The 144,179-nt window shown below is 43.0% G+C and overlaps 3 protein-coding genes across 7 annotated transcripts in view; 1 reads left to right on the top strand and 2 right to left on the bottom strand.

Moving 5' to 3' along the window:
- LOC142501163 (uncharacterized) overlaps positions 1 to 12,154 on the bottom strand; it is a 113,265-nt gene extending 101,111 nt beyond the window's left edge. Inside the window, exons 1-4 of one of the 2 annotated variants that reach the window (XM_075610631.1) lie at positions 11,722 to 12,154; positions 11,111 to 11,364; positions 8,220 to 8,291; positions 2,941 to 3,057 (exon numbers count right to left, since the gene is read on the bottom strand). In XM_075610631.1, coding sequence (XP_075466746.1) covers positions 2,941 to 3,057; positions 8,220 to 8,291; positions 11,111 to 11,161 — 240 coding nt within the window. In that variant the 5' untranslated portion in view covers positions 11,162 to 11,364; positions 11,722 to 12,154. Of the gene's footprint in view, positions 1 to 2,940; positions 3,058 to 8,219; positions 8,292 to 11,110 lie in introns of both variants that reach the window. The other variant, XM_075610638.1, reaches the window with a different exon arrangement.
- Positions 12,155 to 43,243: 31,089 nt separating this feature from the next.
- RWDD4 (RWD domain containing 4) lies at positions 43,244 to 57,396 on the bottom strand. Of its 3 annotated transcripts, none has more exons than XR_012803433.1 (7): positions 57,092 to 57,396; positions 53,622 to 53,702; positions 49,761 to 49,870; positions 49,525 to 49,675; positions 46,987 to 47,098; positions 44,887 to 45,088; positions 43,244 to 43,983 (listed from the first exon to the last, which is right to left on the bottom strand). XR_012803433.1 is itself a non-coding variant. In XM_075610617.1 (7 exons), the coding sequence occupies exons 1-6, from the start codon at positions 57,113 to 57,115 to the stop codon at positions 44,985 to 44,987; spliced, it is 582 nt and encodes a 193-aa protein (XP_075466732.1). In that variant the 5' UTR covers positions 57,116 to 57,396; the 3' UTR covers positions 43,244 to 43,983; positions 44,976 to 44,984. The 3 variants fall into 3 exon arrangements, 2 of the variants coding, with proteins under 2 accessions (XP_075466732.1, XP_075466719.1); XM_075610617.1 differs by having other exon boundaries at positions 44,976 to 45,088; XM_075610604.1 differs by having other exon boundaries at positions 44,994 to 45,088.
- On the top strand, positions 56,928 to 110,738 carry TRAPPC11 (trafficking protein particle complex subunit 11). Of its 2 annotated transcripts, none has more exons than XM_075610590.1 (31): positions 56,928 to 57,003; positions 57,791 to 58,075; positions 65,314 to 65,538; positions 67,835 to 68,004; positions 69,108 to 69,178; positions 69,721 to 69,835; positions 71,083 to 71,182; positions 72,115 to 72,188; positions 73,686 to 73,782; positions 75,360 to 75,493; positions 77,579 to 77,726; positions 78,240 to 78,333; positions 78,782 to 78,861; positions 78,961 to 79,039; positions 79,709 to 79,763; positions 82,250 to 82,395; positions 82,830 to 82,891; positions 82,999 to 83,131; positions 83,829 to 83,959; positions 87,344 to 87,499; positions 88,291 to 88,478; positions 88,617 to 88,765; positions 90,669 to 90,790; positions 94,376 to 94,495; positions 95,599 to 95,664; positions 96,501 to 96,657; positions 98,605 to 98,716; positions 99,369 to 99,460; positions 100,553 to 100,686; positions 104,384 to 104,551; positions 107,367 to 110,738. In XM_075610590.1, exons 3-31 carry the CDS (start codon positions 65,335 to 65,337, stop codon positions 107,409 to 107,411), a joined length of 3,402 nt encoding a protein of 1,133 aa, XP_075466705.1. In that variant the 5' UTR covers positions 56,928 to 57,003; positions 57,791 to 58,075; positions 65,314 to 65,334; the 3' UTR covers positions 107,412 to 110,738. The 2 variants fall into 2 exon arrangements, with proteins under 2 accessions (XP_075466705.1, XP_075466696.1); XM_075610581.1 differs by lacking the exon at positions 56,928 to 57,003 and adding an exon at positions 57,451 to 57,629.
- The last annotated feature ends 33,441 nt before the right edge of the window (positions 110,739 to 144,179 follow it).

Here is a 144,179-nt window from a genome sequence, read left to right as displayed (position 1 = left end):
GAAAAAGGGTTAATCCAATACTTGCCAGGTTCCAAGGGTAGGAGAGGTACATGTAGTCGTTATCCGTAAGCCAGGGGTAAAGAGCCAGAGAGAATCCAAATGCAAAGCCAGGTCGGTACACGAGAGGTAAATGTAGAAATCAAAGCAAGACAGGACTGGACAAGCCAGGCACACACAAGGCTACACAAAGTTTATGTTCAGCCAGGTATGCCAGGAAGAGGCAGTCTTATATAGGAGACAGGAACCAGTAGGGGAGGGAGCGGAGGCGGGGCCCCGCTGATGCCAAGGATAGGCTGCAGGAGACAAGGGCTCATAGCAAATCTTGACACGTAGCTGGGGCTCGTTGCACGCCGTCATGCGCGTGCACCGCACACAGCGGAGGTGCGGCGTGTCCCGAGGGGGCGGAGCTACACTCAGTGACCGTGCATAGAAGGAGCGGGTGCGCGCACACTCTGTAACAGGAACGGTGATGCGCACATCAGCGGGGGGCGAATCTTCGGCAGCTTCCGCTGCAGTACTATAGGTAAGCGAGGAGGGAACGCGCCGCAAGGGACGCTCTCCCCGATTCCTCACAAGCGCGAATGGGGGCATTGGGGGCTTGTTGAGCACGCTTCAAACACTCTTTTTTTTGTTTCCCCAAGCACCAAGCTTGGGAGAGCGTGCGTGCCCGTGCATGAGCGCCCCCGCACCGTGTGAGCGGGGACGGGACAATTTAAATGGCAGAAACTAAACTCGGCAAGCACCGTGCGCTTAGCGCTAGCGTGGACGCAGCCTAACTTTCTTCATCCCAATTACTGTCTATTGGGAGGACAGCACAACAAGCTTGAGAAAGGGTTTGCCAAAGCCCCAAACTTTGCTGTTTTACCACATTGTGCTGCACTCACAATGAAAGGGATAAAGAAATAGCCAGGAATGGGATCAGATTTTCCATGCAATAGAGTATTGCTGCTTTTACTCGTGTTTTTGGATTTATACAGTATTGGACCACACTACAAGTACAAACACCCAGATTGAAATTTTATTTAAGATTGTAAGCTCTTTGGGGCCGGGACTGCTTTTCCTAATATTACTTTTATGTCTTAAGCCTTATTCCCATTACTGTATGAATATGGAAATACATGCGAGGCAAGAGGGGGGAGAGTGAGAGGGGGTGAAAGGGGGTGAGTGAGAAAGAGGGAGTGAGATGGAGTGGAGAGAAATACATGGGAAGAGGGGGGGGATTGAGTAAGAGTTGGGTAATTGATGGAGGGGGAAGAGGGGTGAGTGAGGAAGAGGGAGTGAGACGTAGGGGAGAGAAATACATGGGAAGAGGGGGGGATTGAGTGAGAGTTGGGTAATTGATGGAGGGGGGAGAGGGGGCTCGTGAGGTGTGAAATGGGGGGCTCACAGTACCGCCGACATGGGGGGAGCTGTCATGGAGGGGGGTACCCGGATGTTACTCTAGTCTTGGGCCCCGAGAAATCTGTCTGCGGCCCTGCTTAGCTTACCAACAGCAACAATGTAATGCAGTTTGTCTTGTGACACCAGCATGCTGCCGAGAGGGTGTGAACTCAGCAATAACAATACTTTTTATAATCAATCAACCTGTTTGTTAATAGATGAACCATTCTCAAATTGTGACATGACATCCCCATTGTGGAAAGGGTTTGGACACCGTGATTTTAAACAGCATAGTGTTAAAAATCTTCAGATTCTTCAGTTAAAAGAGGCAATCTGAATGTTGTTTACTTATTTATTGTTAAGGTAGTTTATCCGAAAAAATAGTTGCAATTAATATCTGTTTTTTTTTTACTGTGTCCAGAGAGTAGGCAGAGAGATTTGCCCAAGAATATCAATATTGAAGTGTACAGTAAATGGGAAAGGTTCATTACACCCCTCAGTGACTAAGAAGGAAATGAAGATAATTGCAATCATTTTTAAAGGCCCCTAACTAAATAATATATCTTTTGGTTTCCATCATTTTTTTCCAAAACAAAGAAATACAGAAACATTGCACAAGTAAGAATGAGAATTAGAAAGTAAAGAAACTGTGTTAAACATATATTACCTTCTATTTTATGAAGGGAAAAAAACATTGAGCTAAATATTGGATGTTAAAACATGTTCTGGGAGGTTGGGCCGTCTTAACAGCATTATAGGCCCCCGGGCAAAGCAGTGTACTGGGCAATGCCTACACAGCAATTCTTGTCCCCAGCCGTTAATTGCCTCCCGCGAATCCATTACAATATTCTGCTTCCATAACATCGCAAGCAATAAAAACGGCAAAATGTATCTCTCTAATGCAGACATGCCAACGCTCCGCTACAAGTCGTAATTTTTCTCCTTCTACCGAGTTAGCGGGAGATTTGAATGTTGAGGCAGGTGATCGGAAAATTAGTGTTAAATTCTGGTCTGTGCATAGATTAGCATGGGGCCCCTATGCTCGTGGGGCCGCCGGGCAACTGCTCAGCGTGCCCATGCGTTAAGACGGCACTGCTGGGAGGGCACAGACAAAGTGATCAGTAATTGGGTGTTAGAAACCCAGGCAGGAATTGAAGTCACAAGCCTGTGTGTTCATGACCAGCACTCCAAGCATTACATCACAGCACTGTACATTATATCACAGCATTGTATATTACATCACAGCATTGTACATTACATCACAGCATTGTACATTACATCACAGCATTGTACATTACATCACAGCATTGTACATTACATCACAGCACTGTACATTACATCACAGCATTGTACATTACATCACAGCATTGTACATTACATCACAGCACTGTACATTACATCACAGCATTGTACATTACATCACAGCATTGTACATTACATCACAGCACTGTACATTACATCACAGCTTGGCATTGATGTTTGTATGAATAAAATGAGAAAAATTTGTATGTATGATAAACAGAATAATTCATTTTTTTCACACTTGTTCAATGTACTTACACTAACATCTTTTAGACTATTATGTCTATGAAGTGACTTTTGAGTGTCAGAAATCTGCATGGAGAAAAACATTTGCTGGAGGGATTTAGAACTTGCCTGTCCACCCCAACTGCTCCGCTGTAAGAAAGAAACAAAGGGCGCATAACTGGTTTGTAGTAAGAAAGGAGGGAGAGGGAGTATATATCAACTACATGTCAGTCAAATAAAAGGTATGATACCACCTTCTCGCTCTCCCTCCTTTGTTACTACATGGAAGAAACGACCAACACGGCTGCCCAGCCTTCCATGATAACTGGTTTGTAAACATTCTCTAATTACAATTCATTACCCATGGCGACTGTTTCACAGTTACAGTGTGGAATTCATTACCCATGGAGACTGTGATGGCAGATACAATAGATATATTCAACAACAAAAAATTGGACATCTTTTTAGAAAGGAAATGTACATTATATAGCGATATACGTAATAAGTTAACATGGGAAGGAGTTTGATCCAGGGTGAAATCTGATTGCTATTACTGGAGTCAGCAAGGATTTTATTTCCCCCTTATGAGATGTCATTGCCTTCATCTGGATCAATATACTTTAAGTCCAAATATAGGATACACTATCTATCATCTAAATTTTAGCATAGGTTGAACTTGATGGACATGTCTTTTTTTCAACCTCATCTGCTATGTAACTACTGTATATAACAATGAATACCAAATTGTGGTGTTACAGGCCCCCAAGATGTGTACAGTCTAATATTTATTCCTCCACACAAAGCACAGGGAGATACAGTCGCTTTTCCAAAGTCAGAAGCAGCTAATCCTGGTTTGTGACATACTGTCCTTTCACCCACTTGAGAGACCTGTTCCATAACCACAAGGCCGCTTTCCCATGTAATACTGTTTGTTCTGTACATAACAGTTATGAATTACACAATAGCATACCAAACTATTTACTGAATCAAGGGAGTGTTGCAATGATATCTGTTGATGTGAAACACAGGGCCACCAACAGAATTTTTGGGGCCCAGGACAGACTTGAAGAATGGGGCCCTGCAAATGTTACGACAATCACATTCTGTCTACTTTGCTCTATCATGTCTCTCATCCCCCCCCCTAGTGTCTCTCTCTCTCTCATATCCGTTTATGTCATTCCATATTTTCCCCTTCACTCTTATGTCCCTCCTTTCCCTCCTCAAGTCTCTCTCTCTCTCTCTCTGCTTCCTCAGCATGTCGCTCTCCTCTCTCCCGACCACAGACTATCATTTTTCTCCTCTTCCCCCAGTCTGTCTCTCTCTCTTCTCCCCCCAGCATGTCTCTCTCTCCTCTCCCCACAACATCTCTCTCCTCTTCCCCTCCAACATGTCTCTCTCCTCTCCCCCCAGTCTGTCTCTCTCCTCTACCCCCCAACATGTCTCTCTCCCCCCCAGCCTATCTCTCTCCACTCCCCCAACTTGTCTCTCTCTCCTCGCCCCCACCCCAACATGTCTCTCTCCTCTCCCCCCCAGGCTGTCTCTCTTCTCTCCCCCCCCCCCAGCCCGTATATCTCTCCTCTCCCCTCCAGCCTGCCTCTCTCCTCTCCTCCCCAGCATGTCTTTTTCTCTCCTCTCTGCCCCAGCCTGTCTCTCTGATCTCCACCCCAACATGTCTCTCTCCCCCCCAGCCTATCTCTCTCCACTCCCCCAACTTGTCTCTAACTCCTCGCTCCCCCCAACATGTCTCTCTCCTCTCCCCCCAGACTATCTCTCTTCTCCCCCCCCCTCAGCCTGTTTGTCTCCTCTACTCCCCAGCATGTCTCTTTCTCTCCTCTCTGCCCCAGCCTGTCTCTCTGATCTCCACCCCAACATGTCTCTCTCCACCCCAGCCTATCTCTCTCCACTCCCCCAACTTGTCTCTAACTCCTCGCTACCCCCAACATGTCTCTCTCCTCTCCCCCCACACTGTCTCTCTTCTCTCCCCCCCTTCAGCCTGTTTGTCTCCTCTACTCCCCAGCATGTCTCTTTCTCTCCTCTCTGCCCCAACCTGTCTCTTTGATCTCCACCCCAGCCTGTCTCCTCTCCTCTTTTCCACCAGCCTGTCTTTCTCCTCTTCCCCGACAGCATGTCTCCCTCCTCTCCCCCAGCATGTCTTTTTCTCTCCTCTCACCCCACCCCAGCCTGTCAATCTCTGCTCTCTCCCCACCCAAACATGTTTCTCTCTGCTCTCTCTCTCAAGCACCTGCCCCCTGCCCAGCCCATTTACGGAGGTTCTGCAGAGGCAGGGATTCCCCTCTGTGCTTCTTGCTGCAACTCAGTGCCCCTCTGCAGGGAATTAATGTGTGGGCAGGGGGCCGGGCCCCCTAAACACACTGGGCCCGGGACAGTAGTCCTGGCTGTCCCCCCCTGTCGGCGGCCCTGGTGATACATATGACAACATTATAACTGTGTGGTCTGTGAAAATGAGCATCAGCACATTGCCATTATGGTATTTGTCTTGATCGGATCTAACTCGAACCTGGTGACAACTGCCTCCCCACCAAATAGTCAAATTATAACTCCAACCCCTTTTTAAATTAATGTTATAGCTTGTAATGGTTTTTTTTTATAACTTCAATGATTTCATATTATTATTATTTAAACATGTGCACAAACAAGTTATTGTGAGTAAAAAAGTTACAAAAAACTTCTACCATACAGAGTAAAGTAATGATAAAAAAACACTTATGAACACATTTACGTGACTCAGGCAAACCTTCCTTATTCCATAATGACACTGCATACAGCGCTTCCACAGCAGCTAGGGATCCTGGGTAATGATATGCAAACAGGCACTCATAGTACATCACTTTTTGCTTCTTTTTCATAGAAACAGAAACACAGAATTTGATAGCAGATACGAACCACTGGGCCCACTTAGTCTACACATGTTCCTATTGCTGTAAAACTTCACACCCTAATGTATCCTTGGCTTTCTTTCATATTTAGGATAGCTTTATTTCTATCCCAAGCATGATTGCATCCCCTCACTGTATTAACCCCTATCACACCAGCTTCAGAGAATGACCTCTAGTTCTAGCACTCCTCTTTCTTTGGAATATGCTTCCCTCCTGTACTTTGTTGAATCCATTTACATATCTGAAAGTTTTTATTATATCCCCCTCTTCCTTCTATCCTCTCAGCTGTACATAATGAGGTCTTGTAGTCAGGCCTGAATTTCCCAATAGGCCCACTAGGCCTGGGCCATGGGCGGCAAAATCGGGGGGGGATGCAAAATCTGCACTTGCCAACAGCGCATGCGTGAACGGCGCATGCCGGTCGCTCGTGTGCATGAGCGATCAGAGCTTGCCGGTCGTGCATGTGCATGAGCAGTCAGCAGGTGCCGATCATGCATGTCACGGGCAGCTGGAAGAGCCAATCGCACATGTGCAGTCAGCACTTGCCAGGGAATCCTAAAACCAGGACAGAGCCCCAAAAAGTCAGGACAGAGCCTGTGACGGTAGGGGTATGTCTGTAAGAATGTATTTCAAACAATGTATTCTTTTATTCCTTGTGACAATCCTTCCCCTGGTTTAGAAAGCTGGCATTGTCTTATGATGTGACTTGGTCTAGATGTGTGTAATTTTAAGTCCTGTCTTTTACATAATTATCGTATGTCTGTATTTATGCCTGTGTTAGCAATTCCTCCCAGATTAGGATACCTGGTATTGTGTGATGATGAAATTAATATGTCAGGCCTGCAAATGTAAATGATGTTATGTGCCTGTTCCTATAATTTCTATGGGGGGAGTTTCTGTAATCCCTTTAACTGAACTGTTCCATAGAAAAGATATGATCAGAACAAAGGAAAGACACTAGTTAATAGAATCAGTTACCAGGTCTGAGCCCCAGGCACTGTTTCTCTTGGCTGGCTACCCTTGCTCAATGTTAAAGGATAGACACCTAGGGGTATATAAGGAACACTTGCTGATCAAAGCAGGAGACTATCAGGGGGAGAGACCATCTGAGAGACACTCTGGGAAGGAGTGTAGAGTTGGACTGTGACCAGCAGGAGATACATGTCAGAGTGGCTGCTGTGTGTTCAGCACTCTGATATCCTGAAGCAGAGAAGCAGACAGGGGAAACCCATTTGAAGTGGGTCCCTGCACCTAGGAAAGGTAGATCTCATTCCCCAGAACCCCGTAAGTGTGTATGTTTTTGTATTTTGTATTTTTCTGTGTTTCTGAGGTCTTATCCAAAATAAACCTAATTTTATATTTTATATCACTGCCTTGTTTTGCCCTGTGACTGATTCCTTAAATATAAATTGTGTTAAAAAACTTGGTCTACCATGACAGAGCCTGAAAAACCGGGACTTCTGGTCACCCTATTCCTGACTCCAGTAATGGCATATATACCGTGGGAAAGGAGGGGGAGGGGTAGGAAAGGTAAAGGAACCTCTGCTCAAGCTGAATTAAAGTATAGGGTAGATAAGGTGCTAGACTGAGAATGTATTGATTAATGAACCAGAAGAGAAAGAACTCAGTTTAAAGTAGCACTCTATTATCTGTAGTAGGATAGTGTGGTTGATTTAAAAATATTTTAACATTTAATCCAGTAATGGCAATCAGATTTCTCCCTGGATCAACATCTTTCCCACGTTTACTTATTTGGTTTATACCTGTGTACCTTTCCTTTCTAATAAAATGTCCAACTTTTTTTTAAAGATATCTATTGGATCTGTCATCACAGTCTCCATGGGTAATGAATTCCACATGTTAACTGCCCTTACTGTAAATAACCCTTTCCTTTGTTGCATCTTTACAGAAAAATCCTGGACATAAGTGCTCCCTTAAACTGCTCGGGGCTGTGATACGCAGCATTTTTGCATGTACCCTAGAAATTAAATTTTCCACCTGAGCTAAATCGAATAGTGTTAACATGGACCCTAACATTAGTTAATATTGACAATGTTATACAGCCAGTGCACTGACGTTTAATTTCTTCAAAGCGCTTAAAATCCAAGATAAGAATCATACCATTTGTAAATAGCATCCTAAGGAAAATTCACATGCAGCAAGGGGAGCCAGGTCTTATTGTACTTAGTACTGCTATGTGTTAATTACATATTTAGCATTTTACATCTTTATTTATTAAGAAATCAATATATTTTAAAACATTTTTGATTCTGAATTTGTGTTAAAAAGTCATTCATTCCTTTATTTAACTACTCTTAAAGGAAAGTATAACTACATTTTAATGACATTCTGGCCATTTGGAAGAGGCTTACATGACTGGACGAGCAAAACTACTCAAACAGCTTCAATACTGACCCTGCTTGTACTTGATACATTTGCAGCGGGCACCTTGCAGATAGGAGGGAAGGCGATCGCCTCTTTCTTATCCTGTAAGAAGACCACAGAATTCATATAACATTATTTAATTGCAACTTTTTGAGCTACTCTAATATTTGCAGAAGTTATAGACACGCAACAGATTCCCAATCATTCTTTTGTTAGCTATGGAGGTCTAATTATTACTATTGCAACAAGACTGTGAAATCTTTTTGACCTTTTCTTATACAAATTTGATATAAAATAATTTATTCTAGAGTGATATAAATAAGTGTACAGATGCAGCGGCCGTTATCCGAACATTTCACGATTTATATTCCTCGGCATAGCCAGGTGGTGCTGCATGATTTCTTCAAACTTTCCCGCGTTAAGACGCGTGTTTACTATTGTTTGTACCGGGTGTAGGAAATGGCATTTTAGCGTTGACTTGGTTTTTATCTGGTTTTTAAACACCTGCAAATTGACACAGTATAGCACAGTACATACGGTAACTGTACAGTACTGCAAATAAATCAGAATCCAGGTAATTTGAAAAAATCCACAGCGGTAAACACAGGTGCGACTCGCGGCATTCATGGCAGCTTTCACGGAACAATAACCCGTGAATGCCGCGGAGAATACAGCAGAGTTCACGAGAACGCCTTAGTGAAATGTTCGGATAACGGCCGCTGCATCTGTATGAGGCCCTCCAAAGCAAAAATAATGGTGTAAAAAGGCTGTAAATCATGAAATTGTCTTATTATTATTATTATTAATCATATTATTTTTGCTTATTTACTCAGTATAACATTGTTAGATCAGTGTGTCTACTGGGAAGTATAAGTAGTTACTTCAAATAACATGTTGAATTTGCGGTCGATACCATATAACAATTGACACTTTCTGGTAAAGTTTCAAACACTTGCATTGTTCTGGCTATAATACATTTTGTAATCCTGTGTTGTAAAGAAAGTTGCCCCCAAGTAACCAAGTTCAAGCCATTTTAGGTTTTCAGGTGAAGATAGGTTTGAAAAGCCATTAGCTGGGTGAATTTGTCTGTTGATTCATCGTCTGTGCCAAAATAGAGAACTCCAAGTCAATTCCAATTTGATTTACATTTCCCAACCTAATTAAGAAAGGATACTGTCCTGGCTGGACATTTAATCCTTTGGCTTACCCATGATGTGGCTATCCCGTCCTGAGGTCTGGCACACAAGGGGCCCCAGGACGTAGTAGCTGCATCATGAGGTCTATGGCTTGTCTGGAGTGCTGAATGCAATCTAACCGGAAGAGGAACAAAAAAATACATTTTTGGCACTGATGGAGCAGTTTAAGAAATGTCAGGTCCATATATAAGCACATAACAAGCACATTTTTAAAATGAAGTTTCTGTGCTGCAGATTTTGCACTAAAAAAGCTTATTATATAGGCCCTTACGAGTTCATTTTTCCGGAGCCAGGTGTCAATGCAACTTCAAAGTACAATGTAACCTCTTTGCTTTGAGAGGGGCCAGAAATCATTGTATTATTTTCTCATCTACAATTGAAGTATCTATTAAAGCAGCAGTACAAGCTGCCTTTTAAAAATAAATAAATAAATGTTTTCCCTTTAATATGTGCATCAATACAATCCACTCAATGGCAAGTAATTAGCTAAATGGACAGTCAATCCGTTCTCCTGTGATTGATCGGTGAAGATTCGGCTCAGGCTCACTAAATGGCTGTCAGTGCAACAGAAGAAGACCAGATATGCCAAGTTCTGTGAGGAAGATTATGTGACCAGGCAGTCACAGATACAATTGGTGCACTGCTAGAGAGAGAGCATGGCTCAAAAAGGGGTGTGCCAGAGCCTGGTTCAGAAGAGGAAGGGGATGTGACTGTGTAAATGGTTGCTATAGAAACAAAACATGTTTGTTACATTATAATATGTTAAAATATAATTTAGAGTTGTTTAAAAAAGGGATTATAGGTCATGAAGAAGGGCAGATTTGCTGTTGGTTGCGATTCCTGTTGGTCCATCATAAAAGTGAGTTCTCCATAAATACATTTACAGTTTTCAGTCCTTTAGGTGCTTACACATTAGAAGCCTTTGTGCGCTATAATTGCATCTATTAATAACTCTGATATTGATTCATCAACAAGATATAATAAACTACAAAAAATCTACACTTCTTCTGGGCCAGTATGGGCATTAGAAATTTGATTTACAATAGAATAGTTAAAACAATAAAAAAAAAAACTTTAAAAAAAAGTAACACATTATAGTTTATGTCAGATGTTTCTGTGTTGAATATAATAATGTATATACATCATTTTAGTAAAAACTCCCCACGTATACCTTTTAATATTTCTTCATTGAAATATCAATAATATTGGTGGAAAATGTATTTTAATAGCGTTTTCTTATTATTTATTTATTATCCTTCCTTACATATTGTTTAACTATATAGGTTACTCGTGTTAAAAAACGCATAAGTGTTGCTATGTACTGTAGATGTTGTATCTGCTTGTTGAACCATTTTTGAGATTGGAATCAAATGGTGTGAAACTACCAATGCTTTATTTTTTTTACTGGCATAAAACTGAAACGAATTTTAGATTGAAAGCAACGAATAAAGAACTTTATAAGAAACTCTTTGTCTTACTGTTATTCCTGGAAGTTGAGCCATTCTTGACACCTGGCTAATTTATTGTTGCTACTATAATAGACATTACAAGTATTTAAGGTCTTCTCGGTACAATGTATTGATTGTTGCAAGATACAACATTTCCAACATGCACATAACAAAATCTTCCTGATCGAGAGAGAATAGAGAAAGTTACAGTAGATTAACAAAGGCAGGGCAGAAGGCTGAAGGAGAATTAGAAGTCAAAATCAACTGGTCTGCTTACTTTCTGCACATGTTTCCGAGGTCCGATTCCTTTCATATACAATGTCCACATCCTGCATCAGATGGGTTGTCAATACATCACTAGGTTTGATAGACTTCTTTAAATTGTGAGATTAGGGGGAAATCACAGGGCTTTTCCCAATGAGCCTCTCAGATGGGGAGCGCAGGCAACTTTTCTGCAAGGTAGGAAACATTGGCAGATCTTGAAGTTGTTCTGGTTCCTGGTTTATTAGGTACAGTACTTCCCGGCTGGTGCTGTAATTTAAAGATTAGGATCTCACTAATTAAATAGTTTAGATTGACAAATCCATTATCCAGGAAACAACGGTGTCAGGTCGCTCCTGTATTGTATTATTATATATGTGCCTGATTCCCCCCCTTGTTAGCAGATCAGTCTGACTATAGCCAGGATCAATGTACTAATCTTATAACCTTCTAGTTATGTATGTTCTCAGTGAAGAATGAGTTAAGGTGTCAGATGATTATATAGATACAGCAATGTGGTATATACAGCATGTTATATACAGTATGTGTTTGTTCATATGGCGGCAGACTCTCCATGGATATGCACCTGATAAGTGGATACAAGTAGGGTAAAAAGTTCTAACATACTGATATGGTATGGATTGTTCCTCTGATAGACAAAGAAATACTGCAGAATGAATGAAGTTATAACTGGAGTCTTTGCTTGTTCAAGTATGTCCTGGCTCTGTATATCTGATTATGCAGAATTGCAGAGCCAAATCCTAGTTGCAGTCGGTTTGACTGGTCAGACACTGAGTGAAGAAGCAGTGCAGATTGGTGAGAAGAGCTGCAGTGTAGACAACGTTGAATTCTTTTAGTTGCAAGATGGTGGAGATAGCAGAGATCCTTGATTGTTCTTGTATGTGCACTGCTTTTCTATCTATCCATACACAATTTTGATACAGCAAAGACTCTATAATGAATCTACTAATACGGCCTGGTTTCTTGGCTTGCCGTCTCCAAGTAGCAAAAGACAAATGCTGCCAGGTGCCCTCATGGAGATCCTTACTTGGCTGGTGTATCTGCACGATCTGCCTTGTGCATACCTGTGGATCTCGGATTATTGCGTAAACCATTTGTTTGACTTTGTTCATTTAACTCCTCCCAGCTAGGAAAAGAAACAGTGTCAGCTTTACCTACTGTGCTCTTTGATGGATAGGATCCAAGGGCAGTCCCCTAGCCAGAACCCAAACTGAAGTCCTCCTCATAGCAACGCACACTCTGCCTGTTTGCATTGTCCCCTGGAGGGGATCCATGCCCCTCTGCTAATTACACATTCTCCTTCAACTCAAGGTCAGATCTGAGCTATCATTCACTAGTCGCGATAGATTAGTGGGTGGGATCACCGGCTGCACTCGCACCTAACATTTCACATCTACAAACATCAAACAAAGCTTACATTTGAGAACAACGAGCCTGTGTGTGTATAATTGCCACATCCGAGGAGGAACAAGGACAAAGTTGTAATGATATAATAGATAAGGTGCCAGGTGCCAGGTGGAATGCCAGGTAAGGGGCACAAAGCTCTCCCAACTTTCCATTAAGACATTCACAGATACTTTCAATTACTCCAAGAACAATTAAAAAAAAAAAGGAAACTTTTGTATCGGATTCAATTGGGCATCATAAAAACAATAATGCAGTAAAGAAAAAAAATTATTTAATCACTTATAGGATATCATTTGACATTTAAAAAAAATCTACGAGTGTTCCATATTGAGAAAAATTGGAGCATGCATTGGATTTATACAATATTTATGTATGCTAGAAAGTAGAAAGTGAGAAAAGCTACCTAAAATAAATCAATTTTCTTTCGATAAAAAGTGGAACTTTAAATGTGTGATGAGAAAACTAGTTTTATCTGGGATTGTAAATGAAAAAGTAATGGTAGTCTGTACCACCTAGTACCATCACTAAGGTACCTTTACCCCATGCTTGCATATTGTCCAACATGTGACAGCTTATTTCAGGAAGGTTTGGTATGAAGATATGGCCGATTTCTAAACCTTGAATTGACTTGCATTAGGATTAGGGAATTATTTTCAAGGAGAAAGCAGACAAATGTTATATTTGTCATCAATAAATCTGGAAGAATCTGCCCTGAATAGAGAGACTTGGTCAGTATGGCCCTGTGATTGTGCAGAGGTGTTGCTGTAATTTGCTGAAGTATGAAACCTTGACAACAATGTTTCTTAACCCTGGTGCTGAAAGACCTAAGGGTAGACCTGAACATATTACTATGCGAGTTTACATTACAGTTTACATAAGATTTTGCATCATATTAAAAAAAAATAGCAGAACAATAAGAATTTGCTGTTACATCTAATCATTTATAAAATGTAAAATGTTTTTTTTAGAAGCTTGAACTGCAATATTGATACATTGATGGGATGCCCCAGCAGTTCAATTGGGTCATATACATAGAGGTTTATAGTAGAAATGATGGTGGGGAGGGGTTCGTTTTCTCAGTTGCTTACCTGTCCTGAATGTTTGAAGCACATCATTCTATTGTCTTTCTTCTGAGTCCATTCCCTGAATCACCCTCATGTAATTAGAGCAACCAGATGATTGATGACATATTTACTGTATGCATTAAATTAATCTCTACATTCTACTATATCCTTTCATGTTTCTAAGCCAATTGTGAGTTTATGTAAGATTCTATATATCTATTCTATTTACACAATAGGAAGATTGTGATCACTTTGTTTTAAACTTTTATTTTGATATTTCGTCTCTTGGGTGACTGGAGTTGTATAGGTGTTTATGCCTACGATTGGTTGATGGAATTGTGATATACGTTGTGCGCACAATCTAACAGTGTATATGACATTCTGAAAAATCAGACAATAGGAGTAACTCAATAGCAATGTCACTTCCTTTAAAGCAGATTAACCCAGTGTAAAAACTCCCAGTTACAGTTTCTTGTGACCTTGGGCAAGTCACTTTATCTCCCTGTATTTCAGGCATCAACACATGCAGCACTTATCACCTGAGATCTGACTCCAAATGACTGTTCATGGTCCCAAGGTTCAGCAAAGTATCCGGACGCTCCTCTTTCTCTTACCGTGCACCCCAAAACTGGAACAATCTACTGGAGACTCTCACAGCCACCACCAACTAGTCTTAGTCCTTTAAAAGCTAAAACTGTCTCACATTTGATTCTGGTCTGTAGCTGTTGCATACGTCTATAACATATATTATCTCTTACTGTGCATGCAATGTCTTGTATATACTGTAATGTATAACCCTGTACACTTAATGTAACTATGTATTTGTAACCATGTACAGTATTTGTTATCATAACTCTATGCCCAGGACATACTTGAAAACGAGAGGTAACTCTCAATGTATTACTTCCTGGTAAAACATTTTATAAATAAATAAACATTGGATTGTAAACTCTTGGATTGTGGGCTCATTGTGACTGTAAAATTACATGTAGAGTGCTGGGTACACGGTCAGCGCTATATAAGAAAACAACTATTATTTATTATTATTATTATAAAATTAACAACTGGTTGTTTTTTTAATGTTTTCTTAGATTAGTTTCATTTTAGTCTGTTGTTGTTTTGTACATTTCTACAGGGTTTTGCATATCACTACTTTTACACATAGCTCTGGTAGTTTTACAGACTCAAGCTTATAGATTTAAAAGTTCAATTCCTCCAAGGACCAGTGGATTAGTGGCAATTATATTTTTAACTGGCTAAATATACCGCCAAAAACGCAAATATAAGTATTGTATGTTTTACACTTTTAGTGTCTCCGTGGTAATGAACAGAGAGATGTGAATAAAAAAGTATATGAGTCAGACAACCCCACCTTAGAACGTGACCGGTATCTATATATAAACACAGGTGAAAGGGGAACAAGAAGAGAGGGACCCTGATACCTTCTCGGATAGTAGTAAAAAAGGAAATTGGTTCCTAGCACTCAAAACAAATAAGCGAATAAACCCTGTCACAGACACGATTAAAAATAAAAATAAATGTTTTATTAATTAAAGATATCAAAAGTATTTACAGAAACACGTGCAATATCACATCTCATACAATGTATGTCATATGTGTGATAAACATATCGCTCAGATCTAGAGATGGGTGTTTTTGTTTTGTTTTTTGCGATTTTGGATCTGCAGCGGATTGGCCGGTTCCTTTGCTCAGAGGATTTCCGCGGATCAATGTCAGAAAGGGAGATTCTCATGCTGCGGATTTTTTATTAATATTACCAATACACTCTGCGGATTCCGCAAGCCTGTGGCCGGATTTGTAGAATCCAATCAACGGATTGCTGAAGCTGCGGATTAGATTTTACAAAAACGTCCATGGGTTGTATCCAATAGAGGATATTGATATCAGAGCATAGTAGGGAAACAATAAATTTCCTAGACCTCACCATTTACGTTGAGAATAAGGAAATTAAAACAAAAACCTTTTTTAAACATACAGATGCTAATAACTTTTTACTAACCTCAAGTTGTCACCATCCAAAGTGGCTTAGCAACATCCCCTATGGCCAATTTCGAAGGATTAAGAGAAATTGCACAGACATTGAGGTATTTCAAGAACAAACCCATAAATTACAAGAGAGGTTCCTAGAACAAGGCTATCAACCTAGACTAGTAGATGCAGCAGTAGAGAAAACAAATTTGATCCCAAGAGAGGATTTGTTAAAACCAACAACAAAAAGAAACGACAACAGTTTTACTACAGCTTTTATTACCACTTATAGTACAGATGCAGCCAAGGTAAGAGAGATTATACAAAAACACTGGCATGTAGTTCAGCTGGACCCTATTTTGAAGGGACATATCCCCCTAGTGCCAAAGGTAATTTTTAGAAAGGCAACCTGCATCAAATCAGAGTTAGCCCTAGCACATTTAGAAAAGAGATAGTGACTAATAGCCAACATTGGCTACCTCCTCCAATCGTTTTTTTTTAGCTGCCTCAGCTGTAAAGCTTGTAAACAAGTGTCCAAGGGAGACAAAGCGGATTTCAGCTCTAATGTCACTAAAGAAACATTTTAAATTAAGCACATGATCAACTGCCGTACGGAATTCGTTGTATATCTGCTTGCTTGCCCATGTGGTCTCCAGTACGTAGGCCGCACTTCAAGACCATTGAGGGTCCGCGTGCTGGAGCACATGGGCAATATACGCAAGCAGGTAATGACACACAGTGTCTCAAGACATTTCAGTCTATTCCATGAAGGAAATCCAGAGGGTCTCAGTTTTAAGGGAATAGAAAAAGAGGAGCTACACTGGAGAGGTGGAGATAGACTCCAGAAACTCTGTCAACGAGAAACATACTGGATTTATAGATTAAAAACTTTGACCCCCAAAGGTTTGAATATAGATATAGACCTGGGGGCCTTTATCTAGTTTCCAGTATGTCCCGCCACCCCAGTAACCCTTACCCATTGATTATTTATGTTGCATATTAAATACCTTAGTCCCAATGAATATGATCATTAGATTTTATATCATTTTTAATTATTTTATCAACTCTTTTTAGTAAATTTTATATTGATAAATATATGTATTATACTGTAAGCTTATAAACACTTACCATTTCTGATTTTTTTCAGATTTCATCAACCATTTAAAATCATCCATGTAGTTTTTGTTACACAAAATGATTGTGATCTTTTTGACCTAGGTTAACTATACTCTGATCTCATTAAGACTGTTTAGAACACACCACACTTAAGTGGTATTATATAAATGTAATAATTATATGTAAATTTTACACTGTGATTTTCATTTAAGTTTTAGTTGTATTTTGATTTAAGATACTTTTCATTAGATTTACCACACAGGGATTTGTGTTTTGAAAATATTTGTATAAATTTATGTCTATATCACATTTTGTTTTGTATAAATATATGCATATCACATTTCAATGGCGCTATATACTGCCTAAATATTTAAATGTGAATAACATTAATACCATGTCACGGTATCACTATGTTCTACTTTTATTCATATAAGGTTATTTACCTTTTTTAGTCACTGTTTAATTCATTTATCGCCTTAACAATATTGTTTTTAATACCTTGACTAGGTTCTTTATATACAGCTACTTCTATTGATTTAGCTTAAGTCGTGATTAATTGTATTCACGATTTTAATATAATTAAATTTATGTCTATACCACATTTTGTATTGTATAAAATATGCACACTACACCCTAATGGCGGTATATACTGCCTAAGTATTCCAATGTGAATAACACTGATCAATATTATGTCACGTTATCACTAAGTTTTATTTAGATGTATATTTGTATACCTTTTTAGCCCTCATCACATTGTCACTAATACCATGACTAGGTTCTCTATAGATAGCTGCATTTCTTTATTTAGCTGAGGTCGTGATTATTTGTATTCACGATTTTAACTAAAAGTCCTGCATTTAATAGAGTACATATGCAGCACTCATTAGTTCCAAATCGCGGACCAGACGTATAATGCTCACAGGAATCAAGGGATTGGTTAGCATTAGCATATATACCAATATGAATGTAACCTCCCCCATCTACGGAGCCTGAGGAAGCCCAAGAAAGGGCGAAACGCGTTGCTCAAACCTCTAAGCATTTTGGACCAACACAGCCACCGTCGAGGAGTAGGACAACAGAGGCGCAGCACTATACCCGGACGCGGATTCAGTTAGCTGCGCACCACGCGTACTACAAACATCATCCTAAAGACTGGCTGCACCTTTTTTATGTTCTTATGTTTTTTTGACTAAGTGTTTTTAATTGTTTTAGTTTAAATAAAGAGATTGGCTGCCAACTCCACTCGAGAGTTTTTTCATTATTCTGTTTACATTACCACACGGGAGTGGTTCCTTACAACTCCATATGCATCTTGGAGTCGGCATTGGAGTTCAAAGGAGAACGTAAAGATACCTTTCCCTGTGTTTGCTCACACGAGGCCGTGTGAGTATCATCTTGACTTTTATATATATTTGATATTCATTCCCACCACTTTTACAGCGTCTCAAGGACCTAGAGTTCTGAGACCCTGTATGTGAGGAATAGGAAAGATACCTCCCCTCAAGAATACACTCACACTTGCCCGTGTGAGTGACTGCAGTTCCATTCTGCTTTTATATATCACCTAAGTCAGGTATTATCATCATTATATGTATTTTCCCTTAACATCTGTTCATTTATTGTTCGTTCCGAGGGGGATACCCTAATCATGAGCCGCTGGTGAATCAAAGAAGTCATCTGGACCAGGGGAGAAGGAACGCCACTCCAGCAGAATAAGGAAGCAAAGAACACAAAGAAACCTTGATGTGACAGCATTTACACAAGGCCGTGTAAGTGTTTTTATTATTTTATTACCCCCACCATCACTAGTTCGAGGTTCCACACACTCGAACTCAAATACTCTTTTTTATTTCCCACCAATACCCCTCAACCTGTGCTCCCCCTTTCTTTCTGTATCCCTGTACCAACAAGGATCCTGGATAGATCCTATTGGGGTCTGAGTTATAGGAAGAGACTACGAAGCTAAGGGGATCCTTATCTATCTTATTAAGGTTGTAACATCTTCTTTTATTCCCCTATCAACTACACCTCTGAGGTAGCGCCCGGGTTTTTCTCTTCACTATTCTCGCCACTTTATACCTGGTGGGAGACACACAAACATGTTTATTAAATGCACATTGTTTTTGCCATTACTTGGCTGCAGAGCTGACAATCTACATTTTCCCAATATGGCTCAGGGACCCCAGCCGGGACAAATACCTTTATTAATGGCCTGGGTACTCCCTCACCGTCACAACGCGTGCTCCTGGGCGCACAGCTCGGTGGCACCATTCTCGTTCTTCCTTCTTTCCGCTGCCGCTGGCTGTCCACGGCTGAAGCGGAAGAGATCTGGGTTCCCCAGCTTCGGGGTTTTCTTCTGAGCCATCCCTGCTGGTTCCTCCAGCTCGTAGTGTGTCTCGTGGGGCGGATCGGAGCGGCGATTAGGGGCGAAAATGAATTATATCGGCAGAGTGCACAGACCTTCCTCAGACTGCGTGCATCCGCGATGATGTCATTTTTGCCTTGATGACATTTTTTGCTCATATTCTTGTTTTTTTTTAAAAAAACAATTCCCACAGTATGCATGTCTGATATTCACAACAAAACAAATATGTGCAGATGTGTTACACATCTACAGTAAATAATTAGTTTGGAGGGTTTTTATAATAACTTAATAATAATAATAACTTTATATAGCATGTTTCTCCTAATGGAACTCAAAGCGCGTTACAGTATAGTGCGCGGTACGCAGCACATAGGATTGTTACACGCACAGTCTCTGCCCAGATAAGCTGACAATCTATGTTTTTGGTGCCTGATGCACAAGGAGATAAAGTGACTTGCACAAGGTCACAAGGAGCTGACCTTGGGCAGGTTCCCCTGATTCAAACTCAGCGTCTTTGTTTACAGTCAGTGTCTTTTCTCACTGAGCCGCTCCCTCAGCCCTTGTACGGTCTTTTTCTAAATTCTTTCATGTTTATAAGATCGTATTTCTATAGGCATGTTGTTAATCTCCACATTTTTTTGTTAATGTATTGTGTAAAGTACTTATGATCCCATCACTAATAAGAAATAGACCAAAGTGAAGTACGATAAATTGTATAGAAGATTAGAAGTATGAATGACCCGAACGTAAAAGCATATTAATTTTTCACAGCAACAAAGAAGTCAATTGTTCACACCGAGTGCGATTGATAATTTCTACGGCCGTGCTTATAGTGCCGGCGACGCGACGGCGCCCGAAAACAAATGCATTGCCGCCCCATGTGCGCTTATAGTTCGCGCGACGGCAATGGAGCGACGTCGCGAAAACTGGAAGCCGGCAAAATTTGATTTTTCAAGGGCTGTCGCGTCACGTGACAGCCCTTGAGCCAATCAAATTGCCGGAAACACACAACGCCGCCGCCCAGCGAAATATAACTTTCGCCGGTGGCGATCGCGACGGGTGACGTCACCCGTCGTGTCGCCATCGACGGCACTATAGGCACGGCCTAAGAAAGCCAAGTACATTGATAGGTTGTTTAACTTGAATGTGTGATGCTTCAAATGTAGTTCAGCACTCAATTAATTTCCTATAATTTAAATAGCTGTGACATACTTGATACCTATATACATGTAGTTGGCAAATATAAATAATGTATCGGTGGAAATGTACGCAGCACACATTTACTGTATAAATATAGCTTATGTGATGGAAGAAATTGTATATCATTGACAAAAATAACGAGAACCTACTCTCATGCATATCATAATAATCTACTTTCACAACTTGGAATAACCTCAGGATTATGTTACCGTCATGTTTACAGAAAGAAGCCAACTGTATTTTCCTTTTATGCCGTATTGTGGTTTGGTTTCTTTCATTATTTATATTTTCTTTCGACCTGGAATTTTCTGAGCTCAGCACCATTGTATGACTCCTGCTACTTAGAGCTGCAGTTCAGTCTTTTTTTTTTTTTTTAAATTTTTTTTTTTACTTCAATAGTTTTATGAGTGCAATCTCTATTTACCTAAAGAACTGTATAGCTGCAGGTCAATCCGTTCTCCATGTATTGAAAGGCGAAATTTGGCGACATTTTTAAAGCTGGGATTTGTTTATAATTTGCCTCCGGCAGTCAGTGGAAGACTCTCCCAGTGACGTGTGCTCGCTCCCGATCTGCCGCTGTGGTGCCCCCTTCTGCCCGATCCCTGTGGCTGTCAGCCTGCGCGAGATGGAGGGGGCTTGTGCTGCCAGAGGGGAGGGGGAGCGGGAGATGTGTTTCACTTCTGCTCCGATCCCTGTGCCTGCCTCCCTGCCCGCGCGGGAGATGCAGGGGGGTTGCGCTGCCCCCGTGGGGGGTGGGGAAGGGGTTGTGTCCTGGAGCAGTGGTGGCAGCAAGGTGGTGAGTATGTGTGATTATGTGAGTGTGTGTGTATATATGTGTGTGTGTGTGTGTGTGTGTGTGTGTCTGTGTGTGTATGTATATATATGTGTGTGTGTATATATATGTGTGTGTGTATATATGTGTGTGTGTGTGTGTGTGTGTGTGTGTGTGTGTGTGTGTGTGTGTGTGTGTGTGTGTGTGTGTGTGTGTGTGTGTGTGTGTGTGTGTGTGTGTGTGTGTGTGTGTGTGTGTGTGTGTGTGTGGTGTGTGTGTGTGTGTGTATATATAAAACATAATACTGAGTTAAGTTATGGTGAGTAAAAAAAGTGACAAAAACCCTCCACAGGAAAGGAAATATGCAAATATAGCTGTATGCTCATCTGCATGTCTTAGGCAGGTCTGCAACCCCGCCTTTCCCCATTATCACCCAGCATACAGCACTTCCACTGCAGCAAGGGATTCTGGGAAATGACATGCAAATGAGCACACAGTGTCACTTTTTGCCTCAATAACCATTTTTAACATGGTTCCCTATAGGCTTAAGCTTGCTGCATGGTCACAGCTTTGAGCACAGCCAGGGTTAAGGTGCATACCCAGAAAACCACCCACAGACAGCTGTTTCGACCTTGATGGGTCTCATCAGTGTGGGGTTGATTTTACTGGGAATGCAAGAGAGGCTATGGGATAGGCTAAACAACTGTGTGTGTATATTAGTGTGTCACCACAAGTACCCAGTCACCCACACTCACTCTCTAACGCCCACCCACTCACCCTCTCCCGCCCACCCACTCATCCTCTCCCGCCCACCCACCCACCCACCCACTCACCCTCAACCCACACACCCTCACACGCCCACCCACCAACTCACCCTCTCCTGCCCACCCACTCACCCTCTCCCGCCCACCCACCCACTCACCCTCTCCCGCCCATTTCTTTTTTTAAAAGGTGGGACAATGGGGCGAGTAGATTTTTGGGTGATTTGTCTAGGTAGAGGTCAGCGGTCTGACAGAAGAATTCCGGTGTCTGCCGCTGCTACAGCGTAACTCCGCCTTACCGCCCTCCTGTCCGCTCCTGCTCCATTCACATGGTCCTCTTCTCCCTCCGCCACCACTGCTGTCCTCTGCCGCTGCCGAGCTTCGCTGTAGGATGCCGTCCTTCTCTCCCTCCGCCGCCGGCTGCTGTCCTCTGCCGCTGCCGAGCTTCGCTGCAGGATGGCGTCCTTCTCTCCCTCCGCCGCTGGCTGCTGTCCTCTGCCGCTGCCGAGCTTTGCTGCAGGATGCCGTCCTTCTCTCCCTCCGCCGCCGCCGGCTGCTGTCCTCTGTCGCTGCCGGCTGCTGTCCTCTACCGCTGCCGAGCTTCGCTGCAGGATGCCGTCCTTCTCTCCCTCCGCCGCCGGCTGCTGACCTTCGCTATATATCCATACATACATATACATATATACATACAGTATATATAAATTTAAAAAAATTAAAAAAATAAATATATATATATTATATATATATATATATATATATATATATATATATATTACATACATACATACATACACACACCAGAATATATGCGTTCTTCAGTATTTATTGATACCTTTTTTTTATTTGGACCAACAATTTGTATCATGGGACAAGATTTCAAGAGTTTTCCTCTTCCTCAGGTCAAGCAATACCATAAATATATACGCACATAAACATACGCACACACAGTGTGTATGTATATGTGTGCGTGTGCGCGTGTTTATGTGTGCGTGTGCGCGTGTTTATGTGTGCGTGTGCGCATGTTTATGTGTGCGTGTGCGCATGTTTATGTGTGCGTGTGTGCATGTTTATGTGTGCGTGTGTGCATGTTTATGTGTGCGTGTGCGCATGTTTATGTGTGCGTGTGCGCATGTTTGTGTGTGTATATGTGTGCGTGTGTGCATGTTTGTGTGCGCATGTTTGTGTGCGTGTATATGTGCGCATGTATGTGTGCGTGTGCGCATGTTTGTGTGTGTGTGTATCTGTGTGCGTGTGGGCATGTACATGTGTGTGTGTGTGCATGTTTGTGTGTGTATATGTGTGCGTGTGCGCATGTATATGTGTGCGTGTACGCATGTATACGTGTGTGCATGTTTGTGTGTGTGTATATATGTGCGTGTGCGCATGTTAATGTGCACGTGTGCGCATGTGTGTATATGTGTACATGTGCGCATGTATACGTGTGTTCATGTATATGTGTGCATGTTTATGTGCGCGTGTGCGTGTGCGCATGTTTGTGCGTGTATATGTGCGCATGTATGTGTGTGTGCACATGTATATGTGTGCATGTGCGCATGTTTATGTGTGCGTGTGCGCATGTTTATGCGTGCGTGTGCGCATGTTTGTGTGCGTGTATATGTGCGCATGTATGTGTGCGTGTGCGCATGTATGTGTGCGTGAGCGCATGTTTGTGTATATGTGTGCGTGTGCGCATGTATATGTGTGTGTGTGCGCATGTATACGTGTGTGCATGTATATGTGTGCGCGTGCATATGCGTGCGTGTGCATATATACGGTATCTATCATACAAACACATACATACACACCTAAGCTCTGCAGGGTCCTGTGCCTGCAAAATGTCTCTGTAAAGTGCTATGTAAAACTAGCAGCGCTATACAAGAACAAGCCATTATTAATTTTAATAACACACATTGAATTGTACACATTCACATAAAATTAAATATACATATTGTTTACAGTATTATATATACAGATTTGATTTTAAATGAGTTGTTAATATTTAACATTAACTACACACGTGCAATGGAATAAGGTTTAATTAATTAATTCTGAGCTACTCTCCTTTTCTGCTGCTGCTGCTGCTGCTGCTGCTGCTGCTCTGACTGTTCTGTGGGGAAGATCATGTGACCAGGCAATGACTGATACATTTGTGCTCATGCACGTGCACGGCTGTGGTGGGGGCAGGACTCACAAAGGGGTGTGCCAGAGCCTGTTACATTAAAGGAAGGGGTTGTGCCTTTCTAAAGGGTTGCTATAGATACAAAAATGCTCGTTACATTAGAATACATAAAAAAATGTCTTTCAAAGTTGTTTTTAAAAAAAAAAAGAAAATGCTACAAGTATTTTCTCACAGTTCAGAACTGATTTATTAAAAAAAAACACATGCAGGATATTGACTGAACTGCAGCTTTAATAGAGGGAGTAGAAATATGCTAACTACGTGAATAAGTGCTTATGATGCACTTCATATAAAACTTTCTCTCATTCACTCTATATGATTCTAAAGATAAATTGCATCTAATAAAAAAATATTTAAGTGAAATATTGTAAAATTCGAAATCTACATATTTTTTTCTCAACAGATAGATTAAACCAACGCGGTTAACAAATATGTGTGCAAGATATGAGTGCAATTGTAAATTCTGACTTCATGAGTTTAACAATATGACTCGCTTTTGTGATGCATTTGCAACATTTATAGGAGATATTATGATATTATGTTTATTTTGTTCAGATTACATGGTTAATATTGTTTATTATTTATATATTTCTATTATAGTCTTTACATTGGTTATAATATGTTTATTATGTCAGTTCTAAGCAGGTATATTTGTAAAGTATTATAATAAAAATATTCACCCAGATGGAAATTTGTGTAGCAGAACAAATCATCTTTATTCTACTATTATAAAAGCCCTCTGCTTAGACAAAGGGGGTGTTTTCACAATGTAAAGCATAACAAATAAAATAAGCTCCTTACAATCTGATGCCGTAGTAACCCCACAATCCTGCATCAATTGCAATTAATGCAGGCTAGAGATGCAATAACCCATATCCCACCTTAGTAAATCCTGGTGTTAGACAGGGAATTTCATCTGGTGTCTTTAAAAATCAATATATACTTTTTTTTTACTTACATTACTGTATGTTGGCTCTTGTGTCATTTTAGGGGTTATTATGCCTGTAGTTATGATGGAATTACACTTACAAGTACACTGTATAAAAAAAAATTCCGCCTGTTCTGAGTGACAAAAAATTTCAACCAAGTCTGGCTTGTGCAAGAAGGATTTGTGTCCAATGTTAGACAAGTGATGAACTCATTATTTATATTATGTACAGGTGCAAACAAAGCAAAACAGTTTTTGTAGCCATAATTCTAGATGTAGTTTTGAGGAGTTTAATACATAGCCACCTTATTACAGGTTTTGCACCCCTAGTTGTTTTCCATGCAGGACAATGATTTGAATTCCGAATTTCACAAAAGTAATATATTTACTGAGAGATATACTCATTAAAACCATACCTTTTGTAATCTTGCTAACAACGTGTAACTCCTGCATAGGCCACTGGCAGTCTTTTCCCTAAACAGCTTTAATTTAACTTCATTCTTCTTCCTGTGCGATACATCAGCAGTGCAGCTCCTTTGAACAAGATCCATGATTTTTACTTCCTTCTCCGAGGGGTTTTCCAAGAGAAATATATCACTTTGGTCAAAATCTCCCTTAAGATGAAGCAAACTGTAAAAAAAAAAAAAAAGAGCGGAAATCAAATATAGTACTTGTGTAAGTCATAAAACTATGCTACCCTTCTGAACACACTGCCCCCCTTATTTAAATACAAATAATACAATGAATGTACGTTAATCTTTTGTATATATTGTGATACCATCACTGTCCTCTAGGTGCTGGAATAGGGCAGCTATGGGACTTTCGAAAGCACAGAGAGTTAATCTCCCTAGAGAAGCCAGAAGCAGGTGCAAACTAACTGAGCAGGCTGAACTCCCGGTTGCTCATGGAGTTTTGAATGAACAAGGAAGTGTTTTAAGGCAGACACAGAGCTGCCTTGCAGGGAGAGACTGCTATCCCAGAGAAGGGGACAGAGAAGAGTTCTCCCCAGCTGTGGAAGCTGGTATAGGCCCCCAAGGCTCGCTGCCTGGGTTGTTAATCCCAGGAAGAAGAAGGAAGGTCAAGAGACCGTGCTGAAGCGGGGATGTCCTGTGCTTAACATTGGACTTACAGAGGAGAGATTCTCTGAACTCTCGTGGGGCAGAACTCCCCTAGGAAAGAAAGACGCAAGACCGTGCTAAATCGGGGACGTCTGCTCCAAACCCTTGAGTAACAGATGTGTTCAGAGACTTTATATGTTCAGTTATAATAGTACCTGGCACTCCATCCGTCTGGATCAAGGGATCATTTCCAAGTATGGATCATCTGCGTGCCCGGGTGTGGACACACCCGGCAGGTACCATCATCCCTACACGTGCACCAACTATACACCTCATCTTAGTGGGCAGCGCTGTTCCACACTTGGGTGGGGGACTCTGGGTACACGGTGTTGGGGGTGAATAAAGTGTGGGGTAAAGGCCCTGCGAGGCGACCGGGCAGTTGTATTATTAGTGATACAGGGTGACACTAATGTACTGTTGATGATATGTTATTGTTCTTTATCTGCATACAGTAAACTGTTTTACCTATACACTGTGTATGTGGTTACTGTAGGTGGGTCCTGTGTCAGGGGTTATTCTACACTTAGAATCCTGCACAGGTGGAGGTGCTGTTAGTGTGAATATCATTCCAGGATACACCCCAGGTTCCCATCAGCGGAGGCTCAGTCCTCCTGTGAACCTGACAGGTAACGCACCACACCTGGTAACACCTGTAGATTTCCCCACATGGTCCCTATCTGCGATTGGGGGGGGGGGGGGGTTGGGGTGGAAACTGTGTTACATATATATATATATATATTTGTATTGCAGTTACATAGTAGATGAGGTTGAAAAAAGACATATGCCCATCGGGTTTAACCTATGTTAAATTTAGATGACAGATATTCATTCTATATTTGTATTTACAGTATATTGATCCAGAGGAAAGCAAACATAAACCCCCAGTGAAACATCATCCAATGCTGTCTCATAAGGGGAAAAATAAAGTCCTTCCTGACTCCAGCAATGGCAATCAGATTACTCCCCAGATCAACATCCTTCCCATGTTAATTTATTTGGTAACGTTGAGCTAATAAACCCAACTTTTGTACATGAGGAGAGCCTGCCCATCTTTTTGATTCTGTCTCTCTCTCCCTCTCCATATATATATATGTAGCCCTGGACGTATATGCAAGAATTACACTTACACAGCTAATTTCTAAACCAATCTCTTTTACTGGCAGGTCAAACTCAGGTCAAACTCACGGTACATTACATGCCATAACATTCCGGTATACGGGTACACATTATATAACACACCACGGCGGACGTCACCATCTCCTGGCGCCACGGCGGACGCACCACAACTTGCGCCTCGGCGGACGCCAACAATAATCCCCACACCCGCCACCGGGTGATCCCACCCCGTGTCCAATCCTTACTGCTTAGTCCTCCCGCTCACAGCAGGCCCTATGTGTGTGTATGGGTGACTGCGCAGCCACTATGTCTCGGGTGAATGAAAGATACAGTTGGTGCACTTGATGAAATACCTGCCGAGCACTCCGGTGCTCGGAACTGCCACGATCTTTATAAAGGGTCTCTGTGCGTCGACACCGCTCTTTCTCTTTCTCCCTAGGGTCCAGGGTGCTCCCACCCGGACTCTGGCAACTCCAAAGGGGTCTGAGCCCAGACCTCCCTCTCGACAGAATAGTCCCGGTCAAAACCAACAGTACTTAGGGGGGCAGGAACCTTACTAAGGCGGTCCCTAGCTCAACTTGTCTCTAAGGTGACTCAGGGCTAGCTGGGCCTGGGGCACCTGGCCTGCGCCGGGGTGGGTCAACCTCCCCTCACAGTCTCTCCGTCTCCTCTCCAATCAGCTCTGACTCCACGTGCGCGCAAACACTGCCTATATCTCTGGCAACTCCTCCACCCATAGGCTAGACTCGCTCATCTGACCCTCCCTGCAGGGCTGCTGGATCAAGGGACTGCTCTCTCTCACGCCAAATGCACTCTCCTCCTTCGCGGGCTTTTGCAACTATTCTTTGCAAGCGCAACCTCCCGTTCTTTGGGGTGAATCAGGGTTCACGGCTACATATATATATATATAGCACAACAAACAAAAAAAAATCGAGAGAGAGAGAGAATACTATTAAAGCACTGATTTTCAACCGGGGTTCTGTGACTGCCAAGGGGAAGAGTTGGGACAACTTTCCAAGCTGTCCCAGGCGACCCCCACGCAGCAGTGACCCCATGGCTCTGGAGCTCAGCAGCAGCTGCCCAGTCACTGAGATCCGTCCTCTCCCTGCTCCTGTCGGCGCCAGAAGTCACATTCAACTTCCGGCTGACAGGAGGAGGGAGCTGTGAACAGGCGCATGCCCAAGGAGAGGTAGGGAGGAGAGAAAGAGAGTGTGTGTGTGTGTGTGTGTCTATCTATCTCAGGCTCAAAGAGAGCTAGGGGGAGGTGTGTGTGTAGTGGAAGGGGGCAGAGTGTAAGGGAGCAAAGGGAGGGAAAGACTGTAAGAGGGCATGGGGGGTAGAGTGTAAGGGCAAGAGAAGGGGAGAGTGTAAGGGGCAAAAGAGAGGAAGAGTGTAAGTTGGCCAGAGAGGGGGAGAGTGTAAGGAGAAGAGAGAGAGTTTAAGGGGGAACAGGGAAGGGGGAAGAGAGAGACGGATGAACAGGCAGAGGTGGGGGGAGAGAGGGATGGACAGGGGGGAAGGAGAGCTGGATGGCGGGGGGGAGGGTTGGGGTTCAACTGAATTTCACAATCTAATTCTAGGGTTCCTTAACCAGATAAACCACTGCAGTAAATAAAAATAAGGCTGAGTGCCTTCACATCATTGTTAGGCTCCAGGCAATAACCATGCTGGGCTTTACATTAAATAACTTTTAAGCCCGTCAGGAACTTAAAAGCATGAGTGGATTGAATTCCTGCTTCAGTATTATAATCAATATACACTTCCCGCACTGGGCTTTTAGGCTTCTCAATAGTTGTGTGCAGGGTGCCACCTAGTGAGTTTAGTATTCATATGTGGTAGCTCTGGAAAATGTGGGGATTTACAGATGCAGTACCATTTAATAACACCGTGGAGTTACAATAAATGTGAACGTTGGCTGTCAGCTTCAGTGTTCTCTAACACTTTTAACCATTATTAATTTCTACAAATATATATATATATATATATCATATATAATGACTACATACTTCCATTTGGTAGGGAGTGAGAGAAATGTTTATTTAAAATCAATATTATAGGTTACTTTCAGTATAGCCAAATGAGTAAAGTTTCTGAGTATTGCTCAATGACTCATTCTTCAGGACAGCACATTGTCTATTGGTATAGAACTTTTTTCCTGGTTTTATATATTAACATAATATCCATTTGAATGCCCTTGGGGCACGTGCCTAGTACGTCACAGCCCCTAGGGCCTTTTTTAGGGGCAGAATGGGTGGGATGTGCTGACAGAGCGACCAGACGGATCAAAACAGTAATGGAGCTCCCTCCACTTCCGTTTCCTGTATCCGGGGTCTGGTCACATCACATGAATGCCCCAGAAAGACGTTCTGGTTCTTTAATAGGGCCTTTGGCATTCATGACATACCAAGTATGTCAAAGGTTAACTAACAATTTATCAACATTGTCATACCTCTATGTCTTTCTTATAGTTTCGTGAAAAAAGGAATCTTTATGGACTGAATGTACAGTTTTCATATTGTCCAATAAATATTATGCAGCCTACCATGTGACATTTAGATTGTAAGCTCCTTGGGGCAGGGACCTCCTACCTATTGTCTCAGTTTGTCTTAATATATACTGTATGTTCTCTTTTGTTATACAATGTTATTGTCCTCCTTCCCACATTGAACTGCGCTTGCCAATATGTTGGCGCCATACAAATAAAATATAATAACAATTTTCATACATAAACAACACCCACTAATTTGTAACTCAATAAACAATCTGGAATTGGTTCCCATTTATTTACGGTGGCACTAGATCCGAGTTGCAGTGCAGTGCAATACGTACTGTATGAATTCCAAGAATAACCAATGTCAGGTCTCAGGAGAGAGATCATCTTGATAATTCATGTTATGTACTATAGAGCGATGTGTTGTTGGTCCATCTAATAGTGAGGGGTTTAACAAAGCTCTTACCTTTCTCTCCTCAGAAAGAGATTGTCATCACTTTCTTGTCTCTCCATCTTCACAGATTATGACAGCTTAAGTAGTACTTGCGTTGGATGACACCACTCTCTTACACAGAAAATGTCAAACTTCTAGAGAAAGACCGTGAGAGAAGTCAAAGATGAGTTCTTGTCTTGTAGGACCAAATTTATTGGCTCTTTGATGCCGAGTCTGCAAAGATGATACCTGCTATAACGGGCTGCTGCAGTACTTGTTGATAGTGAGTTATGCAGAAAACAGCAGCAGTCGTAGCACAAACTAAATTGCTTTCATTCCCATGGAAACCCATATAATACCCTGAGGTTGTAGCTGGTTAGGGGGGAAGGCGGGCCTGAATAGAACTCCTTCTCAGACCGGCTCATTTGGCATTTTCTCTCCATGTAGGTGAAAGGTCTTGCAAAATCAGTCTGTTTGCTACGCACTTTACTATGCAAGCCTTTAGAGGCCTATCTGGCAATGACAGGGTTAATCAACCAAAAATAATTACTTACTTCACATGAAACACATCAATATTTTGGATAAACAACAATGTCAAATCTAAAATAGAATGATGTCAATGTGTTTCAAGCCACAAAATGTATAATCTACTTCTTGATTTATGAGGAACAACATAAAAAGACTTGCCTAAGGACACAAGAGGCCCAAATTGAAACCGGGTTCATAGGCGCTAAAGGCAGTGATATTGTTATTAGATTACATAATTTCCATCTCCTAATGTTTGTCATATTATTAAAATCTGAAGTGTTTCCACTATAGAGAAGAATACTGGGTACTTAAGGAAATTGCTTCCATCTCACACACAAACCCTGGAGGTCTGCCATGTTTTCCCTTGTAAACGCAATGATCCACCACTTCTAATTTTCACCCATACAATGTGTTGACATACCTACATATTCACATAGTCATTGACATCTCAAGCCTTGTGCAGGCAAACTTTTGCTTTTCTCCCTCTACAGGCATTTGCACTTACTGTATATATGTACATACTCTATGTATATCTAAATTTCTATTTCACCATCCATGTACATAACACTTCACAGCGGTAATAGAGACAACAAATAACATGAGATGTAATACATAATGGGAATAAGTACATCAACCATGAAAATAAGCATCTCTTCCTTAAAGAGCTCACAATGTAGGTGGTATGTAGGCAGAACTTATAGAGACAATAGGAAGGTGTTCTGGGAAGTGTATATATAGCACAAGAGAAATGAAAAATCCTTGTTTAAAGCACTCACAGATCCTATAGATTGGAAGTGTGTATGTAGGGGTGACTAATTTGGAGCTACTGAAATGTATCGTTAAGGAGGTCAATTTTGATACGGGCCTTGAAGGTGGAGAGAGAAGCTGCTTAGCAGATATTGAGTGAAGGGTATTCCAGAGGTGCAGGACAGTAAGTAACAGGTTTCAGGTGGGAGAGGGCTTTAGATAGAAACGTGGTAGGTACTGTAGAAGACATCCTTGAGCAGTAGTTGATTTAGCTGGAAATTAGGGCTCAGGAGATTATATACTGTAGACTTGAAAAAAGAGAAGAAGCATTTTTTTTTAGGAATATGGGTATTAATGCAGCAATTCTGGATGTTTTTTATATTGAAATGTAAATATGTTTTTAATAGTATTCACGCCAGGATAGGGTGTCCTCTGAAGTTGAACACAAATCATTTTAGGTCCAGGGACCTCCAAGGTCCCGAGATACTTACAGTTATAAGTGTTGGAGTTCTTCTCTTTCAAACAACCATAATAGCTGCCAAAAAGTGGGCCAGTAGGAAGCTGCAATGGATGATAAAGGTGGCCACCATGCTTAAAAACCCAAGAAGTGCACTGGCAACTACAATTATAAGTATCTCAGCAACTGGATGATCCCCTAAAATAGTATGGTTCGAATAGGGTTAAAAAAATGTATTAACATTTTTGGCAATATTGCTGGGGTTTTTTTGTATAAATGTTTTTATTGAGATTTCTTTCATTTCTTTTGTCTTAAACATATTTACATAAATATATTCCACAAAGATTTCTGTAAATCATTACAATACTTGTTAGAATTATTGACAACGTTGGAACATTTGTGTGACAAAATAGGCAACAAGGCTTCTTAAAAACCCTAGGAAGGTTTGCTCTGTTGCCTATTCACATCCGGGTTACATAGTTACATAGTAGATGAGGTTGAAAAAAGATATACGTCCTTCAAGTTCAACCTATGCTAAATTTAGGCGACAGATGCTTTATCCTATATTTCTACTTACAGTATATTGATCCAGAGGAAGGCAAACAAAAACCCCAGTGAACTATCATCCCATGATATCTCATAAGGGGAAAATAAATTCCTTCCTGACTCCAAGAAAAGGCAATCAGATTACAACCTGGATGAACATCCTTCCCGGGTTCACTTATTTGGTATATCTGTATACCTTTCCTTTCTAAAAAGATGTCCAGCCTTTTTTTAAACAGATCTATTGTATCTGCCATCACAGTCTCCATGGGTACTGAATTCCACATTTTAACTGCCCTTACTGTAAAGAACCCTTTCCTTTGTAACCAGGGTAACCATAGGGTTAATGTTGGGCACCCAGGTTTTGCCTTTCCTGAAAAGAAAAGAAGACAACGCACAACTTCTCATAATGTATAAATGTATATATAATAAAACAATAATTTGGGGTATAATATGCACGTACAGAAAAAATCAGTTAGGCAGGGCATGTTTTTGGTACATGTTACCGTTCAGGTGTCAATGAATTCCCACTCCGTGAAGATCAGCTGTCCTCATTGGCTCCCACTCCGGTCAGTGCAGACGCTCCTGTTTCAAGCTGTCCAAGTCTCCGCATATACACACAGCGCTGGAGGACGTCCACACAGCAGCAAAATTACACCTGGTAGGGAATCGGGATACACAGTGGATAAGCGGAACAATCTATACCCCAACTGCTGGCTCTAGGGTAAGACCCACAGTACAAGCCACAGCTCCACGGTGCTACCAAGTGATACCGTGATAGGGAGAAGGAGTGGCTCAGTGAGTAAAGACACTGACACTGAGATTGCTGCAGGGGAGCCTGGTTCAATTCCCGGTGTCGGCTCCTTGTGACCTTGGGCAAGTCACTTTATCTCCCTGTGCCTCAGGCACCAAAAACATAGATTGTAAGCTCCACGGGGCAGGGACCTGTGCCTGCAAAATGTCTCTGTAAAGCGCTGCATACAATTAGCAGCGCTATACAAGAACGTGCTATTATTATTATACCGCTGACATCACTAGAATGCACCGCACTAGGGCGACCGACTAGCGCTGACTTAGCGGAGCAACCGCAAGCTACCAGATAAGCTTTAAGCAGTGTGTGGAGAAATAAAGCAATAAGCCAAATACAAATCTCCTACGCATTTCGTTGAACAACTTATTCAGGGATAATTAATGCACGAATGTGTAGGATATTTAAACCCCACGTGTGCTAGCGATTGGCTTTTCAGGGGTTATTAATCAGACAACAGAATACACACAGATGTATACATAATTTCATTAACTAATATTACACACAGTTACAATTAATAACAATAAAGGTTTAAAAACAATCCAACATCAAAGAGTGCACAACAACTTTCTTTTAAATAAGTTGCTGAAATAAAAGAAACACAGTTTTAGCAACATCAAGTGTATGTGCAAAATTGCATAGCATCATAGAAAGTGAGACAAGACTAATTACAATACAATACAGTGATTGGATACAGGTACTAAAACCATATTATTTTTTTTAAAATACAGCTCAACCCCCTTATAACGCTGTACTTGGGGTCCAAAGAATCACATTGCGTTATAAGTGGATCGCGTTAGAAATAATGTACAATGTATGCATTGTACAATAAAGTATTTAAGATACCAATAATCGTGTTGTAAAGTATTCATAAATACGAAAATTGGGAGCCACGCTTGCACGCGTTATAAGCGGATTTGCATTGTAATGGATCACGTTATAACGGGGTTGAGCTGTAATAAAATCCGGGTCAATACCCAATGGACACAAAAAATTAATATTACATATTACAAATATTATATAATATATAAAAACTATATCTATGTATTTGAACTCAAAAAGCAAAAAACAAATATATTTTTTTAATTAAATTTAACAATGAAGTCATAATTTAATATTTAATAGAGTGACCAGATATCTAATTCTTCATTAAGGCCCCAAGGGATCAAAGTCTTCATCTGGTATATCCAGAATGTTTCCTATTTTGAAAGGAATTTGATTCTATACCCCCCTCTTCTACTAGGGTGTACAACCTGGATCCCTTTATATTTCATTAAACTAGGATCACTATGATGGTAAATCTTGAACTGACGTGGTACACTATGTTTATCCATGCCAATTTTAATATTCATCAACAGAAGAAAAAGAATCCCTCTAAGATGCACTCATGATCTGATATAAATTAAGTAATTGTAACAATAACTAAAAATGAACTTTTATTAAGGTAATATTAATAGTGGAAAAGAATTGGCAGTTTTTATTGTGTATATAGTTGTCCTATTAATTTGTTCCTATTTATGGATTTAGTGCTCAGGATCTTATTAGTATGTAGTAGGGTTCCCCTGGGCCACCCCTCGTTACCTCCGCTTCGGGGGTAGTCGCGGGTGCCGCCGGAGTCAAGTATAAGAGGTTGTGTGGTTTGTGGTCAGCTCATGTGCTTGGATCAGACGTCCAGATGATAACAGATATAGGGATGAAACAACCAAACTTAAGGTGTACCGGTGTACTGTTGAACTGTCTTGGACACTCTTGGCATCCATACCCAGGAAGAGCCTCCTGTATGCGGTCCTGACGTCGGATACGCCATCAGGAGTGTACCGCTATCTGGAGACTCGTGACGGGGTTGGAGCTGATTTGTAAAATCCTATGTGTGAGTGTATACTTTATTTTTTATACTAATAAACTGTCTACATTATTGATTGGTGGATGTGATTATCTTTCCCATCAAAATTACTGGGGAGACGCCTGCATCACTATGTGCAACTGCTCTAGTTGATTGAAGGACCATGTGAAACTGCTGCTTGAACTTTATGTGAACCAGCTCACACACGGCCGTGTGAGTAATATCTTATTGCCCCAACGCCTCCTATATTCCATCACCTAATAGTTGTATTATACTAATAGTGTACCTTATGTATGGTTGTTTTATCCCTATATCTGCTATCATCTGGACGTCTGATCCAAGCACATGCGCTGACCTCAAACCACACAACCTCTTATGCTTTACAAGAGGATCCAGGGATGATCCTCTCTGTGGTCTAGCAGCAGTGCGATTCATAAGGGCTAGTATATTGTAATTTTTATGTAATATTTTTGGCCTGAATTGTTTATTCACGTTTGGTATTACTATCACGTTTACAACCAGGGAGCGCCCCAGTAACCCAGTTCCATTGCCGGAGTCAAGTGGCAGACCGCCAATGCTTTAGAAAGGTGGGGCAGAGCAGGGAGCGCTCCAAAGGCTCCGTGGTGGCCCGCACGCTCAGGGCGCCACCATGTTGGTTCTTCGCGCATGCGCAATGGAGATGTGCGGAGGCCCTCAGTGAGAGCGCGCATGCGCAGTAAAAAAGCGGGCGAGATACGGCCAATCAGGGAAGGCTCTTGGAAGGGACTACAAGTCCCATGAGCCTGAGGAGCGCACCACCTGATGCCAGGGAGTCAATTAGGGTGCGAGGATTCTTCTAGGAAGGGAAATAGAGGCTGACAGGGGAGCATGTTTAGTCAGTCGGCGCAAGGAGAGGATAAGGGAAGGAGGTACAGGTGCAGAGGGCAAGTAGCCTCTGCACTAGGCCAGAAATCCCCCCTAGGCCCCAGATAGGGCCCTGAGACACCATTCAGTTTGTGGCCAAGTTTGTGCACCAACTCTAACATTCTCATACTAGTGGGCCGCGCAGTCACCACACACTTGGGGTTTGGGTGTGGGACATTGGACACGGTGTGGGACACGGTGGAGGGTTGCGCCCTGCGAGGCACTTTGGATAGTTGTACTCTTAGTGAGAAAGGGTATGTTATGTCTTTATACATATTACAGTGATAAAATCATATGCTTAAGTAAAGGTTATTATTTTTTATTACACCAAGTGTGTATTATTGGGTTGTGTCCTGTGAGGGGCTCCTCCCGCTCTGTTGGGATCCTTCTCTGGTGGAGGCGTTGCACCAAGAGTATTGTAAGTAAGACCCCAGGCTCCCAATGCGGAGGCTTAGGCTCCTGCAAACCACACAGGTGTAAGACAGCATTAGTAGCTTCTGTGGTAAGGGGGAAAAACTGCTACATTTGGAGGCGCTGCTGAGATAAGCATGGGGTGCCCTACTTAGTAGTTCAATTAGTATATTATCAAGTCATCATGTCTACACCCACACCACAAAAAGTGGGCGAATGAACCCCTGCGACACGTGGTCGCTGTAGGTGGGGTGCCCGCCCACGTATTTATGTTCACTGTCTGCAGTGCAGTAAAGACATTACCAGGTCTAGGGGGAGCCCGTCTCATCAGTAAGGACTACCACCCTGACCAGCAAGAGAACACACTACTACTGGCCGTAGTACAAGAACTATGCCCTGACAGAGCCCCGCCAGTGGTGTATCTACCAGAGACTTTGCCGCAAGGGTTCCCTCTTATTTACCCTGGGTCCGCCTTTACTTACGCAGCTCCCCCTTCCAAACACAAGGGTTGGGGAAGCAAAGACATGGCCACCAGTACCCCCATCAGACCAGACATCTCCCTACCACGGGTGACTTTCACTTCTGATACTCGACAAGGGGCCACCAGTTGGGTCGGGAGCCCACCAATGTCACCTGCCCCTGACAGACTAACAAGAAACTTGACCCCAACCCCTAGTACCGAGCCTGGGACCGATAGTCGTTCAGCAAGTGGCGGCTCTATATTGGGCGTGACATTACCACAACTGTCGGAAGCTATAACTATGTCGTCTCAAGCCCAGAATTACAGGAAGCTGAAGGTGTTCTCTGGGACAGACCCTATCCCCGTGGGTGAAGAAGGAATCGAGTCCTGGAGGGAACACACCCTCAATGTGATCGATGAATGGCCCTGCTCTGAGGCGGTAAGGCGACAAAGAATCCTGGAAAGCCTCAGACCCCCAGCATCCACGATGGTCAGTGCACAGCGCGACCAAGACCCTGATCTTTCAGCCCACCAGATGGTGGAGCTGTTACTCCAGATCTATGGCAAGGATGAAGAAGAAAGTGAGCTGTGGTTCAAATATTACAGTCTCAGGCAACAAGAGAAAGAAGATCTGTCCGATTTCCTTCAATGGATTCAACTGGTACTTTGGAAATTGCGAACTCGCGACCTCATCCCCGCATCGGTGATGGACAAATACAGGCGTAAGCAGTTTCTTCGAGGGGCCATTTCCACTCATCACATAGTGATTATGATTGGGTGCTCTCTATAACAGGGACCTCCCCCTACATTCATGGACATCTTGGGCTTAGTCAAGGGGCATGAAGCATACACAAGGCTACATATGTCCCCGAAGGTCAAAGAACTTCTCAAGAGCGACATTCAGGGGGCATCCGCTCCCAGGGTCAAGAAACCTGCCCAAGTCGCCCCTCCGTCAAAGGCCGAACCACCGGGAGATTATCCCCCACGTACAAAGGACGATTTGATCCCAAGGATGTTGTCTGCTATGGCTGTGGGCAGAAGGGCCATTTCTCCAGGGAATGCCCAGCAAGGGATGACCAAGGAAAAAAAACTCCAAGTAAGGGAAGCTCCGCTAGGTCCATGATCTGCCGCGTACAGACCGCAGAGGCCAAGACATCCAAGGTCTCCCTTGAGTCTCCCGAAACCGCTCCTGAACCAAGCCCCAACGAGGGAACCCCGCCATTGGACGCTTACAGTCAGGTAGGCCCCTCTGCCATCATACGTGTTGTTCTAGAAGGGGGTCTATTCCTCTGCCTTACTGAACACCGGATCCCGGGTGACCATAATATACCAAAAATTCTACGATCAACACCTCAAACACTGCCCCTTGCGGTCGGCGGAGCATATGAAGGTGAGGGGGTTAAGCAACGAGGATTACCCCATTCATGGGATAGTACAGGTTCAACTGGAGATACTCCAACTGAACACCGGCAAGAAACACCCCATGAAAGTGGAAGCAATGGTATGTCCTGAACCTCAAGAACAGTCCAAGTACCCGATCATCTTGGGAACGAATACCGATATAGTGCGAGCTGTAATCAGGGAGTACTTGCAAGAAACAAACGAATTGCCTATGGCCAACCCACTCCTCAATCCCATCCTACAGGAGGAGTGCCACCGGATATATGCTCGAGAATCTAGATCGTCACGGGGATCTCTACAACCGGCAAGCCGGGCTGATGACAATTTTACCAGGAGGAGTACAGCGCATGGCTGTCTAGTGCTGTTACCCTGGTCGAGACGAGACCGACCCACTTTTCTCTCTGGAAAACACACCTGAAGAAGATGCTCAGAAGGGGTATAAGTTAATACCCAAAGTGCGAGAATGGACGACCAAGATTCCTCTCCGAACTTATGTATATGTTCAGAATATATCCCCAATAAAGAATAGCCAGATAATATTCTGTTAGCCTCAAAGAAAACAAAACATTCTTGAATGATTTCTGGTGCATCCCAGAGAGAGGTGACACAGAGGTCATGCTTTTGTTGGAGGACTTTATTAAAAACGAGACTATCATGTAACATCCGCTACTGTACCTAATAAGATTTATATATCTGTAATCGTTGCAAAGCGATGCATGTAATAACACCACACACAAAATGAATAAGTGGTGCCAAGGACAGACATTCATTTGTCACTCAAATTTAGGACCAAGGCATTGGAGAAATTAGTCTTTTAACATCTGTCATAATTGCCTGAATCTATTGATACTCACGTCTGTCTAAATATTGGAAAAATGAAGTTATGAGCGTTTATATATTGAGTCAAGATTTTAAAAGCCTTTTTAGAGCAGGGTTTTTTCCTCTGTTGTAAAACCATAAACCTAGCATTTATCTTATGTGTTTATCAGGGAAGTTCTCCTAAAATAAAAGTTATTAATGTAGTAATATCTCTTTTCTATCTTATTCCAGTCAGAGTAAGCCTTTGCTGAAGCAGGCACCCTGCACCTAGTTGAGGATACTCATCAACCTCAGACCCCTAGCAAGTGTGATTTTGTCTGTATTTTGTGTTTCATTGTGTGTACGTGGGTTTACCTGAAAAACCTAATTTTATTCCACCACCTTGTTTTGCCTAGTGAATGGTCCCAGAAAAATATAAATGTGTTTAATGTCCAGGTCTCCGTGACAAAAATCATTGATGTTTCTTACGTTACCAAAGTGGATTTCTCCACCTGCATATTCCTCTGCTAGTTTTCTTCCTTTATGTGTTCTTTGCCGCTCTTTGTTTAATGCTGCTTATATTTTTTGAGTCCGCACCTTTATTCCACCATTTACTTCCCTGTATTTTTTTTATGACTTCTGCATCTTTTTTTTTCTTCCTGTGCTCTCTCCCCTCCTTATCCTATGTATACTCTTGCAGCTGCTCGCCTACTCCACTGCTCACCTTTCCCTGGGAGGGTCCTCCTCGTCTAAGGCTGCCATCCCAGTAACTGCCACAGCACACGTCTCGGTGTGCGCTGTGTGTATAGGCTTCGCCCCTCAATGGGGCTGGGCACACTACTCACCTTCCCACTGAATGAAATTGAGTTTAGACCTTGCGACGGAGGCATGGCCACGCCACATATGGAGTGTGCGTTGAGTAAAATGGAGTATGATGTGTAAGGCCATGTCCAGGGTGAGCATGACCGCTTGGGCGGAGCGATCAAAATGCTGTGCCTCTATGAGGCAGGCACTCGAGATGCATGAGAAAACAAATACATTTGTTTCTGTCGCACACCGGCCAGGCCATGGAGCTGGTTCGCCCAATGAGGGCGAACCAGCTCTGTGATGTCACGGCCACACCTCCCCATCGCGTCTTGATGGACGAAAGTCTTTTTTCAACCTCATCTACTATGTACCCAATGGCCACAAATCTCTCCTGCTACAGACGTGTGGCGCTGCGCGAATGCTTGCACTAACCATGGACGCGGCCTGAGTGAATGTGGAGTGCATAAAATGAGGGTGGATGTGCATGTGAAAAGGAGGGATAAGTGATTTCTGACCAGCAGGGGTGCCTCAAGATTTTAAAGATCCTCCAGGGGGTGCCACTGATCTAGACCACGGTAAAAGGTTCAGCTCTGGATATGTAGCAAGGTTTAGCGAAGAACCCTATTTAGTGCTGGTTTGAGAACTAGAGCTATGGTTAGATCATATCCCAGTGCTCCATAAAACTTCAGACAAAGAGTCATTTAGATTTATATTAGTTTGCATTTGGTTAGCAATGAACAGAGTCCTTAAAATTACCTGGATCATTTGTTTCTCCTTTATTTCAGACCAACGTCATTTGCTTTGCCAACTAGGTCACACCAGATGACATGCAACAGATTTAAAGACATGACTCAACTAAAACGATAGGTTTTGATTACACCAATATTTCTACCGGATCCTCAAAATAAGAGCAAGACTTTGAGGCTTATCCATCACACTGCAAGTGCAGATCGGAGCACTAGCGCATGGAAACCCCCATTTAATTCAATAAGTGTTTCCATGAGATTGTGCTCCGATTGGCACTATTGCAGCTTAATGAAAAACACTCTAAAATTATGTAAAAGTTCAGTTTTACATGACCCACAGAACAAAGCAGGTTAAGTATAGATGTTCTGATATGTATAGTGTCTGATATGTAAAGTGCTCATATGTATATAGCAGCCAGTTATCACTAAACTTTTTATGAATAGTTTTAGACCACATTTATACTTTTTCTTAACTTCCTTATATAACCATTTATCACTCTCTACTTAATAAAACTAATATTTTGTGGCATTCAAATGACACTTGACCTACACGAACCAGGATTGGCCCAACCTGTCAGTGATAACCAGAGCTGAGCTGGCAGCTACTTTGTGCTGGATTGTTTCGGGCTGAGTGTTCTAGGTACAATCTAGTTGTAAATTATCAACGCTACATTTAGAACACAATTATTTTGCAACTCACATTGTAACATTTGTTTGGTAAAGATCCAGACTCTTCAGCACACACATTTTCATTGATATCTACATGCCATCTAATAAGGAAGACAATCCAAGGAAGCACTGGGTCTATATATTAAACAGATCAAAATCGCCCTGCTCAAAACCCTACCACCCTTCAGGTTCAATACAACCATACTTAAGAAATTCTGCTATCAAATGAAGGATTTGTGCTGCTAAGCATCTCAGCTGCTGTGGAGATTCCAAATGACATCATACCGTATGAGATGCGTTTTCTTCAGGCAAGATCACCACAATAGGCAAACAGTCACATATAGGCGTTTGGTTAGCATCCGCTTATAAAACACGTTGGCTCATCCAACTGCTCTAAGAAAACAATACAGGAAATAAAATCACTAGCTGAAGCGTGTGTGTGTGTGTGTGTGTGTGTGTAACTTATGAAGAGAAAGCTTCACCCACTCTAGGCTTTGCCGTTTGACGCGGCAATTATGAATGCTCATGCCAATCACATTGAATTTCTTGCTTACATTTTCCAATAAACTCTTTTAGTCCAAGATAGGCCTACAAAGCATTTTGTAACAACGTGTTCTAGACACCTCCCCACAAAAGGACAGATATTCTCCAATCGAAACACTCTATGCCATATTTGCTGCAAGGAACATCTCTAATCAAAGGGGTGAAAGCAGCATTGCTTGTATTTTGTTTTATGAACAGCTCATTAATGTTATACTGTAAAACCAATAAAATGCTGCTTGCTTTATAGAAAGCCACTGATATGTATCAATACTGGACGTATTGCACAAGAGGAGGTAATGCTGCACGTGAAGTCAGAAAACACAAAAAACGGACCGTTTACGCAGGTAAGGGTTGCTGAATAGATGTGTTGCCCAAAAGCTTCCAATACTATGTAACCATATATGTGTCATAACGCCAGACCCATGACATACTTGAAAATGACACAAAAATGAAGGAAAGGAGGAGCACACAGGAGACTTGATTTGAGTTTTGAAAAACTTCAATAAGGTGTTCACAGCATCAGAGCTTTAGTGCAGATAACGTTTCAGGACTAATGTGTCCCTTCCTCAGACCCAACAGGTCTATACTTGCATGTCTTTATTAACAGTGGTGTGCCATTTATTTCTATGATTGCTCTTATACTTGAAAATGAGAGGTAACTCTCAATGTATTACTTCCTGGTAAAACATTTGATAAATAATATACTGCATGGGTTGTATGAGGTATGTTTAGGTTTTCCTAGTACCATTGTTTTAAATCGAGTGGTTGGTTACCCAAACTACTCAGGAGGTAGTATTTCTCCTGTGCTGCCTTCACCTGTCCAATTGTCAAGTCAAAAGCTAAATGTATGGATTTAATTGGCAGCCACAATGCCGAGGAGTCAAAGTAGCAGACAGGAATAGAGTATGGATCATTGGTCATATTTAATAAATCAGGGCTATTCTACAAAAACAACTTCTGACACCAGAAAACACTTAGACCATTTCACTTGAGGGGGTCGTAAGGTGTCTTCCAATATCAGGAAAGTGTCTTATGAAAGCGCATCTCTTTGTATAGGTCTATGTGCTATAAAAGAAATGAACAGCAGAGGCGGTAAACAAGTGCAAAACAAATCAAGAGAGAACAAGGCGTGGAAAAGGGACCAGGAGAATACATACAGTATTGGCCACTTCCTAATAATGCTTCTCTTGCTTTATGAGCTCATGCAGTATCCTGCATGTGAACAAGTAACTGTTATGGAATCATTCTATATACACCGAGGCAGCCTTTCAAGCAGCTAAAAAGACTGAAGTCTATCAGGAATCTCATAAAATAAGGCCCTTCGTGAAAAAAGTTGGAAGCCGTTTGGCCTTCTATTTGTTTGTGGGACACAATAAATATAAAGTAGTTGTAATAGAATAGAGTACTCTTAAAGTCACAGCTTAATCCCATAGATGTACCAAGTGGACCTCTGGTTACCCACTTAAAATGTTCTATTGTAGATTGACAAGTATTCTATATGTAGTTATTGTTAAGCCATATATCATACCTTCAAAAATACTTTTATTTTCTTTAAATGAGTTTGCAGAAGCCAATATAGATTAAACACATTGTAACTTGTATTTAGAGCTGCATGCTCAGCGGGAGAATAATTTGCACACACAAACGAAACCAGATTGTGTTTTTTTTTCTTAACAAGCGTGGCGTTTATGTACAAACCAGATTTTACATCGTCCGAGCGTGCAAGATGAAAGTCTTGGCGTTAATTCGCACGTGTGAATTTCTTAGCGCAGGCAGAGGCTCGGGTGGATGCCACGGTTATCTTTACACTTGCAGACGAGGCCCACAAATTTTCAGAAGCCTCAACTATCAGTCAGCAATTCCAACCGTGCAACTTGTCCCCGTCATTTCAGAATGAAAAGATCGAATGAATTCCACCATGTGTTTTCTGCTTTAGACATTTTTCCCCCCAAAGCATCACAAAGTAAGATATATTTTTGTTTTATCCGCTGTTATTCATAGTCTCAAAGGCAATAATTTTGACTGCAAAATATTGAATACCAGCAGACCCCCACCCCCCCCACCAGTAACACACGGTTTATTAAATAGGAAATCTACAAAAAGTGCCGTTTCTTTTATAAAATGTAATTTGACCTCTTTAATAAATTACTGCAGTAAAAGAAAAAAAAAAAAAAAGTTTGAAAGAAGAATTGACATCATGGTGTAATGTATTAAAAGATTTCATTTTCTTTATTATTCATCCTCTTTGGAGCCCGTTTTCGCGAGCTGTAATACAAAGGAAATAAATGCAGTTTATTATATATTTCACTAAATAATTCCTGTATGCGTTTGCATTGCAATGAAGAACGCAATAATGGGTTACCAATGCCATGGATATTTCTCATTAACGCAATTCTTTATATTTTAAAAGCAACCGTCCATTTTATTAACAGAACCGTAATTATCTGTTTTGTTTATTTATTTTAAATGATGGCGAAGTGCACAGATTACTGCTTACAATAAGATTTCTTATTCCTGCTAAAAATAAAAAAAAGGTCCAGTTCAAGTTGAACTGTCCTATTTAATGAGAGTTCCTATGCGTTTCAACCAAGGATCAAATGGGGTCTGAGGTTTTACAGCAGATAGGAGAATGAGCAGACACAATGGGTCAAGTGGTTCTGATCTGCTGCAAAATTCTAGGTTTCTATGCTTTCTAGCTTACTCTTCATTACAGTCATCTTGCAATCCTACTGTTCAGAGCGAAATGTATTACCAACAGAGGATAAGGTATTCTACAACCAAGGTCCTCGTTCAATATACTATGAAATAGTGTCCAATGTCTGGAAAATATTTTCGTACCATGGAATGGAGATCAACTCCAAACACTTACAGGCATCTCCACAGCATATGTAATGAAGCCTACGTACTAGCCATTTTAGCAACTCTGCAAAGAAAAACACATGGAAGTGTTCCCTTATAAATGCCCATCCACAATCTGCCCCTCATCAGTCATGTTTCATGCAGATTATCATCAATGATCATCATTTTAGTCCCTGCCCATCACTGGTATGGAGATCAATAAAAACATAACTTTCAAGTCCGCTTGTTTAAATAGTATTGTGTGGTCAGAAAAGCTTTAATAAAATGTCCAGGGTCAGGGAAATAAAGAAAGCATATTTCTATACTTACATGCTGGATATGCACCAAATTCCACAGAGCCACAGTGATTGCATACATAATACAAAAACAGAAGAGGGGACAGAATTAAAATCATTCACTGGGAGAAGTTACCTAACCTTTTCACTTCCTGGAAGGACATCTCTCAGGTTTTGAAGCATTACCTTAATAACATCAACCCAGTTCCATCCACGAGGGAGCTCGCCTTTATGATCTGGGGGATTTAAAAATATGCACATTAATTCTTTAAATAATACCGTGCTTGGTGGGGAAAAAAAAAAAAAAAAAGATTCTGCAAACCTATTTCTTCTAATCCTGACAGCAGAACAGAGACAAGCAGACAGGCTTATAGATTTAGGATACGCAAGAAACACAGCTTGGAGTATTTTAGCAATATTGGAAAACAGTGTTTGTTTTGAATATTTGGGAGTAGGTGTCACTGTGTTTTGTGGAAAGATTGTGGATAAGATTTGTTGCAAGGACTATAAAACACAAAAACAGCAGAGTTTAAGAGGCAGGACAGGATGCTGTAAAGCTGAAGAAGTTATAAGGCTTTTCTGTGGTTTTTGATATAGACTCATCTATTGTGGCAAACGCACCATTTCTCAGAACAGAGCTCAGTGTTGGGGAGATTTTCTTTTCTCGCCCATATAAAAAGAATTGCCTCTTTGTTAAAATGATCACTCACAAAGGTCATTATGTTTTTAAAACAAAAATCTGTTTGACTTCAAAATCAGAGTAAAAAGGGTAACTTTCTGTATTTTCCGATTTCATTCACATCAGTTACTTACCTTTATTTATGACACCATGATTACTTGCCAACAACCCCCACCCCCCTCGTAATTTACCAAGACAATTGAAGACCGACAAAGTCTCTTCACCAAAATGCATACAACAAAGAGTGAATATATACATATACATATCCAGCCCTGGGTAGTTTTGGGGCTATAGTTTTCTCCTGTGCAATAATCCCAGGTAAGGACAGGTTTGCCAGGTGTAATCATGGATTTTTCCCCACACATCTATGCTGTGCAGTAAAGCAGTGAAGATAGTGTCATCAGGCTCTGTGACCAATTACAGTGACACAGGGGTGGTGCCTATTGGAGTTACTTATTGCATAGCATATCCTGAATTTAGTAGTTCCTCTCCACCCTGAGAGAGGATAGTCAGTCCCAGCAAGCTGCCAGGGCTCTGGCAGGCTTCGTGGCCCTCCCTCTGGGAGCGGCGAGGGAGACTATTCCTTTTACTCCACAGGGAGTAAGAGAAGAGCAAGGACAGCTTCTAGGGCCCTGACTAGGAGTGGTGTTCAGGGACTTCCTTCCGGTGACAACAAAGTGATGAGCGGCTAAGTGACCGGGCTGCATGATGGGCAGTCTGTCATTGAAGGAGGAAATAAAGTATATCTTTGCTAAAGAACCCTTCTCGCCCGAGCCGGGAGTCATTCAGGGAGGAGTTGCACAAAGAGGTTCTCCTTCAGAGATTCCTCCCTACTACGCTGGGGATCTGTTGGAGATGGAGGCGCTGTACCAAGAGTGAGTATGACTCAGCCATACCTCGAAAGCCAGTCCTGATATCATCGCGGGAGACTAAGGGCCCCCTGTTGCCAGCAGGTTTGCACCACATGCACTCAAGTAACCAGTACAACATTTCTCCTAGGGTACCCGACATGAGATTGGGAGGGGGGAGAAACAGGGTTACATATATAAAGATGTCGAATCAGCTACATTTACAGGAGCAATCCACTATAATCATCAAAACAATATAAAAGGTCTCTTTTTCTACGGCAACGTTTGCTGCTGTTTTTAACCAATCATAGCTTTTTTAGATTTGATTGTTGAATATTTCCCTCCCCTCACATTTGCAAGGCCAAACACACCCACACAGGCCACCCACACCAACAGCAGTTGCCATGACAACAGCTGATGAAACCTTGGCAAAAAAAAAAAAAAAGATTTCGAAAAGGGAAAAAAAATGTGCAACATAAAATGATCAGGTTAAGACTTTTTGGAAGGATTTCTGTTTCAACCTATTAAACAGGCCACTGTGCTTAGCTCAATTGTGCCGCTCTTACTGAAGCAAAAAACTTTCCTTTTTCCTGCATTATTTACCCACCTGTTTTGTCCGCTAGTTTTCTCTTTTGTGATTTTGACAGCTGCTCCTTTTTGTCTCTTTTCTTACCAGAGGTTAAATTTGCTGGATCTAAGCTGCCATCGTTTCCTAATGTCTGAAACAGAGAAGATGGGAATAAAATGGCATCAGACAAAAGGGCGACCAAGTCCATAAAACTCGCTTCAAAATGAGAACAGAGGGATTAAGAAAATGTATGCAACGGTCCCAAACTTCTGGTTTCTGACCATTTAGGGGGAGCGCATTTTATACACGTTTTGCTGTGGTCTAAATGAGCGTACCTTCCTCCAGGGCTGAAGAGGACAATGCTATCCACTCCCATCACATTAAGGATGACATATCAAATCAGGAGAGCTCCACACTTAAACGTGATCTCCTCTTACAAACAGAAGCTCAATATGTGCAAAACTTTCGCATGAGATTGCGGCTAACTATGCAAAACATGCCCTAAACTCACACACGCACAAAAAAAACAAAAAAAAACCTTTGAGATACAGGACGCAGAGAGACACTAATTTTGTAGATATAAAAACGTGGAGAGATACCTGGGAAATATACTCTGCATATTTAAAATTGCGTTATATCCCAAGTATCTGCGGTATCTCTCCCCGTGGAGTGTTTTGGGAGGTTTAATAGTACCCATTGACTTCTATATTAGTCTCACCCTTATCATAGAAAAGGGACAGGGAATGAGCCTAGGCAAAACAAGGGCACTACAACAAGAGAGCGTATGAGGGAGAAGCAGAAGTTAAGTTAATGGCTTCCGTCTCGTGGCAGAGACCAGCAGCAATCCCGGGGTGTATTTATTTATTTATAAAATATTTTACCAGGAAGTAATACATTGAGAGTTACCTCTCGTTTTCAAGTATGTCCTGGGCACAGAGTAAAACAAATAATACATGGTTACAAGTACAGTTACATAAATGAACAGGGTATACATTATATACAAGACATTGCGTGCACAGTTAAAGAAAATATATATTATGGGCGTATTAAACAGTTACAGACCAGATTAAAATGTGAGACAGCCTTAGATTTGAAAGAACTTAAACTGGTGGTGGATGTGAGAGTCTCTGGTAGGTTGTTCCAGTTTTGGGGTGCACGGTAAGAGAAGGAGGAACGGCCGGATACTTTGTTGAGCCTTGGGACCATGAACAGTCTTTTGGAGTCTGATCTCAGGTGATAAGTGCTGCAAGTGGTAGGGGTGAGGAGCTTGTTCAGGTAGCTGGGTAGTTTGCCCATGAAGAATTTAAAGGCAAGACAGGAAAGGTGAACTTAGCGCCTAGACTCTAGTGATGACCAATCTAGTTCTTTGAGCATTTCGCAGTGATGTGTGTTGTAGTTGCATTGGAGAACAAAACGACAAATTGAATTGTAGAGGGTGTCAAGTTTGCTAAGGTGGGTTTGAGGTGCCGAGCCATATACTATGTCTCCATAGTCAATAATTGGCATTAGCATCTGCTGTGCGATACGCTTTCTGACCAGGAGACTTAGGGAAGATTTGTTCCTGTAAAGTACCCCTAAAACACCCGAATTGGCTTTTGTTCAGTAGCATTAACATCCATTGGATGAGAACTGGTCTTGCTTATGCAATTCCTAAAAGTCAGAAAACAATGTAATCTTTCCGAAATCCTCCCACTACACAAGGTCATTTCTTAAATCGAAAGTCTTTCAAATGAAGCAAGTTGACTAAAGTTGCATTCTGTTGGCAAACAGATGCTATAAATTAATACATAAAATCAACCCATTGCAAAATGAGTGAATAAGTGTGTGTGAGATGCAGATATCGAGAGATATATCTCTATCTCTTGAAGTACTTACTGCACCAAGTTATTTCCACAGATAGCGCAGATGTTTGTGCGCACCATCTCCTTTTATGCTTAAGTGTTTAATAACGCAGATAGAGCAACCATACAAATTATGTTGAACTGTAGGGGAGAAGAATGAAATAGGTGCACTCACTGGATTTATGCAACTGCCTTAGGTGCACAGCGATCATCCCCCGCTGGAGAGACCTGTACTACAGGACACATCCTCCTAACACAAGAAGGAACCGCACTGCAGAGGTGTTCATACAAACAAAACGAGGTATAATCCACACAGATCAATGTTTCGGTCAAACACACTGACCTGTGTCATCTGACAAAGGTCAGTGTGTTTGACCGAAACATTGATCTGTGTGAATTAAAATCTCTCTTTTTTTGTATGAACACATCTGGAGTGCCGGTTCCTTCTTGTTTTAGGAGGACGTGTTCTGAACTGTAGGGAAGTACATTAGGGAGAAGGAAAACATTGAAACAGAGAGTCATTTGATCCAAGAAAAATGTTTGCTAGATGTTTTCACTTAAAGATGCAGCACCTATTGTGAAGGAGCATAAGTTTATTATATATTTGTATAAAAGTAATTTTTAATTAAGAGGACAACCATTCAAAAGTTTTTTTTGTCTGTTTGTGAAGATTACAAAAAGCAGCTGGTTGCCGCAATCTTTTGAAATGCACCAAAGGAAAAAGCTGAATACTTACCAACATGTTATTGAACGGCAGGTGGTTTTCCATGAACTCTTCTTTACTGTCCTTGGCATACTCAAACAACGTGTATGTCATTGCTGTACCAAGATTGGCTTCCACTTGCTCCCGTAACTTAACTACAATGCTTTGTTTGACAGCGGGGGAACTGTTCGATAGGATTACAGTAAGTTAACATGGCAGTTTTCAGACAAGGTGAAAGATCCACGTTAAAATAATAATAAAACACTTACATCTGATTATTAAAGAATGCATTCATAGATATGTTTGGAGCAGTTTCTGGATAGGTTTCTGGCCAGGATATTTCAATAAGGAAGGCTTTCGGGTCTCCATTATCACCAACCTATTAAAAAAAAAAAAAAAAAAAAAAAAAAAAACACAACATTGAAAGATCTATACTTTAGGCTGGAAGAACAAGAAAAAACAGAATTGCAAACTCTAAATTGATCTCTCTAAAACCAGGTTTTTATGCTATTGTAGAACAGATATCTTCCTAGGCAAGTACGTCTCCGCTAATATTTAAACAAACTGGATATAATTGAAATTTCCTCTATACCCACAGGAACCTGCACATCTGGTAGCAATGGATAGAGTGAGATTAAAGTGTCATGGATTTGTGTAAACATTTTAGAAAAAAATAATAATACAAAAACACCTCATTATACAAGGAAAGCCCTATGTATATGGATGGCAAAATAAAATAAAAAAAATATTTCCTTATAGATTCTACAAAAAAAAAACAAGGAGCAGTTATTGGTTTAAATTAATCAAATTATTTTTCCATCTAAATAGTGAAATTGCAGAGCTAGAATTACCTTTTAGGCATATTTACAAGTAACATGATGTAATTAATCATTGCTTGGTATCTTCTGTATCCATAACAAACATCATTATTATTTTTTTTTATTTACATTTTTATTTTATTTAGTGAGAGTGGAATTGGTACCTGTTAAGTAATAGACTAATTTTAGTAGTGAATAAATTGGTCTTGCTACGGCACAGCATGATGATGTCCAAGGTAAGCCCTTGCCTTCCTGATGTACCACTTCTCCCCCACTGTAATGCTTCCCCCCCCCACCCTCTCTTACCAGTGGCCTTACCATCACTTTTTTTCCCATGTAACTTTAACCTGCTTGAAAATGTCACATTTTATCGTGCCAAAAATATAGCCTTTGCTCATTTAGGCATGAGACCCCCGTCCAGATCAGCCAATTCTCACCAGGTATTACCCAAGCTGCACAGACACGGCACAACATGGCGTTTTCACATCAGCGCAGCCAACCAGGCTCATTTTAAATAAGTGGGCAAGTAGGCTGAGGAACATACAAAAACAACAGCACAGGCCAACAATATCAGCAGTGTGTAAAAGGACAGAAGCACGCATCAGTCTGTGTGTGCAGGATCTCGGCACAGGACAAAGTGTCCATCCACTGTTCACACCAGTGTTTGGAGCACTGCGTGTAAGTGAATTGCAAGGCTTCCGAGCAGGAGATTTTGGCAATAGAACTCAGCAGGTATAAATGGCAGAGGGCACCATTAACCCCTTAGGAAAGAATAAAAATAAATAACTGACCTAGATGACTCCACTGATTGGAAATAAAAATCAGGCACGGTCCGGATCCGCAGTACTAGAACGCCATAGGAATTGCAGAACAAAGGATATGAGGAAGTGATCCTACCCGATTACCAACAGACCGCTTCCTACTGTTGGTGCCTCCTGGAGGCAGGATATTTGCTGAGAGGTGCAGCTTATGTGATCAATTATAGTGCTGCCTACTTAGCCACTTATCTAATCATTTGCTTATTTTCTTTACCAAGGTGTCATGATAATGTCATGAGGTATTATGTATTTGAATCTATCTGGTACGTCAGGGGTTAATGTGGTTGGTGTTTTATTATAACATTTGTTGTGGTTGTAACATGTGAAGCCTTTTTCCAGGTTTCTGTTGCGAGCTTGCACATCAGAGGGGGGGGGGGGGGGGGATTTGAAGGGTAAATTAAGAGTTTTCTTTTTCTCTGTTGTAAAACAGTCAATCTCACAGATAATTTACGACAGGGGATGGGGTTTATGTGTTTTACACAGAAAGAAAGAATATATAAGTCTGGGCAAAAATTAGATTTCAACAGCGGTGCGTTTGGACCGAACGTGTGATTTCTCATATTCTTCAACCAGTGTCCTCTCAGGGATAATCTATGGCATTTGGGATTGTGTAGGATTTTCTGTCTATGCTTATCCTTTTTATTTTAAGAAGCGGTTCTGCATTTAATTGTATGTTTCTTAAAAAAACAAAACAAAAAAAAAATCTAATAATTGTTTTTACCAAAAGGGCAGTCTCATATAGGAGACCCTCTCAAAACAATCAACTTAGTGCAGTTGACTTCCCTAGAAAGATTCAATAAACCTTAAAGTAACAATTAATTTAAATTATTGGTATCCTATTAAAAAAAATATGAATGTGTCCTCCTTCAGATCGGCTAAATTAAAGCCGATGAGCTACTTTTGTTTATCTGCTTGACTAAGGTTGGCATCATGAATCACTACACAAAAGAAAAAAACAAAAAAAAGGGGGGGGGGGGGGGAGATTTGAGAAATCGACAGTCTTTCAAAAAAGGATAAAAACCAAACAAACTTCAATGCATTTGTTTAGCATAAAAATAAAAATTCATCTCCATCTTAAAAACTACAAATCGATTTAAAACTCATGTCTCATTAAACAAAATCAACTAGGTTTAACAAAGCGGTGTGTGTGTCCTGAGAATGTGTCTAAATTCAGTGGACAAAACTTTAAAAGATTTCTCAAGTGTGCAGAAGTTCCCGCCAAAACTTACAGTCCTGTTTAGTTTGGGTACTTTGCATAATCAACAATACATTTGGCAAAATCAGCAACATTCACAATGTTTCCAAGCAGTCTCTCTCTGGGAGGAAGTGGCGGTGAGAGAAACACAACAGATTGTAAGACACATGACCAACATTTCAGCCCCCTGCTGTAACATCACATTATTTGTATAAAATGCTTATTTATTTCCTCACAATTTCAGAAGGTTAAAGCAGCAATTCTGTATTTTTTTTAATAGGTTTGAAGCAGGGGGTCTGTGGAGCGGAACCACATTAATTTCAGCTCCAGGACCTTCCCTCCCCCCCTCCTTTGCTTCCCAATACACTTAGGCTGCGGTCCAAGTACAGCCTGTGCGCACGGCGCGGCAAGCAATGTGCGTGTAAGCACCGCCCCTCAATGGGGCTGGGCCCACTTCGCACCGTCACGCAGAAGGTGCAGCCGCGCCGTGCGGCAGGGTTTTTCACAACTCAATAAAATGGAGTTTACTCCTGGCGATGGAGGCGTGGCCACGCCCCCACCGGCGGTTCACCCAATGAGGGCGAACCAGCCGCGTGACGTAATGGCCACGCCCTCGCAAATCCCTGACCATGCCCCCTCCCGTCGCAAGATTCTCCTCTCCTCACAGACCGCAGATCGCGGTTAGCGCTGTGACACGCGCCGCCCCCCCCGCCGGGCGCGCGTGTCACAGACATTACTGGGACCGCAGCCTTACTTCTGTAGGGGGTGCCTGTAGCAGCTTCGGTTGGACTGTGTGTGTGTGTGCCCAACATAAAGGTGGCTCTAAGATCCCGTATCCTGCGGGCCAATAGGAAGCTGTGATGTCATCCCTTGCTGCTTTCTATTGGCCTGCATGACCAGAACTTTTAAACCGGTGGCGCGGCTCCCGGCACCCACTACAGGAGCTAAGCATCTCGGCGAGCAGGAGATCCCCGGGGCTGAAAGGAATGCAGTTCAGCTCCGGAGACACCCTGCTTCCCACATACAGTATTAAAAAGAACAAAAAACACCAAACACGTTCTGCTCCTTTACCTAGTATGGGTGTTATAAAAGGAGATCGAACCATTAATGCCATATGTAGTCTCTTTCATGGCTGCATTTTTACCCAGAAAAGCTCGACTTTAAGAAAGACTTATTCTCAATGTAAACCGATCACCATAATGACATTTATGAATCAGTTTGCTTCTCACAAACTCTTTGTAGCTTCTAATATGTTTGAGACCATGCATGTAAACTAAATAGCAAACAACAAACCCTTACCCGGTATTGGAAACCAGAAGGTCCCAGTTCTTTAAAGCATTCATCACCTTCATAAATGGACCGCAGAGCTTCCAGTTCCATCTGAAAAAAAAAAAGCAGGAATTAGGATTACCCCTCTTCAAATTAAGTAATGTGAGGCCGAGGCCCTGCTGCACGCACCCGCACGGCCGCTCTGCTTCCCGGCGGTGCGTGCAAGTCACTGCACTGCGATCTGCAGCTGACTTTTTTTCAGCGTGGGGGGCGTGGCCAAGACAGGGGGTAATGTCCCTCTCCAGGCTGTGTGGATGTCACAGCCCCCCCCCTCGGGGAGAGACAGTGAGCAGATCTGTGCCGAATCACCCCCTCAGCAAACACGGGGAGAGGGTAGCCACCTCCCTCCCCGTAGCTGCTTCCCTCCCCTCCCCTCCTCATTGGCTGACTGCTGCACCACGTGACACGTCAGCGCTTCTGGTCACCAGAAGCTTGTAGCATCGCTGGCTGACGCGTCACAGCACACAGTCAGCCACGTCGGAAGGAGCCAGCGGGGACCTCCAGACTGGAGGAAAGGGGCTGGTGGCCCGTGGCCGCCGACCGCAGTGGGTCCTTAGCCTTAAGATGAGGCCCTAGTGTCCTACTTGGGGCTACGGTGTCAAAGGTCGATCTGCAAATTCTTTGACAAAATTCGATTTGCGGTCGAATATTCAGGTGAATGTACCTAAACCTGCTGCTGTATTTGCATCACTCTGTTTTTTCGAATGTCATAACATTTGATCAGCGGATGTTAAAACGAATATTCAAGTCGTTTTATCTGACTCCATTATCATGAATTTCCACACACATGGCCCCTCTAACGCAGAAATTCACACCTTTGCAGGGGCCGCCATGCATGAATACTCATGTGTCCGATTGGCAATTCAGCCGCGAATATTTGAGTCGGCGAAAAATTCACATCTCTACTACTGTGAGAATATGCCAATGTTTCATAATCTCATTCATTGCTCAATGACAACAGAACCAAACTATGGGATGACATCACAATGAGAATTATGTTGTCCTATTCCCCAATCCTAGTGTCCTATTCCCAAACAGCCCAACTGAATACACACACAAAATTTTCAAGCTACACCATTTTGAAAATTGTCTGAGTAATCAAGAAAGAATGTAGAAAACCACTCCATTAGGATTCCATCGGTCAAGGTCTCCTATGACATATACTGCAAGGTCTTTTTTTTACTCAAGCCCACCAACGTGTTTGTATACATTAAAACGGTTTAATTTCGCTTGGGTAACAAGTGGGCCTACAATGCATTGCTGTGTGCGGGACATCAATATACCTGACCAAGTTATTAAACACATAGCAGGTTCAGCTGCAGTATGAAGGACCTATACAATACTTTCCATCCAGAGGTAAAATCCTGCTTGTCCTGTGAGCTCATGTGTAAAATTAACAGTTTTGTTAAGCAATGGTTAAAAGTGCTACATAAAAATAAGATAAATCAACATATTTTCTGGTAACAAATAGAATAGTTACATAGTGTGCTGCCATACAGACAACCAGGAAATATTATAGCCACCCACGGCACCAACAAATGAAACTGATCTGTGGCAACACCTTAAAAACCGAGCCTAATAACCCAGGTCCCACCTACACCAGCACAATCTGCCATCACATACAGTACTTTATTGTGAAATCCTTCAACCATTTTTTTTTTGGAGAAATGTTGTCAAAACATTATCTTGTGATCTTTCCATAACAATGTTATAATTCAGACCAATCGTAACTACATTTCTTCCTTGGTTTAGTCCCAGACAGAAAACAAACAAAAAAAAACAAACAAAAAAACCCCGACATGTTTTATGGAATATATCTGGATCTAAAAAATAAATGTTTCAAAGTCAGGGCATTTTACATTGCTTCTGCGTAACTTTGGGTGTGATGGGCAATGCTTGTTTTTCCTGCTGTAGTGATAAGGTTATTACATTTATACATTCCCATATTGATGTCACATGATTTAGAAAAACAGTGCAGATGACAAGAAAATGTTAATGACAGGAAATTTCAATCTACACTACGGGTCGGTCAGTGTATACAAACGTTACCAAGACAAGTTTAAAAACTTTAGATACATAGCAGCCCGATTTTTCACATTATTTCAATTCCACAATATATTTAGCAAAATGGGACAGGGGTGTTAAATATCACACCACTCTGATGACAACTAGGTCATTCCTGCATGGGATGTGAATGGCAGTACAGATAGGTTTTATGATCCACACAGGCTTCTGCAACCTGGGTCAAATCTATTGTGAAATAAATATAAAAAGTCTATTGCGACTTCACAATATACTGAATAAGCAAAAATGTGACAACACCATGCCTACACTTTTAATAAAGCAATGTAAATAAGAAATAGGTGGTCATCGATAACATTTACGTTAAAACATTGTTTTTAAATGTAGGTATCAAAAATGAACGCCAAGTACATCAAATTCCATGAAATACACAATGCATTCACAAGAGTTTCGTTCTAACAAGTTGACGAAGGAGCCACATGGCAATGGTGCAGCGATCCCCGCATTGCTTTGATTTAGGCTGTGTCCATAGAGGGGGGAGCCGTGCACCGCCGCACTGACGCTGAGGCTCGTCTGCGCACAGGAGCGATTGCATGAACTAGCAGACAAGCCAGCGTGCGCGATCGGGAGGCGGGGCACTGACATCACTGGGCCAATAGCCCGCGAAGCACCGACGTCAACGTCACGGCGCCGTGACGCTGCTTCGCTCTGATTGGAGGTTTTCAACCGACAGCGCGCTCAGAAACAGGTTCTGCTGTCGGCTGACAATCCCAGCGCCTCAGCACGCCTGCGGACGCTCGCGGGAGGCCGCTCTCAAGACATCCTCATTGAGGATGACGGGGCTCATCGCGGAGCGTCCGCACGGCTCAGCGCTGACTGTCCTTCTATGGACTCAGCCTTAGGCAGTTATGATGTTCTGCAAAAAAAAAAAAAATCCAAATACATTAGAAACAACCTTTCTCTGAAATTGACGATAGTCAGGATTTGATGCCAGTTTGAATAAATAAATAAATAAAGAAATAAAAAGAGATACAAATGTTATCTTAAGGCTGCGCTTATAGTGCCAGCCAGCGATGTTGCTTCAAAACAAATGTATTGAAGCCGTGGCGTGCACTTATAGTAGGAGCGACAGGACGACAGGACGGCTTGGTCGAAATCGCTGGAAGTCACTTCAAATTGATTTTTCCAGCGACGCAGCGTGACGTCAGCTTCACTATAAGCGCAGCCTATGGCAGGTCATGTAGCCCTTAAAAAGTTAGAGGTGTTGCTCCTGTGTATCCCCCTCGTCAGTGCAGAAGGAAGTAAAATGCTGGTGATGGTTTCACGTGTGGTAATGACTGTCATTTCATTGCAATGCACAATACGTGTTGCTAAGTGGGGCTGCGGATCTGAGCAGATAAGACAGGCTGGTCACTCACCTCCTGGTCCTCGTTAGCAGCCATGGTGTTAGCCCACACCGACAAGAAATCAGCGCTTGCCTGAAAGGATGTGCTGTGCACCCCTATGTACCCACGGCTTTCTGTATAGGGGCAGGCCCTATAGGGCGGGTGGGTGTGCACAGGAGGGCGGCGGCTGCTGCTGCCCCCTTCTCTTCTGCAGCCCCAGCACCGGGACCCCCACGCGCACACACACTGGGTTTTAGGCAAACTTAGTAAACCTACGTCACCCCACGTCACCGCGCGGGGACACGGAACGCTCGGGTTTGGGGCCCTCGCGGCCGATTGGGCCATAGAATGCCAGCTGCCTGTGACGTTTCACGCCGCGCGACCGCCATCTTTAAAGAGGGCAAGGGACTAAAAAGTTATTCTGGCCGCTGAAGTGCCAGAGCCGGGATGCGGGGGCTAATTACCTCAGTGTTCCCTGTGTGATGTGATATAGGGAGAACTCGCGCTGTGTGTACTTTGTTTCTCTCCCGGGCGCTGGATTTCCCTCACATTACCTCACTTTCACCCGTCAGTAAGTGAGAGCTCTGGGTTTGGGGTGCAACAGGCAAAGAATAAAACAAGTACAATACTACAACAACTAGAGACAATCGACGAAAATAATAATAATAATGTGTCTGACGTTCGTGCAATTCCTCCAAATCTCACACTTCTTCATCTTTACTCCAAACTCAGGTCTGAAGGGCAACTTGCCCACATGAAAAATGGCCGCCCGCGCTTCCCCGGTGTAACATTCTGAGGGCGGTCAGCTGATCCTTCCTAGCCTAGTATGTGACACAGGAGGACGATGGTCAGGAGGATCCGGGCTGGGGATGTGTTCCGGTGTGCATGTGACACCCGCGGTTGCAGTGTTGTGTCTCCGGGGCAGGGATCATGGAGTGAGCATCTTGTATGTCCAAGCGAAGGAGTACTTGTCTGCCAGCTAGGTGCCTGATTTATTAGCATCCGGACTCTCACCAGGTAATGGGAGCCCAGGGACAACAAATGCACTGCACACTCACTCAGGGGGCAGAGAGGTTAAGTCATGTCATGTACCACCACCCATGGTGCTCTTATTCACCCTTTCCCTGGCACCGAGGCAACAGCAACACATAGCTAACCACTGGCAGTGAAAGGGTTACAAATAAAGCAATGTTAATATTGAGTGGGTACATTCTATTTTCTTCTGTAGCACTATTATATATATATATACATACATACATACATGTAGAGGTATCAGTACCGTGTTAGCCGAGCTTCAATAATCAAAAAATAAATAGATGATACCGTTCTGTGGCTAACGAAATGCTTTTATTTGTGCGAGCTTTCGAGATACACTGATCTCTTCTTCCGGCGATGTTACAATGAATGAAGCAAGCAAAGGGGTATACTTAAAAACAGTGTCTCTTGGAATGTTATCTGTGCTTGTCCTTCCCCCGGTGTGGATGAGATTTATGGCGTGAGGTGTTAAATGGTTCCTGAAAGAAAGTGATGTAAGAGTGTGTGTGTGTGTGTATCTGTGTGAATATAAATGAATGGAGAGCCCACAGTGTATACAGTGCTTTACAAAAGGTGTGTGTGGAGTGGGAGTTAATAAAAATGGTGTGGGTAGGTGTGGAAATGTGGGAGATAGTGGCATAACTAAAAGTGTGTGTGGATACTATGTGGTCCCTATTGGTGTATAGGGATGGAAAAACAAGGAGTATGTGTAAGAGAGAGCTGTGTGTGCATACATATAGCACAGTATGTACCGACATGGTCTTTAGCGCTCATGGGAAGAGAGTTCACTTGTGTCAGTAATGACTCATAAAATTTCGATCTCTGTTTAGGCCACGTTAAGTGTCACGAACAGTTGCATAAATTTGTATTCATGCAACCGTCTCTCTGTGTTTTAAGATTACCTTTGAGTATGGCAACCCTCAGATCGTTCATCTTATGGCCAGAGTCAGAGAAATGTTCGCCGACAGGACTGTCATTCCGCGTGTGATGCTGTGGCGATGCAGGTTCATTCTCTTGTTTAGCCCCTGCCCCGTCTCACCTATGTAGTAGCAGCCTCCTGGGCATTTCATGCACATGATGAGGTACACGACATTGCTGGAGGAACAGATGAACCTTCCTCTTATTTTGTATTCCCGATTCCTGTGTGGTATTTGTATTGTGTCCGCTGTGTAGATGCAAAACCTGCGCAATGCTCTACACAGCGGACACAATACAAATACCTGTTCCTCCAGCAATGTCGTGTACCTCATCATGTGCATGAAATGCTCAGGAGGCTGCTACTACATAGGTGAGACGGGGCAGGGGCTAAACAAGAGAATGAACCTGCATCGCCACAGCATCACACGCGGAACAAGAGACAGTCCTGTCGGCGAACATTTCTCTGACTCTGGCCATAAGATGAACGATCTGAGGGTTGCCATACTCAAAGGTAATCTTAAAACACCGAAAGAGAGACGGTTGCATGAATACAAATTTATGCAACTGTTCGGGACACTTAACGGTGGCCTAAACAGAGATCGAAATTTTATGAGTCATTACTGACACAAGTGAATTCTCTTCCCATGAGTGCTAAAGACCATGTCTGTACATACTGTGCTATATGTATGCACACACAGCTGCCTCTTACACATACCAATACTCCTTGTTTTTCCATCCCTATACACCAATAGGGACCACATAGTATCCACACACACTTTTAGTTATGCCACTATCACCCACATTTCCACACCTACCCACACCATTTTTATTAACTCCCACTCCACACACCCCTTTTGTAAAGCACTGTATACACTGTGGGCTCTCCATTCATTTATATTCACACAGATACACACACATACTCTTACATCACTTTTTCTTTCAGGAACCATTTAACACCTCTAGCCATAAATCTCATCCACACCGGGGGAAGGACAAGCACAGATAACATTCCAAGAGACACTGTTTTTAAGTATTCCCTTTGCTTGCTTCATTCATTGTAACATCGCCGGAAGAAGAGATCAGTGTATCTCGAAAGCTCGCACAAATAAAAGCATTTCGTTAGCCACAGAACGGTATCATTTTTGTCATTTTTTTTACCCACCATAACTTACCTAATGTGTGGGGAATACCTATCCAAGCTGCAAAACCAGTATAACCAGCCTCACACTGATGAGACCCAGAAGGTTGAAACAGCGGTCTGTGGGTAGCTTTACTGGCTATGCATCTTAACCTAGGCTGTGCTGAAAAGCTTGGCAATACAGCAAGCATAAGCTTACAGGTGTCCATGTCAAAATGGATTTGAAGCAAAAGGTGACACTGTCCTCATTTGCATGTCATTTCCCAGAATACCTTGCGGCAGTGGAAGTATGATAGGCGATAATGGTGAAAAGCAGGTTTGCAGACCTGTCTTAGGCTTGTAATATAGTCCGCGCTGGTGCGCTGCACGCGTTTAGTGTCTATAGGGTGTGCGGGGCTAGGAGGCGTGGCCCTAACATCACTGCGTTGGGCCGCACTGTGATTGGCTCACAGCGTCTCGCGGCAACAGCGCGAAAATACACATTTCTTGTATTTCCTCTGATATGCCGCGCCACCAGTTACGCCCATATGCGTGTCTCAACTATACCAGTGTCGGCCTCACACAGGCAATTATAATTGACGCGCTCACTGTATTACAGGCCTTAGACGTGAATGTGCTCACAAGTGATATTTTCAATTTATATATATATATATATATATATATATATGTATGTATGTATATATATATATATTTATTCAGATGCTATTTCTCACGTTAGAAATACTTTTTTTTGTTTCTACGTGATGATTATTTAGTGGGTGCAATATTTCTATAGGGACATTAATATTATGTCACTGTAGCTTGGTCTTATGGACGGCAGTAAAGTCTGCGCTACTTTTAAGATGCATTCATTTGGGTACTTTGGGGCAGGTTCACTAAGGTCCGTTGCAGGTTAATGTACCGTATATGGTGTTAACTACAGTCCATTGCTACACGTGCCTGATTAGGCTCGTTATCCCGTAACCGACCTTAGTGAATCTGCCCCTTTGACAGCTATATGTAGTAAGGGGTTGAGATACAGGCTGTAATGCTGGGAAAGGATGTAACAGAACGCAGACCCTGTAAAATGCCTGTTTATTGTGGCTTTTAGTACTGTTGTTTTATACCAGTGCTCATCAATACATTTTCCAAAGGGCTGGATTAGAAATTATTTAAAATTGAAGGGCCACAAATATACCGCAGTGTGAATGTATATGTACCTAAAAATACTTAAATTGCTTTACTTTAATATAGTCTAAGCCTTTACAACAGCTGTACCGCATTTTTTTCACTTTGACTTTATAGTGAGTGTGTGAAAAAGTGCATTTAGTTGCTTGAGTGACAGCAGTGAAATTAGCTGAAGTAGGCAGTCTGAGAGCTACACCAAATGAAAGAGTCCTGTTTTATAATGAAATTCTGGAGTTATTAATGGTTTGTGTCCTTTAGTTTTGAATCTACATTATAACAATAACTTTTTCATATAGCACATTTCTCTCAATGAGACTCCAAGCACGTCACAGTTACAGTATAGTGCACGGTATGCAACACATAGGATTGTTACAGACACAGTCCCTGCCCAAATCTTACTACTGTATCTATGTTTTTGGTGCCTGAGGCAGAGAGAGATAAAGTGCCTTGCCCAAAGTCCCAAGGTGATTTGAACCAGTCTTCCCTGATTCAAACTCAATGACAAGGCTGTGTCTTCACTGAGCTGCTCCTTAAACCTCTTCGATATGCTGTAAAGCAGCTTCCCTGGAAAAGATTTTATTCACATTCTTTTGAATGGGGATGACCTCTTCCCCGGCGCTGGGAAGCAGCTTCACAGCTTATTGAATAGGTGCCTGAAGGTGTATTTGGTTTATGACTGATAATGGGACACATGCAGCCTGTGGCACTATGAGTGTAAATTGGTCACCAACATGTTCAATACATTTTGTTAAGCCTTAGTAGGCCTTCAGGTGAGCTATGACTTATCACTGTTTAGTAAATTAGGCCTAAGTGCTTCTAAGAGGAGAATTTAAAGGATGACTGGCTTGGGGTGTAATGCTTCTTGTGGTTTTTGAATACCTTTTTGTAAGGAAAATATTGGTTTAAAAAAAATGTTTACAAAGTAATTAGGAGTGGACTATATTGGTATATTCGGGATGGAATTTAATGCAACTTGTGAAACTTGTTCATGGGATCATGTAATATACTGACCGTAGATTATAATTGTCAGACTAAACCACAGTATTTACATTTTGTTAAATCATTCTGATTTTACAATTAAGAAACAAGTTCTGACGCTCTCCAATTAAATATCGCATACGAACCGTTAAGAGCAAAGCCTATTTCTAATAGGGAAATTGGTGATGCTGTACCCTGGAAATGCAACGCTCCAGTGGCCAGTAATCTAGAAGAATGTTTTCACTAATTCTTGCGCTGTCTCATAAGTATAACCCGACCGCACAGCGACTAGTAAGTACCCGCGCTAAGGAAAGAGGACCTGCAGAATTGTAAATGTCAGCCTGCGGGGCGCAGAGGAAGTGTAGCACCTCGTTGAGTACTGGCCGGGGGTACATGGATACTGCATCGCAAGAGATCTAAAGAATATTATGTCATCAGAGATCAAGCACCAATAGTGCGCCTAGAACGGTTCCTCCTATTGACCTTAATGGCAGTGCCCTTATTATTTATTTATAATGTACCAACATATTCCACAGCGCAGTACAATAGGGTGGGATAACATGAATATATATTGTTTCAGTAGGTAAGGAGGGCACTGCCGCCAAGGAGCTTACATTCTATAGGGAAGGGTAAGTGGAAATGTAAGGTAGAGGGGGGTGAGAAGGCCGGTGTGTTTCGGATAGCGGTTTTGGTAATTGATGGTGTTGGGGAAGAAGTAAGTGGGATTATGCGGCGGTAGGGCTGTGAGAGCAGCGAATGTGTGAAGATGGAAATGTTTCAACATACATCAGAAATACTTTCCTCAAGCCCAATAACAGAGCAGCTGTAACATCTGCAAACGGCTTTGGCTGCCACCAAAGGCCCTTTGGGGCGACTCTGGTTACAGCGTTACTTGATTTATATATGATAATAGATAAAACGTTTGAAGACTGCTCTTATAGAGTAAGTGGTGAAATATGTTGAGTTGATTTAAGTTAAGACAGAAATAATGCTTTTAGAAGTGTTTTGTCTTGAATGATCTTGCAGCGAGCATATAGCTCGTGTGTGTACCAGTCTGTAGCTCAGATGTAAGTGGGGAAATGAAGGATAATAGTCAGTCTGTCTGTAAGACTGGTCTGACTGGTTCTCTTCACCATTAAGGCCTCGGCCATGGTCAGCGCTTATGCTGAGGCGCGCTTGCACTTACCTGTGAGCCAATACAGCCGCAATGAGAGCGGCTTTAGTAGGGGCTCGCCTATGTTTCCGCAAGCGCGCGGAAGCGTAGGTCTTGGGTAATTTAAAAAATCAAGCGCTTGCCGGAGCGCAGGGCCGGTCACGTGAGCGGTTCGCCCAATGAGGGCGAACCAGCTCCGTGACGTCACTGGCCCGCCCCCTAACGGCGCGCAGGGAAAGCACCCGCAAGGCCAGGGAAAGCACCCGCTTTCCCTGAGCCTCAGCGCGCGCCTCAGCACGCCAGCGGGAAGCTTGGCCGAGGCCTAAGGCTGCGCTTATACAGACGGCGACGCAAACCGATGGCGCCACCCGTCGCCATTGCGATAGTTGTAATTCGTTGTTTGGAGACGTCGCTGGCTACAAGGCCAGTGACGTCAGCAAAGGGGAAGGCAGACGGACGGAGAAGCTCCCTGATTGGCTTATAGCCAGTCACATGTGGAGACCGTCTCTTCCAAAATCAAATGCCAGTGACTACCAGATTTTTAGTAGCGCCGTCGCGTCCACTATAAGCAACGGCGACAATGCATTTGTTTTGACACGACATCGCGTTGCTGTCGCCGGCATTATAAGTGCAGCCTAATAGGTTAATGCCCCTAGAGCAATGATAACAGTTCATCTTAATCCAAGATCACATATAATGAAATGAGTAAGCCCATATGGGTAGTACTCACTGGAAGAAGTAAGGTCTTGACTTTGTAGCGTGCTTCCAGCAAGTGGGTGTCTAGATGAAAATCCTAAAATGGGAGGGAAAAAAAAGCAGTGCACAGAAGCAATAATTGTAAGGCTCTGCACATCAAAAATGAATTAAAAGCACTTTATTGAATTGTGTGACATTGAGAATAGTGGCAACAGTTACTGACGTATTTCTCGCAACACAATGCTCTCAAAGTGTATGAGCGCATACACTTTTACAAAACGCTGTGTTGCGAGAAACACGTCAGTAACTGTTGCCACCATTCTCAATGTCACCCAATTCAATAAAGTGCTTTTAATTCATTTTTGTTGTGCTGAGCCTTACAATTATTGCTTCTGTGCACTGCTTTTTTTTTCCTCCCATTTTGGGATTCTCATCTGTACATAGTTACATGAGGTTGGAAAAAGACATTGGAAAAAGACATACATGCATAAAGTTCATCCTATGCTAAATTTAGGATCTTATGTCCCAGAGATTCTGAGGTACAATGAAATAGGCTGCCCCAATGGGCACTACTGCAGTTTAAAGAAGACCTCCCCCCTTCCCCTGGGTTTCGTTTTGCTATATCCAGAGATGCCATGCTGTGTCGGGACTGGCTGGGCTAAAAAGATGCCACTTTTAAGTTGGGCACATTACTAAACCTTTCTAAAAAAAAAAAGCTAACTACCATCATCCTTAAAGTAAGAAGAAGAAAAAAAAAAAGCACTTATTCCGACTTTTAATGGGGGTGCGGTTCTCTAAATTCATGCTTTTCACATGACATTAAACACGCTCATGCAGTTCTAGGCAGACTGCCCTTTACTCTGTCTTTCTTTTTTTTTTTTTGTTATCTACTGTACTATGATTACAATAACAATTGTTGGTTACTTGTTCCCTACAAACGATTGCACCGAGGGTGATTGATAAACTGTTATCCACGTCACACTTGTATTGTGCGGCTCTTACTTTAGGAGTTTGGCTACTTTTCAAGTCATTCTTGAAAGCCTTGAAACCCGTTTGATAGCCACCTACAATTTTATATCGAGGATCTGAGGAGACCAAAAGCACAAATCCTGTGCGAACAGCAACACAATATGGCCAAGAGTTGAATGTATTTGTGTTTTTGTCTCGTAGGTTTGTGTCACGGGTCTGAAGATGAGTCCTACCCAGTGGGATTTTCCTGTGGAGCTATGCTGCCGTCCTATGGCCTTTGTGACCCTCACCGGTTTGGACGTGACTTATAATGCAGTCCACCGAGCCATTTGGGACGCTTTCTGCGCCAATAGACGAGCAGACCGGGTTCCCATCTCCTTTAAAGTTCTCCCCGGTGACCATGAGTTTCCGAAATGCAGAACAAAGGTAAAGTATTTAAGATTACTTTTTGTTATAATGTGAATAATAACTTTCTGTATTGTAATCAATCACGGCACAGCTAATTAATATGTCCTCTCATAGACTCAACTTTGTTGGGTTTTTTTTGTAGAGGTTGGCCTGTCCATACTGGAATTTGCAAAAACGAAGAGCTAGACAGACAAGGGTCCTACCGCTCAACCTAATAATCATATAAAATAAAAAGGAGTGATACAGAGGTGCAAACGGGATATGGACTTAGAGCACATACATGTTTCCCAAGTTAGGGAGACACAAAAGATTCCCGTGTATATGCACTCATCCAGCTTATGTATATAATATAGGATGTAAAGAATTAGTTAAATCTCCGAGTATATTGCTCAGGCTACCGGGTGGTAGCAGAACTTCCAATGCACTCATAAAAAACAGTTAAATGTTAACAATTATGCAGAATCTGTGATGTACAGGCATACCCCACATTAACGTACGCAATGGGACCGGAGCATGTATGTAAAGCGAAAATGTACTTAAAGTGAAGCACTACCTTTTTTCCACTTATCGATGCATGTTCTGTACTGCAATCGTTATATACGTGCATAACTGATGTAAATAACGCATGTGTAACAGGCTCTATAGTCTCCCCGCTTGCGCACAGCTTCGGTACAGATAGGGAGCCGGTATTGCTGTTCAAGACGTGTTGACAGGCGCATGCGTGAGCTGCCATTTGCCTATTGGGTGATATGTACTTACTCGCGAGTGTACTTAAAGTGAGTGTCCTTAAACCGGGGTATGCCTGTAGTGTGTTAGTGTGTGGTTGTTGCCTATTCACTAGTATATATTTTTAGCTCTCTCAATAGATACACACTGTGTAGACAAATAGAGCACATCCGTGTGTATACTGCACACACAAAGAAAAACACCCCTATATTTAGGGGTTTAAAGTATGTTTCTAGCCATTGAAAAATTGCTGTGCTCTTTGTAGTATAATAACATATACAGGGGTTAAGTGCCCCTAAGCCACACATCAACACTGTAAAGACACGGTTGTCAGATGCCACTACAAATGAAATAAAGGTAATTCTGAAACCACAGTACATAAATCTCAAACAGCACCTAAGCTGTTCAAACAAATACCCAACACAAAGTTCTATTACAATGCACATGCATATATATGCTCAGTTCGGAGTAAGCTGCTGTGTACTATAAACTGTTTTTTACACGGCCTCTTAATCCAGCACTGGAAGTGGTGGTAGTGACACAGAACTTGTGAGGAGGTGTTAGTGTTTTTAGAGATTGAGTGGTAGCGCTAGTGTGTAGGTAAAAAGCGCCATACAACCGGTCTTGCTGATGAGGCTCAGACCCGACGTACGTTTCACGTGATGACTCGCGCTTCTTTAGGGGAGGAGAGGACCAAATGAAAAATTGCTGTGCTCTTTGATATATAGTAGATATATAGTATAATAACTAAATTGGAAATCTGGCACCATTCCCAGACTGTTGGATTAACTGAAAGAACATGACTGCCCTACTAAAATGTAATGTTTTTAGATATTGTTATTTTTCTTGTATCCGTTAAAGCAGCAATACTACTTTCCAACTTTTTGTTCTTATTTGTATATGTAAAGCACGTGACAATGTATAATTCTACATTCTTCCCTAAGCCGGCGATCGTTTGGTGCTCCTGTTATACATCTGTAAAAATCCTTTCTCATTTTGTTAGTCTTCAAAAAATTAATTTCAAGAGACATTAAAACCAGTTTATTAGAAGATATCTGGGAGGCCCTTTTTTTTTTTTTTAAATGACTACAATAGTGAAGCCACGGGATTCAATACATAATGCATATTATTAGCACACATACCCTCCCCATTTTTCTTTTTAATTTACCTTCTTTTTCTGGTTCACTTTCCTCCTGAACTATTCCTGTATTCATCATTTATAATATCCTATCTATTTTACGTACATATATCCATACACAGACGTTTGTCATAGTCTTATGTATACTGTTTTTGTAGTGTATTAACAACTCTGTATGGTTTATGTTGATAAATATTATTTAAATAACAAGTAGGAGCTACACATTACTTGCCTCCTGAATCAAATACCCTACAGGGCATTAAGGGTGGACACGGTGGCTGGAGTTACCCTGATCTTATCGGTGTAATTTCCTGATGAGTGTGTCTCATGTATAGGATTCCTGGTAGTCGTCTCCTCACCCTCTTCATGTCCCAGAATGGGACATCCATGAACAGTGGACATGTACTGTTTTTAAAGTCCTTCTTCTCTTTATGTGACCTTAACTTGCAGAGGACATCCTATGAGTGGTACATCCCAAAAGGCATCCTGAAGACAGGTTGGATGAACAAGCATCTAAATCTGGTGCCTGCCCTGGTCGTGGTGTTTTACGAGCTGGACTGGGACGAGGGTCAGTGGAAGGAGAAGCAGTCAGAATGTGCCACCAGAGTGGAAATTGTCAGGTGAAGATATCGACAAAAACGGGGTTATTTTCTGTAACAATTACATTTGTGGGGAACAAAAAAAGATATGAATCTAAATTGAGGTTAAGCTTCTTTTGGGAAAGGAACATTTTCTTTTTGGAAATGGAGGAACTCATTTTGGCGTTTGTCTAAACCTACACTTGGTTTCAATAGAAGCGTTCTGATTGGACCTTGGTTCTCAGTCACAGATGGTTAATATTTTAGTTGCAATAGCGCGCTGCTTAGATTCATAAACACAACCAGGTATTGGAATAGGAAGGGCCCTTAGCAATTAAGTCATAGTCTTCTACAGCAACTATTCTGTGGTTCCTGGAACCAAAATTCCCTTAAAACAGCTGTCCCCTGACATCCTTGTCTTTTAATATGCTCCCAGCGATAGAAGTTTTGAAGGCTGCTTTTTAGATACAGGTAGATTATTTTTTACTTCTATGTTACACACACATTCTCATTCTGCAGTAAGTATGTCAGGCCTCCAGAAATTATGATAAATAGCGACGTGGAAGAGTCTGAGCATCTCTGGTCTACAAGTTCCTCCTAATGGTAATACTGGATGATGATGATGATTGACATCTAACTATAGGAAAGTGTTACTCCTTTTGTTGGGATTGTATATGTTCTGAGTGTAAAGTGTAGATTTAGAAACTTATTTGACGGAAAAAAAAAACTCACCTGTTTATCAAATTTATTAATTTATTTTTGTTGCAAGCAGATATAGTTCCTTTAACTGCTGTAGATAAAACATCCCTTTTAGTGGATGATGACGCAGGAGCGTTGAACAGAATGACCCCCAGCTGCACTGAGAAACCCTTGGAAGTACAATGAATCGGAGATATACTGAGGCGCTTACTAAATGGATTGATCTTTTGGCATCCATTCTTATCCTATAACGTCTGGCTGTGATGTCTTGTGCCATTTACAGAGAAGTCCTTTTGTAGACCTTATGAATCTTTAATGGACAGGATACACTGAAGCTTCAACCAGTCCACTACTAATACAAGCCGTGCAGGTTGCATCCTATTGGTTGTTCGATGACACTGGAGTAGATAGACATGTCACGTTGGTTGTATGTATTTATTTTGCAGGCAGAGCTTGCAGGGGAGAAACACAAAGGTCGCTGTGGTTTTAATTCAGAAGAAGACACCCTTACCACCAGGTACTGAAAGAAATGCATATTTTTTTAATTCTACTGCACTGAAGATAAAGACCAGTTTTGCAAATCTGAATAATACATATTGGTTGATGGTGCAACCCTGGTTACCCAAAATGCAATGCCAATCGCCCACCACTGAATACAAGTATAAAAAAAAATGGTGCACACATTACTGCTGGTTTGTCAGAAAGGACATCACAATAAATACATAAAAATAAGGTTAACCCTTAGAGAGGTCCCATGTTCATGGATCAAAACGTTATAATAAAACAGAGCACCGACTTTTCAGTTTGGTTTGCTGCTTCTTTCCATATTTATTACAATCCTGTTTCCCAACATATACTGTGCATGTGACGACGGAGTAAGAGCACTTCCATATGTATAGCGCTCGGCAGTGGGAAATGTTGGACTGCGATTGTTACCTTAAATGGGATGCATTGGGGGACGCATTTTAAATGTGTAGCAGATATTTGGGGGGAACGGGGGATTTAGATGAAAGAAAACAAATAAGCACCAATTGTATCTTTTCTTTTATTGGTACCCAGGTGAAGATGTGATGGCTTCAGAAAGAGCTGCCGCCCTGTGTAATGCCTGTGACCTCTCTGGGAAATCTTTGTTTGTCCTGCCACATACGGACCATCTTGTGGGCTACATAATTAGGTCGGTAGATTTGCAAATGCACACAATTGTTTGCAGCACATCCCACTGCTGTTACCGTTTTAGGCTATGTTTTCAGGCTCCTCTTGTGAGTGCCTATGATTTTCGCTCATGTATATTAAACAATAACATTCAATAAGTCGGGTCTTTGACGAATTGTACGTGGTAAAACATTTATAAAAAGTTGTCGCATACATTTATATACCTTTCGCAGAATACTGCAATAACTGTTCAAGATCTTGGTTACATTGCGGAAACAAGCCAAACACCGTAAATGGGTACATTAGGTTAAAAAGCAACAGAATATCTGCACACTATAGGGTACAGGAAAGACAGAAACTGAAGAATAAGCCAAAGGAGACCTGTAGATATACTCCTGACCTACTGTATATTCAAGGGGAAATGTATCAGACATTCAGCTAGATTCAACACCAGTACAAGCACTTCTGATCATGCAAACTCTGAGCCGTGATTGCTCACATGAGTGTCTGCACTTGGTAGTGAAACTGTCTGATGTTCTGTTACCTTTTCAGTGCCATGCTCAGAGGTGCAGTCCTTTTTGCTTGCATCCTCCCATGTTCCCCCAGGCTCCTCCTAAACTTGGTTAAGAGGCATAGCCAATACATCAAAAAGCAATAGTCGAGCACTGCAAAAATAAAGCGGTTCAATAGAGTGCAAAACAAAAAAAGGGTAACTTTAATGACTTAAAGAAGTCCTCCTAGCATCCTGCTGGTTCTGAGAATCGTCTCTTGCGGATAGCCAATACACATGAAAAGTAAAACAAGCAGGGGGTTCTGGGAGAGGAAATGGCGAACAATGGCGCTTTTTTTTCTCTCCCAATATGCTGTGAAGCCACTTCTGAAAGCTGTAGAAAATATCGGCACCATTCATGAGTGGAACCAAAATCTTCTCCAGCACAGGGAAGTGGTCTCACAACCTACTGAATAAGGGTCAGAAACTCGACATCATTCGGTAGGAATTCATTCTTAAAACTAATATCAGTAGATTTTGATATTTTATTTTGTGGAATAAAATGGGGGCAGTTGACCTCACTTTCATGTGATCTGTTGGAATTCACCCCAATTTGCACCATTAGTATATAATTACAAAAAGCATGTGAAGTAACATCGCGATGTGCAAGTGGGATTACCAAACACATGTTTGGCTCCACCATGACAATGTATTATTATGTTTTATATTGGATATGTATGTGCTGTATGCGCTATACTCTTAACATGTTGTTATTTTAGGTTGGAGAATGCGTTTTATGAACACGCACAGACCTATTACTATACAGATGTCCGAAGAGTGAAGTCACACAAAGAATTCCTGAACAAAACCACGCACCAGGTAATGTCACACTAATGTGTAATATTTCTATTGTAATACCACCCACCAGGTAATGCCACACTAATGTGTAATATTTCTATTGTAATACCACCCCACCAGGTAATGTCACACTAATGTGTAATATTTCTATTGTAATACCATCCCACCAGGTAATGTCACACTAATGTGTAATATTTCTATTGTAATACCACCCCACCAGGTAATGTCACACTAATGTGTAATATTTCTATTGTAATACCATCCCACCAGGTAATGTCACACTAATGTGTAATATTTCTATTGTAATACCACCCCACCAGGTAATGTCACACTAATGTGTAATATTTCTATTGTAATACCACCCCACCAGGTAATGTCACACTGATGTGTAATATTTCTATTGTAATACCACCCCACCAGGTAATGTCAAATGCATGTGTAATATTTCTATTGTAATACCACCCCACCAGGTAATGTCACACTAATGTGTAATATTTCTATTGTAATACCACCCCACCAGGTAATGTCACACTAATGTGTAATATTTCTATTGTAATACCACCCCACCAGGTAATGTCAAATGCATGTGTAATGTTTGTTTTATAAAACAACTCACCAGGTAAATAATGTTGTGTATAATGGTCATTACTATACGGCTCCAACATGTAAATGATTACATAGGGCATATTTATATTCTGGAACAACTGCCAGGTAAATTAATGTTGCATTATATTTAAATATTTACATATATATTAGCCTGATCACATACTTGGGACATCTTATTGTAGTAGATTCGTGTAACACAGCATTTGCTGCTGGGATAATTAAAGATGGTTTGCATGTATTACTGTTACATGACATTCATGTATTTTGTTTTCCGAATGTGTTTATTGTGTGAGTGACCGCTGTCTTGGCTTTCACAATATCCAGTCAGATAATGTGCTCTGTTACAGCTGCTGTTTGTAAGGCATCAGTTCAAGATCGCGTTTCTCAGTGAGCTGAAACAGGACACACAGAACGCCTTGAAGTAAGCGCCTCACTGCTTCTTCCTCTGGTGGGACTATGGGTCATGCGTATATAAGGGCGTGCTATAAAGCCGACTCACTAAAGCTATACCACCCAATATTGTGTTAAGTGCTTAACATGTGTGTGTGACCGGTTTCACATATTTTATGGAAGTTTATCAGCTGAGATTCAATTTGCGTCAGTGTATCTATACATAATAATATAATTTATTTGTGAAGTACCAGCATATTCCGCAGCGCGGTACAATCAGGGTGATTATAAATGAGATAAACTGAATGACGTACAAGTAAGGACAGACGAGCACAACCAGATCAGAAGGTAATGAGGGCCCTGCTTCTGAGGGCTTACACTCCTATATTTTATGGATGTTTATCAGCTGAGATACAATTTGCATCAGCGTATTTTTATACATTGACAATAACTACCGTATTCACTTAATCATGCTTGTGATATAGCGGCGGCTGAAGCCATTGAAGGGAATGAGCTCAGCAGGCAGTTCTTTGCGTCGGTCTGCAAGAGACGCATATTTCAACTGACCTTCATTTAACGGCCAAAATTCCCATATTTATAACTTAATAAATATCCCCCGCGGGGTTCTGAGTTGTTGATTTTACTTTTTGCCATAATCCTGTGTGTTTACTAAATTAATAGGAGTGTATAGGACAGAAGTTCGTAGAGTCGTAGCATTGGATACACGTTCTCTTGTAATTAGAGGTCTCTGTCTCTTGCTCTCGGGGAATGATTGTTCTATATGTCTACCATGGACTTTGAATTCTTGAATTCAGAGTATACCAATGAGGGCTCTGTGCACTGGTTTGTGTTTGTATTATATGACGGAATGGATTACTGCTGGGATCCACTCCAATGGGAATCTGGCCTGGATGTGTGAATGATCCCGAACATTGGTTTTACCGGGTGTAGTTTTGATGAAGCAACATGACATTTTTATATGTTTTCAATAATAAAAGTAATTTCAGCCACTTTGCCATGACACCCTGACCATGTAAAAAGGATCATGTCGTACAGGGCGTCAGATTAATAAATGAGTGAATCCCAGTTCCTAAAAAAAATAAAATAAGGGTGAGCAGGAGACCACTAAAACATTGGTAAGCTATAGGAGAAAATCCAGGCACGTGGAAACTAGTAAACTAATGTTTGAGCTCCATGGGAACCACAGGAAGCCCTTTTGGAACTAAATTGTTGGTTACCAAAACCTATTAATGTTGATTATTATGATTAGTATCATTTAGGAATAATTATATTCTAATACATATTTTTTCACCTCACCTCACCTCACCTTGTGTATGTGCCTGAATTGCCTACTTTCCGAAGACTGCTCACAAAGTGTTAGAGAAACTCAGTGTTTTAAAATGGAAACTGGGCAAAAAAGACATTTGCTGTTTAAGGCATTGATAGTTGCCAAGAATTATATACATTTTTTTGTTTTATACTGTTAATTTATTTTTGGTTTCTTCTTTCATTTCCCTGTTCTGTTTAGGAATTACAGGACGGCGTATAACCTGGTGCATGAACTGAGAGCTCACGAAACAAACATGCTGGAGATAAAAACCATGGCTGGCTTTATAAACTACAAGGTGAGGACAGTTCTCTAATCTCGTCAATTAAGTGGATCAAATCCATCAAAATATGTCTTTATAGTTTGCAAAAGATATTCAAAAAGAAAGGGGGCAGAATACACACTAGTCTTGATTTATGTAGCCCATAGCTTCTTTGCATCACATTATAACATTTTATGTACTGTAACGGCACTTTAACTTATCTTATCGCATGGTAAGTAGCACTATGGCTGGATAAAAGCACTGGTATATTTCTGTAACGTTGCTAACTGCTGGAGAGATGGGGAGTATAGTACCGACCCTTGACCTAGACGAGGAAGAATAGTCTGATCCGATTCCAAGGTCGTGGGCAGGCAGCAGTCCGAAGAAAGGGTCAGGATACAAGTCGCATACCCAGTACTGAGATACTTTGGGCAATTGACTGATCACACGGGTGATCTTTTATAGGGCTAGACCAGGTGCAGACAATCGCCAGTTCTTAGAAGAGGCTAACTTAGTCAGCCGTCTTTGTAGAGGAGAACATGTCCTGCTTTGTCGGCCATCTTGGTAGAGGACAATGCTTCACTACAGGCAGAAGGTACATTTGCGCTATGGTCCTTGTGTATTTGCAGGGAAGTGAAAATGCGCCGACTATTGCGTTGGCGAATAATCAATTTGCTAACCCAGTAATTTACTGGGGCTCATCAACCCAGCCAATAGCAACGACTATCCATGAAATTACAATGACGATTTGGGCTTTCTAAAGACTGGATTATTTAGTCCTATTCGGGTGGTGGGACATCTGTAGGCTTCAAGATTAACTAAGCATTGCTCTGCAACAGCAGTCACCTGAAAATGTTGTACAGCCCATTCGGTTAAATGGGTTACAATGTGTCTGCTGCTGGTAGGTGTTTTCTGCCATAGCACCACTTGGTACAATCGTCCCATGACCCGAGTCGGACTGTGAATAATTTAATTTGGTTAATCCTGGTCACCCACTAATCACTTATTAATAATAGCATGTTTTTGTATAGCGCTGCTAGTTATACATAGCGCTTTACAGAGACATTTTGCAGGCACAGGTCCCTGCCCCGTGGAGTTTACAATCTATGTATTTTTGGTGCCCGAGGCACAGGGAGATAAAGTGACTTGCCCAAGGTCACAAGGAGCTGACACCGGGAATTGAACCAGACTCCCCTCAAACTCTCAGTGCCAGTCAGTGTCTTTTACTCACTGAGCCTCTCCTTCTCCCATAAATAGTTTTTTTTTAGTTGTGGTTTCAGATTGACAATTTTCAGGAGCCGTGTTTATTCTCAAATAAAAATGTCCTCTGCAATCTAAATTGGTAACGTGTCCTAAAGGTGAGAGGAGTAGTTCGTTCAATGAGATGTGCTAGTGAGGACAGATGTGGGATAAAGACACAATAAGCTGAGGGGGGATAATGTGAGTTTGTGAAGAATAAATCAAAATGAATCCACTGACTTCATATCACATTGAAAGTCATAAAAAAAACAGTATAGGAAGAAATCTACATGTAGATGTACAATGCATGTCTGCTTTTCTGCTGAACTGAATCCCTGGTATATGTGCCATGTGGTTTTCTTTCTGTTCTGTAGATCTGCCGCCTCTGTTTCCAGCACAACACCCCATTAGATGCCATTGCACAGTTCAGAAAGCACATTGATTTATGTAAGAAGAAAATAGGAAGTGCCGAGTTGTCCTTTGAGCATGTGGCCTGGATGTCTAAACAGTACGTGTTAATGGAGTATTTTAACTATTCATTTTCAGCTACCTGTTCTTCGTTTTTAGGTGCCCTGAAAAGGAAAACCAAAATGTTGCAGTTGCATCCCTCCATTTCATAATATATGTATGTATATTGTGAAAGCTGTAAAAATGTTAAACAAAACATTGTTATCAAATGAGTTTATTCAGTGTGCACAGCGGAGACAGCTTCAAAACAAAAGCTCTCCCGCAGATAATACGGTATGAAATACATTTATACCCTAAAAACTTAAGCTCCCTCCCTTTATGGGGGGGGCTTGCGCGTCACTAAATATTACATCATTTTGCAATACATAACAATACTAAAACTGATGTAAGCTTGTAATACATAACAAATTGAATAAATGTACGTAAGCTAAAAATCATTATGGGCTTAACTGTGATGTTTTCTATTCTGTCACCTGACATAAGTATGAGAAAAAGTTCCACTGTAAGAATCTGAACTTACCTTAGACCGCTAACGAGGCTTCTCATTATTTTCTGGCCTGTTTACACTTCCATTTGTAGCTGGTTGGACGAGAAAAGAGCAACAAAAAACATCAGCTAGGAACGAAAACATTCCATTCCCTGGTTCACACGTTTGTTCACACAGACATTTCTTCACATAGAAAAATGACACACACGACTTACAAAGACAAGACAAAATGGCGGACAAAAGTATTAAAATAAAATGGCTTTTTAGACCCTATTGCTGTTTACGTCAGACCCCCTAATGTCTCAACGTCGTCAATATCTCCCTTCCCCTCTCCCTCCCCCTCCGGTACGTGTGCTGCTAAATGCAACTAATGCATACAATACAAATAACATAGGAAACAGCCACTCTAGTAAATACATTTTTGTTCTAAAATTTAAAAAAAAGACGCCAAAATTTAAATGAACATCCTGAGGTGCGCAAGAACAAAAGTACAGACACACTGTCTAATACATTTTAATGGTTTATCACGGTGGAAAAGATGGGCGCCAGGCGTTTTATTAGTACAACTTCAATCTTTTATTCATGTTCCCAGGCATGGGAATACTGCATTCATATTTACAATAAGATTGACATGGTTGTACCTTGTTTTATGCATACTGCCAGACTCTTAGTACGTTCTTCCTTGGGTGCCCTCTTCTTAACACTCCTGGGAGGTGCATGCACTTGTTACTGACAGGACTACCTGTATTGGACTAGGCCCCCCTTGTTATGCTTGTTTAGCTCTGTCCATGTGATCCTTTTATCTCGGGACCCTTCTGAGATCCTGTTCTGGGAAGGTTGGTATTGCCATCCTTTCCCTACCGGCAACGACCACTTTTTCTGGGTCTGTAAATTCTGTGTATGGGGATCCACTTGCGGGGCTGATCCCCTGACATCCCAGAGCCCTATCTACGCAGCTTTCTGTAACATGTCTGCATTCCCTCTCTGGGATCTGCATATATCTTCTGTCCATGGCGGTAGGGATCCTAACTGTTAAGGCACTGTCCCTAATTTAAATACAACGGGGGGTGTGGGGGGGGGGGGCGGCTAATCTCTCCTTTACTAGGCGAAAGCTTTTCTTGCCTTTATTCCCTGAGGCTCCTACTCTCCTCTCTTTCTGGAACCTAACCGTGCAGAACAGTTCCCCTTTACTTTATAACTCCTATGACACAGTACCCTGGTGTCACCACAGGATAGAGTCTAACATCTCCCACTTCATATTAGCCCCTGGTAACACACTGGTAACTTCACAGGCGTGGGGGGAGGGGAGAGGTTACACATATTCAAATACAGCAGGCACACCTAAAGAAACAAAACTAACGTACATAAAGATGAGTACACGCTTAATAGAAATCATGTAAATCAATATACTTGACCCAAAACCATGTATCAGAGAAGAAGAAGTGGCAGCACATCACAGGCGAGTGATCAAAACTTATTGAAAGCAAAAATCCATCGTTTCGGTGGAGCTTCATCAGGGTTATGTTAAATATACAGTAGTTTCTTTCCCTTCTTGGGAAAAACTTGAGCAATGTATATTATCCTATAAAGTGTATGTGCGCATGGTACTTGGAAGCTGACTTATCATTTTCTCCAAAGGTTCCAGGCTTTTGGAGATCTGTTCGATGAAGCTATAAAGTTGGGACTGACAGCCATTCAAACCCAAAATCCTGGTTTCTACTATCAGCAGGCAGCATACTATGCACAGGAGCGGAAGCAGCTAGCCAGCCAGCTGTGTAACCATGATGTAAGTTCATGAACGCTCTGTTACCTATTCTCTGTTTTTTCTACTTGTTAAAAAACATTTTATTAGGAAATATACACGAAGATGCCGATGTCTTTTGTAATGATTCTTGTCCATCATATTTTACGGTATAATGAAATGTCTGTAAATATAACGTATACATTTGTTCATATAACCTATCCATATATTGTCGTCGTAATTGTTGCAGGTTTAGTTTAATGGTAAACCAAACATGAATGCTAATGTGATGATGTACATTTCAAACCTGCTCCGCTTAAGATGTACATAATTAAGCAGAAAGAAGCATACACTTGTAGTGATCAACGACACTTTCATGACGCTTTTTTAATGCTGCTTTTAAATTGTAAAGCATTACTGTACATTTTCTGTTGGCCACAGCTGATTTTAAGATGTAACCGTTTCTTCTTGAACAATTGTACCATTGTGAATACGTACAGTACAGCTGCATTCTGATGTTGATGTCAATGTTATAACTGCAGTTTTGTGTTCTCTTAGCCTTCCATTGCCTATCCTAGTCCCGATCCGCTTGAAATCGCTACTGGAATGCTCGATTTCTACGGGCAGAGGCCATGGCGTCAAGGAATACTCAGTGAGTCATTAGCTGTTCTTTAATATTTCCTAATGCAAGTGTGTCTGACGTAGTAATAGTTTAGCCACAGTCCCCTTTACTAAATATAAGAAGGTATTCTTTTAAATGGGTTTTAAATAATAATTTTTTTAATTCTCTTTAGAATTGTGCCAGGTGGATGAGTGGCTCGAGGTTATGGTCAGGCGCTTTTGATATAAAGGTGATCCCACTATGTTTCTCATACACAGAATCTTAGATTCTTGTGAGGTCCGGTATTCCGTGCAGCATAAAGGGCTGCAGTGCCAATATTCCCAAGTGGAATTGGAGTTCATCTGAGCAGACCTGAGTGCAAGCCGCTTTCCAAAAGCGCACTTCCCTTCACATAACGAAGCATCATGCAAGCGCAAGTGTTCTCTTATTTGTAATGCGGGCTGCTCACGCCTAATGGATTATTCCCTGTCATACGCAGGTTTTGATTTGTCAGACCCAGAGAAGGAGAAGGCTGGAATTCTCGCTCTTCAGATGAATGAGAGGAGTGTCCTTCACTCCGTAAGTACCTCTTGGTTTACAGCATTGTGCCGTTACGTGTGTGTGTGTTTCTGAATTGTCTTGGTGTGTTTATGCTGCCGGTTCTTGGTCTTCCTCCAGGAGCTGATTATCAGCCTTCTGAGCAGTGCGGTAGCTCAGTTTAAGAAGTACAAGTGTCCAAGGATGAAAAGCCACTTAAGTAAGTACTTTCAGGCTTAGAAAAAAATGTTAAACAATTTTGCAAACACACAGCCACTGTAAGCTCAGACCCCCAAACCCACCACACCATGTTTGTTTGTGTCAAAAGTAGGGCTACTGAGATTGTGACGTAATGTAACAGCAGACAAGAAGCCTCAGTGCTACATACAATAACAAATTATATAATTAAATAATTATTTATTTATTTTTTGTTTAAAGGCCTTTTGTCTTTTGTTATGTTAGAGAAATGTAACCAAGAGGGACTCCTTTCCATGCTTTATATTTAAGCACATAAACATATACAATCCCTTTTGAGTTATTTCCACTATCAGGTTTAGTGGTTGCATTACCAAAGTACTGTACTTAAATAAATAAAAAAAAAAAATAATAATAATAAAAAAAAACATATATATATGTACTTGCCACCATATTGCAGTGCATGTGGAGGTGCCTTTTACTGGACAGGCATGAGTGTTCTTTGTAGATGTACACATATGTGAGCTTTTTATCTCGTCTCCTCTTTGGACAAGTGACAGATGTTTTATACTACAGACAAATCTCGGGTACCAAAACCAGCAAAAATGAATTAATACTTTGTTTTATTCTAAGCTGTCAGTGATGTTTCACTAATTGAATTAAGTTACTAACTGGCAAAATGCTTTATTTTCAGTGGTTCAGATGGGAGAAGAATATTATTACGCTAAAGATTACACTAAAGCACTGAAGTAAGTTAAAACAAGATAATAAATTACTAGTTTCCTTAATGTGTTGCATGTTGTACTTCCTGATACAAATACAGTAAGTACTAAATAGTATGAAGACTTTAGACCAATGGTTTTCAACCTTTTTTTCTCCCTGGGTATCTCTAACCACAGTGCTCAGTTGCTGAGGCACCCCTACACCAGGACAGGGTCACAGAATACACAGAACAGACACACACAGAGAGAGAGAGAATCACAGGAGACAAAGACAGACGGTCAGAGGGGGCAGCGGAGTCCTCTGCTTGGCCACACCCCGCTGCCTCTTGACACCACCTCCTGATTGGCTGCTGCAGGGTAATGCAGCCAATCAGGATAGAGGAAACTGCCTAGTCCTCTAGCAACTGCTTTCTCCCTGCTCTGTGAGACCAGGGAAATCCCGCGGCACCCTTTCGATCCTCTCACGGAACCCCAGGGGGCCGCGGAACCCCAGGTGGGAAACGCTGCTTTAGACCATCACTGGCTCAGACATTGTTTTGCACCTTTGCTTTGAGTTTGGTGGCTTTAATGTTTGTAATACCATTAAGTAACATTGATTTAGGTTAAAAAGAAATGGTCAAAGAGTAACACAAGAAACATTTATTACTGAAAAAGTATTTCTGAAACAAGTTTGCCAACCTTCCCAACGCAGCCCGAGTTCTGGTACCTAGTAGTACATAACAGCGGCCAAACAGAGGAATAAGTAAATATGAATCTGTAATCGATTGAGTTGTCCTATCGGAATTCTCCCTTCACGTAAGCAATATAATTTGTGTGGTCACGACGGGTATCTCATGCATAGCTTTGCACTGTGATACTTGGGCCTTGAGCATAGTAGGCGCGTGACGTCACGCGCGTCTGCAGCACAGGCGATCCATGGCCCGTGGAGTCTGGAGGAGGAGACACAACCAAGTGCAGCTCTAATCCAATGTTTGGGGCGATACCCCCTCATTGGCTGAACTGCGCATGTGACCCGGCCCTCGCGCATCAAAATCAAAAGATTTTGCCTCACGAAAAATCGGCCGCACCATTGCGCACGCGCGCTCTATGGCCGTGCCCATTGCCGTGCAGGCTTTTGTGCGCGTGCTATGGACGTGGGCTTAGGTTTATAAAGAAGAAGCAATTTGCTCCATTACGGGCAGTCAAACATTTTTACTTGAGCCAGTGGCAAATATATGCAACTTATGGCGCGTTGTGCTTCTTCCATCGGAGGCAGATACTGTATGTTGAGCAGCGTTTGGCACCACCTCCGATCTGGCAGATTTAAGTTAAAACGGCATCATTGATGGGAATGAACTTTGAGACACGGTCTAACATTATGTATGTATATGTTTATTTAAATAGCGCAATCCAGGTACAAAGCGCTTCACAGCAGCAATACACGTGACATATTAGAACACATAGTGGGAATAAGTGCTTCAGACATAAGAGTAACGATAGGAAAGGGAGTCCCTGCCCCGAAGAGCTCACAATCCAAGCGGTAAGTTGGGAGAACTTGGAGACAGGAGCGTGTTCAGGTAAGTGCGTCTGCAAAGGGCCAAAGTCCGTGTATATGTATAGTATGAGCCAGCAGAGCTACCCATATACTTCATTAAAGAAGTATGTTTTAAGAAAGGTACTAATAATATTGCTCTTACCGACTCGTTCCCTCTACCTAGCACTCCCTAAATCACTCACCGACACTAGGAGCAAACTTGGTGCGAAGTACCTGGATACGTGGACAGAAATGAGCACAACACAAAACTTGCATTCCTAGCGTCAACTTGGCTTCCTAGCAGTATAAATATTAAGAGAATATATTTCTTCTTTTTATTTTTTTTTATTTTTTGGTGTATATAGGTTCTGGTGTAAGTACTACTTACATTTTTGGTACATATAAATGAAACTGTAAGTTATGGTTCCAGCTGTAATGGGAGGGCTTTGAGAAATACCATGATTAGTTGGTCTGGAATAGCCCCGAACCACCAGAGTGGACATAGGTAAAAGGAGTAGAAATATATTGTTGTGATATTGGTTAGGTCACGTTGTCTTCTTGTTCCTCATGCACCTAAAATAGAGCCATGCGGGACACATACTTGTACCTTAAAATTCGATAAACCACACTGCATTGTAGGAATAAAAGCCATATAAGAAAAATTGTCCAATATCATTTTTTTTTTTGGGACCTCTGCAGTGTATAGTTGGAGATAAACTAGATGGTTACAGATTTGCACATTTTGATACCAATAAAGGTGCTCTTGGAATTCAATTTAATTTCTTCTACTGTCTCTATAATGCACACTAATACGTTCTTAGGAATATTTCATTGTCAAATTAGTAATACATTATTTGTATGGTTCCAACTGTAATTGGGTGCTTTGAGAAAAACGACTTTTCATTCATCGCCTAGCTTTAAAAAAAAAAAAACAAAATGATCATTTTAGTTTTAACGTCTGTAAAACTATGTAACCTCTGTGTTATCATTCTACATGCAGATTGTTGGACTATGTTATGTGTGACTATCGCAGTGAGCGGTGGTGGACCCTGCTCACTTCTATATTGACCACAGCTCTCAAATGTGCCTATCTCATGGCCCAGCTGAAAGACTACATCACCTATTGCCTAGAGTTGCTTGGAAGAGGTACACTTTATCTGCAGAAACGATTGGCGTTCGAGCCACTTGCTTTGACTTATATTGCTTAAATAGTATCACTGCCTTAAACTGGTCATTCTCACTGTCAATACCCAGGGATACATGGAGCCTGTATGAAAGTTTAGTCCTTGATTCAGATAGCTATTACTCTGAAATGGTGAGGAGACAAATACTATAGGTATGCATGAGACTGTATTGGGTGAGTAAGTGCAGGGAAACATATAAACTAAGCACTCCAGGTTATATGCATTAAGTGAGATGAGGAAGCGGTGCAGCAGAGTTAGTGAAGGTAATAGGTATGTAAGTGGGAAGGTCCCTGGTTATAACTGATACTTGCTTTGCCAATGCATTATTGATTAGGTGCATCGATGATTTTTGTTTTTTCCTCCTATTTTTGACTGACACCTTTCATTCTACAATAGCATCAACCCTGAAAGATGATCAGAAGTCCAGGATCGAGAAAAACCTAATTAAAGTGTTAATGGTACGTTGAAAATCAGACACTCCTCTTCCTTAGCTTGGGGTGGTAACAAGAATTGGTTGTTTTTTAATTGGGCCTTATTTTGTTTTCTTGCTGATGGTTCTACTCAGAACGAGAGTCCAGAGCCTGAGCCGGATTGTGACGTCCCTGTGGTGAAGGCAGCACAAAGGCTGTGGACAGACAGAGTTTCCCTGGCAGGGAGCAACTTACTTACCATAGAGGTGCAGGAATTTGTACCGTTTGGTAAGCATTCACATGGTTTGCTCAGTGAGCAACGAATGGAGACTTCTTTCACTTGAATCTGTATCTTGTGCTTGATGGAGGGTTTGTTGATGGAATAATATAGGTGATACTGAAAATCAAAGAGCCCCATCATGGCAGCTGTGAACTCTTTGAGGTGCAAATGAGCGCAGTTGCATCGGAAAATGGTTTATGGCCTGATCACAAGTCATATATTCTGTACGCAAATCCCAAAACATGATTGGTCAGTCTGGTTTAGTTCCGAACCACCACAGTGGACGTGGGGAAAAGGAGTAGACATGGATTCTTGTGATATTGGTCAAGTCACTTTGTCTCCTTGTTCCTCATGCACCTAAAATAGATGCAAGCCCTGCGGGACACGCACTTGTGCCTTCAAATACCATGAACCACACTGCATTGTAGCAATAAAAGCCATATAAGAAAAATTGTCATATTTTTAAAAAAAATTTTTAACTCAAGACCTAAGATTGTTACAGATTTGCTAATGTAGATGCCGATAAAGGTGCACTTGGAACTCAATTCTATTTCTTCTACTGTCTCCATAACACACACGAATCATTCTTATTAATATGTCACTGTCAAATTAGTGATGCATAAGTGTTTGCTTGGTTCATTAGTGCATCGTCCGTGAGATGCCGTGGTGTTTTGCCCAACCATTTCCTGCTGTTTTCTGTTGTAGTGCAATGCAAGGCAAAGTTTCTGTCTCCAAGCTTTCATGTTGACGTTCCCGTTCATTTGCACGTGTGCCTGAAAGCTGACTGCCCCCATCCAATCCGCTTCTCTAAACTTTGCATTGGTTTCAACAACCAGGTAACGTGCTTTTGATCGTTTTATTTTATTGTCATTCATTGTAGATACTGCGAAAAGACCCTTTTTGAAGGGTTATAAGTACTCTCTGTATAGAAATAAGTTGTAATATGCTACAATGTGGGACGCGACAGCATTCGATTTTAACCAGCATCAATAATTAAATGGTACTCTAGCAAATGCAGAGCTAATAAGAGCACTAATAAGAGCTATTGTTCCATCCTAAGGCTGAGTCCCGCTGGCGCAGACCGTGCTGCTGTCCTGCACTAATTTTAGATCAGGAGCAGGGGGCGTGGCTATGAAGGGAGCGGGAGTGTCATTGGCTGGATTGTGTGTGTATCTTACAATGCCTAGTGACCCAGGGCAGAGTCTCTGCAATAAAACACTTTGTAACACCGGAGCCTGTGCTTCCACCTCTCTCTGCTCAGCCCCCCACTTCTACCTCTCTCTGCTCAGCCCCCCGCTTCCACCTCTCTCTGCTCAGCCCCCCGCTTCCACCCCTCTCTGCTCAGCCCCCCGCTTCCACCCCTCTCTGCTCAGCCCCCCGCTTCCACCCCTCTCTGCTCAGCCCCCGCTTCTACCTCTCTCTGCTCAGTCCCCGCTTCTACCTCTCTCTGCTCAGTCCCCGCTTCTACCTCTCTCTGCTCAGCCCCCCGCTTCCACCTCTCTCTGCTCAGCCCCCCACTTCCACCTTTCTCTGCTCAGCCCCCTGCTTCCACCTCTCTCTGATCAGCCCCCCGCTTCCACCTCTCTCTGCTCAGCCCCCCGCTTCCACCTCTCTCTGCTCAGCCCCCGGCTTCCACCTCTCTCTGCTCAGCCCCCGGCTTCCACCTCTCTCTGCTCAGCCCCCCGCTTCCACCTCTCTGGTCAGCCCCCCGCTTCCACCCCTCTCTGCTCAGCCCCCTGCTTCCACCCCTCTCTGCTCAGCCCCCCGCTTCCACCTCTCTGCTCAGCCCCCCGCTTCCACCTCTCTCTGCTCAGCCCCCCGCTTCCACCTCTCTCTGCTCAGCCCCCCGCTTCCACCCCTCTCTGCTCAGCCCCCTGCTTCCACCTCTCTCTGCTCAGCCCCCCCGCTTCCACCTCTCTGCTCAGCCCCCTGCTTCCACCCCTCTCTGCTCAGCCCCCGCTTCCACCTCTCTCTGCTCAGCCCCCGCTTCCACCTCTCTCTGCTCAGCCCCCTGCTTCCACCTCTCTCTGCTCAGCCCCCCCGCTTCCACCTCTCTCTGCTCAGCCCCCCGCTTCCACCTCTCTCTGCTCAGCCCCCGCTTCCACCTCTCTCTGCTCAGCCCCCCGCTTCCACCTCTCTGCTCAGCCCCCCGCTTCCACCTCTCTGCTCAGCCCCCCGCTTCCACCTCTCTCTGCTCAGCCCCCCGCTTCCACCTCTCTCTGCTCAGCCCGCCGCTTCCACCTCTCTCTGCTCAGCCCCCCGCTTCCACCTCTCTGTGCTCAGCCCCCCGCTTACACCTCTCTGCTCAGCCCCCTGCTTCCACTTCTCTCTGCTCAGCCCCCCGCTTCCACCTCTCTCTGCTCAGCCCCCCGCTTCCACCTCTCTCTGCTCAGCCCCCCGCTTCCACCTCTCTCTGCTCAGCCCCCCGCTTCCACCTCTCTGCTCAGCCCCCTGCTTCCACCCCTCTCTGCTCAGCCCCCTGCTTCCACCTCTCTCTGCTCAGCCCCCCGCTTCCACCTCTCTGCTCAGCCCCCCGCTTCCACCTCTCTGCTCAGCCCCCCGCTTCCACCTCTCTCTGCTCAGCCCCCCCCCGCTTCCACCCCTCTCTGCTGAGCCCCCCGCTTCCACCCCTCTCTGCTCAGCCCCCCGCTTCCACCCCTCTCTGCTCAGCCACCCGCTTCCACCCCTCTCTGCTCAGCCCCCGCTTCCACCCCTCTCTGCTCAGACCCCCCCCGCTTCCACCCCTCTCTGCTCAGACCCCCCCCGCTTCCACCCCTCTCTGCTCAGCCCCCTGCTTCCACCTCTCTCTGCTCAGCCCCCCGCTTCCACCCCTCTCTGCTCAGCCCCCTGCTTCCACCTCTCTCTGCTCAGCCCCCCGCTTCCACCCCTCTCTGCTCAGCCCCCTGCTTCCACCCCTCTCTGCTCAGCCCCCTGCTTCCACCCCTCTCTGCTCAGCCCCCCGCTTCCACCTCTCTCTGCTCAGCCCCCCGCTTCCACCCCTCTCTGCTCAGCCCCCTGCTTCCACCTCTCTGCTCAGCCCCCCGCTTTCACCTCTCTGCTCAGCCCCCCGCTTCCACCCCTCTCTGCTCAGCCCCCCCGCTTCCACCTCTCTCTGCTCATCCCCCCGCTTCCATCTCTCTTTGCTCAGCCCCCCGCTTCCACCTCTCTCTGCTCAGCCCCCCCGCTTCCACCTCTCTCTGCTCATCCCCCCGCTTCCATCTCTCTTTGCTCAGCCCCCCGCTTCCACCTCTCTTTGCTCAGCCCCCCGCTTCCACCTCTCTCTGCTCAGCCCCCTGCTTCCACCTCTCTCTGCTCAGTCCCCCGCTTCCACCTCTCTCTGCTCAGCCCCCCGCTTCCACCTCTCTCTGCTCAGCCCCCCGCTTCCACCTCTGCTCAGCCCCCTGCTTCCACCTCTCTGCTCAGCCCCCCCGCTTCCACCTCTCTGCTCAGCCCCCCGCTTCCACCTCTCTCTGCTCAGCCCCCCGCTTCCACCTCTCTCTGCTCAGCCCCCCGCTTCCACCTCTCTCTGCTCAGCCCCCCCGCTTCCACCTCTCTCTGCTCAGCCCCCCCGCTTCCACCTCTCTCTGCTCAGCCCCCCGCTTCCACCTCTCTGCTCAGCCCCCCGCTTCTACCTCTCTCTGCTCAGCCCCCCGCTTCCACCTCTCTCTGCTCAGCCCCCCGCTTCCACCTCTCTCTGCTCAGCCCCCCGCTTCCACCTCTCTCTGCTCAGCCCCCCTGCTTCCACCTCTCTCTGCTCAGACTATACGGCCTCTCTATCCCTATTGGTCAGAGCAGGGTCATGTGACCCTACTCTGAGCTCGAAAGACTCTCTTCCTTCTCTCCTCAAGCACCAAGCTTGGGAGAGCGTGTGTGCCCGCACATGGGCGTGCTGCGTGAGCACGGACGGGAGGATCAAGAGTCAAACAGGTAACCGTGGTTCGTGCCAGCGGGAACTCGGCCTAATAGTCTCAAGCGACAGATAACATTATAAATGCATGAACAGTGCAGAGCTTGAGATAGCCATGAATTTTTCTTTGACCTATTTTAATTAACATGAAATAAATATAAGGGTTATTCTTTCTTCTGGGTTCTTTACAATGTTTATGGAAAAACAAAAATAATAGAGGCGCAGAAAAAATTGATGGTGTTACTGTCATTAAAATAAAATGGTATGTTAGTCTAGTACTGACAACAGTCTTTCCATTGTGTGCCATCGGTAGGAATACAATCAGTTCTGCGTCGTGGAAGAACAATACCAAGCCAGCGATATTCTGGAACAGTCATCGCAAGGGACAATGTGTCTAGTGCCGGGGAAAACCCGAAAATTCACCTTTAAGTTTGTTGCAAGAACTGAAGATGTTGGGAAGAAAATCGAGGTGGGTCATTTGTCTGAAACAATAACACTTTGTCCATGTGCAGCAATGTATTGCAGGCTTCATCCAGACACACATAGCTGTGTTTGTGAGATCTACACACATCTACAGATATTAAAAATGGTTTACGTGTCTTGTGCATGTAAGTTGGTGATTGGCATGACGGCCAGGAGTACTTTTTCAAGCAGCCTAATGCAAAATGTAATAGTGTGTATAGTAGGAATTCTTCGCCCTTCCTGCTTCCCCTTACATAAAGTCTTCACTTATATTTAACACATTTAGTTTTGTCTTTAGCTTTCTCTGGCGCCATCTAAATGCACAAACCTGCAGCATTGTACTGCAACAGCAAAGGAACCCATCCACAATGTGTTCTGTGAGGCGCCTACGTCTGGACACTTCCATGAGTCCACCCTTTCTCTAAAGAATGACTCGCGCATTTCCCCATAGCCAGCCACCCTCCAGCTTTTGAGCATGACGTCTTCTTATTATAATACAGTACTACTGCCTCTGAAATATTATTCCCTCCCGTGCTTTGTTAAAACCCTTTATAATCCGTAGTTTGCAGAAGTATTCACCCCCTACCAATAATGTCACACGTTATTCAATTACAAATAATGTACAGTATGCGCATTTTATTTTCATATGAACTATTTTTATTCAAAGCTACAACGCTGTAGGGGTTAAACTGAACACAGTTATATGTTCTAACAAAAAGGGGGGGACCTGACACCTAGAAGATGTGTTTGGAGAACATGGTGGGTTAACCCTCATTGAGCGGCTCTTTCTCTCTTCAGATCACCTCGGTGGATCTGATTCTGGGCAGTGAGATAGGCCGCTGTGTGATCCTGAACTGGCGAGGAGGCGGAGGAGATGCTGCTTCTCCCCAGGAAGCTGTGCAGGCCGCCCGTTCCTTCAAGCGCAGACCTAAGCTGCCGGAGAGTGAGGTGCACTGGGACAGCATCGCTATCCAAGCCAGCACCATGTGAGTAAAAGCCGAGGCACATAGCAGGTCGCACAGGCCCCTGCTGCGTAGGGATTTCCTGCAATTATGGGTCGATACTTTGACTGGCAGTCAATCTAACTAACCGGGGGACATCTACTATTATCTGTTTGTTAATAGGATCATCTCGAGAGTTCCTAAGATTTCTGTTCAACTGCGTCACGAACCCCCTGCACTGACTAATGAAATGTACGGCTTGGTGATAACTGTACAGTCCCAAGAGAATAAGGTCATCCAGGATGTGAAGCTCACTGCGGGACTGAAGCCAGGTAAATGCACAGCAGTGAAATTTGATTATTTAGAAGGCATGTCGGCAGGATATGTTTAATAAAATAGGTTGAGTACACCTCAAATCCACTGGGAAAAGTAATCGTATGGATGTAAAGAGCAGCAAGGCAGATAAGTTAATCAGCTAGTGTGGTGTGGCCTGTCTCGTTGTAAACTTGACTAAATGTCACTGAATCAGAGTCTGCTCTTATAACGATCAGACAAAACTCGTAGTGCTTACTCAAAAACTGGTGTAAATCCCTAGATATGTATCGGCTAAATATATTAAAAATGTTGCTCGTGGTGAAGCAACGGAGGAAGCATATGATCATTGCTTTCCTAGTATCGTTAATGATAGGGTCAGCGTTCCGACGTCTCCAGCGTGGTGTTCATACAAGCACACACACGTCATATCTTAACAATCTTGGTAATCGATTGTATTTGCAGTGCTTGTTATCTAAGCAAAAGAACCAATTTGCATAGAAATGGCTTTGGGTCCAACAGCGCCTATTGATTAGAATGTGTCTATTATATATTCTTGAGACACATTATGTGTACAGCTTGATTCCTTAGGCACATGCTGTAGCCGCAAATAGTGTGTGAGAATATTTTCCACACTGGTTCAATTAGCGGTATTACTGTAATTCAGATCAGGCTGGCCATTTACTGTTACCCTGGGTCCTTGTTAGTAGCACTGGGTCAGTAACTGTAGCAGTAACTGTAGTACCATTATGGCGGGTTACCATTGGTGATCGCGCTCTCCTTAATCTTACCAAGTTCAGATCTAGAGTTATTGCAAAGTTATTCACAACTGCCCAATGTCCCTGTTGAAATCATTTGAATATCTAAATATTAGGCTGGTAACTCATACTCGGAATGAGTATACGATGCAAGATTAGTAACCAGTTAGGTAGTCGCCCGCCCTGCTACTATCCCAGGTGAGGACGTTTCGGTCACAGCGACACACACCGACGTATGTTTCACGTCCAATGACGCTTCATCAAGGTCAATATATTTCGCTTTTAGGTAGTGTTAAGGTCACGTCTGGTATTGCAGGCCTTGGGAACAGAATAGACAGCACACAATCCCAATAATAATAAAGTAACACACAATTGGTAGTTGGATGTCCAATTCACTTTAAAGCGGCACACAGGGATCGTTAAAAAATGTTCACACACATCTGATAAAAGGCCGTGCATGGGCCTGAAACTAGAGTGCGACATGTTTCTTTGCAAATCAAGGCAAAATGTTTTCAGTTTCCATGTGTGCTGTTTAAAGTGAGATGGACATCGAACTACGAATTGTGACATTTACTTTATTATTGGGATCGTGTGCTGTCTGTCTCCTGTTTTCTATGTTCGTTGTTCAGACGTGTGGCCACACTTAGAGACACGCACCTTTCCCAATCTTTCTATGAAGAGCAACTTTATTGGCCCTAACCTTGTGCAATTGGGATTTAGCCCTTATTTTGTGTTGCAGACCATACAACATTGTAGTCTGCTACACGTATACTCTTCACCGTTTAAGTAAATTCTCTTTTCTTTTTAAGAGCATAACAAAGGGCATAATTTTATAATGAACACATTTCCTCGTGGGCTCCATTTCTGCCCATGCCACATATATAGTTTTGTGTGATACCATCCCAAGCATCTTCATTCCCTGTTCAGGATATACCATTCTTTCAGTCAAATTGTATTTTGCAATGTGTGTGTTGTGTGGTAAAGTATCTTAATTCTAAATATGTGGTTCATTTGGTCTGCGGTGACTCAATTGTTGCTTTTGACCACCTCATGGCAACATACAGAAAGCTAAATGTTCATTGTTACTTCAACCTAAATGGACCTTGTAGAAGGGCACGTAGTGCATTGTAGAGGTTAACATCACAACAAACAATGTCTCACACAGGGCAAGATGCCAATCTGACACAGAAGACTCAAGTCACGCTCCATGGCACAGAAATGTGTGATGAATCCAGCCCGGCACTGCTTACTGATATCCCCATTGGAGATCTGCAGCCTGGGGAGAAGGTGACATTGTTGTCTTTGTGAATGGTAGCTGGAAGCTGTTCCCACTGTGCTCTTCCCTATAGCCAATCTCGAGAGCGATTGGTTTAGTGGTTGGATGCAATGGGAAATAAAACATACACTTCCCTTAAAAAAACAAAGATAATTAACCATGCGCTATCTGCAGAAGAGATTAGCCTAGCAATTCATGTGTCAATTCCTACTGTTTTATTTGTTATTTCATCTTTCGAGCAAGTTTCATTAGTAATAGAGGGTGCTCTAGCGTTGGATGGTTAATGGGGACTTTATTGTGTAATGCTTCACTGTATATGGATTTACCTTATTGGCCCGAATATAGTACGAGCTCGCACATAATACGACCCTAAAGTTTTGAAGGTGTTCTACATGAAAAATAAAAGGTGTTGGGCTGCGCATATAATCCAGAGTACAGTTTTCGGAAGGACATTTTTTGAAGAAGAAAAAAACATAGCACTATATTCAGGCTAATAGGGTATTTCATATACAGGGATTAGAGCCACTGGAACTTACAAAAAAGGGAGTGTCCAATAGCTGTCCCTAGTACTATACAAATTCACAAGTACAGCCTACATTTTGTTGACCTTTTTCAAATAGAGATGCGTCCGATTTTTGGGTCACCGGGTAGGGTCAATGCTAAACATGGTAACACAAGTCAGGTGCTGTCTTTCCCAGATTTTCAGCGAGAAGAAGTGGCCTTGGGGCAGTAATCCTTTAACCCTCGTTTGCATAGTAATAAAACGACAGCACTCGCTGGATCCCATCCCACATTCTGTTACATCCCTTCACACCTGCTCACAAGTGGATAAATGTGCATTCACCTTTCTCCTTTTTTTTTTTTTATTAATAAACCATTGTACTTTAATGTTAACTTTTTCAACCTTATCTCATAATGCGCTGTGGAGTAGCAAAAAAACTAAAATGGCAACATTTGGGTTTCCAGGCACTGAAACGCTGGCAGCCTGGTAATATGTATGTTTGATTAAATTTTCTTTTTTTTTCTTTTGCTACAATCTATGTAGGGTTGCCAGGTGTCCAGTATTGAACCGGACTGTCCTGTATTTGGACACACTGTCCAGTAAAATAAATTAGAGGTAATAGTGGACATGTATGTGTCCGGCATTACCTATCTGGACATAGTGACCTGACTGGTTTCGGGGGCCGCGGGATTTCCCCAAGCAGGGCTGTTGCTAGGGGGCTGGGCAGCTTCCTCCATCCTGATTGGCTGCTGCAGGGTAATGCAGCCAATCAGGTGGTGAACAACACTAGATGGCGCTCTAATACTCTAATGCTCAAAATGTGCAAGTGAATACTACTTCGATGTAAACAAATGAACAAGTGTAAAATAATACTAATAGCAGTGCAAGGTGATAAAACAACACAATCACGTGCAGTGCAAAAGGTACAAAAAAACACACTCAAACCCTTAGAAGGACTGTTTCAAGGTCCAAACGAACATGGGCAAAGAAGAACCAGGGGAGCGATGGTACCTTAAAAAAGAAGAAACCACATAGTGCAATACTGTCTCAATATAACACAAGTGAAGCTCCCAAGTGAACACTTAATATGCTGAGAGGTATCAGACTAAGGTATAAGGTCACAGGCTGGAGCCGATAGGAGGAGGTGCAATCTCAAAAGAGAGAGACACGGAGCCAAGGTAAAAAGTAGCACGATTTATCCAAAAACAATAAAAATGAAGGCTTACAAGATCCCAATGGGATAACAGCATAGAAGGTTGGTGATCTCGAAATCACATCACGCTGTCGCTGCTGCTGCAAGCCGCCATACTGCGTCTCTGCCAGGGGCCGACACGCCACTTCCGGTGTTTCAGCCGGTTGAAGGTGACGTCACGGAGTTCCCAGCAGTCTCTCTCCCTCTCAATCGCAGGGTCACGCTCTACGCGTTTCGCCGTTCTAAGTGACGTAATTTTTATTGTTTTTGGATAAATCGTGTTACTTTTTACCTTGGCTCCGTGTCTCTTTCTTTTGAGATTGCATCTCCTCCTATCGGCACCAGCCTGTGACCTTATACCCTAGTCTGATACCTCTCAGCATATTAAGTGTTCACTTGGGAGCTTCACTTGTGTTATATTCAATCAGGAGGTGGCGTCAGGAGCCTGGGGGTGGGGCCAAGGAGAGGAGGGAACTGCATGCAGTGGAGAGAGGATTGTCTCTTGAGCGTGAGACCTTTCACCATTGTGTCCAGTATTTTTGGGGAAGCCGTCTGGGAACCCTAGATTTATGGGTGTGCCCATGTTTTTGCTATTCTATGATTTACAGCCTTTGATAGGTTAGGCCGAGTACCTGGAACAACACCCCAGCTTTTTCCTATTTTTGGTAGTTTAGGGCACAAGTCCCAATGGCAGTGCTCAATCCGATTCAGACATAAAAGAAATCCATATATTGAAACATCAAAGTCCACATATCATGGTAAGATAGAAGCACATAAAGCTAAATAGAGTATTGGACCCAGTGTATAATGGACAGTGATCCTTCTGTAATGTATGAATGCCCATGAGAGAGAGTCAATTAAAGGGTTAACATACCAATAATCTTGTAAGACTCCACGGAGTAGGGTATCCTCACTGTTACACTGTTACCGGTCAGCAAATCCCCATGAATAAGGGGGGAAAACAATACTCACAAGATAGCAGCTTCATAGGGTGCGTGCATCACGCTAAGTTGTCTTGCTAGAAAGAAATCCTGAGATTGCAGCAGTGCACAGCAAGTAGAGGAGGGGACCAGCAGTGTATGAGTTCAAAATATATTTATTGTAGTGTTTGTCCCCGTTACCATGTTGCTACAATAAATATACTTTTAACTCCTACACTGCTGGTCCCCTCCTCTACTTGCTGTGCACCGCTGCAATCTCAGGATTTCTTTTCCTATTTTTGCTTTATTAGTGTGCATCAGTGCGTTCTTTCTATGTTACTCATAACGCACTGTACAATCCTTTGGTAGTTTTCTGTTTTTGAGCTATGTTGATGTCAAATGATTTGTCATGCAATTCTTTTTTTTAATTAATTAATTTATTTTTTGTGCAATTTAAACATCATTTTTTTTTTTTATATCGTGTTGAATTAGGGAGTCTCCGGAGCTAAACCCAATTCATTTCAGCTCTGTAGACTTCTTGTTTCCTGGAGATACTTACCTCTGTAGGGGGGGGGTGCGGTAGCCACACTGCTCGGCTAGCAGCGATTACGTACTGGCTGCTTTCCAAGACCATGCGCCCTGCGGGCCGCTAGGTAGACGTGACGTCATCGGGCGCGACTCCCTATTGGCCCGCGTGACGCAGGAGCTTTAAAAAGCAGAGATGCACTGTATCTATAAACACTATAAACAATGGCTAGCGGGAACCCCATATATCATGCGGTTTCCTTTATACATTGACTGAAAGCCATTTGCAAATTGTGAAAACTAAATGTGGTGTTTCTGGAACCAGGTGAATCATGTATAGGAAGACCCCACATGCATTCTCCCCTCCCTGGCTTTAAAGAGCATTGTTTTATGGATAGCCACTTTTATTTAGGTCCATACTGTATGTATCCCAATGAATATTGTCTTTTTACTGTAGCGGGATATGCCCTTGTTCGTCCGTTGCGGGACCGTCGGCACGCGAGTATTCCTGGTGTATGTGTCCTACCTAATAGACACATCAGTTGAGGACAAAGATATTGTCTGCAAATGTCACAGAGTAAGATTATTTCCTCTACCTACTAATTCCTAACGTGTGTTGCATGTTTTGTGCCATTAGTTTGCAGTATGCCAGTTGAGAGTTACCATAGTATTAACATTTTGTCATATGTCTGTCAGCCATCCATCGGGGTCTGTATACTTGTTATTCTAAAGTTCAAATAAAAATACATGACATATCATTTTTGTGCAAAAGAGGAAAGCGCGTCTATTTATGAAGATAGCAGCATGAGAAATTGAAGCATGGAGCAGGCAAGATGTTGTGTAGAAAAAAATACCTAGTACAACTTAAAGCAGCAATTCAGGTTCCCCGCCCCCCTTTTTTCTTTCTTTTTATATGTAAAGCATAATTCTACATTATTACCTAAGCTGGCAATCTTTTCGTGCTCCTGTTCTAAATCTGTCAAAATCCTGCTCGAAGTCTTAACGAAATGACTGCCTTTAAGTTTGAATCAATCCCTCAGTCAGTGTAACTCAGCAGCTACAATGTGTCCTGATATTACGAAGGTAACATTGCCTTTTACAGTTTGCAGCTCAAACGGCTGTGAACATTGGCAACACATTATCACGAACAGGAAAGTGTTGCTTGGGAGGTAGGCTGAAACCTGCTTTAGAAATCCAAGGATGCTCGGTATATTAAAACTCGTTACAAATGGCATTGAGTTTAATAAAAAATAAGTCTCTTATCTAATACTACAGAACTGATTTATTTTAAAAGCCCCATAAAAGACCACGTCCATGTTGCTTGTGTGCGTGCTACTGAGCGCCGTGACGTCACGCTCGCGTGTAGCTGGGGCGATTCTTGTCCTGAAGGTAGACATGACAGGGAGGCGTTTTGGGGGGCGCGGCGTGACATCACGGAGCTCGTTCGCCCTCATTGGGCGAACCGCTCACATGACCCACCATCTACAAATACAAAAAAGTTTGTCTCGAGCTGCTCTCCGGCCAACGCTCACGTGCGCGCGCACTATAGACAATCACATTACCCTAATGTGATTCATCACGTAGCCCTCGCGTGCAATCAGCTTGGACGCGGCCTAAGATGTCAGATGTTTTGCTGCTTTAAGCTTTCTTCCTTACATTACAATCTTTGTTTATATGCAGGATGAAACTGTAACCATTGAAACAGTGTTTCCATTTGATGTTGCTGTGAAATGCGTCTCTCTAAAGGTAAGCGTTTAGTACAGCTTCTGTTCATTGGAACCAACTCTTTTGTGGGGGTGGGAGGAGCTGGAAACACTGAGCAATCCCCCGTTTCCATATAAATACATGTTTTTAATCGCCCATTGAAAGGACATCCCTCCACATTTCTGTAAGTCCTTCTTGACCTATCTGTAGAACCTGACAGAATAAAATAAGGTGAAGCTTTAATCCTTATCTGATGCCCCATGTGGGAGGAAGAGCTAAAAACAATGATTCTGAGACAAGCAGGGGATTCTGGGAGAGGACAGACAAGCCATATATAGTCTCATTGACACAGAGGCAATCCCTAAAACCAAGATTGTTTATAAACCAGTTGACTATTTTTCTTTTAGAAAAACCTTTTGGGTAGTACTTGTAAATGTATGTATGTATGTATGTATGTATGTCTTTATTTATATAGCGCTATTAATGTACACAGCGCTTCACAGTAGTCATACACGTGACAATCATAGACATACCAAATAATACAAATAACAGGTCATGGGAATAAGTGCTTCAGACATTTAGGAAAAGAAGTCCTGCTCTGAAGAGCTTACAATCGAATTGGTAGGAGGAACATACAGATACAGTAGGAGGGCATTCTGGTAAGTGTGTCTGCAAAGGGCCAAAGTTTATGTATCGGGTGTATAGTGTCAGCCACGGAGCTACTCATGCTTTGTTAAGCAGTTGTGTTTTAAGGTTAATTGGCTATTCTTTCATGTGTTTTGCTCGCAGTTTCCTGGTTTTTGGCTGTCCGTGCATCCTTTTAATGTTCTTCTGTGTCTGATATTTGTGCCTCCTGACGTGTCTCCCCTGCCTCTCAGTTTGAACATTTAGACCGTGTATATGCAGATATCCCCTTCCTGTTAATGACGGACATCCTGAGTGCCTCCCCGTGGGCCCTCACCATTAAAGCCAGCCAACTGCAGCTGGCCTCTTCTGTCACTTCCGTGGACCAGCTGGAGTCCCACGTGGAGAATAGTGAGTCTGTGCACAATATCTCAATTCACCTAATTTTAGCAGAAAACAAAGAAATGTTTTATCAATGATTTTTTTTTTTTAAGCTAAATTGATTATTTAAAGGTAGATCACGATCTATATAAAAAAAATTTAAATAAACCCTTACAGTATAAGATATTTTTTAAAGTATTATGATATCCTTATTTTTCTTGGCTTGAAGCAATCTCTGAATTAGGATTTATGAAACTAGGATGCTGAAGTGCTTTTGAGATGCAATTCTGATCTGCATACCTGCTGGTAAACTCCAGGTCATACGTGTAAAGAATGATGCATGCTGCTTTAGGCCTTACTCTGTGATTCAAGTCCAGCAAATGGGGAAACCGACTGGATCATTATAACACTATATTCACCTGGCGTTAGTTGGCAGGGATGTGGCACTTCTACTTGTGCAGCACAATCCTGTTGCTTACCCCCACCTCGTGTGTTGCCCTACAGCGGTGAGGGTGGGATCCTGCGCTTCCTAGGGGAGACCGGAGTTGGAAATGTTTATGGCGAGCCTCGGTGCAGTTCAGCCTGTTGAATGCTTCTGATAACGTGGACATAGATGTTATTTTGTGTTAGATTTCGTTTTTCTATAGCTCCTAAAATGTACATGTTAAGGCAATTAAAAAATTTTTTTTTTAAATTTAGCCTCCATTTAAGATGAAAGTAAATTATTCCAGTAAATCAATGTAAGCGGTTTAGTCAAAGATTCCTGTGAAACGAATATTCACGTAAATAGAATTTTTTTTTTTTTTTTTTTCCAAATCACGTGTTTCATTTCTTTGGGTGTTATTTGCTAAAGTCCCCCAGCTTCAAAAAGGAGGCAAAAACCATACAACTACTAAATTGCACTGTATGTTTGTCGTATTTCTTTTCCATGATGTATATAGTGCTGTTATGCTCTAGTTTTGCAACCGAGTTTTTTTAAATCAAACTTGCTATGAATCTACCAGTGTTAGACCATTACAGAGGCAATTCAAGCAATGCATTTAAAAAATAATAGGTTTGAAGCCCCATTAATTTTCGCTCCGGGGAGCCCCTGTTTTCCCGAGATACTGGCCTTGGTCGGGGATGCCGGTAGCCATTCGGCTAGCTGGCGTTTTCGTAATGGCGGCTTCAACGCTCCCGCATCTTGGGAGCCAATAGGAAGCAGTGACGTCATCCCTTGCGGTTTCCTGCTGGCCTGCATGACTAGGACAATTTAATACATCGCCAAGATACCGGCACCCACTACGGAGATAAGTATCTCGGGAAGCAGGAGGTCCCTGTAGCTGAAATAAATAGGCTTAAGATCTGGAGACCCCTGCTTCAATTCTATTAAGAAAGCAAAATACAGCTCTTGCATTGCTGCTTTACACTTGGACCCGCTGATTTTAGCATCTAGAACACGTCGGCTTGGGTTAAAATGACTTATTTGCGGCTCAGTGAGTAAAGACACTGACTCTGTAAACAAAGACACTGACTGGCACTGAGATTGAAGCAGGGGAACCTGGATCAATTCCTGGTGTCGGCTCCTTGTGATCTTGGGCAAGTCACTTTATCTCCCTGTGCCTCAGGCACCAAAAGCATAGATTGTAAACTCATCTTGGCAGGGACTGTGTCTGTAACAATCCTATGCCCTGCGTAGTGTGCACTATACTGTAACTGTGAAGCACTGAGTCCCATTGTGTGAAAAGTGCTATATGAAATAGTTATTATTAAATGGCTGACTATCGGACTCATCAGGTTTACATTTTTCAACTGATGCTGGCTGTAAACCAAGCATCATAAACGTATGGTCCGTGTAAAAGTGTACACAATTCTTCAGTGTATAAAAGTAAAGAAGAAAAAAATAACTGGAGTTAAACCACACGTTTTTGTGAATTTTGCTGCCCCTAGAGAATTTGGTCGTTTTTTTACAGTCTGTTTTTTTTTTTTTTCCAACAGTTGTTTTACAGACAGGGGAGAGCGCCAGTGAATGCTTTTGCCTTCAGTGTCCTCCAGTAGCAAGTGGTCAAAGTGGAGTGGCCACAGGATGCTATATTATTTCTTGGAGGAGGTAAGCCTGAACAGTCATTCAATTTCCAGTGGTGACGGTGGCCCAAAACTCATAATCACACCTGAAGCAACACGGCTAATGTGAATGTGTCTGGGAATAGCTTCTCCGCCTACTGCTCTGTCCTTGGCTTATACCTATAGATCTACCCTGGAGACCTGATTGCTACCTTTCTAGAAAAGGGACTGCATGTAGCTTTAAACATTTGTTTAACATCTCATTTATTTTCACATACACTACTGTAACGTACAAAACTGCAAAAAACCATCCTACTATACGTACTCGTGTTTAGTATTAGCCATTTAGTATTAGTATTAGCAGTGTGTTATTCCTACAAGTACCCGTTGGACATGCATTTAAATGGAGATTTGTAGATTAGTCGTGCCGCACCCCCTACTTCTTCATTAAGCCATGACCGCAAGGTTTGCAATTTACTCTCAGCATCTGCTTGACAAGAAAGGCACCGTGTAGAGTACCAGATACTGTTACTGACCCGTCTTATTGGTACGATGAGCCGTGTTCCATTATACTTTTCTAATCAAAGGGTACACTAGGTACAGGTAGAGGTTGGTTAGGAAGGCCACAGCTAGTTTAGTGTTGTCAACTATTTCTACAAGGAGCCGTCAGACATTCCACATTTATTTTTCTTTCAAAGGAGTTCAGTCGGAGAAAACGTGCCAATTGTCACCACATTGATAACGTTGCCCCACGTGATGGTTGAAAGCATCCCACTTCACGTCCATGCAGGTAACTGAGAAAATGTCATATGTCCATCCTTTTGATAGGGATGCACTCCATGTACGTTGAGTGGGCTATAGCACACATTCTGACATGTATCCTGAGCGAGAGAGAGATTTTATTAGTCTGTTATTAACCCTGATACCGCACGCAGCTCCTTATGAGGCGAGGAAATAACTGGCCACTATTTCTGCTTAACAAGTCGGTCTCAAAGGAGAGTACTAATGACTGCAATGGACATTTCAGACTGATAAACTAGTGTTCCTATAAAAATGTATGTTTATACCATTGTCTTTGTGGACCTAATTAATTAAAATAGTGAATGTTTAGGTGCTTTCAACTTTTTGACTAAAACTTGCCACATTAGGTCCTTGATGTTCTCACACAAAACAGCAGTGTGGCTGCTATGGAGTGTGCTGTGCAGTATTCACCGTACTATTTGGTGATTTTTGGGTGACAAAATGAATTTTGAAGTAATTTTAAGCACCAGCACCATTTACTGAGCTCCAAAAAGCAATTTCTAGATATACAATGTAAGCCCTACTCTTAAACACTGTATGTGTTGTAGACGTAAACAGTGCAAAGGACTGGTATTTCCTTAGCATTTACCATGGCACTTTTCTGGAATATATCTTTTATGCTTAACCTTGCTAAAATGGGTGTAATGGATGAATATCTTATTGACACTCCTGCATACATTTTTAAAGTGACACTTCTACTTTAAGCAAAGAGTGGTGGGTCGCTGTGTTGGTCCTTTCTTCCATGTAGTAACACAGGACGGAGAGGGAGTTGGTGCTATGATACCTTTTATTGGACCAATAAGTAGTTGATATGTTACAAGCTTTTGAACCTCTCGGGTCCCTATACCCAATGAAGGACTCTGAGGTTCAAAAGCTATTGACATCAATTACTTGTTGGTCCAATAAAAGGTATCATAGCAACTACTCCCTCCTTTTATTACTTCTACTTTTAAGATCTTGTATGTTCCTTTTGCCCTGTTTTCATTCTGTTTTGCACAGGTATTAAACTTTATTTTACCGTCAAAGAGTAAAAGATCAGAAGTTCTGAAATCAAATGTTTTATTTTTATTGCTCTCAAAAGATCTTCCATCATTTGGCCGAGTCAGGGAATCTCTGCCTGTCAAGTATCATCTACAGAACAAGACGGGCTTAGTACAGGACATAGAGATTGCTGTGGAGCCAAGTGACGCTTTTATGTTTTCTGGACTCAAGCAGGTAAACATCATCTTTTACATATGTTTTGTTGTTTTTCTAATGGAAGCAAAAAAGAACGAGGGAGGGGAAAGATTTGGGGGAGACGCACAAAAAAAGTCTGTGTAGCCAACACAATATACATATGAAAAATAACAAGTGACCGTTATCCCCCTATAAAGCAGTTCACTACTTACAATATCTTGGTGAAAAAATTCAATGAACGTTTATTGCTGAGGGCAGTAGAAACGAGCAACGTTTCAGTCATACATGGTCATCAGGTGAAGGGTCTGTGTATGACCTGAGATGTTGCTTCCCGAGGTACAGGTCTCAATGTGGGTGCCGGTATCTCCTGCAAGTTTCAATGTCCCCTGCAGTTTTCTTGCGCCCAAAACTAACGTACATACCACTGCATCTGTAGTATTGACGTATCGAGCGGTGTGCATAGAATTATTTAAATCTAAGCATACGATCCAGTGGTAGGTGCATGGATAAGATAAAATCACTTGCCCAAGGTCACAAGAAGCAGGCACAGGAATTCAAACAGTGTTCATATACAGTGACACCATCACTGGACTACTCCCTAACAAAGTGTAGTATAATGTGTTGTATATCACATGGTGTCACGAACGGCACACCTGTGAGCATGTGACTTGTATATGTGACGAGGGTTAATACCCACAGCTATGCAGCTGACACATTTATCTCCCCACGGGGCTCCCCAATCTGTCACAATATACATATTTAAATCGCTTCCACCACCAAGCAAAAAGGACATTATAATCGCCAGGGTCCTTGGTCCCTGTTTACTAAGAAAAATATGGATTTAGCACACATTATGTTGTAGCAAAATGTGTCCGAAAATGTAATTACTCTCCAACACGTGCAAACTTCAGTAAGAGCCAAAGACATACATTATTAAATTTTAGATTTAATATACAAAAATAGTACAGTGCTTAGTTTATGGAAAAAGATGATTACAAGAACATATAATACAATAAATGCAGACAGTTTCTTAAAATAAAAATGTAAAAGCAAGATTCCTATATGTTATCACATAACCTGTCTCTAATCTTTTCCAAGGAGGTCATTGGAGCATGGAAGATGAGAATTCATGTATCTTCTTGATATCAAACACTCCTGTGTTGAATTCTAAATTTATATTCACAAATGCAAGCTTTTTAACCAAAAATCTTTGTGCCTTGCAAACAAAATAAGCTCACCTTTCTGGGCGGGTTTTTAACCTCCTCGTCAATCTCTAATGACACATTTACGACTTAAAGAAAGAAAACACTTTAAAAAGCTGTCTGAATATATAAAATGTCCCCTATCTTTTTATTCCTATAATACTTGGAATAACATGATTCATATCAATAGTTACGGGCACATTTTCTGCATATACTGAGACTATCCCTTTCAAGATATATTTATATGGTTTCCCTTTATTTCTAAAGTCAGAGAAGAATTGTGATGACAGATTTGTCCCGAGAACCTCAGCCCTAGAAAAGATTAGTAATATTGTGCCCTGAATAAGCACAATGTAGCCATGGATATAGTGTAGTCTTCACCTCTGGCATTGATGGGTTAAAGCTGCAGTTCAAGCTGCCGTTTTTTTGTTTTTTTTTAATATATATATTTTTTCCCATTCAATATTCGTATCAATACAATCTGCACACTGACAAGTGATTAGCTAAGCTGCAGATCGATCCGTTCTTCTGTAATCGATCGCTTGCTCCGGGTTATTTAATTCCGTTCTTGCAGAGCATTCTGGGCAATGTAGTCCTGGAATATGATTGACTGGGCAGTTACTTGTTTCAATTGGTGCACTGCTATAGAGAGGGTAGGGCTCAAGTTCCAGAGCCTATCAGAAGGGGAAGGGGCTGTCACTTTGGAAATGCTTCCTACATTAGAAACATTAAAAAACGTCTTTAAAACAAAAACAAAATTTTTTAAATGCTACAAGTATTTTCTCATGCTACAGAACTGATTTATTAAAAAAAAAAAAAAATGTAGGATATTGCTTGAGCTGCTGCTTTAAGGTATTCCTAAGAAAACAACACTGTATGTTACAAATGGACAAACTTTGTTTTGAAACAAATTGAGCTGAGAACATTCTGCTGAGGATTCAGAGGTGGAAAATGAAATGTTAGAAAACGAAACTAAAAAAACAAAAAAAAAAAAGGGGGGGGGGGACCGAGCCTGTGCTTGTCTCTGGTTTCCCTTGTAATACTTGGTGCAGCTATGTGAGGACGTGCATTAAAATAATGGTGGCACTTACTCCGTGGGAGCAGTGGAGGGGAAATGAAACATTATTTTATAGATGATTGTTATTTTCTTTTCATAGCGGAGCCTTGCAGCAGCTGTGAAAATGTGCAATTGTCTAAAGATTTCACAATCCGTTTCCCCCACGCACTTGCCTGTGTCTGCTGCCTTCTTGTTGTTGCCCTCCTGCTCCCTCCTTTGGAATCCCAGCATCAAATGGCGCTGCGCGATGTCACCAACGTGACTCTGCACAGCGGCGCATTGCCATGGAAACTTGCCGCCACGTTGCCATGGCAACGAGACGCCGTGTGCCGCTACGTCGGTGCTGTCGCGCAGCGTAATTTCCCGCTGGGATTCCAAACGAACAAGAAGGAGGCGGCTGACACAGGCAAGTTCCTTCCCATTAGGCCCGATAGGCCCGAGAGCGCAGCAAAAGCATATGAGGGTGGAAATGTTGCCGCCCCAAGGCCCGGGCCTAATGGGAAATCTGCCACTAACAGCATCATATGACCGCATCTCACACGCAAACATTTTCTTGCTTATAAGGGAAATGTATGGTTTCCTCTTTACTGGGTGATCAAATTATTTCCATACCCATTGTTTCACTTTTCTAGAGACCAATGAGCCTTCATTAAAGCAGCATTTCATTCTAAATCCGGTGTTTTTAAAAAAAATAAATCACTTGTGTAGTATTAGGCTGTGTCCATAGAGGGGCGGAGCCGCGCTCCTCCGCGCTGACGCTGAGGCTCGTCTGCGCAATCGGGAGCGATTGCATGAACTAGCAGACGAGCCAGCATGCGCGATCGGGAGGCGGGGCACTGACGTCACTGGGCCAATAGCCCGCCAACGTCACGGCGCCGACGTTGACGCTGCTTCGCTTTGATTGGAGGTTTTCAGCCGACAGCGGGCTGAGAAACAGGCTCTGCTATCGGCTGACAATCCCAGCGCCTCAGCACGCCTGTGGACGCTCGCGGGATCCCCCTCTCAAGACATCCTCATTGAGGATGACGGGGCTCATCGCGGGGCGTCCGCACGGCTCAGCGCTGACTGTCCTTCTATGGACCCAGCCCCTTAGATAATACTTACTGTATTGTTTATTTTTCTTGCTCTATGCCTTTTGTAATGCTTTTTAATGTTTGAGCTTCCTTGGGTTGCTATAGCAATTATTTATGAAGCAACACCACTTCCTGTATTGAAATAGGTGGCCATATTGGGTGTCCGAGGAAGTAGGATCTCCACCTATCGCTCAGCAGCTTAGATAATTGCATTGCCATAAATGTAAGGAACTGCTGCATTTCTTAAAACAAACACACACACACAAACAGGCGAGAAGAAATGCCGAGTTCAAATAGAATCGCCATTAATCTTTGCGTGTATCATTAACGTTTTGGATACAGAAACGTTTACAATTGTGTGTGACATCTTCTTGCGTTTTAATCCATGTCTTCATTACATGCAGATACGACTGCAGATCCTCCCAGGCACTGAGCAGGAAATGCTGTACAACTTCTACCCTCTTATGGCAGGATACCAGCAGCTGCCATCACTCAACATCAACCTAATGAGGTTCCCCAACTACACAAGCAACCTACTGAGGCGCTTCATACCCACCCATATATTTGTGAAGGTGGGCTATGTCATGTAGATCAGGGGTGTGCAAGATTTTTCTGGGGGGGGGGGGCGCGGCGGTTGCAGAGGCCCCACACTCTTCCCCCGAGGCATTTAAATGCCGGGGGACCGCGCAAGGCCTCTGCAACCTCAACTTACCGGGATTCAGCCGGCTTCTGGTCACATCTCCATGGCGCTGCAGGGTTTATGTGACGTGACACGTCAAGGTAACGCGCGTCAAATTACACTCTGGGGGGACGTCATGTGACCCTCGGCGTCATTTGATGCCAGGTCACTGGAGAGGAGGGGCGCGAGCACTGGGACTGGCACACGGGGGGCACAGCAAAAAAAACTGCGCACCCCTGATGTAGATCACCCATATATTTGTGAAGGTGCTATGTCCTGTAGATCACACATATATATACAGTGGCAAGAAGAAGTTTGTGAGCCCCTTAGGATTTTCGTATACACACACACACACACACACACACACACACACACACACACACACACACACACACACGTATACACACACACACACACACACACACGTATACACACACACACACACACACACACGTATACACACACACACACACACACACACACACGTATACACACACACACACACACACACACGTATACACACACACACACACACACGTATACACACACACACACACGTATACACACACACACACACACACGTATACACACACACACACACACACACACACGTATACACACACACACACACACGTATACACACACACACACACACACACACATCTATGCTTGTACTATAGTACCACTACATGGTATAAAACAACTTTTACCACAGGTTTGGAACCCTTGATTTTAGATGCATCCTGGTGGGGGGCTGGGGGGGGAGGGTGAGGAATTATTTTGTATATTTGACTCAGTGAGACAGATTTGTGGCATTTGTAACTATGGTAAACAATGGCAGGAGAGAGTCAGATATATTTAAAGTACATTTAAATGTAAAGACCAGTTCCACTTGGTGTAAAACATTTTTTTTAAATCAACTTACAACATCTCACTTTTTTCCTTACATTCATAGACTTGTCCCAGTTTGGAGCAAATGTTAAAGTGACATTTTTTGGGGGGTGGATATTGCAGTTTAAAGGGATACATGATTGAAGCAGCAGTTCTCAGGAGCTGAACCCCATTCATTTCTGCTCCGGGGACCCCCTGCTTCCTGAGATACTTCCGAAGTGGGTGCCGGTATCTCTGCAGTTTAACGCTCCCGCGTCAAATGAGACAATATAAAAAAAACGAAGAGAACAAAAAAAACACGGCTTGGATTCCATATAGTGATCAGGGCTTTAGAATACAGCCAATAGACTCAGAAGTGTGGGAGATTTTCAAGCTTAGAATATTATATACTCTTTCCAGGAATGCCTGAAGAGAGAGAGAGAGAGAGAGAGTTCAAAAGCTTTACTGTGTAAAACCAGAAGAAAGATTAAAAACACTTGCAAACATATGTGATTTTCCAGCATGTAAATAAGAAACGAAGCAAGATAGCAGCAGTTCTTCCTCCGATAACACCCGTTGGTGTCTCAGACCACCACCCATGGTCCCAGACCTCTCTCGGCATGTCTCTGTCTCTCTGGCAGAGTGGATGATGTCACTTCCGGGGTTGATCCCTGTGCTGACTGCTCCGCTCTCAGACATGCCTCGCTCGCCCTACATGTTTTACTGCGTAAGCAGCTGCCTCAGGGGCTCAATCATGGGACATCATCCATTCTGACGGGGAGTGCGCCTACCAAACAGACACGCTGAGCGATGTCTGGGGTCATGGGTGGTTTAAGAGGCCGGCGGGTGTTCTCGGAGAAATAACTGCTGCTATCCTGCAGTTCTTGTTATCTACATGCTTAAAAATCACATGTGAGTGTTTTTAATCTTAATTCTGGTTTTATACAGTAAATGTTTTTGCAGTGTGCATCTCCATGGTTTGTGGCATACCAGGAAACAACCCGAGTGTACAACATTCAAAGCTCGAAAATCTCCTACACTTCTGAGTGTATTGGCTGTATTCTAAAGCCCTTGTATCTATTTTCTGAAACATATTGCACTATCTGCCTCCTTTTTGTTTCTTTTTTTTTCTTTCTTTCTTGGAAATCCTGAGAGAATTTGCACGCTTTGCTCTGGAATTCGGTTTTAGACTTACGGGAACGTCTCTCTGTAGAGCAGCACTGTTACATTTAAGTGTACTACTGTACTGTATATGTTTTTTAAAAATTAATTATTCACAAGTGAAACCTTTTCACTGTTTGAAACCACTTGTGGGGGGGGGGGGGCTGGGTTGTATTGGATTTGGATTTACAATTGTGGTGGCACATGAGACGTATGATGTTAATGTTGGTACCTTTCCTATGATAAGTGTTTTAAATAAAGCCTTGTGCATGCCATGTGTACATTATTGGCTGTAATATTGCAGTTGATGGGTCAATCTATAATAAAAGTGTTCTAATTAATGTTTTACTGGTCATCACTAGTAACCTAGACACACATGGATGGTTTGGCTGACTAATTTTATAGCGTAGCTTTTTTTTGGGGGGGGTTGCCTGAACAGGTCCCGTTTCTGGAAGTGGTAGGTGTTGCCAGGTTGTATGAAATATATGTACATTATTTTGAGGCGTTACTTTTTAGAATTCCAATTGGATTCAATCATGGACATCTGCACTGCTGCTTTATCGTGAAATATGGTGGTTTTCCGCATAAAAGTGATATATTAACCTTGCCATTTGTTTACGGTCACTGCATCAATACAAAAGGAACATGTAAATATTGTTTCGTGTTTTATCTTTTAGCCACAGGGGCGTCAAGCTGACGCGGAGTCGATTGAAGCGGCATGAGAACGAGGTGCCTCTGTATTCCACATGTCCTCACCTGCTCATCCAGCTATACGTTTTTTTTTCGGGGGATCGTTGTTATTTTTTCCCCCCCACTGTAAATTGGAAACTAAAATAAATGTATTTTGAGTGACTACACGATAGTGTTTTTCAGAATCGGCTATTTAATAAAGGTCTGTGTTGTGAGCATATGATTTCAAATGCCATTTGTTCACTTTTGGCAGTACCATATTAAATACTTTGTATTGCACTCGCCTGTGGTAGTGCAGAGTTTGACCTCTTTTGTTTGTTTTTGGGGGGTGGGGGGGGGGTTGGGAGAAAGGTGCTGAAATTCGTTATTGGACATTATCAGAACCCCAAAGAATAACACCACCTCTAACACAGATGGACCTGGAGCAGCATTACTACTTGCTCTTCTGCTATGCATGACATTGCTTCGTGTGAGGAACTGCATTTATAATTAATGCTATTCACCTGACTTTTCAGAAAAGTAAGCTGGAAGGTTAATTTTCCAAAGTCAGTGACTCAACAAGAAACCCTCCTGATTATCTGGCTAAAAAAGAACGTGGGGATAACTGGTATTTAATGCCGGTCTTGGCCCCCACGTTTGCCTTAATAGACGCACATGGGTAGTTAATGCAGGACAACATTTTTTTAGATGTGGAAGCAGAGTACCTACATTAAGTTTCACAGTGAGTGAAAGTTCTATATTAAAACTCCTTTCAATTTAATAACCAAACTATTAAAACCTATCTTGTGTTTGAATGATATTAGGGTCATGCTTCTGAAATCATAGAATGAAGATGTGTAAACACCGCTATTCAGAGGAAGGTATTTGTAAGCGTTTTGTTAGCCCTCTGATTGATAGTAGTTAATCGGAGCATAAGCAACTCTGTTGAACATTATGCCTGGTTTGTTTGAGTTTGTATTGTAAATAAAGGCACTATATCCTTCCAGTCCACTTTCAATGCTACGTATTAATTTTGCATAATGTACTTGAACATTTTGAAAATATGTCCAGCAGTCACTGTGTTGAGTTAATACAGTAAATATACGAAATGTGTTTATGCTTGGTGTTAAAAGTTTGAGTCCCCCTAGCCTTGATTCTTGGTAAATAAAGTTTGAGGGCAAAAGAGTACTATGCATTTGCATAACATGAAGGGAGCATAAGATGTGAAAATGGCTCCCGATCAGCTTTTGGTTTGATTGTGCAGATGAGAAGACGTCCTAAATACAGCAAACCACCTATATGGAAAATTGTAATGCCCAAGGTAAAAATGTTTTTGATTTTTGCATTCTATTCCACTGTATGCTTGATCTTCTAATAACCTTTTATATTGTCCTGGATGTCCCCATGGTAGTAGACACACTTGGGTTAAACTCTGCCCTCCAGCTGAAATAGGACAGAATAAAGTACTCCTGTGATAGGTAGTCGTTTTTTTTTTTTTTCCCTACCTAGTTGAGGTTAGTTTTCTTTGCGGTGCTTGATCCTTGAAGTTGATTTCAGGGGGGGAGTTTTGGCCCCTCTCTCTTGTCAAGCCCTTTAGTAACACACCATTGCTGGTCCGTGGAACCCTTGTGACTAGGTAGTGCTGCAATGTCCCTGCTCAGAGTAGAGCCTGCATTCTACAAAAGACACTGTCCCAGAGTATTGAAGTGACCTCTTATTCTAGAAGCAGGGCGCAAAAATGTACTGGGTCTCTGACACGTTTTGAAAGGCCACAGACCAGTACAGATAGGAAGCAACATCATTGGAAGTGTTTCAAGACGTGATAATTTGAGTGTAGAACATCGTACATATTTGGCAAAACTTGCTCAAGGCAGCAACCTACAGATGTCAGGATGCCTCATTCAGAGGCACAAGTAAGTTCACATTAGATGAGGAGAGCCCAGCTGTTACAAGTTGGAAGACAAAAATTCAGAATTGTTTGGTCGGAGTCAATTTTTTATTATTGGGTGGTCATGGTTATCAAGAGGGTACTTCCTGGAGTTCAATGAATCGCTCAAAAAAAAAAAAAACCTGCTTTTTCATTCAGAGCACTGTTAGATTTGAATAATGTCAACAAGTTCCTAAGGGTAAAGAAGTTCAAGATCTTTAAATACCATTATATTGGCGACAGAGCTGGAAGATTGGACCTCAAAGATGCTTACCTCTGCATTTAAAAAGCAAGGAATCAAACTTTTATTATTTGGTCTCCCTCCGTGTGTGTATTGCTTTGGACTTGCTATTGGTATCTACTACTATGGAGACATCCAGGAAAAGTGAAACATGTTTCCTACTTACCGTAATTTTCTTTTCCTATGTAGTCTATCCATGGCAGTATGCACCAATCTCCCTGTCCTGAGTTTTAACAATTTGTCTTTTTAGAATGAGAACTAGACTAGCAGTGAAGGGGGAGGTGTGCCTAGATGGAGAACCCCCTCCCGGCTGAATTTTCTGTCCTATCTCAGTTGAAGGTTGGATTTGAACCCATTGGTTCATACTGCCATGTATGGACTACCTAAGGGGAGGGGGGAGAGGAGTTATGTTAGGTAGCAAACAACATATCAACATACTCATGGAAAAACAACTAAAGTACAAAGGGAAATCTCTAACACAAGAAAATACCTAATGCAGCTGGAGACTTAAAATTCTGCAGATTGCCTGAATTTTATCCTTAAAAGGTGACCTTTATTCAACATGACATGTTCACAGTGAGCAAATTGTAATGTTGATATTCCTGAGGCGCATAGTTGTTGTATACTTTTTTTTTTTTGCAAAAGGTTGGACACCCCATTGCCCACAATATACAATGCAAATGCTATTTTGCATACTTGTATTTTTACATTTATATTGTTTATGTATGACATTACAGATGCACATTTACTTAACCACCAAAAAAAGCTGATTTAAATCATATGTAGCAAGGATGTACCTAACAAACATGTTGAGTTTGCAGAGTCAAGCCTTTTTGACAGGATGAGCAACTGTTAACACTCTTAAGAAAAGACTAGGATATGATGGATAGATATCAGAGAGCATCTTTCTAGATAACGTATGTTTTTAATTTTTCCTCAATATATAGTATCCTAAAACTGTTAAGTTTGATCTTTAAAGTCAAATTCTAGCAAGCAAACATTCCCATGAGAAACTGTAAAAGTACATCAATTGTTAAAATGTATTTAGGTATTGGTGAAGTTTACTTAAACCGTATAAATCAAACTTGCATTGGGAAAATATTGGAAGTTAGTTGACTTATTAACGTGAAATTACATTGGTTTTCTATTGTTCAGAAAAGTAATTAGAACTAAATCTATATTTAAATAAAATAACATCTGTTGTACCTAAAATGTTCCTGTTATAGTTTTTTTTGTGTGATAAATTTGTTTCTAACGACTGTGTATTCATATGGGCTGTTTGTGTGGGGGAGGTGACCAAAAATATTTCTCTAAAAAAAATTAAAAAAAATGCTGTCTTGTAAAATATTAAAGATTGCAAAGCAGTTTTGAAGAGAAAACAATGTGGAGGCAGTAAGAGTCTCTGTACATTGGCTTTTCTATAATGGGCACATGCGTCTTTCGGAAATCTTCCAGTAGCGACTTTCTATTTAGGAGAAATAGTCTTGTATAACATGTTCTATGTCCCTAATATGACTCATCTGAACTTTGGAATGACTGCTGCATTCTTTCCTCACGAACGTATCCATCTCCAACTGGCCTTTAATGAAAGCAGAAAAGGTAGCTAGAGAGGAAAGTGCCACCCTAATTACCCAATCATAATCGTATATTGGAAGTAGCTAGTTTTAATGCAATGTTGAAATCGTGGGTAAATGTATCAAAATATATCTTTAATTAGACGTCTTTAAATAAAACCACTACCAATAACCACTCTAGTGACATTTTAAAATGTTATTGCACAACTGTGTGTATGAAGCACAGTGCAGTTCTCATACAATCTAGTAACACTCGCTTGTAATGCTATGGTGTTGTTACTAGAGAGATTGTGATCTCCACTATGGCAAACAATGACAAATATAAACATAAAACTGATAGCCTTAGCACGAACTAATATGAAACATTGCAGTCTAAACTAACTGTGAAGTAAAAAATAGCTAAGAAGACTGTGAGTTGCTGTATGAGGATGCAGCCTCCCCTGTACAGCTTGTTAAATCTACTACAAGCAATCAATGATACGAGGTCTGCAAATAAACTGATATAAATACTGTCTTGCCATAATTCATATAGTCAGATGCATGCATCAGAATCCTATATGAAGGTTTGTAGCTATCGGGCCATAGATCATATTACCTGCATGCTGTAATACCTTAGTGCTAGTATTCTTAAAGCTGCAGTTCAGTCTTTTTTTTTTTTTTTACTTCAATAGTTTCATGTGTGCAATCTCTAATTACCTAAAGAACTGCATAGCTGCCGGTCAATTCGTTCCCCGTCTATTGATCGGCAAAGTTTGGCGACATCTTTAAATATGGGGTATGTAAATCGTTGCTATAGGAACAAGCATGCTTGTTAAAATAGAATACAGGAAAATTGGTCTTTCAAAGTTGTTTTTTTTAAAACAGAAAATGCTAAAAGTATTTTTTCTTACTACAGAACTGATGTATTAAAAAAAAACACACATGCAGGATATTGACTGAACTGCAGCTTTAAGTAGTTGTTTACTGTATGGTAAAGGGAAGTTAAATTGAAGTTAGTATTTACAAACACTCCAAGGATACACTTCCCTCAATTGCCATCCATGAGATCAAGAAACTACAGTATATACACATATGGCAAACCTGTTTGAGATAGTGCCGTGAAAGTAAAACAAAAATGCAGGAAGTACGTTTTTACATCTGCTGGCATTAAAAAGGACAATTAATATTAAATGCAGTGCACAGGAGCTCCCTGGGACGTGGAGAGTACAGTTATCTGCTCAGTGCTTAGCAATGAATCTAAGCACATGAAGATAAACACATTAACGCTGGCTGTTCATTTGGACTGATTTTTCTTCAGCTCTAATTTGTTGGGAGTCTTGTGAACCAAACTCTTTGCTGGTTGGCAGTGCCGCTGACAGGGGGGGAGAGCCGGGGCAGTTGTCCCGGGCCCAGAGGCTGTGGGGGGACCCGGCCAGCACTGACACTTGGACCTGACCTCTGGCTGGGCCCAGCTGTCCCGGCGCCGCTGCTTGTCCGGTTTCCGGGCACCATAGTTCCTCCCCCGCTGCAGCGGGTGCCTCTCTGCTGTTGTAGCGGCCTCCCGTCCAGGCCCCGCGCCGGACGTTTGGCGGCTTGTAGGCACTGCACAGAAGGCGCGCGTGTGATGTGCAGCGGAGGAGGTGATGTGAGGTACAAGGGCGGCTTTGGGGGGGGGGGGGAGTGGTGATGTCAGGTACAAGGGTGTGTGTTGCATTTTGTGTGTGGGAGTGGGGGTAATTATGGTGGGGGAGGTTGAGGGAGCGGGATTGAATGAAAGGGGGGGTAATTAAGTGATAGCGGAGAGGTGGTGGAAGAATGAGGTGGGGGGATGGGGGAGAGAGAAGTACACGTGGAGAGGGGAAAATAGAGGAGGTGGCTCACGAGAGTGTGAACGGTGGGGGCTCGCAAGACTGCCGACATGAGGGCCCCCTAAACGCTAGTCCTGGGACCCCTGACGGCCCTGCTGATTGGTGCACTGAATAACTGAACTATGTACAGTATGTATGTATGTATGTATGTATGTGTAATATACATACTAGACAGTAGATGGCACTTCAGCAGCTCTCCCTGGCTGCTGCTCTGCAGGTCTCCTCCTCTATGCTCCAGTCGACAGGTCACTGAAGCTAAGTTACTGCTACTGTTCTCTATCTACTATCTAACCAAGACTTTTTATGCCATTTGGTCTTTCATTTCTGGAAAAAGGCCTCCTCTGCACCCGGCAGGAACTTTAACTCCCCTTTGATTTGGTATACATTTTGATCATGTGCAGGATACTCAAAACTGTCTCCTCAATATTTTCCATGCCCGCCTTATTTTTCATATCTTATCAAGGGGTTCTCTTTAGTGACTATACTGTAGGTACCTCTGCCCAGGTCACATGCAGCATCCCCTGCAGACTCCAAGGGATCACTGTATGCTCCTCTAATTCCAGGCAAGTGTATTGGCTGTGCCCCTTAATCCAGTTCCCTATGTGTCTCACTATACAGACCAAGTGATATTTCATTATGTCCGGTACGTTTTAGCCCTCCCAGTTTCATTATTAAGTGTCATTTTTTTTTATAGTAATTCTTATTCTGCCTTTTCTCCAAATAAATATACTGATTGCCTTGTTCAAAATTTTTACATCCGAGTGTTTCAATACGACTGGCAACATCTGCATGGGGTATATCAGTCTGGCAAAGCTAATCATGTTAAACTTCTGGCACCTGCCTGCAAGGTTTAATGATAGATTTTGTCCGTTTTCTAGCTCTTCTGTTACCTTTGAAATAATTGTACTAAAATTATTCCTGTATATCTGCTATATCTCCGGATCAATATATCCTCCTAAGTAATTAAGTGGCTTTCTCATAATCTTGAATGGGCATTCAACCCCTCACGCCACATTATTTCTATGTCATTAGTAACATTTCTGTTTTAGATGCATTTACCTTAATTCCTGAAAAATTCCCAAATTCCCAAAAAATCTGGTGCATCTTTTGTACCGCAACCTCTGGGTTTGCCCCCAGCATTAGGAGATCATCTGCAAACAGAGCTATCTTCATTTCTTTTTCCCTTATTTTGATGCTTTTAAACTCCTTCATATTCCTAAAATATTCGGCCAGGGGCTCTATGGCAATATTAAACGGTAAGGGCGATAGTGGACATCCTTATCTTGTACCTCTGAATAGGCTAATCTGATTTGATAATAATCCTGCAGCCATTCTTTTTGCTTTGGGATCCTTGTACTCCCAGAAAAGTCCCCATGAGTCCTATTTTTTGTAAGATATTTGACAGGTACTCAAATTCAGCGTTATCAAAATCCTTTTCGGCATCTACTGAGATGATTATATTCTTATCGGTTTGCAAATTAGTTTTAGTCCAGTGTATGGCCTTTAGGACTTTCCTTATATTTTAAACAGAGGCTCTGCCTTTTATTAAGCCTGTCTGGTCTGGGTGTATTCGTTTAGGTACTAATTTTAGAGTCTGTCTGCTAATATTTTTGCCATTATTTTTGTGTCAAGACCCATTAGGGTAATTAGTCTATAAGATTCTGGGGCTTATAGAAAAAATACAGTTTTACCCATTTTTTTTTTCAAACTTGTGTTTTATTATTTTTCAAGGGAAGGGAAAGGGGGGTACAGAAAATAAAGAGGGGAGGGTAGGTGGAGAGGGCATAGGGGAACATCCACAGCAGTCTCCACGCAGGGAGCAGACAGTCACTTATATAAACGCACACTTCCTTTATCACAGGTATACATACAGTTTAGGCAATTTAGTTAGTATAGATAATAGTCATCTCAAGGCACATAATCTAAGTCAAGTTTGGATTTTGCCATATAAATGTCGCCCACAGGTCCCAAGTTGTCAGAAAACTGTTGAATCTGTCGTGAATTAAACTAGTTAGCCTTTCCATAGTCATGACATGGTTTATTTTGTGTATTACTGTTGTGATAGGTGGGGAGTAATTCTGTTTCCAGTGTTTTGCTATCATTGCTTTAGCTGCCGATAGGATCTGTATAGCCAAATGGTCTACTTTCCTATCTAGGCCCTCTATAGGTTTTAATAGGAGCACAGTTTCAATGTCCCAGGTCAGATCAAACCCTAACACCCCTTTTATGAGTCTTCTGATCCTCCCCCAGAAGAGAATAATCTTGGGGCAGGACCACCATATATGTTTAGACGTGCCCAATTGTCCACAGTTTCGCCAGCACATAGGGGAGGTTATTGGGAAAAAAGAGTGAAGGCGCGCAGGTGTATAGTATAACCTGTGGAGAATTTTCAGGTTTGTTTCCCTAACCGCTGAGCATCGGGAGGCCCTAGCTATTCTTTCGTAAATTTTCTCCCAGTTTTTGTCTGCTATAGGGTTATCCAAGTCCCCCCCCTGTCTGAGATATTTTTACTTGTTTGCCCCCTGTACTGACTTATTGGGACCTGATAAAATTGAGCAATCGCTCCTTTGTGATATTCACCCCGCTGATATAGGCTCTCAAAGGTAGTGAGGGGTCTAATCCATGTTTCTCTTGGATGTAGCGACGATACATAGTGTCTAAGCTGCATATACTGGAGTATTTTTATATCTGGGATACCACATTCTTCTCTTATTTCAGGGAACGACTTTATCCCACCTCCCTTTTGCATATCTCCAATGGAGGATAGCCCTATTTCGTCCCATCTTTTAAAGACCTTTGATTTATGTGCTGGGGTGAGCTCCGGGTTAGATCTAACCGGTGTCAGGGGCGAGGGGATAGATGAAATCTGCTTGTATTTGTAGTTTTCAGTTTTACCCATTTTAATGCTTTCCTCCTTCCTTAAAATCTCATGAAACATTTATTTTAATGGTGTTCCAACCTCTAAACTAAGGATTTTATAAAACTTGCCTGTAAATTCATCTGGTTTTTGATGGTTTTAATATAATGCCCTATTTCCTAACTTGTGATTGATGCATTTAAAGCAGCAATACTACATTCCCTCTTTTTTCTTATCTGTATATGTAAATCACGTAACAATGTACATTCTTTCCTAAATTGGCAATCATTTTGGCAACGTGGCGTCAAATGCCGCAGTGTCATGCAGAGTGACATCACACGTCCGCCCCTGCCCTAACCTTAATTTTCTTTGCTCCCTTTCTATGGAGCCATATTTTGCATGTCTTTGGATTTCATATACCTCTCCCTATTTTCTGCAGTAGGTCTTAGTTTAAATTCACAGAACAGTCTGTTTAATTCTTTACTAGTTTTGGCAAATTCTAGATCGGTTTCCTTCCTTCTCCTATTTGTGTGCATATTTTAGTCATTTCAACTGCTAACACCTGGGTAGGAGAACTGTCTGATTACAAATAACCAGGGAAGTTCCAAGATGTCCACGTAGGTAAGGAACCAGGAAAGCACAGCAGGTCAAAAAGGGGGGACCAGGCAAAGCGTGAGCTATTAAAAGGTGAGGTTTATTCATGTAGAAAACACAGCAACATACACAGGAGAAGGTGAGGTATCCCTCATACGCGTTCCGCGCTCTTGATAAAGCTCTGGAAGAGCGCGAAACGCGTAAGAGGGATACCTCACCTTCTCCTGTGTATGTTGCTGTGTTTTCTACATGAATAAACCTCACCTTTAATAGCTCACGATTTGCCTGGTCCCCGCTTTTTGACCTACTGTGCTTTCCTGGCTCCTTACCTACGTGGACATCTTGGAACTTCCCTGCTTATGCATAATGAATGGAGATGCACGCTACATGAGAGCCCTGAGTAGCCACAGAGAGTAAGTACTTCAATCAATGCCATGTTTGCTGCTTGTTTATACTGAATTTTCTACTCTGCTGTTTGTTCACTTGATTATTGGGAAACAGTGCCATCTGTGATTACCATCAAGATTTATTGAACTTCTATCTGCAAAATGTATTCTACTGTGGCTATCTATGCCTTCACGAACAATCTATGACTTGATTACTTTATATAGGTTGGGTATTGGTGGTTTGAGCCCTGGGAGAGACTCAGCAGTCTATTTTTCACATGATTACAAATAACATTTGTCTCACGTGCCTCATGTGCTAATTGAGCTGTGTCTGGGCAGAACTTAATTGAGTCAGATGACTTCTTAGACCTATATAGCTAGGGACAGACTAGGGGGCAGCAGTCTACATGTAAAGAAGCTTATCTTTAAAGTGGCAGAGTTTAACAGGGAGTTCAACAGGACTGGAACCAGTGGACAACTACTGAATTTGAACTGCGCTGGGCATTTTCTCTCAAAGACTGAAAGAGACACAGCACGCTTCACTCTAGAACTCCACCACTCATATATTGCATTTCTCACAACTTCCACTTTATCGTAACTTAATTTTCACTGCCCAGTCCTCACTCACCTCTCAACACTAAACTATAACTATTGCCACTACCATGCCTCATCTACTATTTATATTTGCTCTGACCTCACTTCTTTTCAAACTACACATTTCTTTCTACCAGCCTCATTATGTCTCTTACTCCATTCATAGATCTCCATCTCTCCTTCCTTCTCCACTTCTAAGTTCACATAAACTCCTTTCCTATATGTGCCCTATGACACTACACAGGGCCGCAGACAGTTTTTCCGGGGTCCAGGACTATGTTTCCACGGGAGCCCCCACTCATCTGCCGGCGGCCTTGCAAGAACCCCCTGCCCCTTGTTTTCTCTTACACGCCCCTCTTCTCACTTACCACCTCGCTCTCTCACCTCCTCCATCAGCCTTTCCTTCCCCCCTCTGTCTCTCATTCTCCCTATTCCTCTCTTACACCCCCTTTCCCCTCCTTTTTACAACCCTCTCTCAAACTCCCCCTCCTGTATTTCTCTCCCACTCTCTACTCAATAACCTCCTCACCCCAAATATACACACACACACACAATAAATTCCCTCCCTAAATAAACACACACTGACGGGGGGACTCCTGGAGTGGGTAGGACCTCGGTGGCTGGAACAGCAGGGTGCGTGGATTGTTGGGGTCACAGCTGAAGTCGGTGGCAGGCAGCAAGCAAGATCGTCGGGTCACAGGCAGGGTTCGGTTGCAGGCAGCAAGCAAAGCTAGTCGGGGGCCAGGTAGGGGTCGGCAACAGGAAGGCAGGACCAGGGCAGGGGAGCAGGAACTGAGACTAGGGAGCAGGAACAGGACTGGGACTTGCTAGCAGGAAAACAGACTGGGGCAATCTAGTTCAATAGCAAGGGCCTTTCATATGAACAGGACTCAAAACAGGAACATAAACAGATCAGGGACGAAGCAGAAGTATGGGCAAAGGAGTCTGGACACAAAACAAAGGCAAGGGAGGAACAGGAAACTATAAGGACAGAGGACAGGAGCAACAAGGAGACAGGCAGACAGAGGAACCCCAGAGCAGACCAAAAACAGCAGCACACCCGGTGCACAGAGAAAGGAACTGTGGCTGGGAGCAGGCTGTCCAGGAAGACTCTGACACTACTCACCCCTCTGAGGAGCTTTCTCCAGACGATCCTCCTGGCTCTTCAGGGAGACCTTGGTCAAAGAAGATAAGGTATGTGACCTTGGTCAAAGGCAGACTCAGGGTGACCCACCTCTGTTGGTTTGATGGGCAAAGTACTAGTCCCCACAGTGGTGGCAAAGGAACCAGCAATTGGTCCATCGGGCTCTTCATAACAATCAGTGAGTGCATTGCGTTCACTTTCCGTGGTATCCTTTTGTGACCAACGTATCTCTTTCTTCAACTTCATCTTTTCAGACTCCAATTTAGCACTAAATGTCTATTCCTTGTAACCCTTGCTCAGGTCTTGCAAAGCCTCTTTTAGCTTGCTTTTGAATTCTGTCTGATGTCCAGAATCCGTTTCTAGTGTCCTAGTCTTGTGCTGTTTTGTGGTATCATTTAAAGAGCATTTAAGACCAACTATTTGAGTTTTCAGCTCTTGAAGCTGTCCTTCTGCACTTCTTTCCCCACTCAATGCAGTTGCCAGTTCAGCTTCTTTGGAATTGAGTCACGATTCCACATCTCCCAGCTGACTCAGAGCAAGGCTTAAATCTGTTTCCTTTTCTTTACTTCTGACCTGCAGCTGCCGGTACTTCTCCCGGACCTTGTCCAGCTCCAGCTGCAGCCTGATCTTCTCACGGGCTGTGTGGTCCAGCAATTTGCAGGCATCAGCCATTTTGACCTCATAGCGCAGTGTCACGCCGGCCACTAAACGGACGGACACCTCCTCATTCTCTTCCTTTTTGGCAAGCTGTATCTTGAGCTCAGCGATCTGTGCTTGCAGCGTTATGAGTTGCTGGGATGTGTGTTCCGCTGCCAGCTTTAGCTCTTCCACTTCTAGCCTTTGCTGCAAGTTCCACTTGTCAGCGAGAGACCCATGTTTCTAAGTGCATCCTGCAATTCTCCTCTCAGGGCCTTCATTTCTTCACTGTGCTCGCTCTGAGCTTGCTTCCACGCCTCCATTATGTTTTGGAGCTCTGCCAATTCCTTCGTTAGGGTCCCAGCAGCTTGCCTTTTCCAGGTTTCTTTCTTCTGGGTGTACTAACTGTTGGGGATGGAGCAGTGTCTCTGCTCCTCTAGCCCTTGCTTCAGTTTCTGGACCGCCTCGTGCTCCCTTTCATACAGAGTTACCTAGTCTCTAAGCTCCTCCTCCAGTGAGGCTCTGGTTATGCTCAGTGTGCTCTTTATGCTGCTATATGGGAACACACTGGGTACTCATATGCTCTTGCAGCATTTTTACTTTGTTAGTAGTCTGGATACTTTCTTCCTGCAGAACTTGCTGCTTCTCCTCAGCATTCATCTGTTTTTCCTTGGCGTCCTGCAGACTGGCACAGAGGTCTTGCAGCTGGCCCTGCATCATATTTTCTGCTTGTGTGCGCTGCTCTAGGGAGACACGTTCTTCTTGCAGCACTCTCTATGCATTATGCAGTGCTGCCTGTTCATCTAACTTTTCCTGGGCCAATTGTTTCTTCTCCTCTCCTAATTCATGGAGATTCATGTGCACCCCAAAACTGGAACAACCTACCAGAGACTCTTACATCCACCACCAGTCTAAATCCTTTCAAATCTAAGGCTGTCACACATTTTAATCTGGTCTGTAACTGTTTCATTCGCCCATAATATAAATTATCTTTAACTGTGCATGCAATGTCTTGTATATAATGTATACTCTGCTCATTATGTAACTGTATTTGTAAACATGTATTTGTCTTACCTCTCGTTTTCAAGTATGTCCTGGGCACAGAGTTAACTCTCAATATATTACTTCCTGGTAAAATATTTTATAAATAAATAAATAACTTTTATCTCCTTCACTGACTCGGACATAGAGATTCTTGCACTCTTGGGTTACAGTTTTAAAACCACTATTTAACACTTCGAAAGTTCTCTCTCATTGAACATAGTTCTGTGTTGAAGTGGCAACTCCTCTCCTTAGAGGCTTCCAGCTCTGTACTAAGCCTGTGAACTTTCTTCTGAGAGGTTTACAGCGCTGTGCCTACTTGATCAATGAAACTCCTGTCCTGGGCAGAATCGGCAAATGCCTTCTCCAGCTTACTTGACAAGATAACCCGTCACTCTCCAACTGATCCTTTTATTTCTCCTGGAGTACACACTTAGCAATTGCTGAGGACAGACACGTTTGTAACGCAGCCTTGGCCTCTTGCTCTTTATCAAGTAGTCCATAGAGGCAATCAATCTCATTCCATGCAGATTGAAGTGCCTGAGTTAAGGCATCTTTACCTTGGTTAAAGGCATCCTTTTTCTTTTCCACTATTCCTGGGATGATTCCGTGAGTTGCCTTAGGCTGCAGCATATCTCTATTTTCATCTAATGCAGGCTTTCCTGAGGTTAAAGGGTCATCTTTAATTCCTTCTGTAGTTCCCACTATAATTGAACAGCCACTCTTCTTTCTCTTTGCCTTGAGAAACTCTGAAGAACCAGTGGTCCTGTGTTCACATTTATTGCTCAAGACTGTTTTCAAAGTGGGAGCCATAGACTCAGACATGGGGAACCAAACTTCCCAAAAAAACAGTAAAGAGTAAATGTGTCTTTAATGCAAAACATAGGAATGAACAACAGAAAAAGACATAAACAGGGAGACAAAAAGATAAGAGAGCTTTTAGATTTGAGACCTTAGCATAAATGATAGAAATATAAATTGCAGGGGAAACCATAGACAAAAACTTGCAGTTATATCTGAAATTTTAGAATATCACAGATTGCAGGAAAAAAACTGCAGGGAAACTTGCCGTTAGATCTGACACCATAGAACCAGTCATAGGAAGAATTACAGATTGCAGGAAAATCACAGCGTAAGCAATAAAACAATGGGAGTACTTTTGTCTTTTGAAATGGAACCCTGTAGAACAGCAGTGGTCCAACCAGGGTAAGCAGAGAAAGAGACAAGGCTTGTCTAGGGAAAGAAAGTCTGAGTCTGAAGTGGTGATAACAGGTACTGCAGGGAAAGCTTTTCTTTTTTTTTAAGGGAATTCTTCTCAGGGAGAAAATGGCACAAAAAACCTGCAGGACCCTTTGCGGCAATAAAAACCTTCAGGATACCAAATGAGATTTTCAAACACCTAAAAACAAGTACTTATCTTCATCCCAATGCAAGCAGAAGGGGTCTGCTGAAGCAGGCAGGTGATGGATCTGTTCCAGCGAGGTCCAGAAGTGACCTTTGTTTTCTACCACGGGGGGACTCCTGGAGTGGGTAGGAACTCACTGGCAGGGAGCATGGATTGTTGGGGTCACAGACTGAGGTCAGTGGCAGGCGGCAAGCAGGATCGTCAGGGGCACAGGAAGGGTTCGGTGCCAGGCAGCAAACAAGGTTCGTCAGGGGCCAGGCAGGGGTCGACAACAGGAAGGCAGGAGCAGGGCAGAGGAGCTGGAACTGAGACTAGGGAGCAGGGACAGGACTGGGACTTGCTAGCAGGAAAACAGACTGCGGCAATCTAGTTCAATAGCAAGGGCTTTTCATATGAACAGGACTCAAAACAGGAACATAAACAGATCAGGGACAGAAGCATGGGCAAAGGAGTCTGGACACAAAACAAAGGCAAGGGAGGAACAGGAAACAGGAAACTATAAGGACAGAGGACAGGAGCAACAAGGATACAGACAGACAGAGGAACCCCAGAGCAGACCGAAAACAGCAGCACACCCAGTGGACAGAGTAAGGAACTGTGACTGGGAGCAGGATGTCTCGGAAAACTCTGACATACACACACACACACACAATAGGCCCCCCTCCTCAAATACACACAAAATATGTCCCCCTTCCCAAATACACATACAATAAGCCCCTCCTCAAATACACACACACCTTGGGTGGGCAAGGGGTGTGGGAGGGTTGTATTAGCGAGTCATGTGCATGTGGCATGTGGGCTTACCCGGGGCCCTTGGATGGGCCTGCTGGAACAACCTGGCCAGAGCACCGAAGGGCCCTGTAGGCCTGCGGAGCCTAAGGAAGGGAGGGACAGTTGGGCGGTGCAGAGCAAAGGGGAGGACTTTCCCGTCCTGCAGGAAAGGCGAGAGGGGAGGAACAGATGGGACGGCCACCAGAAAAGGAGAGGGCCCTTCTTGTCTGCACATCGGAAACTGTAGGGTTGCTGGCCAGGGGGCCGGGCCCCTTGACTGGCCGAGCCTGGGACAGTAGTCCCCGCTGTCCCCCTCTCGGCAGCCCAGACACTACACAGCTATACCCTCTGCACTAAAACACACCCTTATAAATCCTCCCCACACATCCTCTTTCTCGCCATGCTTCTCCTTCTTGTTCTGGGGATATTTCTCCCAATCCTGGTCACTGCCTTATTTCTACATGCTCTTGTCTTCGCCTCCCACATTCAACTTCTACTGCTCCTGGTGTAAAACCCCTCTAACCTCATACCCATCCCCCATCAACCTCCCTCCTCTCTACCTTTCTCCTGGGTCCTTTGGAATGCACGCTCCCTTTCCAACAAGTTCCTCTCTGTGCACAACTTCTTTCTCTCTCACTCTCTGCTCCTCTTTGCTATAACTGAGACCTGACTCACTCAGTCTGACTCTGTACTGGAAGCATCCCTCTCTTATGGTGGCTTTTCTTTCTTCCACACTCCACTCCCTAATGGCAGGGGTGGAGGCGTGGGGCTCCTCTATCTGCCTTTACCAAACCCTTCCTATTCCTCCCTCTTTTTATTTTCCCTCCTTTGAGGCTCACACTGTCCAGCTTTTTTCTCCTCTCCCTGTCCACATGGCGGTCATCTATCACCCACCTACCTCTACTCACCCCCTTCTGTCTTTCTCTCCCACTTTGAATCCTGGCTCTCCTTTTTTCTCTCCTCAGACTCCCATATTCCTCTCCTTGGGGACTTTAACTGCCATACTGATGACATCTATCTCCCGCAGGCTTCCCACTGTCTCTCTCTCTAACTTATTTTGGCCTTCACAAATGGACTGCAGCCAGCACAAACAAGGATGGCAACTTCCTAGACCTGCTTTTCACAAAAAACTTTTCTCTCTAATTTCTCCATTTCCCCCTTTCCTCTGACCATCATCTCATCTTCTCTCACTTCTCCCCTTCTCCACCTCCATCTAACCCCAATTTCTGCAGAGACCTGCGCCCCATTAACATACCAACATTTGATTCCACTTTGCGCTCTTCCCTCTCCTCTCTCTGCTCTAGTCTCTGACAACCTGGTCAGGAACTACAACTCTGCCCTATCCTTCTCTCTTGATCTACATGCCCAGCTTTCTCTCTGTCACTCTCGCCCTTCTAACCCCAGACCCTGGCTAAATTGCCACATATGCCTGCTGCGTTCCTGCACTCATTCCACTGAATGCCACTGGAGGAAATCTCACACTCTCACAGACTTCCTTCACTACAAATGTATCCTGTCCTGTTTTAACTCTGCCCTCTCCCAGGCTAAACAAACCAACTGTACTTTCCTTCACTAATCAACATGCACAAGTCTAACCCACGCTAACTATTCTCTGTCTTTGACTCTCTACTCGGACCACCCTCTATTACCTGCTTTTCTTCCTCCCTTTCACCTCAGGATTTTGCAGACTATTTCAAGACAAAGGTAGATTCCATACATCAAGACATCCCCTTTGTATTCTCATCACATTCTACACCTCTTCCTAACTCTCCTCAACTCTTTTTCCGCTGTCACAGATGATGTGTTGCTGCTGATCTCCTCTTCTCTCTCTACCATTTGCCATCTTGACCCCATTCCATGTCAGGGCCTCAAACCTCTTGCTCCTACTCTAATCCCTACGCTCACACATATTTTTAACCCCTCCCTCTACTCTGGCACCTTTCCCTCCTTCTTCAAACATGCAACAGTTATACCATTACTCAAAAACAGCAAGCTTGACCTTACTTGTCTCTCTAACTATCGTCCTGCCTCCCTCCTGCATTTTGCCTATAGACTCCTTGAATGCCTTGTATCCTCTCCTAGATCCTCTACAATCTGGCTACCGCACTGCACACACAACAAAAACAGCCCTCACCAAAATAAGTAATGACCTTCATGATGTCAAAGACAAAGGTCATTATACTCTGCTCATATTGCTCGACCTCTCTGCAGCCTTTGATACTTTGGACCACCCTCTTTTCCACATTTTTCATACTCTTGGTATCCGTATCAAAGCTCCTTTCCTCTTACCTCTCCCATCATACTTTCAGTGTCTCATTTGCTAACACCTCCTCCTCTATCGATCTCTCTGTGGTGGTACCCCAGAGGTCTGTCATGGAACCTCTTCTCTTTTCTCTTACACACTCTGTAGATGACCTCATCACATCTCTAGGTTTCAAATATTACCTCTATGCTGATGACACAGTAACTATTCAACCCTTGGCCTTACACCTGCAGTACAGACCAAAGTCTCTGAATGTCTCTATGCTATATCATCCTGGATGGCCCTGCACTTCTAAAATGGCCGCCGGGGAATCCCTGTTCAGCACTGATTCGCTGGTTCGCCCAGGGATTCCCCGGCGGCCATTGTGGAAGTCACATCATCTAAAGGGATGCGCTGAGGTGTGGGAGATTGGAGGAGAGCATGCATGCACCCGAGAGAGACGCCGATACGCAGTACAATGTGTACGGCTTGATCCTAGAGGTCCACGACTTGTTTTAGGTTATAGCTGATCGGGTTTTATGTGTTTACAGCAGTAAGCACAAATGTGAGTGCATCTGTTCACTATTTTTTATCCTGTTTTACTTTTTTGGAATAAACTGTATGCACTAGGAGAGTTGTCTCGCTGTGTGCTCTTTTATTTGTAGCTATAATAGATACATACATACATACAAAATGTAGCCAATTATTTAGGAGAAAAGCTTTAAATTCTTCATTGTTACACAAATAAAATGGAAATCTCCTAATTCTGTCCGTGTGCTTTGTGAACTAAATTGGACCCAGATTGGAGCATGGTCAGATATAATTATATCCTCAATTTTGGGGATCTGTGACCTTCCCCACTATCTGGCGGTTACGAAGACGTAATCTATCCTAGAAAAAGTGATGTGGGTTTGCAAACATGATGTGGGGTTAAACATTCTCCACCATTTTTTTTAATTCTAAAATATCCATAAACTGCTTCGGCCTTTTTGAGCAGATGTTAATGTCCCTGTTCTTTGTGTCTGGTGCAACTTGTCTAAGTATGGGTCGATCACCAAATTAAAGTTCCCCCTACTATTAAATTTTTCTTATTCAGCACCTTGTCAGTCAAATTTTGCAAAAAGGCCTCATCATACTCATTAGGCTCATAAATATTGTAAATATTTAACTCTGTGCCCTTCTGCGCCTCTCCCCTCCCTCCCCCCTGTAGATGTTCTTTGGTAAGGTAGGGATTTATTCATTAGAATAACTACACCTCCTTTATTCTCCTTGCCTGGGGTGAAGATACACTTGCCTACCCAGTCCCTTTGGCGTTTCAGACTCTTCTACATTTAGATGGGTTTCATGGATTAATGCATCTCAGGTTTGAGGCGTTTAAGATGTTTCAGGATTTAGTTTCGCTTCATTGGGGAATTGACTTCTGTAACATTTCATGTTGTTACTCTAAGGGTTCACACCTTTAGTGACCAACCTTAGGGGATTCTTTGTTCCTCCTCATGTCTGCCCATAAGCTCCTTCCAGAAATTAGATTGTAACCAGTTTGTTCTGAATCGTATCTATTGAATTCTTCTATATATTTCAGAAATATCATGCATGGATCACTGTATAACCATATACAACAAAGCAACAGAACAAAAAAAAACCCACATATATAACATGTGTTGAGCTTCCTTTTTTCCATATGTAGCCCTCTTTCCTACACTCTAGAGTGACTACGGGTACTGCACATACCTGTTGGCTCAAGGAGATCTGGGCCTCCGCTAATTGGGAGCCTGGGGTAATAGTTATCTTATTGGCAGCGCCTCCACTTACCCAGGATCCCCATTACGTAAGATTCCCCTGGGTAAGAACAATAGCAACACACATCAGATTGTAACTGTTTACTGTAAGTACTGATAGAACCTTATCATATGGGTATAGCAATAACACATATATAACACATTGTTACGCCGGTGCTGCCCGCAGACCAGACCCGTCCCCTGAGCTGAAGGGGGAAGTGGTAATACACGCACCCGCAGCAAAGGGAGCGTGTCCGGAGTGTGGTATGAAGCGTTGCCAGGCCAGGTGTAGTAAGGTAGACAATACTTGCCGGTACCGGTTGTAGAGATAGAGTGATGAATGCCTTGCCGAGGTCAGGGAGTGGAGAGTGGAGATAGGTCGTAGTTCAAGCCAAGTTCAAGGGGTTACCAGAGTGAGCGTTGTCCAAGGAGTGTCGAGATTGAGAGCCAGAGGGGGTAGTCGTACAAGCCGCGTCAGAACCTGTGAAAACACTGAGAGAATCCAGAAGTACTTCCATACAGAGACTATGTCGAGCAAAGACTGAGAGCAGAGAGAAGCTAGATAAAGCAGGAAGGTCCAATTAGGAATGGAGGCGGGACAGGAAGAGCTACAGGGAGACACTGCAGATTGGTGCAGGCATAACAGGCCAGGTGAGTCTTGTTGGTAACCTGAGTATGCCCGTGCAGTGTGCGGGGGCGGAGCCTGAGGTCCGGAGGACAGGAAGAAGAGTGTGCAGACTGAGCGTGCTCCTTAACTCGTGTACGCGCGTGAACCGAGCCAGTGGATGGTGCAGGTGTGCGTGCTGGAGGGCGTGGGCGCGCGCGGCGCTGTACAGATGAATCGCCGAGGGGAGTGATCCCGCGACGGCGGCAGGGACGGGGAGCCGTGGAGGCCGGTAAGGCAGGATTGTTTTGTGTGTCCAGGAGCTCCCTGCGGGGAGGGAGTGCTCTGTGTGAGGAGCGTGGAGAACGCCGATTCCTGACAGTACCCCCCTCTTCAGGAACGGCCTCAGGACGGTCCAAGAACGGTTTCTCTGGAAACTTTTTCCTGAAGGACTTAAGAAGAGCCGGGGCATGAATGTCCTTTGAAGGAACCCAGGATCTCTCTTCAGGGCCAAAGCCCTTCCACTGCACCAAGAACTGGAGCTGACCCCTGGATAGGCGAGAATCCAAAAGAGAGTGAACCTCGTATTCCTCGTTATTTTGTACAGTAATGGGATCCGGTTTACGAGTCTGATCCGGAAAGAAGTGACTGGAGATAAATGGTTTTAAGAGGGACACATGAAAGACATTGGGAATCTTCATACTGAGTGGTAGTTGGAGCCGGAATGCCACGGGATTGATTTGTTCACAAATAGGGAAGGGACCCAGGAACTTGGGTGCCAGTTTAGGAGATGGTACCTTGAGGTGGATATTCTTAGAGGAGAGCCATACCAAATCCCCTGGTTTGTAACTGGGCGCCAAACGACGACGACGATCGGCCTGTAGTTTCGACCTGCGGGAGGAGTTGAGAAGGGTAGACTGAATCCTGGACCATGCGGTTTGGAGGGAAGAAATGCGTTCATCTACGGCTGGTACTCCAGAAGGAATGTTGGGGATGGGAAGACAGGGAGGGTGGAACCCATAATTTATAAAGAAGGGCGACTCCCGGGTGGACTCGTTTTTGGCAGAATTGACGGCATACTCTGCCCAAGAGAGGAGTTGAGCCGAATCATCCTGGAAATCGGATATGAAACATCTCCGGTACTTCTCCAGGAATTGATTGATTCTCTCCGTTTGTCCATTGGACTGAGGATGATAGGCGGAAGAGAAAGAAGAAGAGATGCCCAATCTCTTCGTGAAAGCTCTCCAAAATTTGGATACGAACTGAGAACCTCTGTTAGAAACAATGGACGAAGGGATCCCATGAATCCGGAAAATCTGCTCCGTAAAGATATCAGCAAGGGCGGGGGAGGTGGGTAATCCTTTAAGTGGAATGAAATGGGACATCTTTGAGAACCTGTCCACGACCACCAAGATAGTGTTCATTCCTCTGGACCTGGGCAACTCCACGATGAAGTCCATCGAAATGTGGGACCAGGGGCAGTCGGGAACTGGAAGGGGTAACAGAAAACCCTGAGGCTTTTGACGGAGAGTCTTGCTTTGAGCGCACGTGGGACAGGCGCGGGTAAACTCCAGAATATCTTGAGACATCCTTGGCCACCAGAAATTCAGACGAATGAGATCAGTAGTCTTCTTAAAACCTGGATGACCTGCAGATTTAGAGGAGTGACCCCAAGACAGGACATCTGGAACAAATTTGGAAGGTACAAAGAGTTTGTTGTCGGGAACGACCAAGTCCTTGGGAATGCGTCTCTGGGAGTGCAAAATCTTGTCAAGATTCTTAAAAGAAGACGTGGCGAGAATCCTCTCATATGGAAGGATAGTCTCCAAAGATTCCTCTGGCCTCTCTTCAGAAGAATGTATTCGGGAGAGTGCGTCTGCCTTAACGTTCTTGGTCCCGGGGATATAGGAAAGGTGAAAATCGAATCGGGAAAAAAGGGCCCAACGAGCCTGTCGTGGACCAAGGCGTCGAGCGTTCTCTATGTAAAGAAGGTTCTTGTGGTCCGTGAGGATAGTAAACGGCTCTTTCGACCCCTCCAGCAGGTGTCTCCACTCTTGAAGAGCCATCTTCACGGCCAGAAGTTCCCTGTTACCCACGTCATAGTTCCTCTCGGCAGATGAGAATTTCTTGGAAAAATATGCACAGGGATGTAACTTATCTTGGGGCGTGGGTCTCTGAGAAAGAACGGCACCAGCGCCGCAATCAGAAGCGTCGACCTCCAGGACGAAGGGAAGTTCAATGTCGGGATGACGGAGAATAGGTGCGGATATAAAGGCTTCCTTGAGTGTCTCGAAGACGCAGATGGCCTCGGATGACCAAGCAGAAGGATCAGCTCCTTTTTTGGTGAGCGCAGTAAGGGGTGCCACAATGGTGGAAAAACTCCGTATAAACTTACGATAATAATTAGCGAACCCTAAAAAACGTTGTATGGCCTTGAGAGAGTTAGGTCTTGGCCATTCAGTGACTGCTTGAAGTTTACCGGAGTCCATCATAAACCCCTCATCGGATATGATGTACCCCAGGAACGGAATAGAGGTCTGATGAAAGGTGCACTTCTCCAGTTTGGCGTACAAATGGTGTTCCCGGAGATGGGAAAGGACGTAGGAGGTGTGGTGTATGTCGTCCTGGAGATCTTTGGAAAAAATCAGGATATCATCCAAGTATACAATAACAAAAATATTGAGTACCTTACGAAAGACGTCGTTGATAAAATCCTGGAAGACTGCGGGAGCATTACTTAAGCCGAAAGGCATTACCAGATATTCGTAATGTCCACTACGCGTGTTGAAGGCCGTCTTCCATTCATCCCCCTTCCTGATGCGCACCAGGTTATAGGCACCACACAGATCCAACTTGGAAAAAATCTTAGCCCCCGTAATTTATCGAACAGTTCGGTAATAAGGGGAAGGGGGTAACGATTTTTAATAGTGATGTGGTTTAAACCCCTGTAGTCGATGCAAGGCCTCAACGACCCATCCTTTTTCTTGACGAAGAAAAACCCAGCCCCTGCTGGGGAATTGGAGTGACGAATAAAGCCTTTCTTGAGATTCTCCTGGATATATTCATCCATAGCGTGAGATTCTGGTAACGACAAGGTTAGGTCTTGGACTTGGGTAGGGAGTAACGAGGAACTAGATCGATTGGACAATCGTAAGTCTTGTGTGGCGGCAAGAGGTCTGACTGTACCTTATTGAAAACGTCCCGGAATTGATGGTAAACGGAAGGTAGAATAACTTCGGGAACAGAGGTATTGGCCAGCAGTTGATGAGTCTCGCCTGACCTCGGCCTCCAGGAAATGGGAGCGGGGGAAGTCCAGTCAATGAGAGGATTGTTAAGCTGTACCAAGGAAGACCAAGGGTGATGGGTATCCCAGGAGCGTGAATGGCATCGAGAACTAAGGTCTCCTTGTGCAGATGTGAAGACAGAAGCAAGGGAGCCGTCTCTAAGGAGATGTGGGCCGGGGTAAGAGGACGTCCATCGATACCGACGAGTGCGATGGGAACCTTCTTTCTCACGAGTGGTATGCGGTTTACCCTGGCGAATTCAAGATCCACGAAGTTTCCTCCAGCTCCTGAATCAATGAAAGCGGCTGTAGAAGTCTTGAACTTATCGCCTGAAAGGAAGACTGGAAATGTAAGTTTCTTAGGGAGTTCATCTTTATGAAGGGGACGTGGAAACATTACACCAGAGAGAACGTCGCTCCCAAACTGGGGAAGCCCAAGCCAGGGCGCTGCCAGTGAGGAGGTTATAAATGTAGGCTACCTTCTTGCGATCAGTATTGTAGAGATGGGGGGCCATTTCAAACTGCACCTCACACTGGTTTAGGAAACCCCTACAATCTTGCGGTTCACCTGAATAAGGCTTGGGGGGAGGAATCCTTACATCTGAGCTGCTAACTGCGCTTGCGGAGTGGGGGCTTACATCTGGCGGGGTCGCGGTCGGTACCCTGTCTGAGAGTACTGCGACCTGGCGTGTAAGTGCCACAATTTGATCCGCCATGGCCTGGTTTTGCTGAAGCAGATTAGAGAGAAACTGCTGTAGTTCGGTCTGGTCTGCATCTTGTGGGCTCGACATAATGTTACGCCGGTGCTGCCCGCAGACCAGGCCCGTCCCCTGAGCTGAAGGGGGAAGTGGTAATACACGCACCCGCAGCAAAGGGAGCGTGTCCGGAGCGTGGTATGAAGCGTTGCCAGGCCAGGTGTAGTAAGGTAGACAATACTTGCCGGTACCGGTTGTAGAGATAGAGTAATGAATGCCTTGCCGAGGTCAGGGAGTGGAGAGTGGAGATAGGTCGTAGTCCATGCCGTGTTCAAGGGGTTACCAGAGTGAGCGTTGTCCAAGGAGTGTCGAGATCGAGAGCCAGAGGGGGTAGTCGTACAAGCCGCATCAGAACCTGTGAAAACACTGAGAGAATCCAGAAGTACTTCCATACAGAGACTATGTCGAGCAAAGACTGAGAGCAGAGAGGAGCTAGATAAAGCAGGAAGGTCCAATTAGGAACGGAGGCGGGACAGGAAGAGCTACAGGGAGACACTGCAGATTGGTGCAGGCATAACAGACCAGGTGAGTCTTGTTGGTAACCTGAGTATGCCCGTGCAGTGTGCGGGGGCGGAGCCTGAGGTCCGGGGGACGGGAAGAAGAGTGTGCAGACTGAGCGTGCTCCGTAACTCGTGTACGTGCGTGAACCGAGCCAGTGGATGGTGCAGGTGTGCGTGCAGGAGGGCGTGGGCACGCGCGGCGCTGTACAGAGGAATCGCCGAGGGGAGTGATCCCGCGACGGCGGCAGGGACGGGGAGCTGTAGAGGCCGGTAAGGCAGGATTGTTTTGTGTGTCCAGGAGCTCCCGGCGGGGAGGGAGTGCTCTGTGTGAGGAGCGTGGAGAACGCCGATTCCTGACACACATCAACCAACTTCTTATAATATAACCCTAGTGGCTCGGCCACTCTCATAAGGAGAAATGTCACTGTCCCGTCACCACGTGCCCCCACATTGTGTCCATGTAACTGTAATTATGTATATAGGCTCAGTCCTTTGGCCACTCCACTTAGTGCCCCCAAAGAGTGTTCCCTAAGGCGGGATCAGCCTTATTTTGTTTTTATAAATTAGTTCGGTGGTTACCCTCCCAGAAGCAGGATCTTCAAAAGGGACGGGGGAATCCCTGCAACATAAATGAAAGGTTGCTAAGAAAACTAAATGGTGTTCAGCTTGTGAGAAACCAGCCCTAATAGGGAAGTAATTATGTGAAGATTGTCTTAAGGCACCTGCAGGTGATACCAATGAACAAATGAGCACTTTCCTTATTGATGAAGGAGGCTGTTAAACAGAGTGTTGATGCGACAGTCCAGCAAGCTGTTAACCCTGCGCAGAAAAGATCTAGATCCCAGACCAGTCTGGATAAGGGGAAAGGTTTTTCTTCATATGAGTCTGACATTGATTGTTTTCATATGTCAGAGGGTGAAATGGATTCATCAGATCAAGATATTCAGTAAGAGGAATCTGAATTTGATGTAGAAAGGGTGGATCCACTCATCAAAGCCATGATACAGGCTTTGGAACTGGAAGACACTGAGGAGTTAACCCACAAAAAAGATAAACTTTTTGGGGCGAGACAAAGAGTGTCCTGGCTGCTTCAAGAGTTTCTGTACTGGCCTGCTGTTTGACAAAGCTAAGCAGTCTGCTACTGCTGCTGCTGCTGCTTTAAAAAGGTAGAGTCTTTCCTATCCATCAAGTAATTAAGGACCTCATTCAGGTGGAGTTGGCGCAACCAGACGCCAGAGTATTTACGCCTAAAAGGTTTGGGAAGATGTATCCATTCCCACAAGAGGAGGTAAAATTTTGGGATGTCAGCCCAAAGGTGGATACTGCTATTTCCAGAATAGTAGAAAAGACCACAATTCCAATAGAGGAACCTGCGTCATTGGAGGACGCTATGGATAGGAAGATGGATACGTATTAAAGAAAGCATACGTTACCGCAGGAACATCCTCAAACCTGCCATAGCAACTATGTCAGCAGCAAGGGCTATGCGAGGGTGGATTGCCAACATTGAAGAGTTCCATAGTGTAGTGGTTATCACATCTGCTTAACACGCAGAAGGTCCGTTGTTCAAAACTCAGTGGAACTATGTAGTTATCTTGTCTTTGTAAAGCACTGTCAGAAGTAAAATGAGCAGCCAAATCTATGGTGCTGGCGGTATCAGCAAGAAGGGCTTTATGGCTCAGACAGTGGGTGGCTGACACAGCATCAAAGAACAACTTGTATGAATTACCATTGAAGGTGAGTTCCTCTTCGGTAACAAACTGGATGCAATAATAACAAAAGCATCAGGAGGCAAGAGCATTTTTTACCTCAGGAAAACAGGGCAGAAGATTCGGTTTCCAACAGGCTAATAGAAACCAATATAAGGAAGCAAAGGCATATAGACCTGGCAGGTCATCTCCAAGACAAACAACATGGAGGGGCGGCCAGAACCGGCTTTTTCGTGACAGTTGCCAGTAGGAAGGCGACTGAAGCAGTTCTGCAACATGGGCCCAAACAATACAGGACAATTGGGTATTACAGACCATTCGTCAGGGGTACAGTATAGAATTCAGAGAGATGCCAATAAGAAATATGGGCTTAATAACATGGATACAGTCCAAGGAAAAAAGAAGGCAGATGAATTCGGCTTTAAAGAAATGATTACAAGCAGAAGTAATTGTTACGCCGGTGCTGCCCGCAGACCAGACCCGTTCCTTTCACTGAGGTGAGGAACGTATAGAGGCACGCACCCGCAGCAAAGGAAGCATGTCCGGAGTGTGGTGATTTGGCGTTGCCAGGCCAGGTGATGTTTAGCTAGCAATACTTGCCGGTACCGGTGTAGAAATGCCGTCATCGTTGCCGTTAGCCAAGGTCAGGGATTGGAGAATTCCGGAAGGTCATTTGTCCAAGCAGGGTTCGAGAGCCAGAGAGAGACGTCCGCCAAGCCAAGTCGTAACCTGAGAGAATGGGAGAGAAAACGCCAGAGTAGTAATCCTAGTGGAAACTATGTCGAGCAATGAGTGATGGGAAAGACCGGCATTATAAAGTGTGGCTGACCAATGAGAGGTGAAGGCAGGCCTGGAGGACTGCGTGGAGCCATCCTGGATAGGTCCCCTTGATTGGCAGGCAGGTGAGGACTCTTGTTTTGACAGGAGATCCTATTTCTGTGTTGGGGGCGGGTTTTCACTGCAAGAGCAGTGAATAAATTATCTTCACCCGGCGCGCGCTGTTCAGGCGCGCGCCCGGGCAACATGGCGGCCGCGTGAGAGGATGCAGGGACCCGAGGACGCCGAGGACGGCGGGGAACCCCCAGAACCGCCGGAGGTGAGTGACGCTGGTGAGGGACGCGCGCCACGGCAGTGGGGGCAATAGCAGGAGCAGAGGAACCAGGGCGCGGACGCCGCGATCCCTGAATCCTCACAGTAATAAAGAAGGTACCTCAGGAAGAGGAAGTGGAATTTATTCCAGAATTTTTCTAGTAAAGAAACCTACAGGGGAGTACAGAGCAATCCTAGACCTAAGAAATGTGAATTTATTCTTGAAAATAAGAAAATTCAAGATGGTGTCGTTGAACCTGATTATTCAAGAGCTACAACCAGGAGACTGGATGGTGGCGATAGACTTAAAAGATGCTTATCTACATGTGCCCATAGCAAAGGGACACCAAAGATGCCTAAGGTTTACAGTAAATCAATATCAGTATCAGTACACAGCACTGCCATTTGGTCTGGCAACTTCCCCAAGGACGTTTACAAAGGTTCTAGCCCCTCTAGTGGCAGAAATGAGAGAAAGAGGGGTAGAAATATACCCATACCTGGACGACATCCTGGTAAAATCAAGGAGTCTGGAGAAACTCCAGCAAGACCAGAAGATGGTAATAACCTTCCTGGAACACCACGGTTGGTTAATAAACAGAGACAAGAGCCATCTCATGCCCACTCAGCTGTTAAGATTTCTGGGGGTAGAATTTGATACAGCAAAAGGAGAAGTGAGACTACCAGACGCAAAGAGGCAAGACATAGCCATGCAACAAAGAAGCTCAGGAAAGCTACCAGGACTTCAGCAGAAGAATGCATGAAGCTCCTAGGGAAATTCGCTTCAACATTAAGCGTCACAAAATGGGCAGCAATACATATGAGACCACTGCAAAACAATTTTCTGCAACAATGGAACGGGAATCACAAGGACACAAGACAAAGAATCTTGTTACACCCACACACAAAACAGGAATTAAAGTGGTGGGAAGATACCCGAAACCTGGAAAAAGGACAAACACTACACCCAGTGCACTGGGTAAGAATTACAACAGATGCAGGTTGGGGTGCCCAGATGGGAGAAACATTGGTGCAAGGAACCTGGACAAACCAGGAAAAGCATCTTCCATCAAATCTGCTGGAATTAAAAGCAGTACAAAGGGCATTAGAAGCTTTCCAAGACCATATAAGAGGTGGCTGTATAAAAATAGAATCAGACAACAGGTCAGTTGTCAAGTATATAGCCGAACAAGGAGGAACCAGGAGCAGAAAGCTGATGAACCTCACAGCAGAAATCCTCTTTTGGGCAGAGTGCCACTTGTCGGAAATTACAGCCATACATATCCCAGGACTAGAAAATGTCACAGCAGACTTTCTAAGTCGGAACATCATACACCCAGGAGAATGGGCGTTATATCCACAGGTGTTTCAAGAACTGGTAGAGCGATGGGGTCAGCCAGACATAGATCTCATGGCGACACACCAAAACCGCAAGGTAAGGAACTACTGTGCCAGACAGTTTCATCCGAGCACACAAGGTACAGATGCTCTCAGTTTCAAATGGCACTTCAAGTTGGCATACCTGTTCCCTCCAATTCCCCTAATTCCGAAAACAATCAGGAAAATCAGGGAAGACCAAGCAGAGGTGATATTCGTAGCACCCTACTGGCCAAGAAGGCTTTGGTTCACAAACTTGGTAAATATGGCAGTAGATACACCATGGCACATACCAGATCGCAAAGGGTTGATGCGACAGGGGCCAATATGTAATCCGAATGCCAAACAATGGGCTTTGACGGCATGGCGATTGAGCAGGAAACATTGCGACTGAAAGGTTGTTCAGACAAAACAATCCAAACCCTTTTACAAGCAAGGAAAAGTTCCACATCGAAAGTATACCATAGAATCTGGCTTTGCTTTCGCGATTGGTGTGAAAAAGAAAAACAGAATTCATTTCACCTAGAATTGTATCAATTGTGGAGTTCCTGCAAAAAGGATTTGAGAAAGGTCTCAGTCTTAGCTCATTGAAAGTACAGGTGTCTGCACTATCAGCCTTGTTGGAAAGAAATCTGGCAATGGAAAGATTGATCATCAGATTCTTTCAGGCAGTTAAAAGGTTAAGGCCTCAAATCAAGAACAGGGTACCTACATGGGACTTGTCCCTAGTATTGGATGTACTAACAGCAGCTCCGTTTGAACCTATACAGGAGATAGGCTTAAAATGGTTATCATGGGAAATGGCATTTTTGATAGCAATCATCTCAGCAAGGAGAGTGGGAGAACTACAGGCTCTATCAGCCAAGGAACCATTCCTAGTCATACATCTAGACAAGGCAGTTCTCAGACCAGTACATCAATTCCTGCCAAAAGTTGTATCACAGTTCCACATGAATCAAGAAATTGTGATTCCGACATTCTGTCCAGAACCAAAGAATAAGAAAGAAGAAAGACTACACAAATTAAACGTGGTAAGATGTCTAAAAGTGTACCTGGAAAGGATGCGAGATATCAGAAAGTCAGTTCGACTATTCATCAATTCCAGAGGGACCGAAGAAAGGTCAAGAAGCATCAAAGACAACAATTTCCCAGTGGATAGTGTCTTGTATTAAAAGGCTTATGAAAGCAAAGGACAAGATAAACCTTTGAACATTAAAGCTCATTCTACAAGGCCCGTGTCTACTTCATGGGCATTTAAAGCCCAGGATACACCAGGACAGATATGCATAGCGGCAGTCTGGTCCTCATTCAATACATTCTTGAAATACTACAGACTAGACGTACAATCTTCAGCTGACGCAAGCTTTGGTCGTAGAGTGATAGAATCTGTAGTGAAATAAGTATAAGGTGTATTAATAAAGGTCAAACTGATAAGGCATTAACTGGTGGTGTTTATTCTGATGTATCCCTCCCTAAAAATTTTCACTGCTTGGGTATGTCCCAAATGGTGCCCACTGCCAGGGTGATCAGGAAAGGAGAAAATTTAAAACAACTTACCGTAATTTTCTTTTCCTGGAACCATGGCAGTGGGCACATAGTTACCCTCCCTATGTATGTCTAATGCCTATCAGTTATATATTTTCAGCTATGGAAGAATCGTAAGACTAAGGTGCAGGTAGAGGGAGGGGCCTTATATGGCCTACCTGCAAAAGTCTACTTCCTGTCCTACCTAGAGTGAGAAGGGATTAACCCAATGGTGCCCACTGCCATGGTTCCAGGAAAAGAAAATTACGGTAAATTGTTTTAAATTTTCTCCTTTCCTTTGCTTTGTCAGACCCCGCTCTGGGTCATCCCAAGTTGCTGACATCTGATCTCTTATTGTTTGTATAATAAGTAAACTCCCAACGATCTGTTATATGCTTTTGCATAAGAATCTCACACTGATGTGTGATTAATTCTGACTACACCTTTAAAACCTGATGCTCCATAATTCATGATATTTATTTAATTAACAGCCTCTAGGTTAATGCTGACACTCATCCTTGTATGCTTTGAAAGTGTGGATAAATGCACTACTAAAGAAATTATTCCATAGGCTCAAAACCACTAAGGATTACAGACAGACTCTACATAGAGGTTCTTAACACAATGACCACTGATCCTAATATTTCTGTTCTTGGTTTGTGAGATGTCTGAGGCATGTATTACCTTCACTTGATATTTTATTTGTATGCCTAGAACACTTAACTCTCTATGATATCATAATCCTCCTAGCTGCATTGTACATTGCTTGTATGCATTTGAATGCCCTATTTCAGGAGTGGCCAACTCCAGTGCTCAAGGGCCACCAACAGATCAGGGTTTAAGGATATCCCTGCTTCAGCACAGATAGCTCAATCAGTGTTAGGAATCTCTGTGTATAGTCTGTCTGTAATCCTTAGTGGTTTGAGGCTATAAAATACTTTCTTTAGTAGTGAATTATCCACGCTGTCAAAGCACAAGTGTCAGAATTAAGCTGGAGGTTATGAATATAGTCAATGACTGACTCACTGACTGAGCCACCTGTTCTGAAGCTGGGATATATTTAAAACCTGACCTGTTGGTTGCGCTTTAGGACTGAAGTTGGCCACCCCTGCCCTATTTAATAATGTCATAGTCAGATTTGCAGTCATTAACCATACAAGACCATTTTTTCTTAATCAATTATATGATACCACTGACACTCAATGTCACCATTTGGATATTTTCCCTTCTAAATTCCCTCTTCCTGAGACATGCCTTTAGATATTCACCACCCTCACCTAAAGAATATAGCTGAGAGAAAAAGCAATCCCTTTCAATCCAGTGCACTCCACAACATTAAGCAAGTGATTATTTGACATCTAGAGTAATTCTAGACCATTTACTGTAGACTGCAGGACTTCTCAGGCATGCGCATGCACGTGAAACCAGGCCAAGAACAAAAGGCTCAAACAAACATAATGTTACAGTACTTTCTTGTTTAAGGTCCCATGGCCCAGAGGAGTGGAGGTGTTGATAAGGAGCCGAATGCCTTTTGCTTGTGTAACACATATTCCCCCCCCCCCCCTTGGGATATTTCACTGCTACATGGGGTGTTGTGGTGCATACATGCTGGCTCGTAGTAGAATTGAGTCTGCTGCATTATTGTAGGGGATATCAGAACAGGCTTCTGGGGTAATAACTGATTCATACTCAAGGTGACAGCGCCTCCATCTCTTGCAGACCCCAGGGATGTGGGGGACAATCCCTGCAGGAGAACTTCTTTACCCTTCCCCTGATAGATTCCAGTCTCAGGCCGGAAGGTATAGTAAAACAGGAACACACTTTATTGCACACTGCAGATCTTACAGCATTCACAGCAGCAGGCAGTTCTAAGGGCCTTCACCCCAGGATGTACCCTGGACCTTCACTCCAAGCCAAGGGCACCTGAATCAGTCCTAGCTCTTCCCTTACTCCCTGGTGAAGTAAGAGGAGTAGTCTCCAACTCCACTCCCCTTGGGGAGGGAGTACAAACTGGAAGAGCCCTGCACAGGTGTTGGGGTAGACCAGCCTCTCTCAAGGGTAGAGGCAACACTGCTGAATTTGGTAGTGCAGACCCTTAAGCACAGGAAAGGCAGGAACCAGGTCTGAGTCCCTGAGTGGACACAAGGCCTGGTTGTACCTCCTCCTCTGTGACTCACTGAAGCTGGGGGGTTGAGAAAACCCAGGAGAAGGGCAGACTGGTAGCTAGAAACCAGCCCTGGCTACACTTTCCCTCTGGTGGAATCCAATGGTCCCCACTTGGAGCCAAATTTGTGGGTCCATCCTGCAGATGAGAAACCTGAAACAATAGTACAGTATGACATTAACAAGCAAACAGTGGTATACAGTTAATCAAACCGTCATGTGCACACCGATGTTTACCCACCCACCTTGGGATGGTGATAACAATAATATGGATTACTCCAACACTTAGAATACTATTTTAATGATAATGCCTGGAGTCGGGTTTCTTACTATCCTACCCTCATGGTCTGCTACTTGGACAAAGTATACCCTCTCACGGTGGCCTGCGCACAGCATGATCCTCTGGATTTAAAGCGGAAGTACAATAACACTCGGGTGGCATACTGGACACCCACAGACAGACAATACTTTGGACATGGGTGTAGAGGGAGAAAGGGGGTGGCCCAGTATTAAAGGGGTTGCACCCCATTTGGCCATCCAAAGACCTCACCAGGGAGACAAGGGGTTAACTGGGCTGCGGTCAAGAAATGTGATTTAACCCTTGTTCTAACATGAAAATGTATATTCCCCTGTTCCCCTGTTTTATTATAATGTCTAGCTATATCGGTGTCTGCATCACACATACACTGGGATCCATCTGGGAGTGCAAGGGTTAATAGTTCTTTTGTGATTATAGCCCTTTGTGTAAATTTCCCGCCTTTTCATGCACCATTTTGCAGGGTCCCATAGGCCGCCATTAGAGCTCATGCATTTCAATGGTGGATTTTGCTGTTTTGGACCTGTTTCCCGTGAAGACCAGCAGATGGCGTCTGAGAGGAGGAGAGGCGGTTTCCCATTGTAAGTCAATGTGGCTCATTGACTTCAATGGAGATTCCTCGACGGCGCTTTCCAGGAACGAGTTGGCTGCCGTCCAAACCGCAAAACCGCAAAGCGGATACTTTTTCTAAAAGAGAGCTTTGATCACTGTTAGTCAAGTTCAACGTTAATTGGCGTGGGAATCTACAGTTCTAGGGCACCCAGAAATAAATGTGAAACGAGTAAACAGCAAGTTAACCCACCAGGCGCTCAGAAAATGTAGCTGCAGCTGTGAACTGGTGTTTAAGATGACAATAAGTCTGGGTGATGAATGCCACTATCCCCCAGTGTATTCTTTGCACATGTAATTCTCTGCAACTGGCTAGCCGTAAGCACAATAAAGTTGGAGAAAAACTTAAAGGGAGATAACTTACAGCTGGGGGGTGTGATGAAGTGGCCGGTCTATCCTCCTGCATGTAAATGCTGCATGTCCCTCTGTCTGCGATATCTCTTGATGAGATGATCCTCTCACGTCGCCAGCACTCTCTTCTGCCGCCAACCCTGCATCCGCTCGATCGCGGTGGGTGGCCACCTGACCGACGGCAGTGCCGGTACTTCCGGGTATAGCAGGGAGACACAGATGCACCAGACACAGCCCGGCGTGCAGGCAGCAGGCACCGGAACACTAGAAATCCTCCCCAGGGAGGTCAGTACGCCGCACAGCCGTAGAGCAAGAACTTCAGGAAAGGCTGATCAGTGATTCATGAAACTTTAATAAGACAAAGTGCAAACGGATCCTCCTGACGCGTTTCGGCCCGTCAGGCCTTTGTCAAAGGAGTGATCCGTTTGTGAAAACATGATGCATATATAGCAGATGCAAGTTACAACACCTGTGGTCAAGCCCCAAACAAATGGGTAACAGCTGTACGTCCTGACACTGCTGATATTGGCACATAAAATTAAAAACAGTGTTGGGATTTAAAAATGACCAATCTATACGTTTGGCAGGAAAAACATATATAATGCAATGTATGTTAAACCAAAGTCACTAATATGTTGGTCAAAAGAACTAAAAACATGTATATTAAAAGAAAAAAGCACAAATGTAAATACACACGTAAATGGGCTCTTAAGAAATTATTTTCAAGAAATATTAATAAAACCTTATCTCAATCTGTAATAACTACATCAGAAACTATCAATGACAATGCCATTGTGATTAAGGCTCCAACTTTCGCTGAAAGCACGGTTGAGTTTGACATGCAGTCCCTATATGATGAGGGACACACTGAGGCAACTATTGAACCCCCCTTTTTCGGTCATATTGATTCCAAACTTAAAAAACGGTCTTTATTTGTGCCAAATAACACCAAGGGCCCATGTCTGTCGACATTTGAGAGGTTGGTGGACAGAGATTTGAGGCTACTAGCCAAAGGCTACTCATTCTCTGATTCATCTTATTCATCAGATAATCTAACCCCACAGGAAAGAATAGATTTAGATCTATTAAAGAAAAACACAGACATAATCATAAAAAATGCTGATAAGGGGGGAGCAATAGTTGTGCAATCATCCATCAAATACCGGGACGAGGCTTTGAGACTTTTGAGCAATAAAGAATTTTATGCCACACTAAATTCAGACCCAACAAAAAGGTTTTTGGGGGAGCTTCAAGATCTTTTAGAACTCCGCGACACTTTATATGTTTTATTTAATAAAGAAAGGCAATATCTGGCATGTGAGTTCCCTACCATTCCTATTTTCCACCATCTCCCAAAGATCCATAAATCACTGGAGAACACCCCGGGGAGGCCCATTGTCTCCAGTATTGGATCTTTGGGAGATGGTGTTTCACGTTATGTGGATAAATTCCTCCAACCTATTGTAAAAACCTTACCTTCATTCATTGAAGACACCACAGCATTGCTAATTTCATTGGAAGATGTGTCTTGGAAGGAGGGATACCGATGGGTCACCATGGACGTCACATCACTGTACACTATCATTGAACACGAGCACGGCCTAAGGGCCATTAATCACTATTTGCAACTTTCTACACTTTCCATAGCACAAATCACTTTTATCACTGATTCCATTCTTTTTTTACTCACACATAATTATTTTCTTTTTGACACACAATTTTTTCTTCAAAAACAGGGCACAGCTATGGGGACTTCTTTTGCACCCTCATATGCTAATCTATTCATGGGTTTATGGGAATCTATTCACATTTATGGTAGCACTAATTCATTTCGTTCTAACATCATTTTTTATAAACGTTTTATTGATGATCTGATTTTCATTTGGGAGGGTGATCTAAATAGTCTTCACATGTTTATTGAAACTCTTAATATTAACAATATAAATCTTCACTTTACTTTTGAAACTGATACTGCTACTGTAATATTAATTACCTTGATGTGACTAGCCATGGTGACCCCATCACTGGTATACAAACTGATATATACACAAAACCACATGCCAGGAATTCATATCTACATGCCAAAAGCTGTCATCCCAAGACATTGATACGTGGGATCCCTAAGGGACAATTTCTGCGTTATAGACGCCTTTGCTCAGACCCAGAAACCTTTTTGAAACATTCTAAAACATTAAGTGATAAATTCTTGTCCAGGGGATATAATAAAGCTGATGTTGACGTGGTCCTCCTTAATGCTAAAACTGTGGACCGTGTGGATCTACTAAAAAAGAAAATCAGAAATAAACAAACAAATTTTCAAGATATGCCATTATTTATTACAAAATTTAGCAAACAGGCGTCACAAATTAGACAGATAGTGTCCAAACACTGGAACATACTAAAACTGGACAAAGATTTGGATACTTATACAACACACGGTCCCAGATTTGCTTTCAGAAGGGCCAACACATTAGCCTCATCCATTTCTAGAACCATATACAAACCTCCAACTCAATCTCGTATAAGTAACATACCAAGAGGTTTTTTCAGATGCAGCTTCTGCAAATGTTGCAAATATGCTACACCAACTAAGAGAGTACACACATTGTTTCCAAAAGGTAAACATAGAATCAACACCTTTATTAACTGTCAAACAAGTTACGTTGTCTATGTGATTACATGCGGATGTCAATATAAATATGTGGGAAGAACCATCAGATCACTGTACATTCGTATCTCAGAACATGTCAGATTAATCAATAAGAAAGATTTACTACATCCCCTATCAAAACATTTTGTACAATGTCCACTTGGTGGACTTAAAAATTTCTCATTCTGTGCGGTTGAACACGTCCCCTCTTATATTAGGGGAGGCGATAGATTGAACCGACTAAATAAAAAAGAGATGTCATGGATATTTTCCCTGAATACATTGCAGCCTTACGGCCTAAATGTTGAATGGGAACTGAAACATTTTCTTGGAGATTAACTGATGCATAAAGTATATATATATATATTTTTTAACTTATCGGTTTCAATATATGTTCTCTTTTCTCTTTCTCTTCCCTCCCCTTTCCCACCCCTCCTTTCCCCCCCTCCCCCCCTCTCCCCTCCCTTTTTCCTTCTTCCCTCTCCCCTTCATCTTCCCCTTCCCTTTTCCCCTTCCCCTACCCCCCCCTTCCTTCTGGTTTCCCATCTACCCTTTTTCATATATTTTATTGCATCTCTTATTTTATCTCTTATTGTTCCATTATTCAGACAATTATTATTCAAACACTAACATCAACAAGTTATTTGTGACTGACAGCTCTCTCAATGTTCTCTTGCAAAAAATCATCAGTCCGGGAGATTTCATAGAATTATTGTTGAATCTTATCAAAACTTTATTTACATTTGTGCTTTTTTCTTTTAATATACATGTTTTTAGTTCTTTTGACCAACATATTAGTGACTTTGGTTTAACATACATTGCATTATATATGTTTTTCCTGCCAAACGTATAGATTG

The sequence above is a fragment of the Ascaphus truei genome, chromosome 1 (assembly GCF_040206685.1).
Source record: "Ascaphus truei isolate aAscTru1 chromosome 1, aAscTru1.hap1, whole genome shotgun sequence".
Lineage (NCBI taxonomy): Eukaryota > Metazoa > Chordata > Amphibia > Anura > Ascaphidae > Ascaphus > Ascaphus truei.
The sequence above is the reverse complement of the archived record's forward strand: the minus strand, read 5'-3'. Positions and strand labels throughout refer to the sequence as shown.

Coding starts and splice junctions, on each gene's coding strand:
- RWDD4 (XM_075610604.1), bottom strand. CDS start 57,115: ATGGCTGCTAACGAGGACCAGGAG. Junction 49,871..53,621: donor CTTCTGGTTTCCAATACCGG/GTAAGGGTTTGT, acceptor TTTTTTTAATAG/GTTGGTGATAATGGAGACCC. Junction 47,099..49,524: donor TGCCGTTCAATAACATGTTG/GTAAGTATTCAG, acceptor TCTCTGTTTCAG/ACATTAGGAAACGATGGCAG.
- TRAPPC11 (XM_075610590.1), top strand. CDS start 65,335: ATGAGTCCTACCCAGTGGGATTTTCCTGTGGAGCTATGCTGCCGTCCT. Junction 75,494..77,578: donor GTGGCCTGGATGTCTAAACA/GTACGTGTTAAT, acceptor TTTTCTCCAAAG/GTTCCAGGCTTTTGGAGATC. Junction 94,496..95,598: donor TTGTCTGCAAATGTCACAGA/GTAAGATTATTT, acceptor GTTTATATGCAG/GATGAAACTGTAACCATTGA.